General features: G+C 26.6%; 6 protein-coding genes and 1 pseudogene across 9 annotated transcripts; 2 read left to right on the top strand and 5 right to left on the bottom strand.

Moving 5' to 3' along the window:
* Window positions 1-8,445: 8,445 nt before the first annotated feature.
* LOC132921188 (PDZ domain-containing protein 2-like) lies at window positions 8,446-44,511 on the bottom strand. 3 transcript variants are annotated; one of them, XM_060984060.1, is made up of 8 exons: window positions 28,639-28,657; window positions 28,449-28,578; window positions 21,821-21,986; window positions 15,903-16,333; window positions 15,029-15,459; window positions 11,320-11,948; window positions 9,980-10,112; window positions 8,446-9,031 (listed from the first exon to the last, which is right to left on the bottom strand). In XM_060984060.1, the coding sequence occupies exons 3-8, from the start codon at window positions 21,981-21,983 to the stop codon at window positions 8,971-8,973; spliced, it is 1,848 nt and encodes a 615-aa protein (XP_060840043.1). In that variant the 5' UTR covers window positions 21,984-21,986; window positions 28,449-28,578; window positions 28,639-28,657; the 3' UTR covers window positions 8,446-8,970. The 3 variants fall into 3 exon arrangements, with proteins under 3 accessions (XP_060840043.1, XP_060840041.1, XP_060840042.1); XM_060984058.1 differs by lacking the exons at window positions 28,449-28,578; window positions 28,639-28,657 and adding an exon at window positions 44,287-44,511; XM_060984059.1 differs by having other exon boundaries at window positions 28,449-28,694.
* Window positions 44,512-47,918: 3,407 nt separating this feature from the next.
* Window positions 47,919-50,350, bottom strand: LOC132920449 (aminoacyl tRNA synthase complex-interacting multifunctional protein 1). The gene is made up of 5 exons (XM_060982852.1): window positions 50,062-50,350; window positions 49,612-49,749; window positions 48,840-48,987; window positions 48,578-48,729; window positions 47,919-48,408 (listed from the first exon to the last, which is right to left on the bottom strand). The coding sequence occupies exons 1-5, from the start codon at window positions 50,122-50,124 to the stop codon at window positions 48,049-48,051; spliced, it is 861 nt and encodes a 286-aa protein (XP_060838835.1). The 5' UTR covers window positions 50,125-50,350; the 3' UTR covers window positions 47,919-48,048.
* A 2,626-nt stretch (window positions 50,351-52,976) lies between these two features.
* On the top strand, window positions 52,977-58,675 carry LOC132920448 (fatty-acid amide hydrolase 2-A). Its single transcript, XM_060982850.1, has 9 exons — window positions 52,977-53,249; window positions 53,323-53,564; window positions 54,047-54,730; window positions 54,790-54,901; window positions 56,126-56,283; window positions 56,373-56,609; window positions 56,670-56,825; window positions 57,541-57,723; window positions 57,792-58,675. The coding sequence occupies exons 2-9, from the start codon at window positions 53,547-53,549 to the stop codon at window positions 57,900-57,902; spliced, it is 1,659 nt and encodes a 552-aa protein (XP_060838833.1). The 5' UTR covers window positions 52,977-53,249; window positions 53,323-53,546; the 3' UTR covers window positions 57,903-58,675.
* A 177-nt stretch (window positions 58,676-58,852) lies between these two features.
* Window positions 58,853-59,934, bottom strand: LOC132923434 (uncharacterized; annotated as a pseudogene).
* A 68-nt stretch (window positions 59,935-60,002) lies between these two features.
* On the bottom strand, window positions 60,003-65,908 carry LOC132923432 (spermatogenesis-defective protein 39 homolog). The gene is made up of 12 exons (XM_060987419.1): window positions 65,032-65,908; window positions 63,953-63,998; window positions 63,774-63,857; window positions 63,668-63,714; window positions 63,464-63,607; window positions 63,266-63,402; window positions 63,176-63,203; window positions 62,350-62,473; window positions 62,094-62,284; window positions 61,622-61,798; window positions 61,446-61,550; window positions 60,003-60,400 (listed from the first exon to the last, which is right to left on the bottom strand). Exons 1-12 carry the CDS (start codon window positions 65,095-65,097, stop codon window positions 60,380-60,382), a joined length of 1,170 nt encoding a protein of 389 aa, XP_060843402.1. The 5' UTR covers window positions 65,098-65,908; the 3' UTR covers window positions 60,003-60,379.
* Window positions 65,909-66,199: 291 nt separating this feature from the next.
* LOC132923433 (uncharacterized) lies at window positions 66,200-90,590 on the top strand. Its single transcript, XM_060987420.1, has 4 exons — window positions 66,200-66,654; window positions 67,408-67,544; window positions 87,772-87,866; window positions 89,493-90,590. Exons 2-4 carry the CDS (start codon window positions 67,409-67,411, stop codon window positions 89,742-89,744), a joined length of 483 nt encoding a protein of 160 aa, XP_060843403.1. The 5' UTR covers window positions 66,200-66,654; window position 67,408; the 3' UTR covers window positions 89,745-90,590.
* An 899-nt stretch (window positions 90,591-91,489) lies between these two features.
* On the bottom strand, window positions 91,490-95,077 carry LOC132923430 (golgin-84). 2 transcript variants are annotated; one of them, XM_060987417.1, is made up of 10 exons: window positions 94,829-95,077; window positions 94,476-94,667; window positions 94,197-94,368; window positions 93,979-94,129; window positions 93,671-93,905; window positions 93,341-93,586; window positions 92,946-93,264; window positions 92,814-92,868; window positions 92,586-92,746; window positions 91,490-91,728 (listed from the first exon to the last, which is right to left on the bottom strand). In XM_060987417.1, the coding sequence occupies exons 2-10, from the start codon at window positions 94,589-94,591 to the stop codon at window positions 91,669-91,671; spliced, it is 1,515 nt and encodes a 504-aa protein (XP_060843400.1). In that variant the 5' UTR covers window positions 94,592-94,667; window positions 94,829-95,077; the 3' UTR covers window positions 91,490-91,668. The 2 variants fall into 2 exon arrangements, with proteins under 2 accessions (XP_060843400.1, XP_060843401.1); XM_060987418.1 differs by having other exon boundaries at window positions 94,918-95,076.
* Between the last annotated feature and the right edge of the window lie 11,784 nt (window positions 95,078-106,861).

Raw genomic sequence — 106,861 nt, 5'->3', positions numbered from 1 at the left:
TAAATACATATATTTTATATTTTACATAAAACCATTAACCCTTATTGAATAAAGTTTAATCACTTAAAAACACTCGTGAATTGTTATAATTAATATAATTTAGATTTATATACACCAAAGATTTTAAAAAGAATTATATTGATTCATGGTAATAATTTTATATCAACTCACTCACATCAACCAGAATAAAGATTTAGGTATATTTTTTGACACGTTTCTCTTTTATAATACATTACACACAATATGTACAAAGCAAAGCGTCGTCTGTGTTAGGTTTTATAATCCGTAGCCCGAAGCTGTAACGACCTCAAAAATCCAACTGTGCTAAAGTCATCATACTGCGCATATGTATAGGTCCAATTCTTGATTATAACTTTATAGTTTGGTCACTTGATACAGTAGTTTCAACACAAGCTATGGAATAAATACAAAATTGGTTTTTAAAAATATTATCTTTTAGATGTAATGTTATACGAACAACCTCAGTCCTCTTACTCAATACACTATTGACTTTTTTAAACCTCAAATCGTTAAAAACAAGACGAATAAGGATAGATCTTTGGTTTATTTTTAAACTACTTGATGGAAACATCTATTGTTTTAATCTATTGGCCAAATTAAATTTCTCTATTCCTAGTCGTAGTACTATATAGACAATCAAATAAACGCCATTTAAGTTCAAGAATTTTAGTGTAAATGCTCCTGTAAGTATAGATGTATGATATTAGTAAATAAGTAGAATATTGATATTTTTCTCTTTAACTATTAATGATCTTAATACATATTTAAATTGTATATTTACTTAACTGTTTAACAGCCTATAGCCTCGTGTAATAGTTGTATACTATTAATTAAATTATATTGTAATTAGCTAGGCAAACCACCTGTCTAAATAGAATAGAATAAAATAAAACATTAGTCACGAGAGCTATGATGATTTGAAAATTTTATTAAATATTTGTTATTATCAATCTGTAAATATTTCATAATTTGGAAACGTTGTTTATGTTTAATCTAATAACTAATAAATACTAGACTAAAATATATTATACCTATTTTGTATTTTAATTTTATGTGAGACCATCACGAAGGACGTTTATTCTTTAAAATAACTTAAAAACTACTCGGTTAAATCACACATAAGGACATATTATAAACATCAACGTTATCAAAAAAAAAAAAACAATTTGCTAAAAATTTTAGGAATCTCATTTAAAAAATAAATGTATATGGTCATTAGTCATACGACACGTGTCTAAAATCAAAGTATTTGAAAACGTGGACTTTTAGTACATTATTTCTAAGTTTTGAAATAAAAATTTTAAAAAATTCAATACTAAATGATAAAATGGGGATGAACATATTTGTCGGACCACTCTGTATATACTACTATGTTTTGTTCCATTCTAATTGATAGTATATAGATGACCCTAACCTGATGAAGGTGATAAACTTCGGTGTCACTGTCCCCGTATAAAAACGATTAGGTTTATGTTTTAAAAACTTATTTATGAATAAAACATTATATTACAACACAGAAGGTAAAATAAAAGTTTACTGCTGTAGTTTATAAAAAGCTAATAAATTATATTATGAAAATATTATATTACCTATTACCTATATTTGCAATACAAATAGAATAGTTTTCCTTTTTTTTAAATTTTTTTTTGTTGTTAAGCCATAAGGTTGAATAGTTTTCTTCGTTGACTTAAACAATGTAAAGCAATTTTATTTGTTATGAAAAAAATTTTAATACTATTTATGCTTCGAAATATTTACTATAATAATAGATGAATAATGATAGGTCTAAAATTGTATATCATGTCGCAATCTGACAAAGCAAAGTCATGGCTGGCACGCGACAAACGTTCCAAAAAATTGTGCATATAGGTTTGTGGACGCATAAATTGTGCACCTACATATTTTTGATGTTTTTTTTAATTCTAATAAAAACAATTCATTTGGTTATGTGCATTGTGCAATTTAAAAACCAATCGGTTTTTACGTATGTGTAATAACTAATAAGTAATAAGAAACATCAAAAATATACATAAATATAATAATAACACAAATAAAATAGGTTGTGTTATATTATATTAACATCTCTATTTTACAGTTATGCATGTTTTAATTTATTTATTTTTACGTATGTTATATCTACTTTTATCACTACCTACTATGATGAGCAAAACGAGTTACCTGATTTTTTCTTACCTTAAGATAAATTATTAAATTCGCAAAAAGTAACTTTATATACATTGTCCGTTATATGATAAGGATTTGCCTTACATTATAGGAGGAATTGATGTAAAAATTAAGTTCTATATGAAAAATTGGAAAAAAAAAACACATTATATTATTTTTGTATCCTCAGTGAATAATTATCCTTAGAAATAATAATTACAATAATATCTCGAAAATAGTCACTATCAAACGTATAATTATTATTACTCTTTTTGAATTGCATCAGTTTGTCTTTCACAATATACCTATGTTTACATTTTAACATTTTTGACAACAACAATTATGATTAACGATACATCAATAAACTATCCCTCAGATAAATCATAATATTATTACAAATTACCATTCAATTTGTTTATTACATTTCTATTTGGGTCTGGATTTGGTACAATTAACAACTTCATTATAAACCTATTGTCTACGGTCATTTCACAAAACCAATTGATATAATGAGTAAAATGACATAATACTATTATCTATAGCATAAATTGATTGATTTTATAATAAATTATAATGTTATGAACATTTAAAAATTAAAATCAATGTCTGTCCAAAGGTGTATACGCACTGTTACGCCGCGCCGTATACTTACTAACACATTACACATCAATATTTTTATTTTATAGCATATGATCATTAAATTTACCACGATACTCGTTTATAGCTGTTTGATCTCGTAAAGCAATTAGAATTTTCAGTAACGTAAACAAAATATTCTATTATTATTTGTGATTTTCAATTCACATATTATCTACTTAGTATACACCCGATATTTTATGTCTGTCTTAAATATCTTTAATTCTTTATTTTTGTATAGTATGAACAGTGTTCGGAATGTTCACTAAAAATGAATTCGTTCACGTTCACGTTCAGTTCTTAAAAAAGGAACTCGTTCACGTTCACGTTCGTATTGTTTTTAAACGAACGCGTTCACGTTCTTTGAAGAAATTAATGCGTTCAACTGATTTAAAGTATAAACACTATACACCACTTATACCTAATTTACAGTATAAGGGCATACAAAAACATTTTTTTTTTATTAATTTTTTTACTTTATCATAATAAGGCTTTATTATTGTCACCTAAACCTATGTGAAAAAAGCATAAACCAACGATTTTTTTTTTAACAATCCATCACTTGAGTACGTGACCGTCTAATGTCTATAGCCAAAACTACTCATCATATATTGCTGCGTTCCATAATCTTGTCACTGCGGCGAATATCGACTACAGTAAATTATCCTTAAATCACAACGTTATATATTATATAATAACATATGTATATGATCTAAGATTCTATGTGATATCGCAGGATCTGAAGTGGATATTGTTATTTATATCCGGGGTTGTAGGAAATATTCGATTTTTTTTTTTGTGGAGCAGTTTTATTAGACATGCAGTTTTTATTTGCAGTTCTTTTTAACAGATAGTCTCTGTTTTTACCGTTGATAAGTCTGTAAAAAAAAAAAATTGATATAATAACAAACAAGTAAATATACATAAGACCACTGTCAATCGAAATACCTACTTAACGGTTAAGTGCGATAAAAGATATCTGTGTTATCGACGTATATAGGTAGGTATATTCTTAAACTCACCATAATAAAATATAAAGCAAACCCCAACGGCCAACATAATCCGAGTACACAGTGTCATTTTTTTCATCACCATTAATTTATTGTTGTTTTATCGTGCAATAAATTTTATGGGTAGACATAACATAATTGTATCATTCAATTATACATAGGTAAGTAGTCATATCAGTTGTTTACATTGATTTTACAAATAAAATAAATCCGAACGGGATATGTACCTACCTACTTAGAAACTTTGTAGTATTGGTCGCCGCGGACACTCGTTCCTTCATTTCTTCCTCATCGATGATAACGATGAATTAATTGTAAGTGATTATAATGAATTTAAAAATTGAATGTTAGTAAAAAAAGTGGGTGCCTATGACGCTCTGCTGTAGGAATGTAGTATAGTATGTGTCAAGTGGAACACTGTAAACGGATGTATTAAGTTTAATGATAATATATCATTTTGTACCTGAAAAATGATTCTGAGCTAAGATTATCGTTTATCTGTCTGCCTATGTCACTAAGTATATTTCATGATAATTTTTTTATAATATTACCTACTGTTTAAGTAATTTATTTTACTATCGTTAGTATATTATACATTTATACTGTATATCCATATTATATTATTGACTATTGTCATTAACTTTTGAGTCAATCTTGTTGTAAAACAGTGTTAATAGATTCATGGTATAAATAAGTACTATCTAAATATTTACTTAGAAAATGTCATTATGTATAGTATAATTCATAATACGGGAATACGAAAATATTTTAAGTTCTCAAAAATAATATTTTTGAATAAATTATAACAAAATAACTCTGATTGTTATTCTTCGTTTAAATATTTAATTTTTTCCAAATTTAAACTTAAATGTTTTAAAATGTCTAAAATAAATTGTGCTTATAGTAAATTTATTAGATTTTTTAGTTTCAGTAGAACTACTTAGGTATGAGTAACCTTGTATTCAATTTTAATGACTCGATCATAAAAATGTAATATTTTATATATTTTTAATTACAACATAATTTTCAAATGTTTTTGATTTTGCTGAATTTTTTTCAAAATTTGAACTACAAAAATTTTTGCTTATAAAAAAACATTGTAAATACGATTTTTAATATTTTTAAATTACTTTGATAGCAATTTATTATTAAAAATATTGTATTACATTTTCAAACGAAAAAATTGTCAAGGTACATAAAAACGAACTCCGGAGCAATATTGTAGTGGCATATTATGCGCATGTGTGTGTGTAAGTTACGAGTTATGATTGATACTAAAATAATATATTTTGTGTTATTGTGAATCCTCTCCAGTCTCCACTATCACAAGCTCTATTATAGCTTATCGGGGGTAGCAAATTGAAATATTACAAACTCTTCCTTGATTTTTATTTTATTTCATTTTATCTATGTATTATGTTGTAAGTTATATTATATACAGAAAATTATTTGCAAATAAACTATTATTATGATTTGTGATAGATTGATAGGCGTGCACGACGCACGTGTCACGCACATGTTTTCTTCAAACTTGTAACAAACTCTTTAAAACACGGATCATTCACAATCTTATAATGTGTATGTTTAATTAATGTCATTATTGCCTATATGCTTGTTTTGTTATTATTATTATCCATGCATGCAGTATTCATACTATTAAATGTATATGTCAATAGTCTAAATTTTTCTGTTCTAACAATAAATTTAAGTATAATTTAAGCATATTATTTAAAACTATAAAAACAAACCTAACTTTACGGTTTAAATTACTTTTTATCAGAATATTAGATAAAGTAAATCAACTCTTACTTGTTTTTCAACAAACTTTTTTCAGAGTTTATTTCACTATTCGTGAAAATCAAATAAAATTATTAATTAATGTTATTTTATTTATACATATCTAATTATAATGTTCTATAGATCCTTAAGTACAGTTTATTGAAATTTATTATTATTATTGTTTTATTATTTATCATATCAGGGAAAGATTCTGTATATTATTATTTTATAAATGTGACATATTTATGTTTGGGCAACAACGGTTGAAATGTTGAATGGAATTTACTGTATTTTAAAAATAAACAATATTGGGGGTAACTCATGGGAGTAAATCGTTCTGTGCTTCCGTGCATAATGCATATTAATTGACGTTCGGTGAAATATTAATATATTATTATGTCGGTGTAAATGTAAATGTTTTCTTAAATATTTTGAAGTTTATTTAAATTATTTATGAAGTAAGTAATTCTTAATAAGAATGGTGCTAGCTTTAATCATTACGAGAAATAACAACCATTATTAATAAAAGTTGGTTAACAAATAACAGCTTAAACAAATCTTAAAAGATCGGCATTTAAAATATTCACTGGACTTCAATAACGGGAGTAACCCATTCGAAATATATTTCGATATTTCATATTAATATTAAGAATCTGTAGACATCGTTATAATTTAGCTTGTAGAACAGAACTCAAATTGTACGCTTTTACCCCGCCCACAAGTGGATATACAGTACATTATTAGACAGTATTTATTTTGTCATATTGACGTATATTATGACTGAATATTTGGAAACACAATAGAGTCGATTACTTTTAACGGAAATGCGGGCTAAATCTACATATCTCGCATTAGAACAATACTATTTCATAAACATTTCTATCTTAAATGTCTGCGTCATTACAGTGTCACCCCGCATATATTATCCATGTAAACATTGTTTTAAATTTAAATTATAATATTTAATGGTTTATATACAAAGTAATTATTATTTCAACACAAAAACCAAACAACTCAATATGCCGTGTTTGAATTTAAATACTCGTGGGCAATCATACTTTTCCTTCTTAAAACAGAATTTAAAATGATCTATATTTGTTTAGAATTTCAATGATAGCATAATATTATTGTATGTATTTTGTTGAACTTTTTTGTACATAAATACGGACACGGGATAATACAACAATGTTTATAAAAGGTCAAACACAGAATTTGGTCATGCGATTGTAGTCTTTGAGTTTAATAATAATGAATCATCGATATTTAATAAATTATTGCATTGCAAAAAAAGATTCAGAGTGCAGTTTACTATTTAGTATTCAATATTTAAAAATATTATTAAAAAGTCAAAACTAGTTATAATCATCATTAATAATTATCACTGTTTACTAGGTATTACGATTTGAAATTTTCTTAGTATCGTGACACAACACACTACAACTGAACACAGCAGCTGTATAATACCGAAATGTGTTTCATTTATCGCGCTAAAAAACAAATAGCAATGTTCGACCAACGGTACCATCAACATTCGACTGTGTGCCAACTACTTTTATTAAAACTAAACAACGAGTAAAACTTGTTATTAACTTAAAATATAAAAGATTATAGAGGAAAAATATAAGTAATATAATAGAATATATTATTTCAAATGATTATCATGTTGTAGCTGTATTATGTACTTATACATAAAGTAGAACATATGCATGAGTATAGATGTAAGTATGATAGTATGTATAGATATTTAAATAGCAATTATACATTTCACTCATATATAATTAATCAAAACAAGATTAAAGGGTATGTAGTATGCACGATGAAAGATCCCTTCCTATGAAAGTTAACTACAACAGACTACTTACCTAACCTATCGGAGTTATAAATTACAGCAAATCTAATACCCATACGCATCTGACATATTTAAATTTTAAATATAGTAAAGTACAGGAAAAAATATATAATTATGCGTTTACGGTAATCTTAATACCTGGAAATTATATTGAGTTAAAATAAATGTCCTAAAATATTATTAGTAGCGTTTGACATAAATAACATAAATAGGCATATAATATTCATACCAAATTATCGTCAGATATTTAGAAACAAATGCAAATGTTTCACATACGTCATACAATATAATATAATTATATGCATCTAAACAATATCAGTTATTTAAAATTTAATTAATATAATAATGTATACGGAAAATGTAACCTAAATGGTTTGTAGACGAATTTTATCTGTCAAAGAAATATTAATAAGGATTAATAATTTTTTTTATGATGAATTCAAAAATATTTGGGGTTTTCTTTTCACCATTCTTCATCGTATTTTTTTATTTTCTATACCTCTGATCGCCATATAACATGACAGTTGGAAAGCATTAAAAGTACTGGACTTTATAAAACACAACACTAAACATTTTACATCCATCCCTGTCTTCGTTCCCTCTACTTTTCTTTGGTGCACTCTATCTTAGAATACGGTATAGTTATTGCCGCAGTTTTTTTTTAAAAAAACCATAATAACTTATAATTGTTAGGGGCAAGGGGGTACTTTCCACCTGAAAATTTTTTGAGTGATAAAAGTATATATTTAAACCGTGGGGAAGAGTGTCAGGGTTTTGATAATAATAAATATATTATATTGCCCCCCTAGATTTTTCACAGTTATGCCACTGGTTATTGGCATCCATATTTAGCAAAGGACCCGCTTCGTATATTGAATGGGTTCAAAACCGATTTCTTTTGTTTGCTGCGCAATGCGCATGTCCTTAATATATTGTTCACCCACTTAATGACTATACAGAGGCGTTCAAAAACATAATATAATCTAGTTTAAGATATTAAACACCAATCTTTAATTCAACAATAGAACAAAAACAAAATTGTAGTATACAGCTATCAGTAGTATTCAGTAGTATTTAGTACTTATCAAAAGATACAACAGTTTTGTTATTTAATTTTATCTGATAGTATAAAACAATACAATAAATAGGTAGGTATGTTTATCTTGAGTAACAATGAATTACTGTTTTAGTTATTTTGGAAAAATAGACATTCGTAAACTTCTGAATAATTATAGGAACTAAATAACCGAATTAATTACGTTTTACATTAATTAATATCGATTTTTATAAGTATTATAAAGGTATAGGTACACAAAAATTATGGCTACTCAATTATATGATGAGATGTAAAACATGGTAATTACATATCATTATGGCGCAATATAAATCTAAATGTTACATATTTTGTGTGGTCGCGGGTTAACCATAACAACAACATAATTTCTAATTGACGCCAAAGACTAGACTGTAACGATTGGAACCATAAAAAAATAAAGAAAAACATCACTGCTCTTAATCCGATCCCGCATTGTCATCGTTCAATAGATTCGTACATGACTTAGCTTTGGTAGTTCTGAAAAAACAAGTCATCATACAATTAAAAAATAATAAAAATCAAAAATCAAAAGCGTAAAGGCGTAAAAACACGATGGCTTTCTATATTATGACATTATAAGCTACAATAATAATAACATTACCGCCTAAATAAAAATATTTTAGGAAAAAAATGTAAATTGTTCATTTTTAAAGTACTTTTGTATAAATAAGAAATGAGAACCCGTTTATAAAGTTAAAATTAAAACGAGTAAAGAAACTCCAGGCCAACTCAAAAACAAATTATATTACTCAAAACGTTCACTATTAAGCATATATTTGCATATTATATATAATATACTGTATCAAAACTATATGACTAAAGTTAATCAACAATCAAAGATCATAAAAATTAATAGACTCAAGGCAATTGTGAGATATAGTCATTCAACATTTAAAAAAATGGAATTTTCCAAAATTTCCAAACAGCTATGCGATCTACGAAATCATCGAATTTGACGCAATACAGTAACTTAAAGATACCTATATATATATATATATATATGTATAACATAGTATATTAGTAAGTATATATTGGAGGAAATTAAAAATGACAAAAGAATCTTATTTCAATCAACTTTGATGGAAAACAAGTTCCAAGTAGAGTATAACCTATATATACAACGAACCACACATAAATTATTAAAGTAAAATTTACAAATAACATGTAAATATTTTTTCCGAATGAATAATAATTTTGTTGTTGAAACCTCAAGATACGAAATAAATTTAATTAAAAATAAATTTTAGTGAAAATGTATGCACTGTTTCAACTTAAAATAGTACTTTAGTATTATAAATTAAATATTATAACAACACAGCTATATTGGTATAATAATAATAAAATTAATTGTATTTGAAAAGGCTGAGGAAGACATTTTATAATTTAACAATAAATCATAAACATATTTACAAAAAATATACATACCTATTAGACGTTTTAGACCTGCGACAAATATGTAGAGCAATAGAACCGCTTTTGAACGACTTGAACAGTGTTATTGCTTCTGAATGGGTCAAGTCGTGACAAACATTGCCATTAACTGCCAGTATTTCGTCTCCTGTAATAATAAATAAGTTATCACTTATCAGTAACTATATATTTTAATAAAAGTAGATTAAGAAAACAAAGCAAATATATAGTTAACAATTATACGAGTTATGTATTCAGAAATGTATATTATATGATTGTTAGTTGAATTATACAGTATAATTTATACTACACTTATATGCAGCACTCATTTTCAATAATTTTTACAAGCCACATCTCTAAACTATATTGACTAAAAAGTATGTGTACCTATAAAGGCAAATGTTATTTAATCGAACGCGTGTATAATTCTTACTCATTCGTAATATTATTTAAAAAAAAAACACAAATGATGTATACAGTATGACAGATTTTTGTCTTTCTACAATAATTGAGAATTGAGTAAATTATGTGATACTACTGATACTGTTATAATATAATGGTTCGATAATTATTATTTTTTAATATTTAATAGTTATATAAACATTATAAACTATAAAATTACATCCCAAATATTATGACCAATCACTGGATAATATTACACTTTTTTGTTTGTAGAAAGGATACCTTCATCATAAGAAATGTAAAAATGCATACAATCGATAATAATGCAATCATAATAGAAGTAAGAACTTAAGAAATGGTTGTAGAAAAAATATTGGTTAAATATTTTTATACATATTTAGTATGCTATAAATAATAATAAATAATAATATAGTTATTAAGAGTATAAAAATTACTTATTTTATTAGAGCCTATAACTATTAATACATTTGTTCCCCTTAATAAGCAGTGTGTGCTAAAGGAGAAAATCAATATGTAATATATATTATATAGTAATACATAAAGTTTATATTTTATAGGCATTTTTTTCTGTCAGTCTACTACGATACACAAAACTATATCTGCTATGAATTTATAAACTACTATCAAATTTAAATGTTTTTTAAATTTAGGTTAACAATTTTTTCTTGTATTTTCAATTATCACGAGCTTACACTTGTTTTTAAGGATTTTTTAACTGCAAACTGTAATCTTTAATGTTCATACACAACGCATAATGATATAATATATTATTCAAAGAAAATTAATAATTAAAAAAAATATTGTAGTATAGAATACTATACTATAGATATGTCTTAAAAAATTGTTTATAATTTTTGATGATGCTTTAAGTTATTATTTGCTTTGCATATTTTAAGTGATTTTATACGTATACTGCAAAATCGTATATTTACCAGGTTTTAATCTGCCGTCTTCCGCAGCCTGACCGTTGTCCAAAATACTTTTGATGAATATTCCCATGGCTCCTTTCGGCGAATCTTTGCCACCGACGATTGTGAATCCCAAACCTTTTTTGCCCGGACCCTTTTCGAGTACGAACGTATGGAACGTACATACCGTCGACTTCGGCCGTCGTGGCAACGTGCAAAATGTCGTGCAATCCGTTCCAGTGTATTGCTCGCCGCCATTCCCACCACGGTCACCGTAACCGTCACCACTGAAGCCATCACTGTCACCGCCCTTAAGGTACACAGTGGACACGTTGGCGTTGCTCTTGCTGACTGATCGCGGGTGAGGCGGTGGCGTTATGTACACCAACGTTTGTCCGTTCTTATTGTATTTTTGGATGGGTGGCGCTTGACAATTTCCACTGTGGTCGTAGTCCACAGACGTCTCAGGCATCCTCGCCCGCGGACGGTCGGCTCCGTCTATGGATCGGTACTCCGGGTCACGTCTGGTAACCAGAAGGTGTACCGAGCTGCACCCGTCGTTGAGCAAACGGTTAGCATCGGCTGCATCCAGCCCGGCCAAACGGCGACCGTTGACGTTCACTATCTGGTCGCCCACTTCCAGATCGCTGGTCCTGCACAAAACAAAATCACGAACTGTGTAAATAATCATTAACACTGCGAATATTTGTATTTAAAACAGAGATTAGTTGCGGTGCTCGAAGTACATAAGTTTATAGCTTTCGAGGAACAAAATTATTTTTTATGTAACTATATTAACTCGCGCGTTATTAAATATAATATTATTATAACCTTAATATGTCTATTGTAGTGAAGAAAGCTACAAAAATATTATAAGAAAAAATTTAGACCAGCAATCATCCTACAATTATCCTACATACGTTCTACAATTCTACCTGACCTTTCCACATCTAAACCTTAAAAGCATAAATAAAAACTATACATTTAAGCCACTACTTACGGCATACAGATGTACATGATCGCCGAATAAGGGAGATTTAATTTATTTATGTATCATATTTTAAGCAGTCGTGACCTTTTAGTAAATATACAATACTAATAAATATTAAATAATATGAATAATCTGTGGTGTCACTTTAATGTGTTGCGTTAAAATACTGGGATTCTGGAATGTCTGGAATCACGTTATAGAATTTTATGATTTTCACCAACATCAAAAATTTTAATGATGCCGCCAATTAATGTATATTTTATAATATATTATATTAATATTATGTCATAGTATGACGTATACAGGTCATCGAAAACTGGTCATACCTAGCGCGATAACATTACGAATTTACGAATAGTCAATAGATGATGTTCGTGTGTGCCAAATTATGTTTTATATAAGTAGCTGGCCCAATTATTATAAATATTATGCTAGTAAATTATTTAGGTATTTTATTTACTCAATCTTTGTGATTTGATAAGTAACCATTTTTAAATAAGATCGGAGATCAGGGCGTAAACGTCTTACAAATTTGGTGCGCAATCGTGTTGTAATTAGTCGAGTCAAAAAGGAAAAGGTATGCAATCGCGTTATACTCCATTTTTGTACCTAATTTTTTATTAATATTATGTAATCCATTTTTAATAACATTCCTACAGGCTATAATAAATGTCCTCGACCGGAATCCCAATATATATATTCTATAAATTCTCAAACATAGTCTTAAATTTGATAATTTTACTGTGGGACGTTTACCATATAAATTATATAATAATTGTAATGATTAATTGGCAATATATATAGTTCCTGTCTAAAATCTAGTGGTACTTTGTAATTAAATTACGTGTTGCATTAAAACTGATAATCGATAATACACAATAGTACTGCATTTTAAGTTTAATCATCAGTAAGTTATTTTTTATAATTAATTCAATACGTTTAAAAATCTATTAAAAAAATATAAATATAATATAAATCAAGTTATAAACCAAATATTGCTATCATTTTAATTGATATTGAAAAATAAACTTTCATTGCCAACTTGATAAAATGCATTTTGATGGAAAATATTAATAAAATCAGAATTAACTTAAATACCAAGGGCGCCCGCAGAAATATAAGCCGGGGGGAGGCAAAGTTAAAAGTATAAATATTTAAGCCACATTAGAATACGTAATAAAACAATTAATATTTAATATTAACTAAAATAACGGGGGGCATGACTCTCTTGCGGGTGCCCTTGCTAAAAGTTATTCTAAATAGACGATTCAAATATAGTACGCGATAATAATTACCATTAAATATAAAAATTAATTAAATTCTAGGTATCTATAATTATTTTAACAAACTAGATTACACCTGTGAGAATACAAATTGTATAAAGCTTATGGGAATTTTCTTTCTTTTCACAAATTAAATATTTATATTTATATTTTATTCTCTTTCATTTTTAATTTACATAAATAAACTCGTTTTAAGTAGTAATCTGTAAATTTTATTTTTTTGTTCTAGAAATGTTTATGATGCAAAATTATTGAAAAATGTGAAAAGTGTATAAATATAATATAATATCGGTATACTAAGTACTTATATAGTCATGAATATATTTACCTATATATAATTTATTAATATTTAATAATTATAGTAGAAGATACAGATAGAACGATATAATTAATGATCCACTCGAGCCATATCTTAACCAAATTAAATGCTATCTAAGTTGTAAATAAATATATATAAAATGTTTAACAGATATAATATAAGTAATATTATCAAAATTAATTTTCAACAATAACTGTAATCTTTAAATATTACGATAATTTATATAATCACGCGTTTATTATGATATAATTATCAATTATTTCAAGTACCTACTCTTATAAACTCAAGTATATAGGTCATTATTGGTATTATTCAGAGATATAAGATATGTTAAAAAATAAAAATATTATATTTTATAGTTAACTAATTGAGTTACTATTTAATTGATTCAATCATTTTCAAAAAACAAACGTTTATGCGATATTTTAATTTTTTTTAAAAACTATGATTGTTTTATATTATGTACAAAATTTGCCATCCTCGTCAATTAGTAGATATGATACTAACAGTGTTTAACTTTTTATTAAAAAATTTAAATTTAAAAATGTAGGTAGGTACCTAATGTTATTATATTGATTTTACACAAAGAGAAAGTTGATAGGTCCACATATAAAATAATAAACTGTTAATTTTAATTCAACTACTTATATAGGTAACGAGTGTCGAGTAATAGTATTAACTATTATACGTTTACTCATAAAAAAAATATCATTGACATATTCATGGAATACTGACCTACTATAAATATATTATGTACCTATATAATGTTATTAGGTTTAACATATTTTTCAATCTAATTTATATTTTTTTATTTTTTCATGACATCGAATGAAAAACAATAACATTCAATCGTTGATATATGCCTAACTTTTTTTACTCTATTGATAATAATGAAAACCTTTACAAAAAATATATATTTATTTAGGTATCATATACACATTTAAATTGACACGTATTTTTTAATCACGTGTTATGTGATATCTGCCGGTAATGATATTTTTTATCATAATTTGTTTTTGATCTTGACCAAGTACACTAGTAATAAACCACAATAATATCATGATATGGACTAGCTATTGGGCCAAATGAAACTCACGGAATAATAATAATAATAATATATTATGGATTTTATATATTTACCGATCAGCCACTCCTCCCGAAACAATATTGACAACCACATAGCCAAAACTGTTCTCCGACCGTATTTCTTTAATTCGAACACCTAGAACCTGTTCTGGATAATTCCTATTCAATTGGACCACTCTGTATTCTTTATTTCCATTAGCCCTCGGTTGCAACGTGTTTGATGATGATTGATTATTGTTATCAGGTGGTAAACTAAGCGCATAATGTCGTTTAATGCCATACTGAGAAGCGCTCCTAAAACAGTAATCTTGTGTACCATTTTCTATGATTCCATTAACTGAATCGATCGGAGGATCATTCAGTAGTATGCCACTATCATCATCTTCCGGTGTACAGTTCGTTTTTTCTGTTGCTGTTTCGGCTATTCTCTTACGAAATTCGTCCAAGCCGGGTAACGTTCCGTAAGAAAAACTTCTTAATTTTACCTGCATGCAATAAGTAAAATTATATATAATAAATATTTAAATCAATTGTCATTCTTAAGTATGAATTTAATAATACGTATATTTTTTTTATAAATTAAAGCAAAAATATGAAATAAAAAACAAAAATACACTGATATGCATATACCAATAAACTGTAACTTAGATATTTGTAAAGTTTCACTCGATAAATTTATAAAATATCGTATAGTAAATATACAGAGTGTAAGATGACTATTTAATAAATATAGTAACATTTTTAATGGAAATTTGTCAAATAATCTTATTAAACCTTATATACACACATTTTATAATATGTTAATATATAACTCAATTTTATAATTTTTAGTTTATTTTGATACCGATTTAAAGCAATTTGTATTTATTTATTTTTATTACATATTATGGAGTAGTCTTAAAAAATGATCAATAATATTATAACTAACCTTATTTATTTTGTTTTCACCTAAATTCGGTTCTTCGGTTTCGGTTGATTTATCGGTTTTAATAGAAGAGTTCTTATAAAATTTGGCTAAAAATCTATGAGTAGATGATTTTAAATATCTGTCTGAAATAGCTTTCAATCTACCAGATATTGTTGAATTGTCTTCATCACCACCATCTTCGTTATCCGCACCATCAACACCATCACGATGAACGCCAATTGTACAGATTTTGTCCTCGTAATGGTTTTTAATAGTTGTATTTGGTTTGAAATGTGTAAGACCTGTGTGTTTAACTTGGTCCAATAGGGGATTTCGTTTTTCTTTGGTTTGCTTGTTACGCGCACTTTGCATCACAATTGTTCGGTTTCGGACATTGTAACAATTTATGTCTCGATTATATTCAGACCTCTCTAATCGTAATGGAGAGGCATCTACAGTAAAAATAAAAACACATAATATAAAAAAAATTTGTATAAATCATAATTTTAAAAATATAAAAATACTGCCACGTTTTAAATTAATACACTATAATGTAATTAAGATTACTCAAAAGTTAACAACTATATACATTTTTTAAATTATTTATTTTTCATATGTTCCAATAATATAAATATACGACAGTGAAACCTTTTAATAGAGCGAAAATATCCGCAGGGAATTAAAAGTAATACACTTTATAGAGGTGTTAGCTTATTATTTATGACAATACTAATATTTCGTAATTCACAAATATTGAAATATGACCTAATCACTTTTTAAAATGTTTAAAATAAATAATCGATTTTCCAGTTTTCTTACATTAGTTAATACATTTGTATTAAATTATTATAATAAATAATCTGAAAAAAGAACTCAAAATCTGTATTTTTATTGAGAAAAAAATGAAAAACACATTGAAAATTACCAATATTCAGAATATAATAATTATTTATTAAGTAATTAATCAATGTGTATAATTTTAAAAACTTACAAGGTAATTCATTTGCTATTGGTGATTTGAATTTAGATAAAAGCCACTAGTAATATAAATAAGTACGCAATAAATCCAGAGAAAAATTTTCAATTTCTGGATTGGGATTTTACACTAAAGTAATAATTAGAAAATAATTGTTGTACCATTGTGTTGTAATACTTTAATACTTTAATAATGTTTAATCATGTAAAAGCTTATAGAAAGTTGTTTGACAATAAACCCCATTTAAATGTCGTGATATCCAATATGAAAAAAATTATAAAAAATAATGTGATTCAAAAATTTTTATTTTTCTTAATTCTAAAATAAAACGGTTTCTCAACTCTGCCTTATCAATTTTTCCGTATCACTATTTATATTATTATAATAATATGTACTTATTATATACATTTAATAGATTATAAATAAAAGCATTAATTCAATAAACAATAAATTGTAAAACTGTTTATTATTTTATGAGTCTTAAACTCTTTATAGAATGTATAAAAAAAAATATATTTATTCAAAACTAATCAAATACTAATTTATGAATAATGTATATATACTTATGTAAAAAAAAATGTGAAAAAACACTGCGAATAGATGTATCAATATTGCACATATGTATATATTAATTATTATTTATTTAAAGTAACTCGTATGACATAAGTATGTGATCTGTTTCTTAAAATATAGTTGTTTAAAAAAGAAAAATTAACCTGACCTAGGATAAACCATAAACGTATGCAGAATTATTCTCCCATCTCTGGTCATTTGAGGTCAAAATAGTGAAAAAAACTGGTGTTGATCGAAACCAGCATTCCGATCGGATGCCGAATACTACATTCCCCTAATGGGCGTGACGTCATGTAAATGCAGCGGTATGCGTAATAATAACTAATAATTATTGTGACATTTTATTATCTTAATAATATTAAATATTTACAATCGAAATAAACTATTTGAAAATAAATCAAAATCGTATTAACTTAAATAATTTTATTCTTCATTTTAATCAACATAATCATCGACATTTTAAGTGTTAAAAATAATGCGAGTAGGTACGAAAAAACGAATACAATTTTTTTAAATTTACATTGTACAATCAAGTATTATTCGAATTTTGAGAGTAATGAAAATAAATTAAACTCACAAGAATTTTGAGTTAACAAAAAACGTAAGTATTAAAACTCACGAATGGAAGGTATCAAAAGGATATATTATTTTATTCTTAACGAGTTTTGTTGATATTACCTAGTTGATAAGTCTACATTGCAGTATCGTGTCTTAACGTAAGACGTAACCAAATGTCAAGCACTATAGAATTAAAAGTGTCCAGCATTTTAACAAAAGCACTATTTATGTCGTCAATTTTTACAATATAGTAAAGAAACCTTTTAAAGACTAGTGGATTAATTTATACTAACTAGTTAGCTAACTATACATAGTTGTTTGTACTTAATTTCATGATACAGATTATCACATATCAAGTGTACTTTTTCAATTAATATTCTGTATAAAAAGGACTAGCCGTTCTAATTTAATTTCTAACTTGTTAGTAAGAGGTACCTACTTATTCCTACTTCCCTAAAAAGTTAAAAATCACAAAATAATATAGTTAAATTAAAATTACCTAATCTATATAGATAGGTATAATGATATCTACCTATAATACAAATATACAATATATGTATATTAATTTTGTTTATCATAGATATAGCTAGGTAATCAATTTATTTTATTAGATTATTTAAAGGTAATAATCTCATAAATCATTAATATATATTATATATAGGTTATAGTAAAAAAAAAAAACGCAAATCATTATAAATCTAATAGTTAAATGTTATTTAAAATATTCGTTTATAATCAAACTTCCAATAATCAATTGTAGTTAGGTACTTATTATTTAAGTCAAATGAAATATTTAACATAAATTAATAATAATAAAAAATATTATTCAAGAATAAATTTAAATTGTACATTGTATTTTTAATATGTAATACTAAAATTAATTTTTAAATAAAAAAAAATAAATTTGGAACTTGTTGATAAAAATAAATAAATAATATTAAAATAATTAATAGTATTGTATTATATTTGATATTATTATCTCTACAATAAGTATGTGAATCGCATACCTACACTTGTCTTAATCATATCGCCAATGAGTGACGGGTCGGGACATCCGACTACTCGCGATCTTAGATAACAATATAAAATATTATACAACTATAAATATAACTTTTTATTACAGGTGAATATGAATAATTTTTGCTGTTTAAGCCTTAATGATAAAAACAAAAAAAACTAAAATAAAAATATTAATAATATATTTTATTTATTGATCTATATTGTAATTAAAGTAAAGTTGTAATATTTTTAATTTTACATTCTTTAAAGAAATATATATTTATAACAGTTATGTTTATGTTTATTATAAATACGTAATAAATTACATCATCACCTTTGAGTCGTAAATGAAAAAATATCATAACTATTAAAGTCTAGTATTTAAAAGTGATTTTTTGATCCCATGAAATATCGAAAATACGACTGCATCTGAATTTCATGCCGTGTACCCACTAGTTTATTAAATTTATCATTCACGATGCACTTATGTACACAACTTAAACTTTATTTTTAAAAAAAAATCATGAATAGAAACGCTTTATGATATGGTTGTTACAACTGATTAGTTTCTAGATTGAAATATTTTTATATTCGAGAGATGGCTGACAGTTTATTTCCATCAGGTTAGGTTAGGGCTGAATTTCTAATTCTACAATGCGTACTAGGTACAACCAATGTTTGTGAATCATTCCATTCAAAACTGGATAATATGTTTTATACTCTCCAAGTACTAATAATATTCTTCAATTAATCGATGTATTAAAATAAGTAAAACGTGATACATATGTAAAAATACGTATTTCAAATTATTATATAAGTTCAGTGATGGTTAATGACGGAATTTCAAAAAAATGAAATAAATTGTATTAAATATGTAAAAAAGTTACATGGTGTTGCCGATAGTAAAATAAATAAAATATTACTTTTCCAAATTTCTATTATTTGACGTAGAATATTTTATTGTAGACAATACTATTATATACGTATTTTATTATAATTATTATTGTTTTTTATTTATTTATTATTATTATTATTATTATTATATTTTAACGTAATTGTTTAGTGTAATTAAGTTCCTAAAAAATTTTAAACTATATTCCTCTTTTAATATTAACTGTTTTACAAAATTCTATTACTATTATTATTATATAGTTTCCCTAATTACATATTTATTATTATAGACTATAATCTTGATTATTTAATTATTATATTATACTATATTGTATATTGTCAAAAAATCCCCAAATTTTATAATATTATCATTTATTTTAAATACCGTCTAAAAATGTAAAATACATTCACTTAATTACTTTAAACTACAATCGTTTTATTTAATATTCACGGTGTCATCCAATTTAGTGAAATATTTACTCGAGTATAAAAATATTTCAATCTAGAAACTAATCAGTTTCTATTCATGCGTTTAAAAAAAAAAAAATAGAAAAATCAAAAATTAAGTAAAAAAAGTAGATTAAGTTGTACACTTAAGTGCAAGTAAATAAAGATAAGCATACAACTTATAGGTACACGGTATGCAATTCGGACAGACCCCTCTAAGACTTGGGATGACATTTATATTTATTTGTTTGGCATGCAATTCGGATGCTTCGGAAAATACCTACCAGAATACCATATACCTAGTGTCAGTATCTACGTAATATTATTTAAGATTATTCAATTTTAAATCATGTTTTTTTAGAGGCTTACCATTGAGTATTGGCTCATAGCTTATTAAACAATAGCTTATTAATGTATATTTCTATGGATATCAACCTTTATGGGTATGTAGGTAATAGGTATATCATATATATAATATATTAAATCATAAGCACTGCTGTTGAAATCTCTATGTACTGACGTAGGCGCTTCTCCGCTCGTGTATATGGATGTCGAAATGTATGACCTGATTCTCACGAACGTTCGTGGTTATATTATATATATAAATCTAGTATACCTACTCATAATAAATGATAAAAATATTTGTAGCTGCTAACCTTAAAAATTAATTTATTGTTCAAAATACGTTAAAGTCAAAATGTTCATGATTGTAACTATGAGTAGGAGAATATAGGTATTAATGTTCATAAAACTATAAATTATTATACACTACTGAATTGTTTGGTCAAGATTCAAGATCTAAAGAAAAAATGCAATTTGAACGCCGAGAAATATCTTTTAAGTTTAAGATTAAATCTTGTTTTATAATTCACAATGAACGTGTACTTTGTACGAAGTATCGACTAGCAGATAATCAAAATCAAAATTTTCAGTTAGAATATATATTTAGGTATATTCTGATTTCAAGGTATTATCCCACTCCTATTAAGTCCATCGTCTAGGCACAGGATAGTATGTTGGGTTGGGGTATTAAATTAACAAGTAAATATTACTAGGTATCTGTAAAATGCATAGATTTGTTTGAAACGATGAAATTCTAAAATTACACGCGTATTCGAAGATATTATTTGATTATTAAAATATTTATATGAAAATCACCTACAATAATATTATTTTTTGATGTATCTATGACTCACGAGTTATTAAAACTATTCATGTAATGGAATATTTTTTAAATCATAGAAAAATAATATTAACGACCATGGTATACAATATTATGTTATCGTAGTTTATATAATAACCTATAAAATACTTCTATACGTAATGAAAATATTTGGTTACGTTATAACAAACATTAGATGTAGGTAATTAGGTATTTGGTACATAATATATCACGACAGTCGACAGCTATAACTACCAAACATATTAATCAAAACAATATAATGTACTATATTATATTAATAAATGTTTAATTAAATAAAAAAAATATTTATACCTAATCTAGACCTCCTAGGACCTGGTGGCAAATGGTAATATCTCTCGGCCGAATAATCAGGATCTCCCGAATCGTAGTTTCGAATCGGCGAGAGACTAAGCAACCGTGGTGCGGCATCTTCGGTGTTTTTCTGAAACCACTTCATGCTCCTTGATCTTACCATTAACTAAAACAAAAACATCATATTTTTATCTATCCTGAGTCTATATTGAATACAATAATATTCCAAATTAAGTACATAATATAAATTCATATATGTCTATTATTTTAACTCAACGACCTATCAATACAATATTCGAATTTAAAGATTAATAATTCATGTCAAACCACGATGCAACTGAACTATTATTATTGTCGATTTGCTTTTTTTTTTTACATCGCATGTTTAGTATTTACATATTTTTCTACGTAATTGTGAACCCACGTTCACACTCAATAAAAGCCTAAATGTTCATGAAAATGGTGCGTTATTTGAACAAATGGTTATTCGTTTGTTCTTTATATGCAGTACAATTGTGTGTATAGTTGGTGTATTGATAACATGTTGCTTTAATTCTTTTACAGTGCATTTGAATTAATATATATTATACCTTTCAAGTCGGACTTTAGAAATTTATAACTATAAGAGAATACAAGTTAACATATACCTATAATAGTCAATACAATTAAAAAACACATTAATAATCAATTCACAACGTTTCAACTTTTCAATAAGATTGTAAATACCTATATATACTTATATATATATATTAATTTATAAATTAACTTTAATATACTCTGTTGTTTTCAATAAATTACAAATCCACAAAAATAAAAACGTTAACACTATTTTAAACGTAGTACGTAATATTTACTTTCAAATTATAAGGGTTTCTTAATATGAATATTAAAGATAATTAATAATATGGTATGTAAGTAATTTTTTTTTTAATACTAAATACACAAATTTTAAAATATTGAAAAATATTGCAATACTACAATACTATAAAACGTAGACAAATTTCTACAATGTGGCACATAAGATGTTTGCCTATTTAACAAGACAATGAAGATTGTACACAAACTCCACTACTTTAGAAAATAAGACCATTGGTCATTACTATAAAGTATATATAATATATCTAAAAAAAAAAACGAATTCCTATTAAACAAAAATCTGCTCTCTTTGATTTGTGAAACAAGTGGATTTTAAAATTACTACGAAATTATATTATTTTTTGTATAAACATACTCTGTTCTAAAATTAGCAGTTATAAATTTAATGACAACGTAAATTATAAGTTATAACATAAGCCTTCTTTATCTAATCAAATATAATATTATATTATACATTACTACGCATTAAACTCAACAAAATCGCTTATATATAAACATTAATTTAATATGGATAATATATTATATATATATTATATTTATACATTATATATTATTTATGTAAATGGTAATATATTAATAGTATATGTACCTGTAACTGTATAATAGCTTAGTAAAAAGGTTATAAAAACAAAAAAAAACTAAAAAAAGGGTTATTATTGTATTTTTTATAATTAAAATTTAACGTGTTTTAGTTTATAGGAAGCGTTTAGGTAGTTATTTTTAAGAAATTGACTGCACAGTATAATAATGTTAACAATTTTAACCTTTGACCCAGCGAAACGCTTGATTACGAGAAATCGCTTTTCACGTTTCCGTAATTTATTTCACGGCCGATTTAGATTTTGGTCAAACGATCGTCAATATACCAAGGATCGCTTTCATTTAGTCTAAAAAATAAGAAAAGTAGAAATTAAAGAGAAAATTATGCAAAAAAAATCAATTTGTTTAATTCTCGAATAAACCATTACATGTACACCATTTAATTAAAAACCTTTTTTTTCTTTTTATAATCGCGACCGTTAATTTTTTTTTTATTATTATTGTATTCTACATTGTAGGTAACTGAACAGTGAACAATAATTTTATACTTGAAAGCAACCACTAACGGTTATATACGGAAAATACTATAGGGTGAGTAGGACAGGTGTATCTATGGTTAACAACTGGCTTGTTTGTGGTAGTGTGATATCGACCAGAACATGAATGTCTGTTACACAATATTATAATTTACAATAATTTAACGGGCACGCATATATATATATAAATAGGTAAAATGCATATGAAAATATGAACACATATTATATATTTTGTACACCTAAAATAATTTTTATTTTTTAAATATTACGTTGGATACATTCTGGTTGCTTGAATTCAAAATATATTAAAAAAATATATACAAAAATAAATATAAGTATATTACATTTCAGTAAAAATGAATACTTCAACTTTTAAGTACCAAATTTACTTTTCTAAGAAAAATTAAATTAAATAAACTTCTAGAAATATGAAATATTAGGCAGTATAAACTTCTTAAATTATTAAGTTAATTCTATTAGCATATAATAGTTTAATTATGTCGATACATATACTTATAAGTTATAACATAGTAATACGCTTATTTCAGTAATAATAACAACCTAATAATAATCCGAAAGTATACTATCAGCAAGTAAGTATAAGTATTTTTCATTTGTATCTAAACTAAACTTAAAATACTTACAAACGTATTATAATGTCTTATGAGTTGACTTTTATCGGTCTATGATACTTGGATTAAATAGTTAAATTTACCTATTTGTGTCATATTTTCAACAATGTTTTATGAGATACATACAAATTACACAGATAAAAAAAGTGATCTATGAGTTGTATAATATATAATATGACTGTTCACGACCAATACATGTGATATTGTGGTTTAATAATTTTATAATAAACATTTCGAGTACTACAAACAAAGCGCATAAATTAATATATTAAATTATACCTAAATATAATTAAATAGGTTATTTTTAAAATTTCTCATGACATGAAAAAAAGAAACTAAATACTTATATTCACCGATTGGAAATAAACAAAAAATCGATTTGTATGGCTTAATCAAAAGGTAAATTGTAGATGTATAATTCTGTACGTGGTCGTATTACCTAGGTATATTAAGTACCTATTATTATTTACTACGTGAACATTTCCAAGCCAGAATTATTTTCATAGAAGACATACATACTTCTGAATCTTTTAATATATTCACACACACAGAATCACAGGTAATTTATAATTAATAATATATATTTTATAAACTAAACATTATAATTGATATTTGTCGAAAAACAAGAAAAATTATAGTACTTTTTTTTCTTTTAACAGCAATATATGCTTTTAATTTCATATTATATTTCAGATCAGAATATTTTTCGGGAGAATTTTAAACGAGAATTTAAGTTGTATGACTCAAACTTATACTTATTTAAAGCTTAAATAAGTGTAGTAATGAACATTTGAAATAGTAGACCAACACTTTTGGTGGTACACACCCCTTAGGAGTCCACTCAACAATTTTAAATATATAACTAAATTTACATTTAAATTCCAAATTATCTTTAAGACATATTTTATAGAACGTTAATAATTTTTGAGATAATTAATGTTTATACTGTTCAAAAATTCACCCAGAATAGTAAGAACATTAGCACCTAATACACTTCTTAATCTTTTTAGATTTAGGTTAGGTTAAGTTAAAGTTGCAATTTTAAACTAAAATATTATAATCTATATATTCTATAATACAAAACAGCTTGCTTTAATATATACATATTACATACCCTGGGTACAAAAAATATAAACATAACAACCTTAATATAAGTATATTTTTCCAGTATAATTATTATTACTTATTTTACGTGGGTGATAAAATTTAGTTTTTCATCCGTCATGTATTTGTTAATAATTATTATTTAATCTGCTATTACTTTATTATTACAATTTTATCTAATATTAAGATAACACTTCGGAAGTTCAAGTATTGATTACTTTTTATACATGCTGAACTAGTTTTAAACAGGATTAGTTTCGAATTCTAAATTGATTGTTAAAATTGAATTCATAGTATTTCTTAGTTTTTACACACGTACATCAATATAACAATGTTATGACGTGAGACTTGGAAATCGATTTCCATCCTTTCATCTCATGCGAGAAACCCGTTATATGATGTACCTCACCATTACACTACACATGGGTGCTATTTGTCTAAATATGAAATTGACGCTCGTTATTTTATATGATATATTTTGTATTTACTCTTGTTTGCTTAATACAAAAGCAATAGCTTATACTTCATTTATAAATCCGATGGGTAATAAAACTAAACACAATAATGATGTAATCAAATTAGAAAGTATAATATTATGTAGCTAATTTTTTTCCAATTCTTATTCCAAAAACTTAACTATTAGTTAAAATATAATATTTATTGTTTAAACTATTAACTATAATAGTTAAAAATATTTCAGAATTTATAATTCATAATGTAACAATTAGAAAAAATGTAATACTTGGTGTGTGTTACATCAACCTCATGAAAAGTGTAAATTATAATCATATTAATAACTATACTAATTTATTAATGTATTTCCAAATAATACAATGTAATACATATTATGATTTTTGATGATTATTTATTTATCTTTTGAATATATTAAAGCAGAAAATTTTCTCCCAGACAAATATTGATTAAAATTATCTGTTCAAGCGAAGATAACCAAAGTGAAGCTAAGGTACCCCAGTACACTCTTAGGATACTGCAAAAAATAAAACAGGTAGATGGGCTTAATTTACAATACTAGTATTTAGGTATGTTAGAAACTAAAAAAAACTTAGTAACATTAATTTTCTTTACGTTTAATCATACATAAAAATACCATTTTTAAACTTATACGATAGAAATGTTATATTTATAAACGCGTTTTAACTAAGTATTTTTAAAAACTCACAATTACATGGTAATCATATATTCATATATGATAAATATCCCTTATACTATTTATAGTTACTTCCCTATCTTGAGTTCTTATAAAACATAATATACGTGACGTTAAATGAGTATTAAGTATTGTAGACTATATGCTTTGTTTTCTACTTTAGTTACTTAGCAACATACTAAATAGTAACAAGCTTTTTATGATCGTTGTCAAACTTTTGAACTTCTAAATAAACACAAATTTCTTTTGAAAAAAAAACCATCTAGACACTGAGTTTCTTTTAATTAATGTTATACACCTCCCTAAATATCTTACAGTTGGATACAAGATAGCTAGCCTACAAGTTGTATAGATATTTAACTTGAACACTTGTTTACATAACGTCTCAAACAAATATTATTAATAATAATGAGGAAAACATATTAAAAATGATACCCAATCAGAGAAGAAATGATGACATTAAAAATATACAATCGATTTTATACAAGTTTAGCACGTTTTTATCTGAAGGCCAAAGGTTTTATATTTATACATTTTATTGTGAAATTTATTATGATAAAAATGAACAATGTATTCTTGCTGATTGAAAATGTTTTTATTGTGATACAATTATACAAATAAGTAATATTTCCCTATCGGATTTATATAAATTATAATTTATAATAAATCTGAATTTTCAGATACATTTGATTTATTTGATTGTTTCCAAACAAAAGCTATTCATTTTTTCTAGTTTTATAAATAGTAAAATGTAAATTTTAATAGAATAGTTAATTAATATACTGTCACGTGAACAGTAAATAGGGATACCTATATAATAACAAATAAAATAAAAACAGATTAATGTTTGACCTAGGAAATAATTTGACAAAATATAACAATATGATATCATCACTAGACAGGTGAATAACTCAGGGCCATAGCGATTGTGTAGGGTTATTAAAAAACAATTACCGATGTTATTTTTAAAACATGAAAAAGAAGCCTGTCTTCCGGGAACTCTGCAAGCTGAAACCTTTATAACTTAAGTGTGTACAATTTTAAATGCAATTTACATAATTCGTACGAAATAATATGATTCCATACTATTACTGAAACTTATAATCATACAGAAAGACAAGATATAAAAATTAGTAAAAAGTAAAATTAAACATTTAAATAAAAAAAACCATACATTTAAAAAAAAACTAGGTACCTATAATATTTTAAATTTTAAAATAATTATGAAATAAAGTACCGAGGTAGTAGGTATGCAACTACTTTATTTTTATATTGTATAAGTTTTAGAAATACGACTAATCAAGGTCCTTAAACTAATTTAAAACTTAATAAAATTGTTTTTTAACATTTATAATTTAATGATATCAACTAGGGTTACAAATATAATATAATAGTTATTATAACTTATAATTCATTGTAAATCTTTACTGACTAAAATTACTATTATTTTAATATTTTATTAAATTTTGAAATAATAATTATAAATTACATACATGATTTTTCTGATTAATTCAAAATTAATAAATTATAATAAAAGTTGTGACTTAAATTAAATTAATTTAACTTAAAAAATATTAAATGCATCGGCATAGTATCTATAATTTCTTGTTTATTTATTAATTATAAAATATTATAGCCTAATAAATTTCATTTGCTATTTTTTTAAATTATAATATTATAATAAAGATACCAATGCACTAAGTTAAACTTGTAGAAATATACAAAGTCCTCGAATTATTAATTTTAAAAAATTAAAAATTAAATTTACATACCCGTAATCAAAATTTTCCAACAAAAAAATATTCTTCAACATAAAATATCAGTATATATTTTTTTGATAAAAAATTTAATATTTCTATTAATAAAAATCATATTAAGAACCGAAACAAAGCAATTGGATAGCTGCTAAAAGTTAATTATTATAAATAATAATTGATTAATAGATAAAAATTACACACGCACTTAAATAATGTAACCTGTACACCATGCCGTCACCGAACCGAGTACCGACTAAATGTCTGATTTGAACTCGTGGTAGTTAGTCTAGAATTCTAGCAGTGTTCCACGCACAATTCACTATAGGTGGGTAACGTAGATTCAAAAGGAAGGGGTACTTAGTTAATCCACCAGTCAATGACACGACATTGTGATCGGATAACAATTATTGGATCTTTATTTGTCTACTGTTATAGTATGTATATCGGTATTTACTAATACTAATATGTCTGCATGCATTTATGTATATATTTAATAAATAAATTACATTATAGTTTTGTACATAAAATGTAAATGTTAAATCGTATATAGTATTATGATGTTTTTATAGCGTATATCGAATAACTATACTAGTCTTATTTAATAAATACCAAACATCACCCTAACAATATTATAATTTAAAATTATTTTATTGTTTATTAATTATTTAGTATCATTTAAAAAAATATAAATACCTACACAGTTTTATTTTAACAACAAATTATAAAATATTAAATTAACTAGTACAATATACCAAGATCCAACTTATTTAAAACATTTTACACTTAATAAAGGTGACATTTGTATACACATTAAAACAAAACTTTCAGTTAATAGCATAATTAACAATAATACCTATATTTTTCACTATAATTTGTAGCGAACTTAACACAATATTCATATATTACACATGTATTTTAAAGATACGTACAATGATAACTAGTATATATTATTATACATGATAGATGTACCTACCTAAGATATCGAGAAACGTAAAAATATGGATTAGAAATTTCGAAATTTTAGATAAAAACAGTTATTTCATGGCGGGATGAATAATTGGTTTGGTACGGCTTGGTAGCGGTGAAATAATACACAAAGGAATAAATATAATGTTTTTAGACTTTTAATTAATTAAACACAGCAAATCATCGAAAAAAATATATCATAATCATGGTTCAAATGATTTTTAATTAAGCAGTAACTATTATTTTTATTGCTTGATAAAATGAATACATTTTAGATTCCGAACAGTGATGAATGTATTGATTTTACAATGATGTATGTTTTTTTTCTTTTTTTTGTATATGTCATCACGGTTTTGAGTAGTAATAGTGCTTTGATTTTTGATTTCATCCTCTCTATGAAAAGGAAAATGAATCTAATTGTTAATTGGGGGGGGGGGTAAAAAGTATAAACATTCCAGTAATTTTCAAAAGCGTCAGAAAAAACCCTAAAAAATTAACGAAAAAAACGAGAATTTTACGCATAACTAATTTTCGACTTAATCGAATTTTTTTATTTTGCTGTAACTAAAAAACAAATCATTGTAAATACTTAATATTTTTACCAAATTTTTATATTAGCGTTATCTATTTACGATTAAATTTTCAAAATATTTTGACATTTTTTAAACTATTTATTGACAATTGAAGATTTCGATTTTTATAAGTTTTTTTTTAAAACTCCTATAAAAAAATTTGGCTCACCAAAATTTTTTTAAAATTTCATACAAGGTTTATTATAAGTTATACTTATTGACTTATTGTAGTAAAAAAAAAAAATCAAAAATCGTTAGTCACAATTTTTGTTTATAAGCATTTAAAGTTCAAATGTTTTTTTTTTATTTATTTAGATTCTTATAAATTATTTACAATCATTTCTAGTAAAATAATTTATGAAAACATTCACAGACGTATAATTGTTTTCAATTATTACATTATATTCATTATAATAGATAAATAAAATGTAAAAATATTATTATTGATTTAAAATACATTATTATTTATTCATTCATTAAATATGGGTAATGGGTATACAATAATAAGTAGTTAGTAGTTTTAGTTTTATTTGTAATATTTCTAATTAAAAATTAGATAAAAAGAAATTGTATTCCCGTGACTGTACCTTTGATAAAAACTACTTGTATCTATTCTAGTGTACATGATTTAGTAAATTTTAAAATTGTATGGTTATAACTTATATGTTTACAGCACGTATAATATAGTTAAATAAAACAAGTGTAATAGCGTATAAAGACAAGTAGGATGGAAAAGTTCAAAGATAAAATTAAAATATAATAATTATTATCACAATAATTCAAGAAATTATTTGAATCAATAAAATAAATAAAATACCTACAATACGTGTATCTAACCTATGCTATGTTATTTTAAAATAATTCATAATATGACAAATATAAAAAAACATTTTAATAAAACTAGCTTTAAAATAATTAAAATTTCTAAAACATAATATTGGTACAAAAAAATTAATAAATATTAGAATTTTTACATAACATAATACAGTTATAATTACATTCTTGCAATGATAAACTATCTTAATTAAATCAATACATTGAACTTCCTAACATACTACCACGATCTACGAGTTATATACTTATATAAGTATTTAATATGTCCCTATGTAAAATTTAAAATTAAATTCTATAACATATAGCCTGTAGATATAAATATTGTAGAGCATTTTAATGAGTATTTTCAGAAACACTGGGATATGGAAAATATCACTTGAAGAATTAGTTTTAAAATAATCTTTCTTTTCCGTTATGTGGATTTAATTTATTTACAAAAAGGAACCAATCTTAAAGGTTATTTTCTGTAATTTTGTTAGTTTGAAAAGTATTGATTTCATTTGTTCGAACTAGATGAGCAAAAATTTAACTGGATATACTTTTATTTCTTATCCAAATTTAAATTAAAGCTATTTATATTTTTGATTGATCCCGAAATTTGGTGTCAAAATTATGTTTTTTTATAATGTATTAAAGAATTTTTTTCATATAATTCACATAATAATTTCGTATAATTTCTTATTATAAGAGGACGTCGCACCCGCATGTATTGTCTCAGCCTTACACACGTATACGATTTAGACAAACCACGTTTACGCACTTTGAGTAGAACTCGCTCAATTTTCGATTTTAGAATAAATATACCTCGGTCGGGATCAATCAAGAATATAAATAGCTTCTTCAATTATAAAAATGTAATTTTTGGAAATTATTCAATTTGCCACACAAATAATAAACATAGCTTTAATTTAAATTTGGATAAGAAATAAAAGTATTTCCAGTTATATTTTTGCTCAACTAGTTCAAACAAATGGAACCAATACTTTTCAAACTAACAAAATTACAGAAAATAATATTGATTAAACAATAAAACAATGTTATGCTGTAAAAAAAAAAATACTTAAACCTTTATTATTTCCATTTTCCTTAACATATTATAAAATAGTAATAACTTTTCGTTTTAATATGTCTTAAACTAATTGAAAAATTATAGTTTATAGTCTATAAAACTATATAAATGGTAAATTTAAACAGAAAAGAAATAAGTTTAGCTTTAGTTTTAAAAAAAAACGGAGAATTGATTCTGCTGTATTAGGTGTCAACTATTGAGTATACTATTACCACGTGATTGACCACTGTAATGGACAAGTTAAATTTGTAATTATAAATCATATTAAATACGAAATAAGATTCTGAGCGACGTCTATATTTTTAAGGATATTATATTACATATTTATATTTTATACATTATGCACGTATTAAACAAATCACATACTAATATATTATATAATGGCAATTAAAATATTATTATTTTGAGGTATTTCTATACTTATACTTATTAGTTATGATTAACAAATTATGTATTATTAACTAGAACTTCAAAACACAAATGCATACTAAGAAATTGTGTCTACGTTACTTCAATATATATTTTTTACCACCATAGGTACAACTTATGAGGAATCTTGTCTGAACTTTTTAAGCTTTTTGACTGAATATAAAAATCATTATCAAGATTTGTATAAAAAAAAAATGAGAAAATTTTAAGATATTAAATGGCTATAGAAAACATAATCTAAGTAATATTGGAGTATTTTTAGTATTTATAATTTATGATTAATATTTTTTGAATGATTAAAAAATAACAAAAATCGTCATTTAATAAATCGGTATGTATTATGTGTTTGAATACCCAATATGGTAAACTTACAAAAATTATTTTCAAATTAAAGAAGGTATTTAATAACCCAAAGATCATTTTTGTGAATTCTTAAGACATTTATTGAAGTTTTAGGGCATATTTTACTATTATTTTTTTTTTTATCAATTGAGTAAAATAAAATTTGAAATTTAAATGAAAAATGCTTGCCAAGTCAGAAATCGGCAAGTAGACCTTCTTGATTTTCAATTTTTAGAAATGTATTAATTGTATGTATAATGTATTTTATTTTCATTTTCATTTAGTGAGATAGATCTCCGAAACCGGAGAGTAGATTTTGTTGTTTGGGGTCTTGATAGATTCACATTAGCTAGGAAAAGTACAGTGACGATTTTCAGAACTTTATCTTTTATAGTTAATTCACTACAGAGTTTCAAAAAAATTAAAACACATTTTATTAGGCGTTTTTTATGTTTTTCAGCTTTATAGTGAGTTAAAGATTGAAGATAAAGTTCTGAAAATCTTCACTGATACACTTCTCCTAGCCAATGTGAATCTAACAAGACCCCGAATAACAAAATCCGTTCTCCAGTTTCGGTAATCTACCACGCTAAATGAAAATCTACCAAAAAATAACTATTTTTTTAACATTGAGAAATTAAATAATTTTTTTTGAAAATTTTTAATCTCACATTTTGTATCTACTTGATAATCCCTTTTTAACGAGCTATCGGCCAACTTTTTAACTACTTATAATAGTTTTGGAGAAAATTTAAAAAATATAAATTTTGGGACTGTTCACACCGACGTTTTTGTGGATTCAAATCGTTATACCGCTTGGATGTAATATTGGATCTTTCTCATTCATATGTTATGTTAAAGCTAGTTTAACTATCCACCTACTCATTACAACTGAATTACATTTTTATCATTTTTCTATTTACCTACCACAAATTCTTGAAGTTGTAATATGAGTAGGTATATTATTTTTCATTATTATATTTTTATATTTTCCACAAATTGATAATACCTAATATGAAATATAATCATAACATATTGGTATGTAAATTATAATACGTCAATAACGGTGGCGACAATAAAAAAAAAATATTAGGGCATTTTTTGTGTTTTTTAAGTTGTAAATGCAAAATATTTAATGCATTTTTATGGGTTTTTTAAGGCATCAACATCCGGCATCTACTTAAAAGTATAAGACGTTACCATAACACTAAATAATAATATTATCTGTTTTCCCAGATGCTTTTTTTAATATTTTTATTTTTAAAAAAGTTATTAATAATTATAAATTACGTAAATGACTAAAATATAAAAATATTTAAAAGTACACGAATACATCTGACAAAATACAAACTATTATTTTTTATAATTGTTATGGTAAAAATATTATATTGATATGTACTTTAATTTCAATAATAGAACCAGGATGAGTGTATTATGGAGAGGTGTTTTTAATTTTAATTTTTAATTATGAATTATAGTATAAGATAAAGGAAAAAATGTTTTGATGTGGTTTTTAAGAACATTTTTAATTGATCAAAAATCAATATAACTAAAAGAATTTAGTAATATATAGACGTTATGCATCAATACCGAGGTATATTTCTTCATTTTTTTATAAGTTTCACAAATAATTGAATAGATTCATATGGATAAAAAATATTTTTTTTAACGTCTATGTATATTGTACATATTTTGTTGATCTATTTTACCTCTTTAGTACCAATTAAATATTAAAACATATACCTACTCTTATGACTGGCTTGTAGTAATACATACAATTAGTAGACGCATCATTTTTTAATTGCCTCATTCAATGGTTTATAAATTGTGGTCGTCCCTAGGCCCCACAAAGAATTTTCATCAATCACTAGTGAAGTAAAATATATAGAATCTATAGTATAGTATAGTAAATTACAATGTATGTACATTTTTTTCGAAAACTAAATTAATTTTAATTTACATATGATTTAAAATTTTTTTAATATTATAATCTACTTTTATCTAATTTCTTAAGCCTTAAATCATATGTGTTTTGTATTTTTTAAATTCTTTAAACGTTTTTTGTATATTTATTTAGCTTAAACATATTAATTATTTATATAGATATATACCGTTTGTATATAATATATATATTATAGGTACGTATCTAGTTTTTTTAATTTTACATATGTTATAAAATAAGTAAGTGACTATTGAGATTTTAAATTTAATATATATTTTAACACTTAGTAACTACCAAGCTAACAATGTGATTAGAATAGCTATTGTTTCTTTGATATTTAAATCATATAAAAAATGTTACCTAAATTAATACTACTATAATAGTAAGCATAAATAATACAAGATCTATACAAAAATACTTCAATTGAATTTTAATATGTCACTATTAATTTCAGTTCTTTGTTGGAATTATACATTGATATTAGATATCTATATAATATAGTCCCAATATAATATGTAACTAAAATCCAAAATTAACTTTCTCCCGTGTATCAGTATTATGATAAATTAATTATTTTTTATCGCATATAGAAATGAGAAATAAAATTACGCTACCAAACTGGGTCACCCTACATCTACATGACTACATAAACACATAGGTGGATTGTAGGTAATGTATACATCACTCACAATACTTATACAGTGTATTATATGTGGATGGACGTAAGTTAGACTCTGTTGGATATCAATATATAATTTGTGTTGTGCGTACAGGTACAGCGAGGCGTACTTATATTACTTACAGTAATCGTATTTTATCACCACCACTACGATTTATTGTATTTTAATATAGCTAGTTAGCTACATTGTTTGAACATCAAGCTATCATTTATATTAATACTTCAATATTTTTTTATTATTTTATTCTCAGGACATCTAATCTAAACGAAGAATAAAATCATATTCACACAGTATTAAAATTGCTTTCAATGCTCATTTTAAAGATTATTTACGTGGCTTAGTGCATCTGTGTATATAAATGCATAATACTACAATATACCTATTACCTTTATTATGACGTACTAACCATGTTTAAAAATTTGAATTCAATCTTGTAAATATAACAAATTTAAAAACCTATATTTTTATATTTATATTTTCATTTAGTACTTACATAGTATTTTGTGGTTTTTATAAATAATAATATAATCTACAGATATTTATACTAGTACCTAGTCAGGTATAAATTATATTATTTACTAAAAAAAAAACATAAGTTATGCCAACAGTTTTCATCATTAGAAAGAAGTAGGTATCAGTATAAAATTTAGATATCCAGTTTAATAGACCACAATTATATTAAAACAAAATTATGTTAATGTTTTGCCCTTCAACAGACCTTCTGGCTTATTAAATTCTACAAAACCACTATTGTCTACTAATTTTTCTCAAAATACAAGGATATAGCATATTTAATTTAAATAACACTATTAATTTAAAATCTTAATAACTAGAGTCTAGACTAATGAGTACCTAATGATGATTTATGGTCATTATATTCATTCAGAGACCAAAATAATATTTTAACTTTAATTAATAAAACAAAATATTATTTCAAAACAATTTACAAGTAAGAATGACAATAGTCTACAAATTATGATGAAAAATAAATCGCAAATAAGAAATAATACTTAACTAGGTTAACTATAGATACTTATAGTTATATACTTACTAACTACTTTATGACTTTTCGAGTAAACTAATATACGTTTATTGAGGATAAATAAAGAAAATCGAAATTGCGTATATAAGATACGTGGAAATTATAAGATAATAACTGATATTGGACTAAACATTTTTACTTAAACACAATGTACATTTGTATCTACTAGGGTGTCAATAATTGAAAGCACTTCGTATAAAAATTGCCTTTCGAATAGATATTAGGTACTGCGTTTTCCTTTCACACTTTCTTTCATAAGAACCCATAGCATTCTAAGTGTATTTATTGTCGTCTATCTGACTAGTGTGGTAGTGTGACTATAATACGTATATATAGAGAGAGCCATATATGAACTTAACAGATAATATCACTAATATTCTCTATTAGTGTTTATATATATATATATATATATATTGAGAGAGAGTGAGATAGATATATTACGAAAACACAATGATGAGTTTTCTATAAATGAGATTTTTGTTTTATCATTCTTCGTGCCTTTCACGAAAAACTATTATATTGTTGTGTTTTATTAATCAAATAAATAGGTATTTAAAAAACCGAGAAGTCTCTCACTGTGTAAGTGTCTAGTATGTTAATACGACATGACGTAATTTACATAATTTACAATTATTTTTATTAAACTTAATTTCCACTAAAAATCTATAAAAACGAAATACTGAAAAAATTGAGAGAGGAGATAAATGTTTGAGAATGAAAGTATTTGAGTTATTTGATATATAACAGTTTATATCGAAAGGAATTTTCTCAGCTAAATACTAACAAGATGTTATAAATTGAATAAAAAAACATGATATTTTACAGATAAGCAACACAGTTTTGAATTAATGTCTTGGACTTAGATTGTACTACTGTACTAGGTATATACAGAGTAATTTTTTTCAAAACATAAAATTATTTAAAACTTAAAAACCTATTCATTATTTCAAAAACTAATAACATCTTTTAAAATTAAAAAAAGTTAAAAATTTTAAGTTTTAGTATCTTAAGTAAGTGAAATGTCCGTCTTGGGTTATTATACAGGATCCCTATATTCTACCATAAAATGTAACACTTTTATTCGTATTTATAATTTATTATTCAGTTTTTAAATACTCGTAATTAAAAAATTGATAATTTAATACAAGATTTCTCGAATGTTGTTCTCTCCGAAACTTAAAAATCTAATAAATAATTAAATTACGATTTTAGTTATTTCGTTGTACCTACTTCAAAAAAATTGTTGGAGACTAGAAACTTTTGCATATCTTAATAATTATAGATACACGAAATTTTCAAAGTATTTAGATTAATTTTAAGTTATATTATGTATAATCCTATTTTGCCTAACTATTTATACCACGAACTTAATCATCCCGTTCTAGGATAAATCGATATTGACTTAAAATTGTATAACAATAATATATGATATACTAACTATAATAGTATGATATAACTAATATAATAAATACTGTTTTTTGAAAAATTGTTTTTAAATAATATTAAAATAAATTAGATACTACAATAGTAATATAAATATATAAAGTAAAATAAACCTAGAAATAAAGGCTGATAATATAGCCCGTCTCAAGTCAGAATCGTTTTTCGTGTATGATGGTTTATCATTGAATTCAAATTTAACACATCCATTGGCCATTAGTGACCTTCTCAATGTCGAGGTACACTCGACAGTATTACTGACTATACTGTACAACAGTGCGTACATATTTTTAAATTTAATTATCAACTAAACTCAATGCTAATATCTCTTTTTTGCAAAAAATCTAAATTACGTTTTTGGATCATAGTCTTATAAAGCTTTAATAAAGTAAAATAGATAGTATTTCCTTCTAAACTAAATATGTACATACTTACTCAATTACACAAATTAAATACTAACACTTACAAATCTACTAGTATTTGAACACATTATATTAATCACATAATGGAGTAGTATCTACTAAATGATTAATCGACTTATACATAAACATAAACCTGTAAAGGATTTAAGGTAAGCCATACAGGACTTCACTATATTATTTTGTTTTCGTGCATGCTCGACTACTCAACTAGCTGGATGGCTGGATATTTATAGAAACATAAAACTATAAATTAGCCATCATAGAAACAAAAAATAAAACAAAATAATGACTTTTAAATAATAAGTTTAAATAAACCAAGAAATACTTGAAAAAATGTAATATTACTAATACTTGATTGTTCTTTTTTGTTTATATCGTTTGAGATACACGAAGGTGTTTAAAAAAATGATAAATATTTTTTTAATCTGATGAATAAACCATAATGGGTTACATCAAATTTCTGTCATCTATAAACTCTAATAAGTAATGAGTAATAACTAATGACAATTCAAAATTAAACTAATTATTGAACAACTATTATAGATATCTCTATTGCAATGTATCGACTTCGTAGATAATAGATACAATGTAGGTAGTAGATACTAATAAAAAAAAAAGTTATATCGAAAATAATAAGCGATAAAGTCAACATAAGTGCAGGTATTACCAACTTGTATATTATATTAAGTAATATTATATAAACTATCCACGCACTAAGATCTTAATACTAAGCATGATTTAAGATTTATCTTAAATCATGATACTAAAATATCCGGTTGTACGTCAGTGGGTTTAAAACGAATAGGTAATAATGATTAATACAAATAAACATACCAGTTACGTAGAGATACGAAGTTCTATATGACTATATGTATAATATATTTTATATTAATATGATAAATATATTCCAGACTGCAATTTACAAGTATCTATATTGTATAACGGGCACTTCGAAATTCAAACCCGGATCCGCGTTAAATCCGTCAGCTATGATTAGCTATAATTATAGTTTATAGCGATTAGCGGAATATCAAACGTTACACGCTGTAACGCAGTCGTTTCGTCGCGACACGGTACTCTAAAATATATTATTATTTTCTTGCGTATAGCATAACCGATCGAGTCGCGTTACAAATAAATTGAGAACGAATTGACACAAAACAATATAAAAACCATAGGTACGCGTGTTAAACTAAACTGAATAATATTGTCACACTCGTGACTCGTCAGTCGTTACAGACAACAATCGCTAAGTCGCGGCCGATCTCAAATTCTTAAACGAATAAACGATAAAATAAATCTCGTCGGAGCGCATTCGATACTATACCCGCGAATGTTGCGGAATATTTTCTTTTTTCGCGAGTCCCTGTGATCCTTACTCTGATTGGCGAGCAGAATGGTTGCGCTTACCTAGGTTGTAGTCTTTATTAATTACCAGATACCAATTCGTCATTCGACCACGCTTTGTCTTCGATATTTAGCACGCGTAAGCATGTCATAATATACCTATAGGCTATAGTATCTAGTAATTACGAAATGACAAAGTGTAATGCATAATATTATTTTATCATAATATAATGGGACAGAAATAAAATATCAAACACAAACAAAATTTGAATTCTTTTCAAATGATAAAGAATATGACGTATGATGTATCAAACGTACCACCATAGGCACGGAGGGTCTTGGGTGGACTTAGCCCACCCAGTTTTGTCTGTAGCCTACCCAGGTTTGTATGTTATCAATACTTGTGATGTAGTGGCAAAGCCCCCACGGGTTTCTGATATCAATTTAGCCTACCCAGTAATAGAGCTCTAGTTGCGCCTTTGCGTACCGCCCTTGCAGCTCCTCCTCGTATATTTCGAACATTAATAAATATTTTTAATTTTAGATTTTTTTTGTTGATTTAGGTGGATAACATTTTGTATGCACAAAAAGGTTGTCCTTTTTATAACGACTTGTAAATGTTTGTGCTGTCAAGATTTAAAATTTTTCTAATTCTCACCTATCATGAAATGCTCATATATTTTTTTTGGTTGATGAAGAAGCTGCAGGGTCCTGGAAATGTACACTGATAAAATATATAAGTATAGAACCTATTGGGTATTATATATATTACACTATTACAGTCGTGGTAGTATTATCAATTAGTGTAATCTGAATTTGGATCAACAATCGGCGAAATCATACTAACTTGCAGTATGATACTGCAATAAATGATTATTGACTATTCAACTATTGCTTGTTTGAAACACAAATAATATTATTAGGTAATCGGAAAAAAATCACCAAGAAATAATAAATGGGAAAACCCCCAAAATATTGTATTTTTATAAATTATGCTGATTAAAAATTTAAAATTTTGAGGAAATGATGTAATAATTAAATGTATAATTAGGGAACTATTATTTATTAATTTAATTTTTTTAACTTTTGTTTAACGTACAGAGTAATAAATTACAAAAGCAGGTAATAATTTTACATTTTATTTTTCTCGATGTTTAGTATATTGTATCTGGTAAAAATTTTTAAAATGCCTCCTAACAACAATATTTTTAACATGATACATATATGATATTATCTTATATCACACGTCATATCACAATAGTAACATAACTCATAAGTCATAATATAAAAAAAAAAATATATTGACAATGTATTCAATTTTTATTTTAAACATTAAAATTAAATATTTCTTGATTTTTAATGTTTAATAATTATTGAACTTGTACAATATTTAAATATTTAAATATATTATATTCATTAAATCTCAAGTACCTACCTACCTGGCTACCTATGTATTTATAATTAAATATAACTAATGTTGTAGACGTTTTAAAAATATTTATTTAATAACTCGTATGACAAAATATGCTGTATAGAATAAATGGAATGATATTGAATTCTAGGAATTTTGTTTCTTGAGTTGGAGATTTTTTGGTGTGATTCTTTTTTGAAGGTTTTTTTCCGGAGACTTTTTAAATTCAATTATTATTGGGCATATACAAACCTCATAAAGTAAACCAAAAAGTTAATTTGTTCGAGAAACGATATTTTTTTTTGATATAGCAGTATAGCACAACAAAAGCGTGCACCCAAAATCCTCGGGTGGTCTTTTAAAAAAAATAAAAAGGTGTCTTCCCTGAATACGTCTAGTTTACCGATAATCAGTATGTAATTAATTTGACCTGTCAATAGGTATTAGTTGTCAATCGTAATAGGATTTGGTTTCCATTGAGAAACCTCTCGAATAGACTTTGAAAATGAATTTCTTTAAAAATTAGCACAATTCACCTGACCCCGGTGAAAGACATTTTGTATGCAACGTGTGTTCGTTCACTTGCTACACCTACATACATATGATACACGTATAGCAATATCTTCTTCTTTCAACTATCTATTTACTACAAAACATTGTGAAAAAGAATTTACTTAGGAAATACGAAAGAATATTCTGAAAATACCAACCTAAAATTATAATAGATGACTTAAGGTATTTTCTTTTTATATACATAATATATATATAGTATAGTATATACTGCAGATAAAAAACAAATTTCTAAACTATTGACACGCTCTACAGTAGGCTACAATTTCTTTTCATGTGTAATAGCTATACCTATAAATTTATTAATGTAGACACTTAATACTCGAGAGTGGAGATAATACGGTATGCAGTTGAATATAGAATTTATGATAATATTTTTGGAAACTAAAAATTAAAATGTATAGTACCTATTCGACGATAGTATAAACCTATTACTTTATAATGAAGGACAAAATTCAAACGTTTATATTATAATGTACGTATTCTATATTTATACAAAAATATATAATGTACGTATTCTTTATTTATATAAAAATATATTATAATATACTATAACATAGTGTAGGTACCTGTATAGGTATAATATAATTTGGTTTTTGTTTAGGATTCATATTTAATCGTTTTATTATAGTATCTATACTACCTGTATGTAATATATATAGTTGTCAAACTGCAGAGTCTCCTATAAACGAAAGATTGCGACACTTTCTAAAACTGACGGGAATACAATGTATGTAGTTAGTGTATCAATGTCTAACAATGAAAACAAATTATTGTCATTGTTGCCTAATACATAAACCCCGTCACGTACCTATTTACAACATCGGCATAAATTTTAAATTATGCTTTTTAAGTTCACGGAATAACAAAATAGTAGAGATACTCAAAGTACCTACATATAGTATACACACTTATTTTATGCTCTCATATATTAGTTCACTATAATAGTATAATATGTAGGAATACCTATCACCTATATAGGAACTGTTGCTTATATTATTTTACTTTTGTATAAACAAGTCCAACGCTATTTTAAGCCTATGGAAATATGCATTACACGGTAGGTTTTCTATACACATTACCCATTTATGTGTTAATTTCAATTTGCACATCAATTTCTAAAAAAATCGCGCAGTGTATTCATTATAATAATTTATCATATGATCAATTTAAGTAATAATATATATTATATGTATATAGTTGTTGTTTACTTTTTAAAACAAGTTAATCACTAAAGTATAGGAACAGAAGAATGGGAACTGCTTTATTTTAGTAAATATATAATTTTCTACTAACTTTCAACACTGATGAGATACTAAATATGTTGTATTTAATAATTTATAAGTAATAAATATCAATATTAATGTTTTTTTTTTAAATATTGGTATATATTATATCAAAACATGTTGTTTTGTATAACAGTAAGAGTTACCTATAATAAAACAAGTATATCATAATCATTTAGGCCAGCGCTTTCAACCTGGGCCCTGAGGTCGCGAATCACAACTTCCTTAGTGGCAAACTAACTATTTAAAGTCACAACACATGACATACACTATACATGAACACAATGAACATAAGAAAAATATTTTACACTACAATCCAAATATCTAATTTGGAATATCATCAGTCATCACTATAATAAAAAGTTTAAGAATCACTGTATTTTAAACATAATATGTATAGTAAAGTTATTATACTAAATGCTATTTTATAAATCATAATATTTATTACGATGACTGAATACAAATTATGATATTTATTAATTTTAGGCATTATATTCTCAAAATGAGATAGTATATTTTATATAATATGTATAAAATATATATATATCTTAGAAATGGATTATAAATATCTAATATCTATAATAAGTAATTTTTTGGATCTAATTAACGTAAATATTCGGACGCTGTTTCCTAGAACAATATTTTTCTACAAGAGGTTTAAATCCTAGAGGTTTAACATTTAATAACTCCCGATTACCTTCTCAATCTTCCGTATATATTGTATGTAATAGGTATACAGAATACGCAATAAAAAACAATTAAATTATACCAGCTTCCACTCTGTTAAAATATTAAAACTAAAGTTGAGCATTTGCATTGTAAAATACTTAAATACCTATAGATGATAGAGTAAAAAATAACAGACTGAGCTGATGATTACACAAACCGGATGTACCTGGCTAATAATCAAACTAACTTAAGATTCTGAATTCAGTTTCAGTTAGACTTAATTTTTATATTTATAACTGTAGCTAATTAAAAGGTAGATATAATTTATTGTGAATTTTAATAACTACTGAATACAATATTATTTTTAATTTTTTAAATATAGTTATTTATAATTAATACCATTATTAATAAATTCTTATTTATTAATATAAATAAGTATCTGGTATTTAAAAAAAAAATCGTCATCCATTTAATTATAAAAAATGTTATTGATAAATTAAAAATTTTATTTAATCTTTAAAATATTAATTATGGTTTAAATGTATACTTTTTATGTAAATATTATTAATAATGTATTGGTTTACCGTAATATACGAAATACAAGTATTGTATAGCCTGTAGGTATAGATCGTAGATACACATTACATATTTACATTACACACGCCTATCCATATATAATATTCCCTCGTGGACTTTAAACACACACATGCATAGTATACATATACTAGCATTAAGAACGAATTATTGTGTTACTCATGATAGTCATTATTAATATATTATATTATCGGCCATCGGGTGTCTAATTATCAAAATATTAAGGTAAAAATCTTACCTCTTTATCTGCCGTTTTGAACATATCTTCTATATTTTATGAAATGAATCACAAGGACACTCAAAATATAAACCAAAAATCATTAAATATTACCATAATAAAACTATAGAATAGACTATTATAATGTTACACATTTACACAACGATCGCGTGAGGCTCTTATACTTCCTATACCTACACGGAATTGTAATGCACGCGGGTGTTCTCGCTTCACCTATACCGACGATACTGTATCTATAGTGAATAGTCTCGCTTGCGTCGCATCGATGTCCTACATTATTCGTGTGTACCTATTATTATTTTACCTACCTACTCCATTTGTGTCATATAATATATCATGTATAGATTGCTTTATACAGGTACGGCTATTATGTACCAATATATATGTAGCGTTGTTATTATACGCGTGAACCGGCAAAGTCATCGGCTAATGGCGACCCATCGCAGACAGCTATCCTAGGATGTATAATGATATATTTTTGTATTATGTACCGTATAGTAATCATTGGCGCAATTAGGTCTAAAATATTAGAAGGGCTGCAGCCCCACAAATAAATATGTACCTAATTTAATTTACCTACTTACTTTTATGCTTTCCAAAAAACTAGGAAGATCGTCTGGGTTATTTTAATTTTCAATAGTGACAACTGTACGATGAGTACGATGGATACTTTTTTCTAAAATATTGGACGGTAACTGCCGCATGCTCGCATAATATATTTTAAACAAAAATATTATCATTAAATTACATATTATTGCGAAATAAATTTTAAAATTTTATATTTATACAATTTACTTTTGAATAATTCTGTTACAATAATTCTCTGTGACTATTGCATTAGATGTATCTCACTATCGACACTATCTTATGCTAAAATTATTATTTAAATATCTACACATTAACATTTTAGTAGGTAAGTACTTACCTATATATTTTCTAATATTTTATGTAATGAACATCAAACTAAGATTTTGTTCTACGAATCAGTTGTATAAATCTAATCATTCTAATCCTAAGTCTATTAAAGTGAGAAGGAAAATTTCACTTTAATTCAGTCTTAATTAAGTAGTTTAAATTAATAAGTAAGAATTATGTGAATCTATAAGTAAACAAACCTTAATATGTTTTTATGAAAAAAATAAAAATAAAAATTTTTGATTGATTTATAATAATATAATCATTTATTATTGTATACAAAAAGCAATTATGCGTGGAGACGGTCTGTCAACCTATATCTCTTTAGTCTTTAAAGTACATTTCATATGTGTTATTTGATATTGCTATTAAAGTAATTTATTTTACTATTAGTACTTTAGTAGGTATTACGGTAGGTTGATTCAATTTTGCCGTAAACATTGCATTTATTATATAATTAAATGTCAATATTTATGTGCATATTTTTAAAATATACTTATACTATATAAGCGCATAAGTGCATGCATATTTAGTACTTTGTAAGTGCATTAAGTTTAAAGTCCTACTTATAAGGAATATTATATTAAATTTTAAAAGCATAGCTATGAAAAGTTTCTCATAAATAGTTTTTACTGAAATCAAAAAATATAAAAGCAATTTTTACATTTTTTAAACATTTCAAGTTCAAATAGTTGGCGAAATTATGTATTTAAACTATGAATATCATTAAATAAAGTACCTATATAACTTTTACGTATATTATTATATGTTATACCTAAGGCCTGCGATAATATTTTCGGCAAAAATTCATCTTACTTTATTACTATTAGTAAAATAAATTACTTAATAATAAAATCAAAAAACAAATAGCATGGAAATATATAGGTGACTTATGAACCGTCTCCGCTTAAAATCGTATTTCGTATAGTACCTACAATGATATATCAGCTGCATCGTTTCTTGTAAATAAAACATAAACTAACTACTAACTAAGCATTCTAAGCCTGTTCATAAACTTTGAGAGTACTATTTTTATAATATCTGAGTCTGAGAATTGTAACATATCGAGCAGGACCGTATTAAGTAGGTTCAGCACACCGAGATATCAAATTTGTATCAACCCTTAACACATGAGTACATGACCAACAATGGCCAAATTAAATCAACTGTATGGTCATTTTTTAGATTCTCAGCAGATCAATTTGTTTTACAGTGTTTTTTTACGCGTGCACACCTTAAGGAGTAGGTACTTATGAAATACTTTGATTTTTAATTTTGGAGGGTGACTTTTGATCTCAAATTGGATTAAGTTGGTACTTTATGAGTGGACGACATTCCGAGACTCCGAGTAGATACCTAACTACTTTTTAAAATAATCGAAAAGAACAAAAAAAAAACGTGAATTTTTACGGCCTAATGAAGTTTTAATAAAATTAATTTAGCTTGTTGTTGTGATTCAAAAATGAATTATTGTAGTCTTGAATTTTTCACCAAATATTTATGTTAACATTTGATAGATATTTATTATATTTTATATGATAGGTAAACTTATTCACACCATTCTGCATAATTAACTTCAAGGTTATAATAAATAATAATTACCTACAAATAATATATGAAATTATAATATACCATAAAATAATTGTAATACAAAATGTTAATTGTTCTTTTGCAAAAATTATTTCAAAATTCTTTATTATTATTACTAGAAAAATAAATTACCGTTTACATACAGCATAATAAAAATAAATACAATATACATATATGTATACTAAAATATCTTTAAAAATATAGACTAAAAAATGAAAGAGACATAGGTCTTCACTCAGAATTGTTTTGCATCGCATAAGTATGTTATGATTTATCATTGAATTCAGATTTAGTACATCCTATTACAATGATCTACTAATGACAAAATACACTTGACACTTACAGAACAGCAGACACCTATTTTTTTAATGTACTTTTTTGTCTTGGTGGCTTAAGTATTCTCATCAGAAGCTTACAAAAATCCAAACCTAACAACTATTTGTTTCAATAATGGCTATTCTAAAATAAAATCATCAGATTCAATTTGAATACTTCTAGCAGTTATTTTTGGTTTGAATTTATAATTTATTTTTTTAATGTTTGAATTATTGTAGATTTGAATATGAAATAATATCTTCATATAATTTCTTATGTACATTAATTTTTTTTTAACTAGTTATTACTTCATCATAAAAACATCATAAAGATTTATTTTAAACACCATTTTATGTGGTCAACCATAATATTATGTATTTTTATTACCAGTTGTTTTTCTATTCTAACGTACTCACATTTTTATTTGTAAAGTATATTACTACATAGGTACATATCTTATAGGGAATATTATTTATATTATTATGAGATAATTTTTATTTTTTACTACATAACTACCCTTTATAGAGGTCAAGATTTAGAGTGGCTCATTACAATTTTCTTGGTAGCTCATCAGTTTGAGTCTATATTCTAGTATACTTTAATTTTGTGGAATATTCAGTTGCCTGTTTCAGACATAATAATAATCATAGTAAAAATTTACTCTAATTCGATACTACCTATAAAACATAATTGGGTATAATTTTATAATTATATTTTAGCATCTTAACAAAAAATTGGATTATAGTTTTTATAATTTAAGTAAATATCCCTGGATATAATTTAGATTAATAAAAATGATAACATAGTATAAATTAAAATTCATAGATTAATGTATTTTGTAGATTTAATCAACCAATACAATACTATAAAAATTAGTTATAATGACACAATACAATATAAATATTTAAATATAAAGTATTGTTTTTATGTTAAGTAAGTTATTTATTTAATTTTAACATCTTTTAAGGATTTTGCTACAACAGCTCCTTTATCAGCTACAGTCCAAGGAATTCCTTTATAGGTAGCTTGTAAGTTCTCATCTGTCTTCAAATCTAGTGCAATTTCTTCAAATACTTTCAATACCTTGTCTGGAGATCTTGTATATCCAGCTACGTTAATATAATCCCCTGGCACTGAACCTGGTGGTGGTTCTAGTATTTCAACATTTTCTGGCGAACTAGCACACATTACCATCGCCTCAGACAGAACACCTCTAATTTTAGATGGTTTTAAATTGCATAACAATACAACCATGCGATTAGACATTGCTTCTAATGGAACAAACTTCACTAATCCACTTACCTAGAAATAAAGTAAAATTAGTAAAATATAAATAATAGTATAGCTAAATATACACTTTTTATTTTTTATTTCTAAGAGAAATATATACTAAAAATTAATTATATTTAAATATTTTTTAATATAGATTGAAAAATATAACACATAAAATGTTTAGGTCCAATATACATACAACATTTCTTGGTTTTTCTTCTCCCACATCAATAGTTTCTACATACAGAGCATCAGCATTGGGATGCTTGGAAGCACTTAAAATTTTAGCAACACGTAAATCTAATCTACCAAAATCTACTGGTGTGGTGACAGTACTTTTTGCAGGAACAGCTAAAATATATTTTACCATATCAATTAATTAATAATTAATAATACTTTCATATTTCTATTTTAATATAAAATATAATAAATATACATTTTAAATGTATTGTATCTCTCACCAGCATTATTTTTTTTTTGTTTTTTTTCAGTTTTAAAAGGTGGATTGTTCTTTTTAACATCAGTATTATCATTTGCAATTGTTTTCACAGTCGAAATGTTTTCTTTATTAATATTATCATTGGAACTTTTTACTTCAATTTTTAAGTCCTGTAAACATATAAAATTAATATAATATTTTAAAAAATGTATACATTTCTTATTTAATAATTTAAATCAAAATAAAACAATTTAATTTAATCCACTTAATAACAATACATTACTGCAAAATTTGCGGATGGCATATGATAGAAGCCAGGAGGTTATGAAAAATCTTTATAGTTGTGAGCTCGGTTATGAGTGTATAAAATATAAAAATATAAAAGTACTCCTAACTTAAATATTAAAGTATTGTAAAAATTCATTGAGAGAACATAGAAAATGTTCTTATCTTTAAGTTTATAATATTAAAGCTAATAACACATAATTGAAACTGAACCCAAATTTGCAAGTAATTTAATGATCAAGAAATACTATTTTTATTTTATTTAATAGCAAAAAATAATAAAATAATAATAATAATACCTATAGTATATATATTGACTATATCTGTTAAGTAGTTTATATATTATATCTCGCCATCATAAAAATAATGAAGTAGTTATCAAAAGTTAGATGGTTTATATAGGATTTTGTCCTATGAAATGTATTGTTAATTATTTCTAGTTAATTAATATTAAATCAATTCAATAAACAGGTTAAATTTCTTAAATACAAAATTATAATTTTACTTACACTTCCAATTTGAATCTTTTCTTTTTTAAGTTTTGCTAATTCTGTTTCAACTTCAGCTTTTAATAATTCTTGTTCCAATTTAAGACGTTCAATATCTTGGTTGTAATTATTGGCAAGATCATTTTGAAGTCGTTTTAGCTACAATAAATGCACAAAGGAGTTAAATATAAAGATAAACAAATATAATTTTAAACGTATAATTTTATTTATTTTAACAAATTTAGCAATAACTTCAATCTGTATTCATAAAATAAATAAAAAATTTAGTTGAAATAATTAATATATAACTACATTAGCTAGAGTTAAAATCAGTTTTTATTTTCAAATATTAAATTTAAAGGATTAGGCACTTTAATACATGTTATACAGAACTTCAGGAAGTATAAAATAAGTAAAAAAGTAAAGACTTAAGTTAACAAAATATTAAATATTAAATAGGTGGTACTTTACCGTATCCAATAGTTTTGCATGAAAAATTTTTATAGTGTTTAATTGTTTTCTTGCAACATTCATGTTTATTGTGGTTATAATTTAATTAATTAAACAAAAAACACTATTTTAAATCACAAAATATTCGATCGATATTTAAAATGTAGAAAAAGCAATATTCCTAGTGACGAGTTCACTATAATGCAATATTGAAAACAGAAATCCAAAATCAGTAAAGCGTGTAGATAACAAGAATAGTATTTTTCCCGATAAGATGATTATGAGAATTCAGCATATTTAATTGCCTATATACGACTTGTACGGAGTACTACCTACAGTAAATATTAGTAGTAGTGTAAGTCGTATTTAGGGAACTATTAAATATGCTGAATTCTCGTTATTATCTAAAATACGGGAAAAATACTATTTATGTTATTTATAAGCTTTACTGATTTTGGATTTCTGTTTTTAATATTGCATTATAATGTATTATCTTTTTACATGTATTATACCCCTTGCAGCTATATAATATGTGTAATTTTAATCTGATTCTTGAGAAAAAAATTATACTAATAATAATTTACAAAAAACATGTTTAAAATATAAGAAATATTATTAGAAATATATACGTTTATAAATTGCTTTATTAGACGTTGGTAACTCAATTTCCTTTTGTGACCAAACGTAGGTACACGTTTAAAATACAATGTCTGTGTAACTGGAATCAATAAAATTAATGATATTCCTATCAAAAACCTAACTGTTAAAAAAAGTTAATGTTAAAGATAATTTAATGAAAAAATCAACTTATCAAAGTAGATAGTGATATCTAAATTGTAACCAAATCTACTCTCTCTTCAGTCTAACACCTTACTTCTCTCTTACTTTAATGAGAAACACTAATCTTTTATTTTTATTGTTTAACGTTTGATCTGACGTTTACTAGCAACCTAACCCTGCAGTAAGCAATGAAAAAGATAGAAATCAGAATAAAATAAAATAATTCAAGACCCTCTCCCGAAAAAATCAGTATATAAAAACAGGAATATCTACATTATGACTGTCTGTTAAATGCCTAATTAAAAACATATTGACGCCAAAAAAAATTACAGATCATATTCTTCATACTTGAATATCTATGTCGGATTTAGACAAAACACAGAAGGTCAATTATTCAAAAACTTGCCAAATGTTAAGCAATAAAAATAAAAAGTCATTGGTGTTTATTAAAGTAGGAGTAATGTGACGTTTAAAGAAATTTAATGGCCACAATATGGATGTCACTTATATACTTTCAATTTTATAAGACTAAATCTTTTTTCAAGTGGCTTTAATTTGGCATTTTTTAATAACTTGGTTTTTAAAATTTTTGATAAAGATTTATTTTTTCTCATAGGTATACTTATCATTTACCATCATATTATATATAATTACGGACGCGAATGAATATCAAGACTGTAGAGTGCAGATACCTCATCTATATAAAGATATGATATGATGGGTAAAAGTAACTCAATCGTACAAATACAATCTCCAAATGTGATTTAATACGAAAGCATATTTAAACTTCGGCGTATAATGATCGTACTCATAATCTTTATATCAGAAGCGGCTCGTATTACGTCAACTAAATAAGTAATAACTATAAAATAATGACAGCTGTACCATGTCATTATAATAATATTATTTATTACCTGTAGAAAATGATTTAAAATCAAATCATATAATATACTCAAGAGTCTCAATAGCTATAATGAGCTAGTTCCTAATGGTATTTCTAGTGTTGATACCGAAATGAAAGTATCCGGTATTTTTGGTGTTAACGATAATTATTATCCATACTTGTTAAAAGTATTTTAGATACGGGATAATATTTAAATTATTGAATGAAATAATATTTAATTATCTCCTGTCTTCCTTTTCTTCTTATTTCTAACTCTTCGTTTCTAACTATATGGAGCTGGCCTCGCTTGTATTACACTTAAACAGAACTTTACCCTCCCCACGTTTCCACTAACTATTTTCATATTATTCTCAAGTATTCTATTTAACAATTTCTAATCTCCTTATCTTTCTTTCTATATTTCCTTAACTACTCTCACTGCCCCTAAGTCACCTCTCCTCATGAACCACAATATGGCTGAGTTTCAACCTAGTCTTCATTATTTTATCTACAATTGATGGCAATGATGGCATAGGTACCACTCTTACACTAGTTCACTACCTTTAAATCTTAATGATTTAATTAATTATTTTATCTTCTCTAGTGACTCTACATATTCGCCTTGGCATTTTTATCTAACATATTTATATGTTCTATTTTTCTTCACGGCCCAACATTTTGATTCATAATATAACATAACTACCTAGACTCACAACTGCCTAATAAGCTCAACAGCATCCTCTTGTCACACAAAATAACGTTTCTTTCCATTTCATCCATCCCACATAATTATATTTCTGATATCATTCCCAAAACCACTATTCTTTTATACCATCGATCCCTGGTAATATCTAAGTACTTATTTGGACTTATTCATTTCACACACTACGCATCATTTACCGATTTCATCACATTATTTGCTCAATCATTGTATTGATTGTCTTCTCCAAAATCACACACAACTTCTTCAGTTTTAATCATACTTTTCCTTAATCCCATTCCCCTGAAAAATTATTTAATTAATTATTTAAATGTATTTTTCCAATAGATATTTAAATACAAAATATCCACTCAAAAAGTATTTTCCGCAAATACGGTTATTACATATTACCGAAGCAAAGAACTAAACATCAAACATGGTCCCTATAACACTGATAATACAATCTGTCGACCTTAGCGTGTTATGATTAGCATTGATATTAAACCACAAATTTCTATTTACTATTTACTATAGATTATAGAAGTGTGTATTAAACTTTGTATGTTCAATGTTAGAATGTTCAGAGTTCATGTTTATATTTTACCTATAATAAGTGATCAATGATTATAATATATAGTAATTACTAATTATCAGAAAAAACAATACATTAAACTAATACACAGAAAGCAATAGTATACACGTATATAGTATTTGTAACAAGTCAAATATAATAATTATTTATAAAAATAAATATTATAAATGTGAAACGAATCGTGCTCATTGCGCCATTTTACGTTGACCTACAAATAAAAATTATGAATTAAGGATAATTTGTTTTGAGAAACAGTAATTCAACGCTTTATATTGATTTAAAAAATAATAACATAAATTATTATTCAATATTCCGTTTTTTTTCAAGGTGGTCGCGTAGCTGTGTGAAACGCGACTTGTTCCTACTCCGCGGCAGACAACGTATTTATATATATATATATACCAATAATAATATTGTCTACTTACCCCACCTTAAAATTGACAATCAGAGTAGTATGTCAAAGTTTTGTTTTTTTTTTTTAATTTTGTTTCCGTGTTACGTGTTTACTTAAAGAAAATATAAATCTACTCGTCGGTACCGACGTACTCGCAATGGCTGGTCATAGAAAGGTAATAAAGATCATTCCACCTATTGTATTTTTGTTTGAGTATATTATTTTAATTAATTTTTAATTTTCATCTTAGTAAGTATCAAAAAAAATGTAGGTGAAACTGTAGTTACTTGTTTAATGCTTTAAGTTTTAAACAGAAGTTTCTCTAATGCATTTAATATTTGCAATTTGTTGTCAATATTATTTTGTAAACATGTTAAAAAAAACTAATGAAATACCTATAGCCGATTTCATAATTGGGTATATTACAAATTTTGTATAATTTTACATTAATTGGTTATTATACAACATTAATTTTAGTATTTACTAATGGGTATTGACTGCGTATTTACTATCTACCTACTTACCATTTTTGATGAGCTATCTCTTAAGTATTTCTTATTTATAATTATTAAGTTGTACATGAAATATCAGTTTGAGAAATAAAATAGTATATTCTTAAAATTGTTGGAATAAAAATTCTATTATATGTATTTTTAGGAAAAACAGGAAAAAGTTTTCTCAAAGAAAAGCCGTCCATCAAAAAAACCCAGAACTCGAAATCCTTGTAACTGTTTGTCATATGTAATTTCATTTTTTCGATTTATTTATGACTTAATTGTGTCATTTGTATTTCACTATATTTATAAAAATACTCCATCACAAATATTGCCCCCAGTAGAAGATCTATTGGTTCTTGATAGTTGTACAACTATTGTCAATAAAATTAAAAATAAGGAAGTTACATGTCGCCATGTTGTTGAATGCTTCATCAAACGAATTGAACAAGTCAACCCGATATTAAATGCTGTAGTTGATACACGTTTTGACAAAGCATTAGCTGAAGCTGATGAGTATGATAAACTTATTGAACTAGCTGATACAGAAGAAAAAATAAATTTAATTTTTGATGGCAAACCTTTATTTGGTATTCCATTTACATCTAAAGAAAGTACAGGAGCAAAAGGAATGGCTTTTACTTTTGGTTTGGTATCTAGAACTGGAATGAAAAGCAATGAGGATGCAGAAGTTGTTAAATCATTAAAGACTGCTGGTGCAATACTCTTAGGCGTTACAAATGTTCCAGAAATAAACCTGTGGTGTGAAACTAGAAATAAAGTTTACGGACAAACAAATAATCCTTACAACACAAATCATTCAGCTGGTGGTTCTTCTGGTGGAGAAGTATGTTTAAAATAATATAAAAATAAAGTCTTTAGTAAGAAATATTTTTTTTATTTTAGGCTAGTATAGTTTCAGCTTGTGGTAGTCCTTTGGGTCTTGGAACAGATATTGGAGGATCTGCACGTATACCAGCATTTAATTGTGGTTTATTTGGACATAAGTTGACTACGGGTAAGACAAATACTAAATTTGCTATTTATTTATTTTTATCAGATCAAATTATTTTAATTTGTTCAATATAATACTTAGTACCAGTGAAAATTCTTTCAGTGCAACTTATGTTTTATATTATGTTATATTATTATTGTTATTTATAAAGTTTATATAAAAAAAATATAGTAAATAAATCATTCAAACATTTTTGCACAGGTCACAGGTATAATATATATATTTTACTAACTATGAATACAGTTTTTTAGTTATATCCATATTCCAGATTGGATCGACTTAACTGGTTCTTTTTTTTAGGTTTACTTAATTTAATATTTACAGTTACTTAATTAAACTTACCTTTTACTTGCACCATATAAGTTCTACTTATCTAGTTCCTTGATTTTTGAAAGTAATATTTTCTATTGTATGCTATTTAAATTATATTAATTGTCCTAGTCCATGTTGTATTGTGTTATTTAAATAATTTTTGATTTTATGACTTAATATGTAAATATTTTAATTATTTCTTCAACTGTGTTGTTTGTTATTTTGTTTATGGTATATAATAAGTTCAACCAGAAAAAAATATGTAAATGCATAATAAGTTGTTGTACTAATTATAAGTTATTACTCATCAGTCACTATTAATCACTAATCATGAAGTCTTTCTAAGTAACAAATGTAAAGGTCGTTACTTATTGACTAATTGACCTATAACAATTTGTACATAATTTTATGATATCCTAGATTTAACACCAATTACATTTATTTTTTTATTAGTGCTAAACATTACAAAAGTTATTTATTTTGGGGATATGATCTATGGATCCATTATATCATGTGTGCTCATGATAGGGTAAAAGTATAACCAATTTTGATTAAATTTGCCTGCCATTAATGTCTGGACACCTATGTTTATGATGGTTAAACTATTGTTATTTTTTTTTCTTCTAATATAGATACTATATAGTATATCTTTCCAGTAACGGATTGACTAAAATATCCGCCCAGGAAATTACCATGTGACAGGCCCACCAATTACATTGGTTCAGAGTTATAATACGACTATCGGCTCACATAAAACTTTCTGGTATCCCAGTGGGCCAATCTGCCACTGCATCTTTCTACCTTTATTGTATTATGTTGTTAAATACATTGTGAAATACAATAATTAATTTTATCATGTTGACATCCGCTGATCAATATTGTTTTTTTTTCATAATTATTTTTACCATTTTTCAGGTTTTATAAATACAAAAGGTATGACATTTAGAAAAGGCACGGAAAAACAAACTATGGTTAGTGCAGGACCTATTACTAAATATGCTGAAGATTTAACCCCAGTAATTAAAGCTTTCCTTGGACCTGAAAAATCTTTGGAATTAAAAATTGGCCAAGAAGTAAGCATATAAGCATATATTATTTAAAATTTTAAAACAATTTTTAATTTTACAGTTTAATAAATTTAATAAATTTTATGTTTCTTTAGGTTGATTTGTCTAGTTTAAAGTACTACTATGTTGATAAACCCAATGATGCACGAGTCAGTCCAATTAGTGATGAGTTACAAATAGTTTTAGATAATGTTATAGAGTCTATAACTTCTATCACTGAACTTCCTCCACTCAAAGTACAATTTTCAGGAACTCGTTATAGCTATAGTTTGTGGAGACACGCTATGACAAAGGAAGAATCAGATTTTTGTGCAACATTAGGAAACAATCAAGTAACTTATTTAAGACTACCTTAAAAATAATAATATTAATGTCTCTATATCTAATTATAGACTAGAGTTTCTGTATGGACAGAAGTTCCAAAAACAATTGTAGGAATTTCAAATCATTCCTTAGCTGCAGTATTGAAATTAATAGATTTGCAACTACCAAAAGTAAATGCAGTTTGGGCTGATGCTGAGATTGAAAAACTTTCAAATGAAGTATCGGTAAATATATAGATATTTTATTTTTTTTAAATATAGGACTGAGAGTTTTTGGTTTGATAAGTTAAATGTTAAATAAGAGTCCCTCTTTTACCTCCCTGTATATAAAAGAATATAAAACTATTGCAGTTTCATTTTAACATTGTGACTCGAAGCTTATAAGGTCACAGAAAAGGTTGTGTTGTGTATTGTATTCAATATGTAGATAACATTGACGTAGTCTGTAATAGTAATAAGTATAATGTATAAGAAATATAGTAAATATTTTAACTTCAAATTAAATATATTCATCTTTACCGTTACATAATGAATTGTGGGTCTGGCAGTTTTAGAATAAAATTCTATAATTTAACTCTTATAAAAAAAAATTTTAATTTCTGTTTAATGAAGGAACAATTGAGGACAGTATTGTCTCAGTGTATATCTGAGTTGTAGGTGGTTTATAGTACCAGGAACTAGTGCATGCATTTTATTAATAATATATATATTTTTTTATTAAAGGTTAACATTTTTAAATATTGTGAGTTATGGTTAGAATAATTGGCTCACAGTTTAAATTTATACCAAGACTTGCTATTAATTTAAGCTATTTACTGCTGATTGAGATATGCTTTAATATTTTAATATTGATGATTGACAAGTTTAATTTTAAATATTATAATATGTAAAGATAAAATTTACTAGTAGTAACCAAATAAAAGTAATGTTCATGTTTTAGACATTGTTGGGTGATGATAGCGTGTTATTTTTCCCTTCGTCTCCAACTACAGCAAAACATCATTATGAACCATTCTTGCATCCATACAATTTTGCTTATTGGGCTATCTTCAACGTATTAAAGCTACCAGTCACCCAAGTACCACTTGGTTTAGGTCTAAATGGTTTACCATTGGGAATACAGGTATAATTTATTTTATAGAACTTAAGATTGATAGAATAATATGAATATCCAATATTATTGTTGTATAGGTGGTTGCTGGAATGAATCAAGATCGGTTGTGTGTAGCTGTTGCAAAACATTTGGAATTAAAATTCGGTGGATGGAAACCTCCTTTTACAACAAATACCGTAATAAATTAAAATACTGTAGTATACTAGTAATATAGTATATGCTGGGGAATTTTTTATTACATTGTTTTTATTTTTTGGTTAAAGGAAATATTTTTGATATAATGTTATACTTATAAATGCTAATTTAGGTTACTAATTGTGATATTTATGTGGAATAATAGGTTTTGTTGTGATTATTTTATTTAAGTTAATTGTTTTAATATTATATTTATTTTATACCGTATACATTGAATACATTCCAAACAATAAATGTTGGACTTTTTCTTATAATAATATTAATAATTTTAACTGTATAGTAAAACCTCTATTTACAGACACCATTCATAAATCAAGAAATTCACATGGAGTTTTTAATTTTTTTACAGCAGAAAATATTTATATTTTAATCTCTTATTAGTGTTTGTCATTATGTACAAACATATCCATAAATTATTTTTATTTATTTGTAGAGGTTTCACTGTTAATATCTATATGTGTGTCTGAATATATTTTTGAATAAGGGCCAAGGCTATTACTACAATACTGAATACATCACTATATTATTTAACATAATCATTAACCATAGAATGTTATCTTAATCTGAATGTTTTTCAAGTTTTTTGCTCATTTAAAACCTATAATACCATATGTATTGGCATTGGATATACTTGTATAAATTTAATACATTCAATTACTTTTTACAAGGTATTTTAAGACTGTTAACAAACTTAGTATTTATAATGCAATAATATAATATATTATTATTTAGTATTAAAAGCAATATTATGTTGTTTAAATTTAAATTGTGTTTTTTTTTCTTTTGGTATTCAGTAAGATAATGAATTCAAAACACCACATTGAAACAGGATTTTTCATCTTGTTAAAAATGCATAACTAATTTAAAAAAAGTTTATTTTTAACTACAATAGTATAATTGAAAATTAGTATGACACAACCACCATTATTAAAAAAAAAAAATATATCAGTACAAAATAATTTAATAATCTTAAAATTGTAATAAAAAAACAAACATAGATATTGATATAATTATAACATTATTATTCCTGTAACAAATGTAGATATTGAGCATGTTCATTATTCATTATTTGGAAACATTAACAAGTATGAACTTATTATCAAGTTTAAAGTAAGAAAGTAGTAATAAAATAAAATGTTGTAGATGTAATAATATGAAATTATAACATTATTAAAACATGTTGATAAGAATGAGATGACTGTTAAATGCCTAATATTAATAAGTACATAAATAAATTATTATAAACCATTTTTGGTTGTATTTAATGGAATTGAGTCTTCATAGATTATTAGAATATAAAAAAATGTATAAATCACACCTTATTATAGGTGAATTGAGAGCATAGACTAAGGCAGGGCTGATATTGAAGAATTGATGGACTCCAGAAGTCAAATGTTAGGAGTGACATATTATAGGTTTATATTATATACAATATTATTGTGTGGAGATATTTCAAGTCCACAAACGAGCCATTAAGATATTTATTTAGATATTTGTACCATACTATTTATTGTTTATTGTTCACCACTGATTATTTGATTAAGATTTTTCATTGCATTGGTAACAAGATGAACATTGCCAAAAGCATTGTGTAATGCAATCTAGGGTTTTATCCGCAAAACTATATTCTAAATTATAAAAAGATAAAAATGAAAACATTGAGAACCAAACCAAAGAGTAGGTGATTGAAAATGTAAAGAATTTACTCACGTCTATTTTTATTCCGTTCTTGTGGGTCAATGGGGTTATAGATTGATGTCTCCGATACTAAACCACAATAACATGATATTACTTTTATAAACATTATATTATTTATTAAAATAACTTGTATATTACATACGGGTTTTTTGACGTCCAAATATTTTCCTTTTATATGTTGTGGGCGTGGCACTTTCATGATTTTCTTCAGATTCAAAATTTTCAAATTTATTATTAGTTATATCCATAAAAAATAAAAATAAGCTTACACCTCAACAAATATAAACCTTTCTTTAGAATATGTATAAACAACTGAACCAAAAGCATAGGAGCATAAAAGTGGCACAACCACAGTGGAATCAAATAGAGCGTTAAAAGCCATAGTAAAACCACAGTTAGTTTTTTACCATAAGGTTTCACTGACCCATTTAATAAGTCGTACAGTTACATTTCACTAAGCTTGTGTACACAATTTCCCATTATGATTACAAAAAAATAATAATTGATTAGTAGATTCTCTTAAATATATTATATCTTGGTAACATAGTATAATTTATAACTGTACATATTTTTAAATGTATACAATGTAAATCATAAAAATATATCATAAATGCTTAAATTTAAAAAAAATATGTTGCATAAAATTAAATTTTATGACACATATAAGCAAATAATTTATAAATCATGAATAATCTGTCTCAGTCTTAATTTTGTTCAAAAGTTTTAGCGTGTTATTAAGTTTGTAATGACTAAAGAGTTACAAATAATGTTGTTAATTTTTCCACTTCATATTCTGAAAAAATAAATTTAAATTATTTTTAACTTGTATTATTCATTATCATAATTTGATTCATTTTATGCACATAAATTATAAATATATTTTTATAAGTGAAATTTGTATAATTTTCAGGACCAAATAAAATAACCATTTCAGACAGGCTATCCATATTACTGAATATTGAAAAGTGGATAAAAATTATTTTTAGTAATGACCAACAACGATTTCACAAAAATACTTTTAAATATGACAATTTCTATACAGGGTGATTCTTTTATCGTAAACACTCATTATTTGTTTAAAAATTATGAGAAAAAATACACAAATAAACATGATATATTATATTCAATATAAGAAACAAACCCCGGGTGACAATCGATTTTATACAATTATATTCATTGAATTAACAATCAGTATATAATAGATTACATAGAATAATACCAATAGACACTCCAAACCTCCTTCCTCTAATAATCTTTGCATTCCGATCTAACCATCAATGCATAATGCACTTTTTTAAATCTCTTCTCACTCCTCTTCTTATGGTCACAACCATCCATTATACTGTATGCTCTGTAGTACCAATAACACCATATAGCACATTCTAACTTATTATCTAATTAATTATTTTCTTTTATTGGTTTATATATAAGTTTATATTTTATTGTTTATAACAGTTTTTTGTTGAAATTGTATGTACCAATATCCTTGTTTTATGCTGTTATCTATCTATGAATTAATTTCTCTATTTTTTCAATAACTGTACTACCTTATAAATTGTTGTATGGTGTTAATAAATTATATTAAATATCATACCTATGGTATAACCTAACATTAGTCATCCGGGTCACAGAATAATAATAATGATGAGTAATAAATAAATTAAATAATATAATGACATAATTAGTTATTTTTAAATAAATATTAGAACAATTGTTGAATTTAAAATTGTCAAATTCAAAGCAAAACAAGATATATGATAAATTATAGTTTAGGTAAGCATATATAATGCATATAATAGATATAGATACAGATAAAATAGTTAATATTTATTACTTACAGGACTTTTTAAAATTACATCGGCATAATAATAGCTTTCAGATTGTTTTTGTAAAGTCGTCTTGTATACTAATAATCCTCTACGATCTTTTTTCGATGCAAAATCCTAAATTAACAAATATTATAAGAGAATTTGATATTTTTCATGATTAATTTCATTGTTAATTGTTACCATACATCAATAATTATATGATGACAATGGAATTTCTTTGCCAATTCTAAACGTTCATCTGAATCTTTAATCATTTTTATATAACGAGTTAATGAAGATGATGGAGCACCATTATTGTACAATAGTTTAACAGTTTCACCAATAGGTAATGATAAAGCTAATTTATCCTTTCCAAGCCAATTCTAAAATTAAAAATAATATTACTTCTATTTTTATGATTTTTAAACAAATATTTTAATTTGAAATAAAAGCTGTTATAGTAATTAATTCAAACATCAGTTACATAAAATACATCGAAACCATAATATTGTGTAATATAGAAAAATATTTAAGGTTTAAAATTATGTATTTCAAACAACATATTACTTTATTTTAAATAAATCAAAATTTTTAAAGTTAATTTAGTACGACTACAGAATGTAATAAATGATTTGTATAAAAAGTTGTTATACATTGAAACATAACAATTCAAATTACTTTGTTTAATAACATGTCATCCACAAGAATCCAATTTTGTAGTTGGCAAAATGTCATTAACAGTGTAGCTTCTAACTGTTTAGTACTCAGGTTAAATTCATTAGCTACCGCACGACAAGATTGAATATTTTGTTGCTCCTTACATTTGTCAGATACCAGCGAAACAACAGACATGAATTGTGCACTTTTTCCTAAAACATAATAGAATATTTTATTAAAAAAAAAAAAAATTGGTTCTTGGTATATATTTAATTACCAACTAAATGAATAAGTTGTGATATAATTTGTTTATCATATTGGTCATCTGCTAGATTAACACATACATTGAATCTCTGCAAACAGTTTTGAGGATTTCGACATCCGAATTTGAATAGCATCATCTAAATAAATCAAATGTATACAAATTATAATCTATTTCATTTTTTAAACAAGTAACAGTTTGATGCAATATTATTTGTTATCTGTTTATCTTCTATTTAGTATGTCATATAAAATATTTTGTTTCATGCTTAGTAGTTGAAATTAAAATTAAGCCATAAAGATCTGTTAAAAAATATCTACTGAAAAAAGATATTAAAATGTTTTTTCTAAGTATATTCAAGTGTTTATTAGTTAGTTATTTTTTTGTAATATCATATTAAAATACAAAGTTGTTTCGCTTGTATTCAAATTCAAAAAATTTATATTGATTTAACAATAATGGCTTTTTAAAAATGTTAAATGAATAAAATTACACATAAATATTGATATACAGAAAAAACAAATTATACGACAACAAATGGTCAAAAAATATATATCATTATAAAGGTGTTGTAAAAAGTATGGTTTTATAGAAAAAAAATTATTTATAATTAAATATTATAGTAAAAAAATGTAATTATATTGTTAACACATTAAAGTTCAAAATGTCTAAAATAATATTTCTCTAAACTACTCCAAATTTCAAAAATTTATAATTAATACATTTCTAAGGAATTTTTAACCTTTTAAGTATCGCATTTTAAAATCTTTCTCACACACGACACACAGCCTCTCGAAAAGATCTGTTTATTGGCCATTCATCCTAAATAATTTTATCTTACCATTGCATCTTTTGTACGTCCCAACATTCTGTAAAAATATGTTTCACTGTATTATATTTTTGTTTAATTGTTTAGCATATATGAACATACTCTAAAGTGTCAACTAATTCATCAATATATTGTTTGGAATATAAATATTGAACATAATGAGAAGCAGCAATAGGATTATCACGTAATATACGCTGGAAAATACCTTTCTTCAAAGTGTTTGTTAAAAATATAACAACCTGAAACACCACATAAATTATAAAAATATTTATATATTTAATTTATGTAGAAATTGTATACAGTTAGTATTGCATTCCCATCTTCTGTATCCAAAGCTTCTTTTAACAACATTGTTTTTTCTTCTAAGCTGCGATATGGTTCTAGTGTATATGTACAAGACATTACAATATTTTCTATTGTGGATTTAACAATATTAAGTTTTTTCTAAAAAAAAAAAATAAGTATATAATTGTATGTAAATCAAAAATATTAAATTTTTATTACTTGAGTTGAATTTATTTTATGTTTCTTTGAATCATGCTTTAGAAATACTGTAAAATATAATAATGATTAATAAATTTACAAAATATGATTTAGAAATAAAACTCACTTTTATCTAAAATTTCTTTTGAAAGTAATTTGTCCAATGATTCAACATTTTCTAATTTAGTTTTTGTAGATCCAATTTGTAAACCTAATAAATTTATTTTTATTATTAGGCACAGTTAAAATTAGCAATAAATCTATAATAACACATATTAATGTATTATTATCAAATTTTATAATTACCTTCACATTCTGGTGGAGTTTTCTTAGTTAAATTCAATTCCTTTTCCTAAATAAAAATATTAATTCAATAATTAGAATACCTATTTAATAAAAAAAATTATAATTCTTATTCACTTTCAATTAATATCTAACTGATTAAACACATAAATTATTTAAAATATACATAGGCGTAACTATAGGGGTGCTTGGGACCCCAGAATTGTTGGGTTAATGTATGTGCTTATAAACATGTAAGTATTAACTTTATTTTTGCCTATAATATAAAAAAATATAATGTTTCATACATAAACGAATTATCATTCAAGTCAGTTGTAAACACCAATAGAAACAACGAATAATAATCTAATTAAAAAAATTTGCTATAAAAAATTTTTAGGAATCTAGCCCCCCTCCCCCTAACTTAAAGGACTAGTTACACCTATGAAAACATATTTAATTTTAAAAAGTGGTTAGATTAGTATGTTGTAATGTTTGTGCAAATGTATATTTTTATTTCCTTCAACTTTTAAGTAAATCATAGAACATATTATTACGTAGGTAATTCAATCTAGAGTCAATTTTCAACATAATATAATGCATATATTGATGTACCTATGAATTATTTAATACACATATTACCTTTACACAATATAATAATTAATTTATGAAAACATCGAACACACGTGTTTTGTCTTTATCTTATAATATAACAAATTTATATTCAAAATAATCCATTTTGTGTTAGATTTATAATAATTATAGTAAAATTACCTTATTATCATACTTAAAGTAAGTATCCCATAGGCTATTATTGATATTTAAATTTTAAAATTGTAAGATATTACTAAGTGAGATGTTGTAACTCACTTAGTTACCTTCAAAATTAATATCTACGAGGTGCACTAAACAATATTGTTACCTTTAGGTTTGATAATAGATCAATTCACTCTAATATAATAAGCTAGTAGTACGAATTTGATTCTGCTGAATATAAAATTGCCATATTACACAATTGTAAGACGGAGACAATAATAAGGATTTGACATATTCTTATAAACAATAACTTTGAATGGTACAACAAATAAACAATGCATTAATACCTCATCTGCAAAGCTAAATCCTTCAAAACTTTTTTCATTCCAATATTCGTCGTCCGTGGAGTTCATTGTAATAACACTAATAACAAATCACGGGACTAAATTGTAAGATCCGAACAATGCCTACGAAATTAATTGAATGACACGAAGTGTATGAACAGACCAACTCGTAAACTATGTACCGAAGTAGGAGACAGAAGCTCCGCAACTAAACCACATCACATCAAAGCCACTTGTGATTGAGCCTACGACGCGCCCGATAAACAATAGATAGGTATTTGATAATTAATAATAATAACAGGTAAATAAAACGAGAATTCTCCTCCTAAAAGCCACAGCTCTGCTCGGGATAATTTCAAATGAAAAATAAATAATATAAAGCTCGAACGTGGGAAACGAAAATAATAGTAAAATACGGAGTATGCGTAAGAGTAAACAAGTTTATAATAACATTATGATATTGATAAGTTAAAACGCGATTGCGGAATGACCGTCAACGCCGTGAGCTGGGCGTTTTTTTATTTTTGTCACCAGTCGGTAATGTAATAAAATGTATATAATGTTACGAAAAATAAAAAACCTTTTATGGCCTATATAATTAATATTTAAGAGTTACGCAGACCGAACGGCGATCACGGACTGTTGTCTAGACCCGGCAGGGCATGTTTATGTTTTTGCGAAAAATTTGATAAGATCCAAGTGCCGCCGGTAACGGTAACGACGGCGCACGGTCACACGAATACCGTGGAATTCTGTGCTGAACGCCGATACGAAGGCGGCGCCGCCCGAGAAGAGCTCGCCAGCGCGTGTGCGTGTGTACGTGTGTGCGCGTGGCGACATACGCGGGGCCGACAACAACACTATAATATTATATTATATTATAATATATATATATATATATACGTGTGTTGTGCATACATACATCATACACCGACTGTCCACGCGCCAGCGTTTTCTCCACCCCGCTCCCCGCACCCCCCACCCAGACGACGACCACGGCCGCGACTCACCCCGTCGTCCGCAAATGTCGCGTGCGTGTGCGTGAGTGCGTGTGCAGGCTCGTGGAGCGCCGACCGCGCGCGCGTGTGCGTGTGTGTGAATATTTTGCCATTCTTCTCGCCAACTATAATATAATACCGTATAAAATATATATATATAATATATATCGTACTTTGCGTGCGTACTACCATCGTCGTCGTCGCCGTCGTGCCAGCCAGCCGCCCGAGTGCTGCCCGACAATCGTCTCGTGAATTCGGGCAAGTGCACACGCGCGTATCACTCTCTCTCTCTCGCGATCCGCCGCCGCCGCCGCCGTCGTCGTCGTCGTCGACCCGCCCCCTCCGAAATTCCGACAAAAATTCGCGATCGACGACGATCGTAATATTTTCACGTCGGGGCTCAGCAAGCGCGGACGTGGAATAATTCGCGAGCGCTCGTCCCACGAGATATATATATATATATAGGTACGCCGCCGAATAATATCTATACTATTACTACCCCCCATCCCCATACTTCGCACCTGCAGCTTCAGCAGCAGTCACACACTGTCATCTGCCCGCCGACAATATTATACGCATATTCGTACCTGGGCCGACCAGACCTACCCATCTACAACCCCTTGCACAGGTATATTATTGTTTTTATATAGTTATTCTATTATTATAGGTATATATATATATATATATATGTAACGCAGCAGTGAACGCACGTCTGCCGCATCGTCTTGAGCCCAAAAAATGACGAAAATGTTTGCGTATTGTTAATTTTTTGACGTCTGACCACGTGAATGTACAGTTATGCGCGAACACTTACCGTAATTTTTTTCAAATATTTGTTTATTATGCAATATTAGTTGTTTATCATTTGTTTGTGATATAAAAAAAATGTACATTTCTATCGGTTATTTTATGTGTTTTATACTTTTATCGATGTCTATTATTTAGTTTTGAATTGTTTTCATGACGTAGTATATTGCATATATTTTACCCAAGTGCACTCAAGTTTCGCGGTATTAGCACACGGTGCGCGCACTCCCGAATTATTTTATTGTATTATCATTTATCATATTACATTATTATTTATTATATATTTATTTAATATATTATATTAATATTATGTACTTGTTAATAACAAGTTGTTATATTATTTTCAACACATTCGGATTGCGCGAAAAAAGGTTTTTACAAATTATGTCACAAAATATATAGTGATACAGGGAGTATAATTATAAAATAATCACGCTTCTACATAGTGTATGACGGTATAATTAGTATAAGTATCTATAAAGAATTTGATTATAATATCTTATATTCTTATAATATACTACTCATTTACCTTTAATCTATAATAAACCTTAATTTTATAAATTATGTTTTTCAGAATGACACCCACAATACAATGTTTTGACGACCAATCAATGCAAATTCCACCTGCTTCGGTTCTATGCAATAATATGTTTTTTCAAGAAAATCACCACCAGCTGACGTCTACCTCCGATAAAACGAATTCAAGGCCTGGTAAGTTCTTGTCTTTATTAATTATTATAACGTTAACTTTTCTTCTATTATAACTTAGAAATAAAAAATTTTTTTGCATCATTAGTAGTGTATTTTATATTATGCCAATTAAAACATATTATTGTTTTTGATATGATTGGTCAGCATTTATTTTAAAATAGCTGTCTCTGAACAACCTTATTATTTTAAACGTATTTAAGTAGATATTATACAGTATAGGTACGTCGTGGAATACATGAAAAAGCTGTTTCCGCAACGTCTGATCTCAAAATGAAAAAAATTAGGGCCAAGATGGTGCACATAACCTTGATTGGAAATTAATAATTATAACAAATCAAATGTGATAGCAACAAATTATAAAAAATAATTGCCAATTTTGTTTGCAATTTTTAATTGTTTTTCTTTATGTTTAATATATATATATATATATACATATATACCAATAATATAAGATAATATTCATATACCTAATCAATAACTATATATTATATAATAGCTATACCCAATTAGTTCTAAAGAAAATGACGTAAACAAATGCACTTACTAATATTAAAATATTAATTATATTTATATTTGCAAACCATTAACATACATTAGCATTTATTATAATATACGGGATAGGCCATTTGACGTACGACATTTATTATTTCAGAAAACAAACTTATAATTTTACTATCCTAAATAATAACCTAAATAACCTATCGTTATTATTTTTTAAGATTTTTATTCTTTTTTTCATGACAACGTCCATTGTTAATTTCATATTTAAAAGCAAAATATTATTTGGAGTATTTCAATCTATTGAAATTAAATTTCGGACAAGTAATTAATACTTTAGTTTATTTGTTATATGTATTTAAAAATTTAATGTTGTCCAGCGGAGTAGTGAACCGTTATTTTGTGGGGTAACTTTGCACCATTTCATTCCTCATCTATATCACTATACCTTAAAATACTTCTTACAGTTTTAATTATAACTTTAGACTACTTCTCCAAAAAAAAAATGTTTATGCTTTTTTACGACTTTGAAAATATATATTTATTTAAATTCGTTTATTTCAATGAAAATTTACAATCCATGCAAAGTACAATAAACAAATAAGTGGCAATAAGATACGAGGCAATGAAAATGAAAACATTGAATAGGAGTTTCACATTAGATGTGAACATAAGTGGTGAAATTATGTAAAAAAAATATTGCACAAATGTTAATGATTTTTAAATAATGAGTATTACGTTAAATGGATCACCGGTATAAATTCCGGATAATTCGAGTAGAATTTTTAATACATTATAAATATATATATATATATATATATATAAATAGTGTTCTGTAAAAGTGTGAATGGTAATTAATTCTCTATATTCTATGGAAAACTATCAGACATCAGTAGTTTTTATTTTAATAGTAAATCTCAAAATATTGTTGGTAATCATATAACGCTTTTACAAGCTTTACTTTGAACTTTGTTGACAGATATATTTATACTATTTTATCTCATATATTACAAAATACTTACACGCTTAAAATTACACTTTTTAAAATCATTCTATTAATTTTTAACTATATAGAATAATTTGTGATTTTGAAAAAATTCTAATTTCAAATGCTTATAAACAAAAATTGTAGCTATATAAAAGCACTAACTTCGGATTTTTTAAAATTAAAAATAAAAGGTTTCAATCATGTAAAATAATGTATTCAAAATTATTTAAATCTCGCCCCTGAAAAAAAAATAAAATCCTTGTTATATGACTGATCATATATTAAACTACTACAAGAATTATTTACGTAAAATTTTGTATTTAATTTTCAAGCTTTTTGACCTAGGAATAAAAATTGTTAATATTTATGGAAATAATTAAAAAAATTCAAAGATGGGTGACTCAAAATTAATTAATATTTTTTAAATATCACAATTTACAATAGTTATATTTGAAGATGAATCGTAATTATTATATCCTTTAAATAATATCTGATGACATTAATATTTAAACTTCCATCGTTTATTTAAACAATTGATTAATTGAATGAAGAATCTTGTATATGATATTTTCAAATCTATTTACATATTATCGTGATTTTGAAAAATTTCATAAATATTTTTATAATAAAACTTGTCCACGTATTTTTTATAAAAATAAATGATTAAAAATGTCGTATTCAATTGTCAACTATAGCTGTTTTACTCATTAACAAAAATTATATCATACTCATCAGTTTATCACTCATTAATTAAAAATGTAAATTCCCCATAAATAGCATAGAAGAGCCAAAATATTTTGAGTTATATTACGTCTAGTAAATTATATACCTATTCATTCTAATTTCTAATATTTGGTGAACATTTCCAAATCTTTACAGTTATTCATTTTAATGAAACACCAAATCCTAATTGATTTTGTCGAAATTGGTTTTGTGTAAAAATCTCCATTTTCCTAGTTTTATGTGTTTTCCCCATTTTATTTTTTTTTTAAGAACTGGAAATTTTTTTTCTCAAAAATACTATTATATTATTAGATCTAATTTTCTACTTTTTGTTGAACTTCGATAACCATTCGTTCGATGAAACTATATCTATTAATAATACCTCGTACGTCAATTATTGTCATAGTAAAGTTATTTTAAGGTAAACGGACAGTTTGTACTATCTATTGTTTGAACTTTGAGTTGCATATCGCGGACACTTTGTACGGTGATAAATGATAATAAATTGGTAAAATTAGATCGCGGACGTTTTGTACGTATGTATGTAGTATGTACTCGTAAATGGTGGCGTTTTTATTTTGCATGTTTTTGCATATTATTGCATATATTGAATAAAATGAATATTATTGCGAAAAATTCATGTTTTATAATTTTTCATAATTATATGTTTTCATAATTAATATTTCGTATTTAATTTTAGCCCAGCTGATTAAAGTCTAAAACTTGGTTTTTTTTGTCAAACATACATTTTTCAATTTTTCAAACATAAAATTAAAAATATTTCCACTATTGAATGTGAATTATAAATTTTATTTCTAAATTATTAAATCATTAAATTTTTCAATTATATTATTTTAAGATTAACAGCAAATCACTGATGTATTTCAATAAATAAATATTTTTTTTGTAACTATATTTTTGTGTTTATCTAATAACAATTTAAATGCATATTTTTGCATATTTTGGTAAATAAAATGCATATTTTACAATTGTTTATTGCATACAAATCTTAGCCCTGATTATTATTATTATTATTATTTATGTATGTTTACATTGTTAACAACCTGTGTTTTGTAATAACAAATTATGTCTAACATTTTATGTCTCAACATTTTTTTTTACCTGAAATGGTACAAACTGTCCGCCATATACATTTTATTACTTTCTTAAATACTACAAACTGTCCGCGGTTTTCATTTTTTCCGGGTGACCGTACAAAGTGTCCTACAACCTTATTTTACAACTACCAGAAGGAACCTTTTCATGATCACATACCCAGTACTCATCAGTCATCACCCTACGACCCTACACCGACACTATTTAAAATATTTCCTGTTAAATTTTCTATGAGATGCTGTCGTCAAATTTACGCAGAAACAGACAACAAACGTTTAGAAACTAAATTACGAGTTATATTTAATTTACATTAAATGGTTTAATGTAGATAACATTTTTATGACATGATTTTAGTTCAGCTAAAATAGAAAAATATTTTTACCAAGAATACGTGACAAATGTTTAGGAATTATCCCCTCCAAAAATATGATGACCGTGTTTAATAAATAATAGGTTCAAATTTCTACACAGAACTTTTATTATTACCCAGTTAAATAAATAGTATATTTGTACAAACAATATTGTTTGACAATATTATCAATAACATAGCAATTTACTGTAAGAGTGCGTATCACTATACTCGGTAGATATTATGCGGTATAGTTTAGTAATAATAATAATAATAATAATAATAATCAATTTAAATGACTTGTATTTTTTATAATATCCTTTTAGTATAAAACATAAACTGTAAGCTAATGAACAACATATCTGTATGTCAATACGTAATACATATATATAACATATTACTGGAGACAGGCGAAAGTAGCATATTATCTGAGGTTGTAACCCGGCTTCAAATTGTTTTCAAAAGTGCATAAATAATTGATAATATCAATTAATAATAATTGAATAATTATTATTAATTAGTACTATGTTTGATAATAATGTTGTGCTAAATGTTAGCAGCTGCTACATCGAATAAAATAATTTTCTAGAGAAAGAAAAGTTTCGGGTAATATCAATGTCAATGTCATATCCATATGTATCCTATTTGTTTTTATCAGCATGTAATCGATTTATCTGCGTTTGAATGTATACGGGTTACAAAATCAAGCGAACGAGCGCGACCTTATTATGTCTCGTCATTAATTTATTATACGCGTTTAAATTTGAACTATCGGACGACGAAAATTCCAAAACGTATTTTTACTTTTTAGTGCATTTTCGATGATGTTATTTAACAAGTCAACAGTCTGTCTGTAAGCTATTCGATATTACTGATGCATATTACCATTGATTTTAGAATAAAATTATTCTAAAATCAATGATATTACCTATCTACTACAATAGATGGGGGGCATATTTATATCTCATAAATCTTATAAACTTAAAAGATTTATCTACGGGCTATATCTACGTGTACTGTAAAATAATACCTTTTTAATTTTTTAATAATTAAAGTTTGTTTATCCTAAATGTTATCTATACGAACTATTGGTATACCTACATAATTGTATATTTTATTTAGTAGTCGATTTATAGTTAGTAGTTACTTCACTTATTACTTAATTTATATAATATACTAGTTGAAATAAGAATATTACTTTACACTTTTCAGTCAGCTCGAAAAAATAGATTTAATATAATACAGAACTCCCCTTCATATGTATTAAATCATACACTCCACACGGATTTGAAAAAAAACTGTAAAAGAAGAAGCAATATAATATTATTATAAAAGATTCCACAATCATCTAGCATCTCTACCAACCCCAACCCCCTAATTAAAGCTACTTTAACAAATGTTATTCCTGGTAATTCTCCAAGGTGCTTAAAACGCAATTGGTGTAATGATCTTTTAACCTAGGTAATCTAAGAAAAAAAATATATATTATATATATAGATTAATATAAAACATTCACTTAAATAAGTGTCATCACTGGGTGGCTACTTTTATCAAGATTATTCATGTATTTAGTTTTTTAGGTACTTATCGGTTATCGCGACTATCTTTCTTTACGCTAATACTCTTATTGTATCTATGAAGTACAGGTGGTGTATATAACAATATAGGTAAAAAAATATAATACAGAATATTTGCATAATATATAGATTGAATTCCAATAAAATAAAGTAAATAAATGCTGAAGACTTGACGATCATTGGAATGTTTACTAATTACTGAGATTATAATTTCATCGAATATTTTTATGGAACCTTAACAATCTTTTAGTAATTTAGTATAGGTTTTTGCTATTTTCTTTAAAGACCAAGTTCGATTTCACTAAAATAAATTTGTTAACATGTGTTTCTTAATCGTTAAACGGTTAAACAAACTCGTTTATTCAGTGTACCTAATATATTGCCAACATTTTAATTTAATATAATTATTTTTTTTTCGAAAACAGAATTATTGTCATTTATTTTTATATAAACTAAATTCTGTAATTTTTACTTTCATTAAAATATTATTTTTTAGATTTCTTTTGCTATAATTTAACCATAATATTTTTATTCAGTTTATTCTGATAAATATATAATATTATATTCAATAATATTTAAAAAATTAAAATTTTCTGATATTATTTATTATAATAATTGTATTTTAATGGTTTTGAGCATAATATTAATAACGACGTATAAACAAGACAATACAAAATCGAGCAATGCTCACAAGCCACAATAATTCTATACTTGATAAAATAATTACTTTATCTCATGTCAAGGGGGGAGTCCAACATTTTTTTAAAATATAAATGCTGAAAATTTTTAATCAATAAACTATATTCACCACTAAAATATTTCTACTTTTAAAAATTTCGGGGGGTCTGGACCCCTTGGGCTCCTCCTCAGATACGGCTTTGTCTCATGTATTCATGTGTTATACAAGGACTATAATAACTATACTCAGCAGGTACCTACTACATACTAATTACTATTGTCAAAAATAAAGTAAAAACACTTGGCTATAGTAAAATAAAAAATGTAATACTTGAAGTAATAATTAATAATAATAATTATTAATTATTTATAAAAAGCTTTAAAAAAAAGTCTTTCTGTAACCTGAGATATAGTTGGCATTAATTAGTTTTTCGGAATATGTCCATCAGTTACTGCACATGACTGACACACCAAAAATAACTTTTATTGGTAATAATATATACATATTATATTTTTTTTTAAACACTTATAATTATTATTATGTAAATCTTGGAAAATTTGGTAATTTTTATTTCGTTTAATTACTGTTTTCATATCAATTTAATATTACGATGTGATAATATAATGACAGAATTAAAATATACATTTTCCTGATCAGATTAAGCTATATTTTGTTATTTTGTTAACCATTATTAGTTATTACAATATTACGTCGTCTTACGATTATAAATTAATAATTATGATGAGCGTAGTACCTATACAGTGATATAATGATAAATTGATAACCACTAACATTGGAAATTAGCAGTGACGCAGTTTACACTATACATACAAGATACAATACACATATTATATTATATTTGTTTAATGCATGTATGTACGTTCAATACTTCGAAATTATAGTTTAATAATATTGTACTAACACTAGTAACTGTCAAAGTGTCATGTTTATCGAATTCGGAATACTCTATAAATCATACTTTGATTGGTACATCGTACATGTGACTTTTAATTGAGTATATTTTGCGAGTACTTTTCACAAGTATAAAAGGATTTATTTTGCTAAAATGAATATATTTACCGTGTGCCAATGTTACATTTGATAAAAACACAATAAACAAATCTATTTGCGCAACATGACGTTATATAATAATGTAATAAAAATATTTACAGTTAATCCAATTTTGTAGATAGGTACGTTATACACTTATACCTACAATATATTATTCTCTTTTTTTTCGATTTACAATTTGATGTGATTCGCATTTCACTTGTATCGTTCGATCAAAACTGAAAATATCAATGAGAGGATTTTTATCATTATCCAAATTTAAAATAATATTATATTTTTTTGTTTCCTAAATCTCGGTAAAATACGTTTTAATATACGTTAGCATTGCATAATATTATCTCACGTGTTCTGCGTACGGATTTTTAAATTTTTATATTAATAAACTCCCCGGTACGCATATATTTAAAACTACATAAGTTCACTGGCACGCGGTCGTGTACAGCTGCATTCGGTAGGTATGTAGGCATACGTTACCTACACGGGCCATACGACGTAATAATAATAATAAATAATAATAACAAATAATAGTAATAATAACGTGTGTTGTTTTCTTTCCTGCGTTTCTGTAAGGAGGTCATCACCGTCTCCTTTTTTCAACTCGTCACGGTGTTTGCGAAAAACCGGCCATCGCGCCCATCAGTCTTTCCCCACGCCCCGCCTCGTCCAACGAGAATGCGTTTCGCTACACGTGGCCCCACGTGGAACACAAAGCAGTGACGTCACCGAATTTCGGCAATACGATCCCCGAGCGCGGTTGAGTGCGCGTGTGTCTGTGCGTCGCGCGCATGCGCGTGTGCATGCATCCGGGTCGTCGCGTGTGCAACGTTCTATTATACTGTAAAATATTTAAAAAAAAAATTTTATACGATCGTCGTCGCCACTCGCCACCGTTATGTTCTGACGAAGGTTTTTCGTACGCACGATGTGGTGTGCGTGTATAATTGTAATGATGCGATGCACATAATATTAATATATTAATATTATTATTATTATTATTATTTAGATAGGTATGGCGGTTACTATTGTTATCGTGTATGTAATGCGCATAATATAATAGTATATATACGTAAATTTATTATCATGTTCACGCAGTTCCGGTACTATATATGTAATATCACATCGTTGAATAATATTTAGATATTTTATAGCCTATATACTGTGTACCATTCGGATTCGAGAAAACAGTCTCGAAGAAAAGTCTATAAAATGTGAAGCGTGAAATATTTTAAAATATTAATTTATATTCAAAACAAATACAAATATTCATCCTGAAATATTGTAATACGTATATTTAAATACTAATCAAAACAACAATTTGATCAAAATGGTCAATTACAAAATACCTATGCATATTGAGCAATGTTAACTTTAAATTAGCTGAACGAACAATACAAATGAACTTCACTTAACCAATAGCCTTTAACAAAAATTAAGGGATAAAACAACGAAAATGCCAATAAAAATAAATGCTTTATGCACGCGTCATGTTGCAAAAAAGAAAATTGAACTTAAGGAATGTTTGGTAGGCAACCGGGAAGTTGCTCTGTTGTATATAGTAGGGTGCAGGAATGTACAAAGTACATCGTTATTGAATATCTTATATCTAGTGGTAAACAATTTAAGTCCCTAAAGTAATAAATCCAGTTTTAAATTATAAATAAAAAATAAAATTTATTTTGATGAAATTTAACTTTTGAGTAAAAATTTCAGTTTTCCTTAATTGTTCAATTAATTTCCCGATTATTTTCAAATGTTTGGGGAGTTTTATTTAACAAATAAATCAAATTTGCCATCAAAAACTATATACTCAAAGTTGAAGATTGAAACACTTTTATCGTTTATTGATCAAAAAGTCTGAGTGTCTTACACAAGAAACACTATACGCTCCAATCAGTAAATATCGAAAATATTAAGTTACAAAAATGGATACTTTTATAAATGGAGCAGTTTTTAAATTTGTTATAATTATTTTTTTCATTACCGTGTATAATATTATGTTAATTATTTGCTTACATTTATATATGATATTCTATTATTCTAATTAAATTAACTGTTATGTAATAACTGGAGTCTGTTTGTCTGTGTACATGCGTGTTCAGTTAACTATATAATATTTTTATCTATAAAACATTTAAATTTTAAATTCTGCGTAATACTGTAAATACAATTTATCCCGAAACTGTTTTCCCTTTTAGACTTCACCTATAATGGTGATGGTGTGATATATTTTGTAGAGGATAGATTTTTTTCTATTATTATTGTTTTTCGGGTTTCGGCGGTGACCCGAATATCAAAATTATTCGCGTGGTTTGATGTTGTTGTTGTTGTTGTAGTGGTGGTGACTGGTGCAGATGGTGACTGATGTCGTTCGGGTTGAATAACACAAGTAGCGATATCGTCGCGTACGGTCTCCTACGGAGTTTTTGCACACACGTCACACACACGTGCGTGCGTGCTTATTATTATTATCATTATTATACCTATTATATTATTATATTAATATGAGGCCGAGGTAGTCAAAAAAGTGTTGTAGAAAGGTAGAAAGTATGTACACGGAGAACAATCGACACGTGTGCGCTAAGCGGCGGCCGCGGCGGCGCCGTTGCCGAGGGGTCGCCGTGACGTTCTCTAGCCCGTAACACCCTCCCACCACCGCCCGCGTGGCGACTTTCGAGCGTGTGTATGCGCGGGTCGCACGTGGAACTCGGCCGAACCCCTTCACGTGCTACTGATTTTTTAAACGACCGTCCCGTTTACCGTTTTTTTGCAGACCATGGCTCCTCGCCGCGGAAATTTAATTACGGTGATTTTCCATTTTTTGTTCTATCATATTATACGCGCGCATGTATATCGTTTCCAAATACGGTTCGCGACCATTATATAATATCAAAATATCGACGACCAAAAATAAACTGCACTGTCTGAACCTATTATACACCACGCGCTTTATCGGTCCTATCGTACCCTACAGAGTAATAATATTACAAAATATATCTTTTTATCGGTCCTTTCGCGTTTATAAGATTTTATTGCCGCGCGATCGGGCTGGACAAAAACAATATCATTTTAATATTATTATACTATCACGGTTGGCGTGTACACTACACACACGCGCATACCCGCGTTTATAATGTTATGTATGTGTTTTTTTTTTTATAAACGACGATTTGTGCTCCAGGGACACGCCTTTCTTTGTCGGGGGAATCCGCGCTGCGGCGGTGGCGTTGGTTCGAAGGTCGCACGTGGCGCGACTGCCGCGGTCACCAAACCCGTACGCACACCACCGCCCTTCCTCCATCCGTACATCGATGTGTGTTCCCTCGTCGCCCCCGCCGCCGCTGCAAAATTGCGAAATCCTCGCGCGATTGTTACGCGAGTGGGTGGGCGGGCGGGCGAGCGGACGGGTGGTCGACCGGCTGTTCTCCTGGTTATTATTATTATTATTATTATTGTTGTTATATTATTATTATTATTATTATTTTGTCAGCGGCCGATGACACGCGAAAACCGAGAACGGCGAGAGCGCCGAGAGCACAACTCTGTATAATATTATACGATGCTTTTACGCGTTAACATTATATTACGCTCAAAATATCTCAATATGCGTACGGATAAAACACTGTATATAGTTAAACATACCTATAAAGGCGCAACTAAGACCAAATTTTTCTTTTGGTATTCCACGTCTACCTATAAGTATATTTATATATTTGCAAGTAGTTTGATATGGATATAAATTAATATTCATATTTTTTTATGCATACGTTTTAATTAACAAATTCCAATTGTATTATAGCTAGTACAAATTCCATCTTTAAAATGTCTAATATTTATATACACCACCGTCCACCATTCTTTAATACATTGACAACATTTCAATCAATATTACAAGAATAGTTAAATTTGAGAAACAATCTCGTGGCATATTCTGCAGTGGTTGAGTTCTTAGCCAATTTTTTGAGTTATCGAGGAAAACAATTGTCTTGGCACTTATTATGTTTTGGAGGAGTGCTATGAAAATATTTGGGGAGGCTTTACTTCTATCTCAAGTTACTACCTAGCTGCGTCAATGTGTAGATAAGAGGACACGAGATACATACTTGAACGGAAATGCGCTCCTTGCGATATTCACGATATGCAACTGTAATTTCAACAACGACGGCGCTGGCATCCGGTTGCCAAATTATCGACGCGCGTTTACGCTAAAATCGTGTATTTTGTAATGTGTGTAGCGTGTACTGTGTATAATAAATTCCACCCATACCCGTATATACGGAATAATAATAATACATTATTATGTACATGTAATAAAATCTGCTCGTGCACGTGTTATTTTTGCACCGTAAAACTTTTTACAACTTATGCCGCGGAATCGAGTTACACGTGCGGAATATTATTATTATATTAGGTGTCGAGGTTTTTTCTTTTTTTTTCTTATATGATCGAAAAATATAATTGCACCACACCTAAATAAATACGAAGTAAATTTTGCAAGGTGATTAACACATTTTCCTATCGTATTCGATGTTTGTACAATTGTACAATATTTCCTGTTAACTACAATCGTTATATAGAGATTCCTATACTATGTATACTGTGTAGTATAATATAATACTATATATATATAATATTGTACATTACATCAACATCATAAAAACTTTAAATCGTTCAACAAATAGATATCTATATAATATCAATAATTTTGTATTTACTGTTATAATTTTAATGCTTTATGATTTAAACCTAGCTAGTTATTATTATTGGATACTTTACTTTGGATTAGTTTACCTACATATAATGCAAAATATAGTATATATAATAAATATAAACAAATCAAATTCGTGAAACTAAAATGTTTGTCAGAAACATTTATTTTTGAGTTTACAAATAAACATACAATCATATTGTAAATAAATATGAATTACATATGTTTTTATCGTACATGCAGTTTGATTTTCAAAATAACACAAACTATGAAATAATCCACTGTTAACTAAGAATTGTTGTAAACGAACAGAATTGCTAATATACTTATAAGTTATGAGTATATAGTTATAAAGTGTAATATATTATACATAGGAATATAGCTATTAGTTATATAGTCTAATTCATAGTCCATAATCCATATATTATAGTATATACCTATATTTATTAGGTAATAAATAGTTCCACAGTTTAACTATACTTATAACTTATAAGTTATACTAAAACAGTAGAACCAAAACCTTTCTTTTTTTACTGGCTACTTGATGTAATGTTTATCATTAATTTTCCTTTTTCCACTAGTTTCTTTTAATACTCACAGGTGATGAGATGATGCCATATGCATAATAATTCTATGGATAATCAAAAGATTTTTAATATGCATTCAATTCGTGTTAAGTCCTTGCGAGTTGCGATTAAAGTATTCTTTTAAATGAACATTTTCAAGCTTATATTTTTTTTTACAATTATATTAAAATTGTATTCATAGTTTATTATTGTATATAATTATGAAATGTGTTAGAGCATATTTTAATAATTCCCATCGGCAAAATTTTTATTAACATTCGTTCATAAATTTAATTCTATATTATTAGACTATATTCACGTTCTGCGCATATTAAATACTTAGTTTTTCTTGTGTATTAAGACTTAAAAGACTTGTACAGTAGTATAAAAACTAATAGTTAGTAGTTTATTGTTTATTTACTGTTCAAGTCTGAGTATTGAGTTTTTACTCAAATTAAAAGAACAAATATGCATTCAAGGAGTAATAATTCTAATAATTTAAATTTTTTTATAATTTGTGTCAAGTTACTTATTTTACAGTTTCTCTGTTTATTTATTTAACTATGTGGCTAAATTGTTTATATTTCTAATTTATTTTTAATATTAATTTTGTTGTATAAGTGTATAATGTACATTACATATTTATATATATAAATAATTGAAAATTAATATTTTTAAATATTATATTTTATAATTTTTATAAATGAGTACTTCTAGCATATTTAAATATTTTTTGCTGGTTTAGGTTCAACTATCATATATGTATCTAAATGATACATATATTATATAATTATAATGTTTTCAATAAAAAGAAATTTAAAATCTGAACGTAGATGAAACGTAGAAAGTAAAATTTTGAAATATATACCTTGCTATAGTGCTCACTGTTCATGTATTAATGTATTATCTTATATTAGATTATCGCATATTAATATTTTATAATTTATTCAATATTACAACATATGTCATAATTATTTTATTTTAAAAATATTTAGTATAAGTATACTTGTATAGTTGTATAATATTAATTATAAGTAAGTAATTTAATAATTGTTGTAACTCATTGCAATGATTCACGTGTAAATCATTAGGAGTATTATTATTATAAGCTATTTTTGATATTAACTTTGGAATTTAAAATAATGTTATTTACAATATATACCTATACATATAATATATGATAAATCTATATATCTGAATTTTGAAGTAAATGTGTGTTTAAGTATGATATTTGTACACGTGTTTACCAGTTTGGTCACTTCGAGAATGATCAACCCTGCAAATTTAAATGAAATAAAGATTAATTTTTGAACTATTCGTATGTAATGCGGGAACTTTATATTATAATTTATGAAATATAAGACATAATAGGTTCTTCCAAAAAAAGTAACTCTTGCAGGCCAGTTCCCCGAAATTGTTTTAAATACGCCCATCATGATTATATTACGTACATACATATATATTATATAGGTATACTTATTATAGGTAAATATAGTATATTATTATGTTTTATGTATACTAGTTAATAGTATAAACAGTAATCATTTTAAGTTTTAACAGTAGGTTGTGTATATCTCACAATTCGTATAGCCTGTGGGGTTGAAGTTCTTTAAACGATAAATTTACATACATTTCTCGTCCTTATTTATCCTCTAGAGACACATTTGCATAAAGTTTCTTGAAAAGTGACATAATCGCAGTATTATCGTGCAACTAAATTAGAAAAACTTATCTATACTAACACAGTGCTTAAAATTATATCTTTTACTGCTAAGTTTAGCAAAGTTGATAGCCTTCGTTTTCGTTACGAGGTGATGAATCTGCATTCAATATAAAATAATAACGCAGAGTCCTATATTATTTATCGATTAATAGTATCAATTAAAATGCATCTTAGCGACTCAGCATCTGCAATACTATTAAAACATACTAATTATATTTTACAATTCTTTTGTGTGCGTAGTTCTTATGCTTTGCTCTTTTAAATTGTTTTTTTCAGTTTATTGACTTGTTTTTAATAATAAGATGTATCTGTATTATTTTTAAACATATTATGCACTCATATAAATACTTTTACATATGTAAAAATGAATAAAAAACAATATTTTGACGATTTTAGAAAATCATATATATTAGAATAGATTTTAGAAATAAAAATTAGTTATAAAACTATTTATTGTTTTATTTTTTTTATACTTACGTATTATACAATATACATACCTACCTATAAATTATGCAAAAATATTAAGAAACTTTTTTATTAAAATTATTATTTTTAAAGTTTCCCTTAGTTAGGTATATGAACTCGTTGTTAAATTTCTATAGTATAATTTTTTATTTTAGGAATAATAAAATGGTATTATAATACTGTATTGAATATTTAAATATAAAACAATACATTAAATTAACATGACAACTATTATTTGACTGTTAAAATAGAAAATCATACATCTACTTATGTATTATACTCATAAATGTAAAATAGAACAGATAAATTAGGTATACATATATAATTGTTCAATTGCAAAAATTTGGTTTGAAGATTTATAAAATGTAATTGTTGGTTATATATAATAATATACCATATATATTTACTAATTATTAATTATATTAAGTTTTCAGTGGCTATACTAATTAAATATTCTTATTTATTTTAAATTCAGTATAGGCATGACATTGGTTGTAACCAGTTGAATAAAATATATAATGTATATTGTATATAATATGTATGTGATACAATTAATCAAAATATATTTTTATCTGAAGTTTTAATTTTAATACTGAACATCTTGACATAAATTTATCTAAATAATATTGAAGCAGTATATACAACTATTTTATACAAAATACAAATACAAATAAAAAATTGCATTCCAAGTATGCTTTTTAAGTTTTAATGACTAGGTTTAATAGGTTTTCTTTCGTCAATAAAATTTATTAAGTGCATTAAGTGCATTATAAACATCATTGCTATGAATATATGTAATTTTATTTTCAAAATATATTATTTTTTTATAATTCAAATTATATTTCTTTGTGTCATCGTAAAAGTTGAATGTAATGAAAAATTGCAATAACTACAAGAAATATGTTTTACAAAGCACCAAATTTTATGACTTAAGTATTATTATTATTAAAACCTGTTGTGTAAAAAAAATTCTTCTGTCTAGACACTAAACGTGGTTTAGTCTGTTATTTTAATTTAAAACCTATTACCTATAGTTAAATAATATTTTCACATTGCATTTCGTTTTCTATTGCTATTGAGTACTGTTAAACTATATTTTATTTAAGAATTAACTATTATAAATAAGTATTATTAGTTTAGACATTTTGTTTTATAAAACAAGAATAATTTATTTTACTTGCCCTTACATGTTTTTATTAACTTTTTAAATTTAAAAATACAATTTTAACTATAGACTTTTTATATTGTATATTTTAAACAATGAATAAAATGTTTTATTATTGTTATATACTTGCATTATTGACATTCTTATAAATAAAAACGGATTGAAATATGAATATGCAGAATATGAACAATCAAATATAATCCTTGAATATGGAACACATTAATAACATTAACGGTTATTCAAACATGCATTGAAAATTTATCATTTTATGAATTTATGATTAACAGATTAAAATTATAAGAATACAATTTTTATTATATGTATAATAGACGCATATCATAGTTATGTCGAAAATTTATCTAGCTACTTATTATTGTAGGTAAGTACAATCTATTATTACATTAGAATAATGTATGTATTCTTTTGTACTCAAAATTTGTTTTAAATTTTTATATCAACTCGAACTGTTAAAGGATCATGTACAAATATTCAAGTTAATACAGATTATCATTATTTTAGCAAGAAATATGAGCTACCTATATCGTATTTTTTTTTTAAATAGGTACTTACCACTTGGTGTCTAGTGATATACATTATTGTAGATAACCTATATTAAGACGTATTATATTAATTTGTATTTTTAAGTTGTTATATAATAATAGAACTCAGTTCTCGACTTCATGAGAATACTTTAATCGAAAAGTTTTCATGGAGATTGTCAGTTTTATTAATGTGTCATCATTTTATCAGACATTAGTTACATTCATCAGAACTACTTATTTTTTTTTCAAATTTTCTAAAAAAAATGTTTGTTATGTTTCCATGTATGTTCAATATTTATAATATATATATGTCAAAACATTTGAGAATAAGGTGGAGTGAACGTTTAATTGAGTTTTAAATATTTTATTAAACTAAATAAATACAAACAATTTAGGTAATATTCTTGTTTTAATCCTTTGGTTTATACTTTAGGTTAAATTTAAATATATATTTTGCTATTTCTTAATGCTTTGGAAGACCTAAATAAGTTGAATTGTATATCACGCCAATTGTCAGTATATTTTCATACAAATATATCAGCCACGTAGTATCACAAAAATACGCAATTCACGAATTAAAAGTTAAATTATAACGAATGCGAATGACACTTATCTCTTGTTGTAAATAAATTATAATATTAAAACGGATTTAATTTGTGCTTACATAAGTAGTACTATTTGGCGATCTGTTACATTTCATGTAGGTACCTACTCGTATGTGCAACTGCATTATTAAATACACGTGCCGGTTGATAAACAAAATCCTAGATACAAGGCCGACATTATATATTAATCAAACAGCCTTGTTCATCTTAAATCATTATAATTTTCGGATAATTCTTTATAAAATGTATGACTGATAGGCTCGTGGCAGTCGTTGCACATCAAATAAATAAGTATGGATACCTTAAGTCTTAACCATTTTACAGACAAAACACAACATTATTTTGTATATTATGTTTGTTTTTATTGTACGTATGTATTATTCAAACGCGAAGAAAAGCTTATTTTATTTTTTAGCAAAAAACATAATTTACCAAGCAAATATTTTCGACGATACGATAATATTTTAACGACTGTCATCGTGACTGGACGGATAAGATAAAATTAATAATAAAAGTAAATAAGTAACATTATATAACCCATACGATTGCAGCCACATAATATATGACGTATACTATATATATCATTGCGTTTGTGTATACTTAAAGTTTGTAAATATATAGGCATCTGTTTTATTTTACATAAAATGTTAAACAACGGTAAAATGGTAAATAATTAAATCCTTTTTGTGTTGATGCATTGACGAAAATATTATGTATAACATAATATTGTTATAGAGAATATATAAATGTAATTTGGTGGCGCAGCTTTAAATATTACAGCTATAACAGTTAGTACACTATAAAATGTACCAAAAAGTGGGACATCATAATATTATTATGCATTATATTTAACACTAAATAATATTTTCAAATGTTTCATATGAAAAATATTTATGTTTGAATTATTTGGTTTTTGTCATTGTTTTGCAAATAATATGTTTTTTTATAATTGTGAGTTGGAATCATAGAGTAAGAATATGGAACAAGTGATTGATGAAGTATCCGGCTTTCTTTTCTAATCGCAGTATAGTCGCACTAATATAGCAATAATATCTGCAAAAAACTTTTGCTCTTGTATCAAATATTAAAATTACAGAATAAGTATGTTTTCATAACTTATTCTTATGTACAATATTATTTAATTTACTATAAAATATCCTAAAACAATTTTGTGTTCCCATTTTGAAGCTATTTAAATGTATCCCAAACGTAGGCCTCAAGCACCTGTTTTTTTCTGTTGGCAGAATAGCAAAATTTAAAAATATTTAGAATACACAAAAATATAATTTTACCTCACCCAACAGGCCAGGTTCAATCGAGAAATATATATTACAATTGCGAATATTATTACTTTTAGGAAATATTATTTTCATACTATGCAGTATGCGTTTCTCGACAAGGGACAACAATATAGATTTACATACATTTTTTTCTTCAATTTTTGAATGCATAGACAGTATACTGATTACAATCATGCATTGTAATACGTACTTATCTCGATTAGTATGAGAAATATAACAAAAAGAATTGGTCGGAATAATTACAAATCATACATAGAAATCAACCATAAAAGAATAATATAAATAGGTACAAATTTGTTATTTTGATTTTAAAAACTCAGACATATATCATGTATAATTATTTTTAATTGTTATTAATTTAAAACCAATGCTATTATGTTTTCTTGCTGTTTTTTTAAGATAGTAGATAATATGTATTATATTAATTTTGATTTAAAAACGATAACCTGTTGTTTTTATTTTAAATTGTTGATACGCAATAATCTAGTAATATGTTTAATGTTAATCCATTTTGATTGGGACTAATATTTTATTATTATTAAACAAAACCATTTTACGCGTTTAAATTAGCAGAGTAGAGAATTTTCATTTAAAAATACTTTATGTCTTTTACCCCACTCATTTTTATCCAAACATGCATAATTTATTATTATTTAAAGCACATGACGTATATTATAATAATATCATTATATTGTGTCGGTACTTGCATAGTTGCATGACGTATTTGGTATGTAAATATGTAACGCGTGTACTTGCATAGTTACATGACGTATAAATGGTACCTATGTGACGCACGTGTGTGTACAATTATATAATGTAACTATTATTCAATTGTATATAGTTATCACTTACTATTTAGCACACACTTAAAATTTTAATACGAGTATGAATTCCTCATAACCTATTCATTATCATGACTGATCACATCATCATAATAGGTATAACTATATAGATATACATTTTTAAAGACCTTGCAAAGGTTATTTTATCATTTTATAACTAGTAACTTTATATTTTATAAAGTAAAATAATGGAAATCCGTACGGCTGATAACGATATTTGAAGTGACTGATTGTATTTTTTTTTTGTAGGGAGACTTTTTCCTTTTTACGCTGCGCCACTTTCTAAAAAAAAAAAATATAATAATTGCGCTTATGTTCGTGAATAATTCAGTCTTATTATTGGTCAAAAATAATTTCTCCACTATTTTAGTATTATTGAACTTTGATTTACTATAATCAAATTATCAGTATTTAGTATTTACTCATATACAAATAAATTTGAAATTACGTAAAGAAATACATTTCATCAATATGTTTAATAATTTAATTGCCTTATAAGTATTTCTAAATCGTTACCTAAATATTATTGCCTCCTCAATACCAGATGTTTGAAAATACGTCTAATATAATGATGTTGACAACGAATGGAGTCAATTTAACATTCATCAGCAGCACCAAAAGAAAACCGGATAAAATAAATAACCTATTTATTATTTTGTTTTCCATTAGTCGTGTAATTTATTATCATATTTTAATCAAATATTCAAATATAATAAAACCTATACAGTAAAACATGATATCTAAATTATTTGGTTCAGTGTATACCAACACAATAGGTACCTAAACATTAATCAGTGTAGGAACGTTTAGAAATTTCTGGTAATCTTTGGAAACTACTTGTAATCTTTGGACATCTACTGAAATCTGATGTAAGAATTTTATCTACTAGTGGTTTACCCTCTAGGGGTAACTTATTAACTGAAGGTCTGAAGAATAATGCAGCTACGACAAAATCATATCATCCATTGAGTATCTTTGAGGAGAATATACTTTGTCTGTTTATTTAATTCTTTGATTTTGTTGTAATTTTTTTTTAAGATTTAAAAAAAAATGTTATTTTAATATAATTTATGATAGTCAACACCTCACCTATTTCCATTAAGTGTTAACCATCAGAAACATTTAAAATATTCATATGGTGAAACACTCGGCAGTCGATAGACAGCTCAGTATACTTTAAAATAACTTTGTAAGAACATCTCTTCTTATACTTTAAGTTAAGAATTTAAGATTATCGTTAAATATAAGATATAACTGAAACTTGAATAAAAAATTTTGTCATAGGTTCTTATAAAAATATTTTTATTTACAGATGTTCGAACTAACCATCAATGGACCCCTTATCTAAGGAATCGCCATTCAACGTTTAGTAGTAAAAGAAACATCTCCTACGCTTCAGCATTAAAGGTAAATTTTCAATGTCACTAATCTGCATAATTATAAATTTATAATTAATAAATTATAATTCAATATAATCACAATACTTTATTATACAAAAAAAAAATTGTGTATTATTTAAATACGCGACACACTATATATTTGTTTGATATTACATTTGAAATACTTATCAAAATGTTTCACAATTATTATTCATGGTTAGTGTTATGGTATAAGTATGAAATTCAAATTTTAAATGGCAGTTGTAAAAGGTCGGTCCATAAATCACCAAATTCCAATCGTTAAACGGCTTCGATTTTTAACATTTAATATTATAGCAATAGTTATGTAAAATACAATTTAAATTCATTCGTACATAGCCACTTGATTTTTCATTCCAATTCGACACCAAGTATTTTTTTTGAATATTGATATATTCATGATGTAGGCAATAATGTTGTTTTATAGCCGTGGACATACAATAACAATATATCCTTAAATCATTTCAAGCATGATTATTGTCCCCTTTTTTCCCATCAATAATGCGCGGTTATTTCAAATCTGATTTTTGGAATCTTTAAATATTCTTGAAGATCATACATTCATACTCTAAATTTTTGAAAAATTTGATACTACTCAAGGAGGGTTCTGTGAAGATACAAACTTTTGTTTTTCAAATGAGAACTCCTTTTCTGTAGTAAATTATTCAGTAGATAATCTTTCTAAAAATCTTGACGTATCAGAAACAAAATTCTAATGATTGGGTTTACCGTTATTTAATTTATTTGTATGTATCATTTTCTATTAAAATACTAAAAAAATGACTTTTTATTATAAAACGTATGGGTATCTAACTATTATTGTTTACGTATCTCATTTATCTGATACAGTGATGCGTATAAGTTGTAAGTTATAAATTATCAGGCGCTGGTTTAGAAATTAAATAAGGCGTGGCTAAATGAAAAAATTTACAAGTACATAAAAGCATAGACATTAAGTTTAAGTTTTGAAATATTTTAAGTAAGAGTCTAAGGCCTAAGGGAGGGGCTTCAGCCCCCATAGCCCCCCCTATGTATCCGCGCCTGTAAATTATAATATATTATATTGGTAATTATTTTATAATATTTTGCTGAATATAATTTATTTAAAATACGAAACTATTTATTATTAATAGTACCTACCTATTATTCGATATCAATACATCAAGTGCACAAAACCCCTGATTAGAAAAAAAAAATAGTTATTCTATTTAATATGCGTAGGTATATGAAAGAATGTAGACCATTTTGCAAAAACATACGGTAAACCCGCACCCATGCCGATTCCAAATTTGCAACGTCTTAAGTTTATATTATATTCAGTAGATAGTATATGTAGGTACTAGCACTAGCCACTAGGTACTACAACAATTGTTATTAGGGTAATTTTTAAAATGAAATAAAATAATTATTGAAAGATACTAATAAAAATTATAAATTTATAATAGCTGGTTACTATAATGGTACTATCCCAGTTAACATTATTTTATTTGGGCAACAGGGATACGTGCTCGAGGTACGACATGCATGTACGTCTTACTGTAAAATGCTTGTATTAAAATAACGTACAATGCGACCCGTAAAAAATGTATACATGATGGGTTTTATGTTATTGTAGCCGGAGGACGTGAAGAGGTTACTGCGACGGGATAACGAATCACCGTCTGTGGCGACGGCGGCGGTCACCGAAGAGCATTTGAACGCGATACGCAAGAGACAAGCTCTGTTGCTAGTCACCATCCAGACGATGACACTGTTCCACCACAACCAAATATTGGAGCATAAGCTGTCGGCGTTACACAGGAAGGTAGTACAGGTCCAGAACAGGCAGAGGCAGAGGAACATCAGATCCGCCGTCGCTGAGGAATAATAATATTGCTGTAATCGTCGTCACCGTACACATATTATGTAACATATGATGAAAAGGAAGAGGACGAAAGAGACGTCATTGGCCACGGCAGTCACTTCGGGCTAAATTTTAGTCTAAATTACGGTATAACGGACAACACATGCATACACACACATACCACTCGCACGTAAAATAAGGAATTATTGTATCTATAGGTCGATTATATTATAATTTAATTATTCATACAATTGTTATTATTATTATTATTATGAGTAATAGAAGTAAATATAGGTACCTACTACCTACCTATTCGTTTATATGAAGTGTATGTTATACTTATAATAATAGTTTTTACCGTGCGACGATGTTAACTGTTAAGTATTAAATATTATTATGATCTAATAATTAATATATATTGTACATAGATATATTTATGTTATAAAAACATCAGGTAGTGACGAGTATCGTCGAACACTACTATATACGCGCGTACCAGTGATATTTGTAACGAACAAACTACATTTTAATCGGTAAATTTGTATTACTATATATTAATCTAGACTGAACTAAATGTTTAATAAACCAAATACCAATGAGCATTTATAAGTTAGGATATTCTGTAGGCACATCGCCGCTACCACTCCGTGGGATTTACATGTTAAATTCGAATTTTCTATATTGTATACCGAATATAATATATGTTATTCTTAAATAATAATAATAATAATAATAAAATAAATGGAAATGGCCTCCAGAGATTTATAATGCAATGGCAACGATATTCATGTATTATACCATTTATATCAGTGGATTGCGTGATCTGGAAATGCCGAACCAAGTCCGTTTACGTACTAAACATGCCTGAAGTTGTGTAACAGTCGGATTCTCATCTCCGTTGTCGCACGTTATTTTTCTATTGTTTGATAAAATAATTTCGCATTTTAATTTTATTTTTTGCTCACAGCGAGTTTACATCGTTTTTAAATAATTTTATTAAATAACATATACACACAAGTCCGAGCGTACCCTTATGTGTATACTGTATAGTTCTAAATAATTTGTTAAAACAATTTATTTTTAATTACCTAGCTTAAAATTTGAAGAGAAAAATTATAAAGTATATGTATAACATTATAATAGGTTATTATTTAATTAAGTAAAAATTGAGATGTACTTAGTATAATTATGTGAATATTTTAAGGAAAACCTATTTGTATTTTTTTTTGTTTTAAAATTGTATTACACTTATCAATACATACAATATTTAACAACAACAATATGTTATACCAATATTGTGCACAGGAAAGAATATTGAATGACAATCATACCAAATTGAACCACCAAAGAAAAATATATAATACAATGACACCACTGATAGCTTAGACTATAGACAATCATACATAAGTTTCAGACTTGCATATCATCCAAAATTAAGTTTGAAATTCCTCTTTTCTTGAACAGATCTAATTGAAAAGTAAAAAAGATTCGATCGAGGGTTACTAAAACAATAATATAGCAATGATTATTGTTTAATTTATATTTTCCAAACATCACTATAGTCTATATTTTTAAGTAGTTATGACTTGTCATACATAAGTCATTAAGTCAATAAATGGTATCATTGTATGTTATAATTATATTATAACCTATTTGATGTCTGTTAACCATTGGTACATTTCATAGTGTAATTGGATATGGAAAAAACCGATTTAGTATTATTATGATAAATATGTAAGGATAGAAATATTGTAAATAAAATAAATTAATTAATAAAAACTGTTCCTTTACATATAATTCTAAATAAAAATTATTCCAAAAAAATAAAAATAAAATAGCAACAACATAATTAATATGATAACATTTAAATAATATAAAGTGAGTGTTTGATTAATTGAGTATTTGAATATATAGATGTATGCAGTAATAATAAAGTGTATGTGGAATTTTAATTGGTCTCTGGAGTATAAGAGAATAGTATCAACATCACCCACAAATGAAGTATCACCTGAAAAAATGATCACATATATTAATAATTATGTATATATTTTAAAAGCACATAAACATTTACAATATAATCAGTACCAAATATGTTCAATATTATTATTATTATTACTTATTACTAAAATAACTGGATATTATTATAATTTTGAATTAATTAAAAGGATCATATGGACGGCATATGATGTTTCCATCTTAAGAATACATTTTGTGCAGTAAATTTTAATATGTTGTATATAAAACAATTGCACAAACACACATGATATTATTATTTAAGTTTGATAATTGGCAATTTACTGATATATTAAAACTAACAAGACAAAATTAATTCTCTGAATGCAGTTTTTACCATATTATAGGTTTGTAATGTGGAGAAAACATGCCTACAAAACAATTTCTACTGTATTTGTTATAATTATTAAATTCAAATTAACTCATACATTATAGAGAAAAAATATTTGTGTAATTCTGTAGGTATTTGTATAGATGTGTTAATGATCATGTAAAATTGTAAAGTGTAAATAGAAAATATTAATTAATCAAAGCTGTTTATTATTACTATTATTTTACTATTATTGTTGACAATATCCTGTGCTTTTAAATTGTTAATAAATATTGCATGACAGAAGAATAAGCTACATTAAAATGTTTTTGTTGTTGTTTATTTACATCTAAATTATTCAAGTATTTTTGATTAATTTTAGAAATTGAAATTGAAGTCATGAAGCTAATAAAGCCAAAACATTGCAAACTGTGTACAATATATGCATAAGAAATTTTTATTTTCTTAATAATTATGAGTAAACTAAAATAAAAACCATTAAAACATAAAGTAAACACTAGTATATATCAAAAAATACTCACCACATAAACAAATAATATAGTCCTTAATAGTGGATATCGTCGTAAATACATTCCTGTTCTTAAACCAAACGAATCTAAGCTGGTATAAGCACGTTTAACTCCTCTTGCTACACTAGTATCAAATGCTTTTTCTAACATGAAATGAGGCACTTTGGCTTTAGCTAAAATCAAAATGTAAGTTAAGTAATCATAATGGCAAGACAATACTATTACCCAAAATATTCTTACCATCATCTGTATCATTAACATTGATTATTACATTTGTTTCTTTTTTCAATCTTGTCTGAAATAATTTAAGAATAGTTATTCAAATAAGATATTAAAAATGTATTATCATAAATATTGTTTTTAAAATCATACCTCTAAACTCTCAATTCTTATTGCCATTGAATTTTTTTCAGCTAACACTTGTTCTAGCTCAGTTTGCTTACACGCCACAGCTTTTTTAAGTGATAACATTTGTTCATTCATTAATCCCTGTCCATTAATGGTATCTGCATGATTATTACAACTATCATCTGCAAATGATTTTAAATCAATATTTGCAAGCCGTTCTTTAAAACCACTAAGATCGTGCAGTGACTTCTGTAAACCACAATCAATAGAGAGTAAATTACTCTTCATGACATTTAATTTGGTTAATATGTCTGAACGTTCTAATTCTGAAGTGCTTAAAGCCCTTTAACATTTTTAACAATTATTTAGTATTAGATATTATTGTTATAATAGACAACAAATTTAATAATAATTGTTACCCTTGGTCTGCGGCTGCTTGTATATTAACAATTTCTAAATCATTCAAACATTCTTTTAGTTTTAGGGCAACATTGTTTAAATTTGTTTTGGTGAATGCAGTCATTGAATTACATTCATTAGATAAGTTTATCAATATTTCTTTTTTAACAGTGTTTTTATTCTCAAATTGAATATTATTGAGTGCCATTTCCAGATTTAATTTTTCTGAAGTTAAATCATTTATCTTTAATTCGTCCACTTCAATTCTATATAATGTTACAATATTTTAATTTGATAAATCTAATTAAATTCAAAATAATACATTTTGTATATAATAACACTAGGTTTACCTTTTGAGTAGCGTGGATATTTCGTTTTGTAAAATTTGGTTTTCATGTATTAAATTATTGTCAGAAATTAAATTATTTTCCCTAGTTGCTGGATCTTTGATTTTTGATTTTTCTTTTAACCTGAACATTACATCTTGAGCATTTTGTAATTGTATATGAGCTTCTTGCAGTTCCTTTTCTAGATTAGCTGAATGTCTTTTATTTACTTCAAGCTCCATTGATATTTGATTAATATCTGTAAACAAGTGTATTGTAAAATAATAAAAATAATATATTATAGTTGAACACTTAATAGCAAAATCATTTACCTTTATCTGCAGTTTTCAACTTATATTGCAATAATGACATTTCATTATTTAATGTCCTTATTTCATTTTTCAACATATAATTTTCTTCGGACAACGGTTTGGATATTGAATCAATAGAATTATCAATATAATTAGTAGATTGACCCTCATACTAAGTGTAATTACATACAGTTAGATTTAGGTAATAAATTATAAGTCATATCATAGTTATAACAAACTTGAGATTGGATCGTCGAATCATGACTATTTAAATACTGCAATAGATGCTCATCAGATATGCGAGAATCACTTTTGGGTTTCTTAATTAATGATTTTGTGGCAGGCGAACTAGGTACTGATGTAATGGGTTTATTTTCCATTTCAACTGACACATTTTCCGATACTGGTATTCTTGAGAGAGAAAAATAATCATACTATTAGAACTTAGATTAGAACATAATGCTATATGCCTTATGTAATTAATAAGTAAATATATTAAATTTAAAAATAAAAAATACTTGAAAACATCTTTCAGAGGTTTTTCTTTTTGATGTTGTAACACTACTGCAGTGTTCTGGTCGATCTTATCCAGATAATGTTCCGCTTTGCCAGCCAGGTCTATGAGCCACGACATTTCTCCGAGTTATTAGTAATCCAGAACTATGAGGTGTTTAACTATATAGTATAGTAGTACATCACTGTTCCAGTAACTAAAACAAAGTTCACAATATACTCTATAATAAATTATGTTATAGTGACTTGTTATCATAAAATAGATACTAGGAAGGTAGTAACTAATAATAATTAGCCATGACTATAGCAACTTCGGGATTCTAATGATACTAAGTAAATCATAAAAAATATATAATACCCAGTCAATCTCTTAAGATAGTAGGTGGGAGTGCACCGGAGAAGGGAGAACTAAGTTTTTTCGTCCTACGACTCCTACGTAATACGTACGACTGTCTACGAAAATCAAAAAAATGGGATGGTCGATGGGCACTGCAGACTTAAAGTAAAATTAATTTCTCTAATGTTTAATTGAACTTCAGAACTTCATGATAAAATTGTTGAAACGTCAGATTACTAATAATACTATTTACTTCTTTTCAATATTTACATGACACGTCCTTTATGTCCTATGGTGATAACGGCCGAAGAGAACCTTATCAGCTTCCCGATAAGTAGTTTTAGTTGCCGTTATTTTACCCCTTAAAATTAACACGAAATTGTGGAAAAAATTATTTTTATCCTAAACTAGATCGTCTAAGTCAGTGGTGATGGTGAACGGTGAACCCAGGATTTTAATAATGTATAACAAAGTCGCTCGCTGCGCACGCGATTTACATTATTTATATTATATTATATTTTAATACCAACATTTAATATAACTATACGAGATAAGACACAAGCCACAACTAAGTTTTAAGAAAAATTGATAACTCCTTTACAAATTTGGGTATTATTAGTTAATTGATACTTTTAATTGTTGCTCTAAAATTGGTATTTAATTGAAAAATTTACCTGAAACATTTAAATAATATTTCATCAATAGTATTTCAGATTTTGAGAAGGATTTATATATACATATTATTATTTTATTAATTGTATACAAAAGAAGAGCTATATAGAAGATCTAATAAAAAACATACAATTTTAAACCATAGAGAATCAAAAATATAATAAGGAAAAATAGCAGACGTTAAAAATTAAAACGGACATTGGAAAAGTGTTTTAAATCAGAGAGAATTTTACAATCAAAAATGAAATAGAATATGGAATCTGTAATATAGAGTGCATAGAGTTGTTGAGGGATAATTTAAATAAGTAGGATAAAAATAGAATGTGGCATATTCTTAAACGTAAGAAAGTATTCATTGTTCTACTAATTGTTGAGTTATGAAACCAAAGCTCGGTGAATAGTGTTAAAGAAATAATCCTAAAGTTGGTGGCAAAGTTAAATTACTGTTCCAAACTATTACATTTGAAAAAATTATTTAACAACTAATATATTTGTTTTTCATTAGTTTATTATTAAAATAAATTTTAGTTGGATAGTCATAATTATAATGGATTCATTAGTGATTAACTCAACAAGGTTCGAGATTGGAGAAGTAAATATAGATAATATTATATTATTTTATAAAGCAAAGACTTGAAAGTGTAGTATAAGGTTAGTCATGGTATTATTTAGTAGTTCAAGACCAAAAAATATAAAACCACAATTTTTTTTTATATAAACATTTGAAGTTAAAATTGAATGAAATTAGATAATTAAACTACCTACATTGAATAACTTATTAGTTATTATTTTGTTATAATTCTAAAATATTATTCACGTGAACTTAAAACTTTACGTACCTACCTACCTATATTATGAATTTATAAGTGTTGCACGTCTTTTTTGCACGTGATAGTACTAGGAGTTGTATTAAAGTCGTCTATCACGGGGAACAGAAAAAATGTCTCTATGAAAAAAAAGTACAAATTAGAATATTTTAAATTAAACTTATATAATCACTGTAAAACCGCAAATGTTTCTAAAATAAACCTAGTACATTTATAATAATAATAATAATAATTAATAAATAATTATAGCTAATAAATATATAAAACAAACGTTCAAAAAAAATATAGTAGCCAAAAATTATATAAAATATATGTCAGGAAAACTTTATACGTTTCAAAATAAAAAAATTGACATTACAAAAAAAAATAATAAAATAAAATAAATTATTATCGCTACAACTTAATATTTTGACCTATAGCTTTTAACAAATCTTCAAGTACTATTTTATTTTCCCCAAAACACGTGCATAAAGTATTTAATCTTGTTTCCATATTTTTTTCTTCTTTTTATAGATTGCTAACCTCACCCAGTTCGTACGGTTTTCAGTTTTCCACAGCAAATTAATGTATATTAAGTTTAAACTATAAGTCTATAAATGTATAATATTAAGTGAATAGTATAGATTTTATCATTTTATTTTTGGTTTTCTACACCAAACTAACATATTATACAGAGTGATGATTGTATAAGTTTTATTTAAAATATTCTAATTTGTACTTTTTTTCCCGGGAATTTTTTTCCTACCATCGTCTATCACTATTAATTACTTAAATCAATTTTAATTAAATTTAAATCAAATTTAAGAACAAGTTATTAAGAACTATTTAAAGAATAATTCTGTGATATTGTCATTTGCAGTGTTGAGTGAATATATTATGACAGCTTTGTGTGTCTATATTATAATTTAACATGGCTTTTAGAGCTAGTGTAGCGTTCATATATACGATATTAAGTATAATATACGAAATGTTTTAAACTACTCGCACATTAAAAATCAAAGAATCCGAACAATCATTTGATTACAATATTTATATTTTATTACACTAATAATTAATAAATAATAATATAATTATATTAATTGAATCATATTTGTGTATGTACGTGTGTGTGCGTGTTGATCTAAGTGATCTAAGGATCACATTGTTTATCGATTCAGTGGTTTTACCAATATTGTTTATTGCAATAAAACCAAAATGTATATTCATTGTAATAATAATGTATTATAACTATATGTATCTATCATAAATTTATTGTTTCACTATTTCAGGCATCGGGCATCGACATATTATAACTTTTTGTAATTTTCACCACTTGTACGAAAAAAAATATCGGATGACGATGTGTCATAGCCTTGTTAATATTATTTTACGACGCAGTAACGTACCTATATTGCCTATATGTTTAGCCGTTCTATAAGTATTACGTGTGAAAAATACGTCACGAAAAATAAAATTTTTAAAAAACTTGGGAAGAAACTTTGCCGTTTAGCATGTTTTGAGTATACCTCAGCATAGAGAGAGATTGCTATTTTAATTAACCGTTAATTAGTTATTCATTTTTTTTTAAATTTAATTGAAAATTAATTATTAACGTGTCACTGTGTCAGTTTTAATCTCGATTAGACTTAAGTCATTTCACATACTTAAAAATGAATATGAGCAGAGATCCTCTACAATAATTAATGTGTAGTTGTCGGCTTACAATAATAAATTAGTGTAAATATTTTGAAAATTTCAATTGTGTATGGAAAACAAAAGTAAATGTATAATTAAGTAGATTTTAGTTGATGTGTTGTGAGCATATTGAATGTATAAATATATATATTTAATTTTAATCAGGAAGCAACGTTAAATCATATACTTCGTGGTTAATTTTGAATGTGTGTCGTTTTATAATAAGCCTAAGCGTATCGTAGTTTCAGCTAGAAAATATGTTCAAGACTTTCAATTGCCGTCTCACAAGATTTTTCTAATGCTACTCTAATATTTCAACAACCCAAAACTCGATAAAGACTTTTAAATTACTATCTTAATATTAAAAGTTATACTATATTACCCTCATTGGCTATTAAATATAAATTAAATATTTTATAACATAAAATATTACAAAAATTATATTTACCAAATAAAAAGTAATAACTATTACAATTCAAATAATCGTAATTTCGATGGTTCAAACAGCAATTATTTGTATGGTTCTTCAACTACATTGCAACAAAATTGCAAAAAGTCAGTATAAAATACACTATAATAGTGTAATGAAGAAAAATAATTTAAAAACAAAAAAAAAATCCTAAATTACTAAATAGGTATTTTAAATTAAAAAAGACGTTAATAAAAAACTTAATTTTTTTTCTTTTCTTACTTAATAACACAAAAAGTTTATACTGCATATTTTTAAATTACCATAAATTTACAATAGAAAAATCGTTTAATAATCACCGCTAATAATAAATAATTATTATTTATTATGCACTTATATTGATTAGCCACTCTTCTCCACTTGTAATCATTTTTATGATAACAATATAATAGGTACACAAACATTCAATTTGGTATTCATCACTAGAGACAAAATACTTAATAAATCAAAAACAATATACAAAACATTTAATAATGCAAATTAATTATTTATAAAAAAATTAACACACATTGTTTTAAATGTTATAACTGTAGACGGCGCCGCAACACATGTATCAATTATCTATGAAAATAGTTTCTTTTTTATTTTCCCTCAAAAATACTCGCAAATATTATACGCAAATATTTAATACAGACGTTACGATCAGTATTCGCGCAAACGTAACATACCAAACACTGACGCACTGCTCGAACGGTGCAAGAATTATATAGGCCACCGAACAAAGCCAAGGTAAAAATTTATTTGTGCATACCAGAGCTTGAGCTAAGGAAATGTTTGAGCTGCGAATAGGTATGAATATAGTAGATATAAATAAAATCACTATTTAATAATACGAGTAGAAGCAATATAACGCGCAGGCAACATAATGTGCTAAAAATAAAAAAATATAGATACCAGATGCCTTCCCTAATCGCGTAAGTCTGCCCGGGGTGGGTCTTGCTACGACGGAGGACAGGCAACTAATGTCAATGCTGGTCGTTTCGCTGGGCCTTTTATACCTGGTTCATTAGCGATTACACAAGACCGGTCTCATGTTCTATGACAGATAACAAGAAGCCGTCGAAACCCCAATAGTGCAATTGTCGATGAACGTACAATTTAAATAAAAGTTATTATAAGAATAAGAAAACTATAATAATAATAAACATAGTAATATTAATAATAATAATAAGAATGATTATGATAATAAAAAAAGGAAAAGAAGAATCTAGAACCTCCCCCGCGCATCCTCCCCACATCGAACGGAAAAATCCCCTTCTTGGACAAAAAATTAAAAGTTAAAATATTAAACAATTATTTATTATTTTATTAAATACAATGCAAATCAATAAATTTACAAACGTATTATGTATGTTTATTTTAATGTACCTATCAATTGTATTAAATTAATATAAAAATAAAATTTAATAATTCGTCATAATAATACTATTGTCAATACAAAATCCACTACTATAAATATTGAAAATATTAAACAATATACAAATTACTAATGCAAATAAATACGCTATTGATATTAAAATACAAAATTAAATAATAAAAATCAAAAAAACCTAACTAATATTTTTTATTTTAGTAAGATAGCACACGGAAATTAAAAAATGTAAAATATCATTATTTGAAAAACTTTCATGTAACTATTTTAACCTGTAATCATTACGAATACCTCCTGCACAATAATTTAAAATTGTTATTATGTACTTACCTACTTGTATTGCTCATCTGTAAAGCTTCAATTAAAAGCCAAATTTGTGGACAATTAATTCGCGCTAGTGTTGCAAATGTATAATTCCACTCTTCCAAAATATTTTTTGTTTTACCTATATCAGTTTTAAAATAGTCTCGTTCAAAATAGCCAGGATCGCAGCGGCCGGATAGAAAAAAGGTGTGTAATAGAGTAATTATTACTTTATGGTCTATGTGCGGTCAATTATATTGATTATTATTATTATTACTACTTACGTGATTTTTCGAACATTTTCCACTTTTCACGGGATTTTAAGGCTTTTCCAGAGTTTTTCCAATCCGTTCTTTTCGTATTCGCGTAATTTGCGTCTTTTGAAAGCCGTGCGTATAAATATACGATTTCTTCGCCGTTTGCGTTCGTGGGGGTCGCGATCGTGGTAACGAGTACAGTCCTCCGGACGTTTTTTTTTGTTCTTTTTATTTTCGCACATAGGATCGTATAGACGCCTATCGACGTACGCGATATTTATTCTATTATTTTTGCTTAAATTTACACGTATATAATATTCGTTTGATGCGAAACCCATTGTAAGATACAGGTTTTTTTGATTCAATAAATTGCATTTTATCGTGTTTATATTGTTTTGTTGTTCTTGGTAGCTTAACTTTTACGTCATAATATATCTTCAACCGCGGGTTGTGCTGTATATCATAAATGAGTTTCTCGAAGACATTTGTGCCGCACAGTACTGTATTCATGTACATCGCGCGTAGTCATCGTACCTGGGTGCATATGTAATAATACATGATAAGTTTTTTGTAGGTGTATTGATGAGTTAATAACATTTATATATCTTTATAAATCGTAATATAAAGTATAATGTCATTGGATGATGGAATAAATAAGTGTTTCTTTATTTTAAAATATTTTTATAAAATAAATTTAATGATTTTTGGGATTATGGGTGGCTGAAGGGGATGCGGAGGGCTTTGCCCCTATACCTATATATATTATATAATCAATATTATTATTGTGTTAACGAGACGTCTCTTCTACAATATATTATGTTGTGCGCAAACGAATTTCAGGTTTTAACGGGGAAATTTTAAAATGTGCACAAACTAGTTATTGTAGCCATCCCGCATATCACACAGAATTTGATTTATTTATTTTTTTTGCGTTTAAAATATCTCGGTGAGACGTCTCCGACACCGACATCGTATTTTCGTACGATCGCAAAATACCATTTGCGATAATTGGATCGGCTTAGTTATCGGCCGCCGTATTATTTTTATGCGCTCCGGATTGCGTTCACGTTGCGACGCATAAGGCCCGTTTCACATGGGCGCGTATTATACGTGACGTATCGTACGCGCGTGTTTTTAGTTTACATTGATTGGGTTCATACGCGCCATACCGGCGAGGGAAACGCGCCATCGTCGGAGTGGCGCGTATGTATGTAACCGAAATCGCGCGCGTACGATACGTCGCGTATGATACGCGCCCACGTGAAACGGGCCTTAGTATTCGTACACACCGGGCTGTTTTTATAATATTGCAGACGTGCGCCCGAGTATGCCACCACTTCATGGCGATCTGTACTCGGTGTTAAACACTTCAGACGCTTCAGCATACTTTTTTAATATTTTTATCATTGTTGTCCGCGGTTTTTTCGCCGATTGTTCCATTGCCGCATCACGCCAACTTCTCTACCGTTTGTCGTTACCTTTGCACGTGCAATGCAGTACATGCAGCCTCGCTCTAACTATACCGTTATATATATTATCATTGAGTATATATATATATATATATATACTGTATGTACTATATATACTCAATGATATTACGTTTCGTGTCCATCGATCGGTCGGTCACATTGTTCCGTAACGATTAATTGTCGAGCTCTCGTAAATTAGTAACGAAATTTCCATAAGTGCCATATGGTGTCATTAAGGCAGCATCGTTGTCCACTCCGGTACAGAATTATGTACACATTATGTAACGTAATAACTGTTTTTTTCAAATGTCAATTTTTTTTTTACAAATAATATTTAACAAATAAAAACTTGCGATTTATGCATTTAAATATGTTAACTACCTATATGCTAACTCAGTGTTTCCTAACTCCTTTTACTCGCGGAACCTTTGCAGGAGCTTGAACGTTTTGTGGAACCCCAAATAATTTTTAGAGTTATTCTATATTTCTATGTTAGAATCATAATTCAAATCAAAAAAAATTTATTAATTTATTTCTCACGGAACTCTTGGCATTGGCTGACGGAAGCCTTAGGTTCCACGGAACACCAGTTGGGAAACACTGTGCTAACTTATAAGTTATAATCGAACATTTTTGATTATTAATGATTTAAAATAGCTGCTATTATTATATCAAAACGTATATAATTCATAATTTCTATATTCTCATTACGATAAATTATTAATGCAAGGCAGGCGCACGTATACAAAAATAAATTGGGGGGGGGGGGGGGTTACAAAATATAGCAATACAAATTGTGCCGCAATATAATAAATCAATTTTTTCCTCGTTACTCAAAAATATTTTAAGTAAATAGTAGTAGTTTTACGTAAATACATAGGACCTACATAAAAATAAGAACTAATAAGTCACACATATACAAAATCAGTCAAAAATATGCCGAAAAACACAATTTTATAAATGAAAAAATTGTAGAGTACTCAACAAACAAAAACTGAAAAACCAATAGGATTATGTTATAAATTTATAAGTTTACGAAATAAATAAACCATATAAAATATAATTTTTTATTATAATTAAATGTACGACAATATCATCCGATTGTATTGTGTCCCTAAAAATTTCCCTGAGTGTGAGAGCTCCCCGTGTGTGCATGATGTCTATGATTGTACAGGGTATATCTGGCATCGTTTATTTATATTCTACGCAAAATATATGATGATGGGATGGATTGAATATAAAATGTTCATGTTAACTGTGTGCATGAGCAGACCTCGTACGGAACAGATCTTTCAGCGCCAATAAAATATTCTGCAAATAAACAACAAAAATGATATCATTATTATATTAACGATTACTATAAAATATGACATCGTTATCGACGTTTGGAATGTAACAACGCACATGTGTGATATGCAGTCGTAATAATCGTTATGATTATTATTTTATTGATCACACACGGTGGCGATGTACACTTGAAAATGTTTGGATTTCCGCGTCGCTGTCATTGTGGCTATCGCTATATCGCAGCGTGACGGACCAAACAGCGGCTATTGGTACGCACGTGAACCACGATTCGGACCCAATAGTGATGACTACGGTAGCGACGACGTATTGATGGCAAAGACGGTACGGGCTGAGTTGCTTGGAATAAAAATGTTGGCAGTGTCGACTTAGCTGCTGCTTCCGGACATACGGTGCAGCCGGTGCAGGTGCGCGACATCGACGGCGACCGGATACGGACAGCATTACCGACAGGACGGCGGTTACACAGTATCAGGATTTGTGCGGTGGCTGTCCGCAAACGAACCTCTTTACGTCTTCAAATCCCGACGGCAGAGTCCTGTCCGCAGTAATTTACACGTGCATTCGCCGTCGTCGCAAACTATATACATCAGTTCGCCGTATCTGTACGTTAAGGTCAAAACGCACGTATAATTAAACATGCACGTGGCAACTATCGGCCAAAGAGAAATATATATCAATGTGACCAATGACTGTATGATTTGAACAAAATCTCATCGGTGTTCTACAATACGTCAAAGTGCGGTAATTATTTTTTTTTTTAATATTATTATATTTTTATTATTCATTATTATTTTAATTATTTAAAAAGTTGATAACATCCCCGAAGAAAAAATGTACATAAATATCATATTATTCATTTGTAGAACAGGTAATTTATTTTTTGTTCCTGATATTTCAGAGTGGGTTTAAAAACCCAAAAAACCCACCCCCCTGCGTTCGCGTCTGGATAAATACAATTATAGGTATACATATAAAATTAAATACAAAATTAAAAGTTTTATCAATGGTTATACCAATAGTCTTCGGAAAAATAAAACTGTACAAAATACAAATGTTGACTCGTTACAGTAACACGCATCATCATTGTTAGATGAGTTGCCGAAACAATTTACGCGAAAAAAAACATGAAATAATTAATATTTTTATTTTATTATTACGGCCCCCGTCACTTTTTGCCGTTTTTCACCTAAAAGACTAAATATAATAATATTATTTAGTTATGTTTTTAATATATAGCATTTTGGTGTGGAGACATAGGTTATAGCAGTATAGATACTTAATAAAGATTCAACAAAAAATTAGATTTCGACTAATGTTTTGTATATATTCGATATATTGAGTGACTTTTTAAGTCGAAATACGAGGAATTGGCCGTTGCTATTTTCCTCCAATAAAGAATAATTACAAAGTAATAATATCTCCATATGTTCTTAAGTTATATTATATATATTTTTTTTTATATAAAATATATTACCTATGAATTATTACCTAACAATTATATTGTTTTAATGAATTTTTTTTTTATTTAATTAAAAATTCGCGACTAGAATGGAATTAGCAACAGATTCAACGAATATTGAGTTCCTAGTGTTACTATCCCCTAATAATACGGACATAAAGTACACACTCACTACAAACCAAACTATTTTAATATTTGAAAAAAAAATGGGTATGATTTAAGTACAAAAAAATGTATGGAAAATAATAGATACGTTAACTTTTAACGGGATTTTACTGTATATGCATGTATTAAAAATGTAATTATTATTCATTTAATTATATAATTGAGAAACTTAAAGTTGATGATTTTGGAGAAAAATGTCAATTTTTTTTATATACAGTAAAATCCCGTTACAACGGACTCCAGGGGACCGAATTTTTTTTCGTTATTACGGAAATTTCGTTGTAATTAAAATTCGAATAAGCTCTTTATAAGTGCTGCTTTTCGGCAGGGGATTTCTATGATTTTCGTTATAACGGGATTTTTCGTTGTAACGGGAATTTACTGTATTTAAATTGAATTTATTTTTCGCTTAACAGATGAGGTTGCTGCCGCACTAATATCTAAAAGTCGGCGCCTATGAATATATATTGCCATCACAGCCACGATATATATGATATATTAATATATATATATATATATATGGATCTCGTTCATTACCGTCGTGCCACCGTCACCGGCACCACTAGACGTCGTCGTCACTGCACCACTCAAAGACATACTGACCATTGTTTGTGCGAGTTTCCGTAATTCCGCACATCACACGATATTTGATTTATTTTTATTTTTTTATTTTTACAATATCTCGGTGAGACGCCTCCGACATAATCAATATTGTATTTTTGTACGATCGAAAAATACCATTTGCGATAATTGGATCGGCTTAGTTATCGGCCGCCGTATTATTTTTATGCGCTCCGGATTGCGTTCGTCAGCCTCGGCCCACGTTGCGACGCGTTAGGCCCGTTTCACATGGGCGCGTATCATACGCGACGTATCGTACGCGCGCGTTTTTAGTTTACATTGATGGAGTTCATACGCGCCATACCGGCGATACAAAACGTCGTACACACCAGGCTGTTCACACCGCGCTGTTTTTATAATATTGCAGACGTGCGCCCGAGTGTGCCACCACTTCGTGGCAATCTGTACTCGGTGTTAAACGCTTCAGTACGTTTTTAATATTTTTATCATTGTTGTCCGCGGTTTTTTCGCCGATTGTTCCATCGCCGCATCACGCCAACTTCTCTACCGTTTGTCGTTACCTTTGCACGTGCAATGCAGTACATGCAGTCTCGCTCTAACTATACCGTTATATATATGACGTTTCATGTCCATCGATCGGTCGGTCGCATTGTTCCGTAACGATTAATTGTCGAGCTCTCGTAAATTAGTAACGAAATTTCCATAAGTGCCATATGGTGTCATTAAGGCAGCATCGTTGTCCACGCCGGTACAGCTAGCCACTGTGTCACCGTCGCCGCCGGGTCGCGCGATCGTAAAAGGCGGGTGTCGTTCGTCTGTAACGCGTCTATAACCGAGCGCGCGACACCCGTGAAATCGTCACACGCCGGGTGCCGGAGAATGTGCGTTGGTGATTTTTCACCAAACTCCGTTGTGCCTCCTCTTTTACGTATACTCCTGATTTTATATTATTAAAAATATGAGGAATAATAATTTTTTATTAATTTATACAAATACGTTTTTACATTAAATGTATGCACAATCGATTATGAGACGTGTCAGAAACAATAGATCTAATATGTCAACCAGTAAAAATTCTTCTTAAAAATTAAAGGTAGTAATAAGTAATAATCATTGACTAGCTAAGTTAGCAAGTACTTACTTGGACTGGTTTTTAGGAATGTTTTATATTATATAGAAAATAGCTGGTATAATGTTTAACATATAATAATATAATACAGCTATTATTTATTAATCAGTGCCGCAGCTCACAACTACACCAATTTGGGCTAATGTAAATAAAACTAATGTAGGTAATAATAATTTATAGAGCGTAGCGAATACGTCTCTGGCCACATTCGCAAATTAAATAGAATTCGCAGGCCACACAAAAATAAAAAATTTATATTCTTAAATTATTAACTATGAAAAAATATTGTCTTAAACTTTAAAATATTAAACGTATAAAAAACATAGTATAGATGACTATATACTTGTGTGAAATCTTCCATTAAATTC

This window comes from Rhopalosiphum padi, chromosome 2 (genome assembly GCF_020882245.1).
Source record: "Rhopalosiphum padi isolate XX-2018 chromosome 2, ASM2088224v1, whole genome shotgun sequence".
Taxonomy (NCBI): Eukaryota; Metazoa; Arthropoda; class Insecta; order Hemiptera; family Aphididae; genus Rhopalosiphum; species Rhopalosiphum padi.
This window is presented reverse-complemented; position numbering and strand designations above follow the sequence as displayed.

Bases quoted from the DNA above. Each gene is read 5' to 3' on its own strand.
- LOC132923433 (XM_060987420.1), top strand. From the start codon at position 67,409: ATGACACCCACAATACAATGTTTTGACGACCAATCAATGCAAATTCCA. The intron at 67,545-87,771 runs GTAAGTTCTTGT...TTTTATTTACAG, and splicing joins TAAAACGAATTCAAGGCCTG to ATGTTCGAACTAACCATCAA. The intron at 87,867-89,492 runs GTAAATTTTCAA...ATGTTATTGTAG, and splicing joins CCTACGCTTCAGCATTAAAG to CCGGAGGACGTGAAGAGGTT.
- LOC132923432 (XM_060987419.1), bottom strand. From the start codon at position 65,097: ATGAACTCCACGGACGACGAATATTGGAATGAAAAAAGTTTTGAAGGA. The intron at 63,715-63,773 runs GTGAGTTTTATT...TATATTTTACAG, and splicing joins AAAAGAAATTTTAGATAAAA to TATTTCTAAAGCATGATTCA. The intron at 62,285-62,349 runs GTAATTAAATAT...ATTATGTTTTAG, and splicing joins ACAACTTATTCATTTAGTTG to GAAAAAGTGCACAATTCATG.
- LOC132923430 (XM_060987417.1), bottom strand. From the start codon at position 94,591: ATGTCGTGGCTCATAGACCTGGCTGGCAAAGCGGAACATTATCTGGAT. The intron at 94,369-94,475 runs GTATTTTTTATT...TTCTCTCTCAAG, and splicing joins CCTCTGAAAGATGTTTTCAA to AATACCAGTATCGGAAAATG. The intron at 93,587-93,670 runs GTAAACCTAGTG...AACATTATATAG, and splicing joins ATATCCACGCTACTCAAAAG to AATTGAAGTGGACGAATTAA.
- LOC132921188 (XM_060984058.1), bottom strand. From the start codon at position 44,310: ATGTTCAAAACGGCAGATAAAGAG. The intron at 21,987-44,286 runs GTAAGATTTTTA...TTTTTGTTTTAG, and splicing joins TCAAAACGGCAGATAAAGAG to TTAATGGTAAGATCAAGGAG. The intron at 11,949-15,028 runs GTAAATATATAA...TGTTTTGTGCAG, and splicing joins TCGGGAGGAGTGGCTGATCG to GACCAGCGATCTGGAAGTGG.
- LOC132920448 (XM_060982850.1), top strand. The intron at 56,826-57,540 runs GTAAATATATAG...TTCATGTTTTAG, and splicing joins AACTTTCAAATGAAGTATCG to ACATTGTTGGGTGATGATAG. The intron at 57,724-57,791 runs GTATAATTTATT...ATTGTTGTATAG, and splicing joins GTTTACCATTGGGAATACAG to GTGGTTGCTGGAATGAATCA.
- LOC132920449 (XM_060982852.1), bottom strand. From the start codon at position 50,124: ATGAATGTTGCAAGAAAACAATTAAACACTATAAAAATTTTTCATGCA. The intron at 48,988-49,611 runs GTAAGTAAAATT...ATATGTTTACAG, and splicing joins AAAAGATTCAAATTGGAAGT to GACTTAAAAATTGAAGTAAA. The intron at 48,409-48,577 runs GTATGTATATTG...CTTTATTTCTAG, and splicing joins AAGAAAAACCAAGAAATGTT to GTAAGTGGATTAGTGAAGTT.